Source organism: Chenopodium album, chromosome 20 (assembly GCF_948465745.1).
Source record: "Chenopodium album chromosome 20, dcCheAlbu1.1, whole genome shotgun sequence".
NCBI lineage: Eukaryota > Viridiplantae > Streptophyta > Magnoliopsida > Caryophyllales > Amaranthaceae > Chenopodium > Chenopodium album.
Genome location: NC_137853.1, coordinates 3739251 through 3883429, shown reverse-complemented (window position 1 = coordinate 3883429; position 144179 = coordinate 3739251). Strand labels below are relative to the sequence as shown.

The 144179-nt window shown below is 35.0% G+C and overlaps 12 protein-coding genes, 1 long non-coding RNA gene and 1 pseudogene across 15 annotated transcripts; 9 read left to right on the top strand and 5 right to left on the bottom strand.

The window, feature by feature from the left end:
• Nucleotides 1-6027: 6027 nt before the first annotated feature.
• LOC145599207 (protein STRICTOSIDINE SYNTHASE-LIKE 10 pseudogene) lies at nt 6028-7488 on the top strand (annotated as a pseudogene).
• A 723-nt stretch (nt 7489-8211) lies between these two features.
• LOC145599205 (AP2/ERF and B3 domain-containing transcription factor At1g50680-like) lies at nt 8212-8544 on the bottom strand. Its single transcript, XM_081655613.1, has one exon. The coding sequence runs from the start codon at nt 8542-8544 to the stop codon at nt 8212-8214; it is 333 nt and encodes a 110-aa protein (XP_081511739.1).
• A 55941-nt stretch (nt 8545-64485) lies between these two features.
• Nucleotides 64486-66185, top strand: LOC145599266 (phospholipase A1-Ibeta2, chloroplastic-like). The gene has a single exon (XM_081655666.1). It carries the CDS (start codon nt 64537-64539, stop codon nt 66163-66165), a length of 1629 nt encoding a protein of 542 aa, XP_081511792.1. The 5' UTR covers nt 64486-64536; the 3' UTR covers nt 66166-66185.
• Nucleotides 66186-74663: 8478 nt separating this feature from the next.
• On the top strand, nt 74664-85558 carry LOC145599200 (protein ANTI-SILENCING 1-like). The gene is made up of 9 exons (XM_081655607.1): nt 74664-75370; nt 77941-78109; nt 78202-79517; nt 83087-83179; nt 83766-83844; nt 83937-84027; nt 85060-85165; nt 85300-85416; nt 85508-85558. The coding sequence occupies exons 1-9, from the start codon at nt 75020-75022 to the stop codon at nt 85556-85558; spliced, it is 2373 nt and encodes a 790-aa protein (XP_081511733.1). The 5' UTR covers nt 74664-75019.
• Nucleotides 85559-88612: 3054 nt separating this feature from the next.
• Nucleotides 88613-93188, top strand: LOC145597450 (RGG repeats nuclear RNA binding protein A-like). Its single transcript, XM_081653623.1, has 7 exons — nt 88613-89008; nt 90257-90563; nt 90659-90727; nt 90811-90937; nt 91704-91862; nt 92050-92106; nt 92750-93188. The coding sequence occupies exons 1-7, from the start codon at nt 88834-88836 to the stop codon at nt 92927-92929; spliced, it is 1074 nt and encodes a 357-aa protein (XP_081509749.1). The 5' UTR covers nt 88613-88833; the 3' UTR covers nt 92930-93188.
• A 1218-nt stretch (nt 93189-94406) lies between these two features.
• LOC145596517 (ras-related protein RABD2c-like) lies at nt 94407-98279 on the bottom strand. Its single transcript, XM_081652695.1, has 8 exons — nt 98144-98279; nt 96937-97009; nt 95985-96032; nt 95823-95870; nt 95364-95435; nt 95117-95272; nt 94907-95010; nt 94407-94706 (listed from the first exon to the last, which is right to left on the bottom strand). Exons 1-8 carry the CDS (start codon nt 98155-98157, stop codon nt 94613-94615), a joined length of 609 nt encoding a protein of 202 aa, XP_081508821.1. The 5' UTR covers nt 98158-98279; the 3' UTR covers nt 94407-94612.
• Nucleotides 98280-99573: 1294 nt separating this feature from the next.
• LOC145597333 (uncharacterized) lies at nt 99574-101494 on the top strand. Its single transcript, XM_081653468.1, has 2 exons — nt 99574-100005; nt 101031-101494. Exons 1-2 carry the CDS (start codon nt 99750-99752, stop codon nt 101195-101197), a joined length of 423 nt encoding a protein of 140 aa, XP_081509594.1. The 5' UTR covers nt 99574-99749; the 3' UTR covers nt 101198-101494.
• LOC145597332 (monooxygenase 3-like) lies at nt 101434-103994 on the bottom strand. The gene is made up of 6 exons (XM_081653467.1): nt 103620-103994; nt 103191-103337; nt 102812-102877; nt 102544-102709; nt 102215-102443; nt 101434-102088 (listed from the first exon to the last, which is right to left on the bottom strand). Exons 1-6 carry the CDS (start codon nt 103856-103858, stop codon nt 101583-101585), a joined length of 1353 nt encoding a protein of 450 aa, XP_081509593.1. The 5' UTR covers nt 103859-103994; the 3' UTR covers nt 101434-101582.
• A 2885-nt stretch (nt 103995-106879) lies between these two features.
• Nucleotides 106880-109137, top strand: LOC145599260 (uncharacterized). Its single transcript, XM_081655658.1, has 2 exons — nt 106880-107425; nt 108250-109137. Exons 1-2 carry the CDS (start codon nt 106940-106942, stop codon nt 108913-108915), a joined length of 1152 nt encoding a protein of 383 aa, XP_081511784.1. The 5' UTR covers nt 106880-106939; the 3' UTR covers nt 108916-109137.
• Nucleotides 109138-110953: 1816 nt separating this feature from the next.
• Nucleotides 110954-112144, top strand: LOC145599061 (uncharacterized). The gene is made up of 2 exons (XR_014103691.1): nt 110954-111133; nt 111639-112144. It is a non-coding gene; the product is annotated as an uncharacterized LOC145599061 (long non-coding RNA).
• A 345-nt stretch (nt 112145-112489) lies between these two features.
• LOC145596606 (uncharacterized) lies at nt 112490-117385 on the bottom strand. 2 transcript variants are annotated; one of them, XM_081652804.1, is made up of 7 exons: nt 117137-117385; nt 115670-115758; nt 115431-115506; nt 114248-114297; nt 113840-114172; nt 113133-113180; nt 112490-112891 (listed from the first exon to the last, which is right to left on the bottom strand). In XM_081652804.1, the coding sequence occupies exons 1-7, from the start codon at nt 117333-117335 to the stop codon at nt 112715-112717; spliced, it is 972 nt and encodes a 323-aa protein (XP_081508930.1). In that variant the 5' UTR covers nt 117336-117385; the 3' UTR covers nt 112490-112714. The 2 variants fall into 2 exon arrangements, with proteins under 2 accessions (XP_081508930.1, XP_081508931.1); XM_081652805.1 differs by having other exon boundaries at nt 112494-112891; nt 113133-113171; nt 117137-117381.
• Nucleotides 117386-120033: 2648 nt separating this feature from the next.
• On the bottom strand, nt 120034-126264 carry LOC145596605 (putative glycerol-3-phosphate transporter 4). The gene is made up of 4 exons (XM_081652803.1): nt 125986-126264; nt 123343-124393; nt 121964-122503; nt 120034-120612 (listed from the first exon to the last, which is right to left on the bottom strand). The coding sequence occupies exons 2-4, from the start codon at nt 124373-124375 to the stop codon at nt 120575-120577; spliced, it is 1611 nt and encodes a 536-aa protein (XP_081508929.1). The 5' UTR covers nt 124376-124393; nt 125986-126264; the 3' UTR covers nt 120034-120574.
• A 3659-nt stretch (nt 126265-129923) lies between these two features.
• LOC145598887 (large ribosomal subunit protein bL19c-like) lies at nt 129924-132717 on the top strand. The gene is made up of 5 exons (XM_081655288.1): nt 129924-130050; nt 130137-130481; nt 131020-131106; nt 131200-131333; nt 132355-132717. Exons 1-5 carry the CDS (start codon nt 130027-130029, stop codon nt 132461-132463), a joined length of 699 nt encoding a protein of 232 aa, XP_081511414.1. The 5' UTR covers nt 129924-130026; the 3' UTR covers nt 132464-132717.
• A 2552-nt stretch (nt 132718-135269) lies between these two features.
• On the top strand, nt 135270-140945 carry LOC145597816 (vesicle-associated protein 2-1-like). 2 transcript variants are annotated; one of them, XM_081654062.1, is made up of 9 exons: nt 135270-135553; nt 135658-135770; nt 137297-137367; nt 137744-137825; nt 138463-138578; nt 138670-138792; nt 138993-139019; nt 139372-139446; nt 140445-140945. In XM_081654062.1, exons 2-9 carry the CDS (start codon nt 135698-135700, stop codon nt 140580-140582), a joined length of 705 nt encoding a protein of 234 aa, XP_081510188.1. In that variant the 5' UTR covers nt 135270-135553; nt 135658-135697; the 3' UTR covers nt 140583-140945. The 2 variants fall into 2 exon arrangements, with proteins under 2 accessions (XP_081510188.1, XP_081510189.1); XM_081654063.1 differs by having other exon boundaries at nt 135270-135770; nt 139378-139446.
• The last annotated feature ends 3234 nt before the right edge of the window (nt 140946-144179 follow it).

Below are 144179 nucleotides of genomic sequence, written 5' to 3'. Positions count from 1 at the left end.
CAACTCATATTTAAAGAAACTAAAGCATTGTCTCGATAACACAACATCAACTGATTATGTACTTTGTGTTAGTAAAAGGTCAATCAATCACATTTTGGTCACGTGTTTGTAAGAAACAACCTATCTGGAATCAAAAGAATGAATAATGATTTTCATTCTCTGGGCTAGATATCTTTACCCACAAGGGTCAAAACTTAGCTCTAAGGGTAATGAATTGCAATAATCTAAGCATGTGAGGCCTAGATATTGCTAGAATGGGTACCTTCACAATTCCCTTAAATCCTTAATCTGTTAACCACTGAAGCAAATTAACAGGTTGAAAATATTGGCTCCAATGAGCGAGATTGTGTTACGAATCGTAAATCTCACAAGTCACAAGCAAATATAATCACACAAGCATACCAATTGAATCCTTGAAAACCTGCTAAACAACACAAATTTGTAGAAAATTTCTACAAACTATAAGCATGTCCATAGATGATACAAAACTAACCATATGTCCATATATAATACTATTACATTAGCCTAAAGCCCTATATAACTTTACATATAACATCCTACCAATGTATCAAGATCCTACACTTAGCTTATAGTCTTATACACATAATTAATTTGGGGAATGCAATTCAAAGCTTATAAGCATAAGTCGAATACTGTATACCAATCACCATATTTTTCTGCCAGCATATATCAGTCTGAAACGTACATCCCATATCTTGCTGTAATTTTCAAGCAACTTTGAACTTATACCAAGGAACAGCAGGTTGCCCAGGACACCTCTTTAGCTTAAAGTCGAAAATAAAATTCTTGTAAGGTCCTATCTTCTTTTCATAACTCACAACCTTATACAATCCATCATAGATGTAAGCAATCGGATCGTATCTCCCATCCTTAAACTTAGCTCCAACTCTAAGCCCCCTCACGACACGAACATCGTTCTTGGCGATCATGCTATTCTTCATAGCAAGATTACCACTAACAAGCTTCTGATCTTTAGGTAGGAAAAACTCCCTCCTTGTTCCTAGCAATGCCGCCTTCCCCAGTATAAGTGATCACCTGAGAATCATCCATTTTATCAAAGTACCCTTCTTTAGCCACTACACAAGTAACAAGAGATTTCCCTTTATACTCCATGTAATCAATCCCATGTTGAATTCTGCCGTGTAGTCCTACAATAGTCAGTTCAACCCGGTACTCGAATCGATCCCCAACTTCAACACCTGGTACAGGACCTATGACTTTGCTTGAAGAAATTTGGATTTCCCCCTGTTTCATTAACTCTTCCTTAGCTTTGAAATCAATCCTCCTTATATCCTTTACAAAAACCGAAACTCGGGTTCTTGAGATTTCCTTGCATTTCGCTCTGAACATTGATAGAGTTCTCAAAACTCTCACCCTTTCTCCTCCATCTTCCTTCCTGTTTAACGGGGTTTTCTTCAAATTCTCATCAGAAAACATAAATGCCTTGCGTTTAAAGCTACCAGCAGCTTTTTTATGAATAATATTATTATCATCTCTGTATTTCATTGCTGAAGATTGAATGGTTTTCTTAACACTTTCTGTAGAAATTGGTTTGGTTTTGATAGCAGAGACTTTGCGCCACCATTTATATGATTCAGGAATTTCAAACGATGGCGATTTGACAAAGGGTCGGCTCTTTGAGGAACCACAACTGAGGTCAAAGTTAGATTTCATAGATGAAAATTTCAGAGAAAAACAGAGGAGAAGACCAAAATTAATTTTAGGTGACTTACTGTGGGGTGGAGTGGGAGTGATAATGACTGAAAATTAAAGAGGGAAAAATGTACTTAACTGATGAGTTTGCTGCTGGTGTGAGGTTGAGAAATGGAGCCATGAAAAATAACTATGTAAATTTTAAGAAAGTAAATAAAAGAAAATAAGTGTTCTACCATGTTCATGATACAACCGATTGTACCATGTACATTCGACACAAGGAAGGTGGTGTTATCACTATGGCTGTTACTCGTCCAAATGTACACTACAAATTTTGCTATGTTATCTCCACTACAGAATGCATATGTTTGAAGCTATGTACTCTCTCACCACCCAATTACCAATGCGTACAAACATGAAACATACAACGGTTTAGTGGTAGTTCTAGTATGCTGTAAACAGAGTTCTATATAAAGGTATAATGCATGATTACTGAAAAGTTTAGCAACATCTGTCTCGTACTTGTTAAGAATCAGTAGTCTCTTTGTCGATGAATTTGTATGCATACTCTAACAGACAACTGAAAGTTCATAACAGTGCACCCCCAAAACATTTATCAGTCGATACTTCTATGTAGGCAAGAATGTGTGGAAGTGATATCAGGGATTTGTAGCAAAGAATTAAGAGGCACACTAATGCACAGTCAATGACAGAGGAATGATCCAGCAAATAACAGCGCAAACTACTCACAGAACAATTAGCATTGAAAGTAAGAAACTAATTCAACAAATGAAGAAATATGCAGTGTGCATTACTAGGATTATAGAGATACCATGAAGGTAATTTCAAACTTTATTCTGTGGAATAGAACAGATAAGAATATAAGATAATTGGCTTATTGTTCACAAACAAGAGGATGGATGTACTGTAGGTTATTGGAAAATTAGCAGATACCATAAACACTCACAGTTACTGCATCAACTTTTTACAGGACAACCACTTGGCTACTTTAGTTGACAGTGTCAATATTGGCACTCTTTAGCACTGTAAATCATGGGCTCAATCACAAGTCTCGGTAAGGCTTTCACGCGAGTCATGTGGTGAAGAATAAAGGGTTAGGCTATGTTTAGTTCATTGCCTTCAGAATTACAGGTCTTAAGTAAACAACCTCTCTACTAGCACACAATGAAAGCCGCACCTACACACAACAGTTTTTATGGTCATGAGTTCATGACTACTCATGAGTATGTGGTGGAGCACTGAAGTATCAATCACATTATTTTCCATGCTTTTCAGCACAACATTCAATGGATCATCCATTCAAACAGAATTGCAAAATGTACACATTATATGATTATAATCTCACATTCTCAAATCTCAACAATCTTGTAAACCAAAGAAGCCGAACCCTAACCATAACTGTCTATGATACATAATAACAATACCAATTAATCCTCTCTTTAAAATTAGTAAGTTCAGCCCCAATTAGGCAATGAGTAATCAAGCTGCAAATCACAGAACCATTCATAGTCATAGATTCAGTATAGAACATGCACAACAAACCAAACTTGTCCAAAAAACTACTCATAAAATGAAAATTGTGCAAGATAACATTCAAGAACAAGATTTATTACAATGAGCCTAAAATCCTCCTTACAATTCAAAGTACTACTCAAAATCCTCTATAACATGTAATATCAGCAAAATGCCTACACATTTACACATTGCATATTTGCATTCATACTCATCAATTCTATATAGCTATTCAACTAGGAGTTAGAAAATTATATACCAATCATACTTGGCTGGTTAAAATCATCTCAAACCTCCACAAATTTCAAGCATTCTTGAACTTAAACCAAGGAACAACAGCCTGTCCAGGGCACCTCTTCAGCTTGAACTCGAAAACCATATTCTTACTCGGTCCGACCTTCTTCTCATAGCTCACAACTCTATACAACCCATCATAGACATAAGTAAATGATTCATTCCTCCAATTCCCAAACTTAGCTGCAATCTTAAGTCCCCTAATGACACGAACCTCGGTTTTCGCAATCATACTGTTCTTCAATGCAAGATTGCCCCTAGTAAGCTTCTGATCAGTAAAGAAAACACCCTCCTTATTCTTAACAATGCCACCTTCACCCATGTAAGTAATCACCTCATAATCACTCATTTTATCTGCATACCCTTCTTTAGCCACTATACAAGTAGCAAGTGACCTATTCAAATACTCCATGTAATCAATTCCATGTTGAACTCTACCATGAAGTCCAATAATATTGAGTTCAACTCGGTACTCGAATCGATCTCCTATCTTAACACCAGGTACAGAACCCAGAATTTTGCTAGAACAAATTCTGAGTTTCCCTTCTTTTCTTAACTCTTCTTTAGCCCTAAAATCAATCCTATTTCTCTTCTTCGAAATTGCATCTTTTGATTTTGAAATTTCCTTGCATTTTTCTCTAAACATCTTAAGAGTTGCTAAAACCCTCGTTCTCTCTCCTTCATCTTCCTTCTCTAACAATGGTGATTTCTTCGATTTGTCATCACATTTGGGTTGAACATCAGAATCTTCAACATTTTCCTTCACCTTCGAATTCCCAGTTTTAGTTTCCATTTTTGGAAAGTGGGTATTCTTCGATTTCTCATCAGAAAACAGATTACATCTGGGTTTCTTTCCATCATACACATTTCCTTCAACCTTCAAATCTTCACCACTAATTTCCCTTATTAAAACTGGGGTTTTCTTAACTTTTTCAGAGGAGTTTGGCTTGCTCTTCGTTGCAGAAGCTTTGCGCCACCATTTGAAAGATTCAGGAGAAGGAAACGACGACGTTTCAAAGAAGGGTTTCTTCACTGAGGAGGTTGCAGAGTCACAACCATCTGGAAAATCTTGATGAAATTGCATTGTTAAAAAATAAAACAGAGAGATGAAAACAGAGGAGGGAGAAAAACCCAGAAAAAGTGGAAGAAATTGTGTTGCGTAAAGAAAAGAGAAAGTTAATAATGGTGAAAAGATGAAGTTTGAAGAGAGAGAAAGCTTGAAGAATCAAATGAGAAAATACTCAGCAATTGACTGGTGTGAGGAAGTTGTTGAAGAGAGAGAAAGTGAAAATGGATGTGAATGAAAGCAAAAAATTGGCATTAGTAGAAGGCGGTTCTTTTATATTTTCTTTGTTGCGTTTTCATTTGTTTTTAGAAAAACCTTTGTAAATTATGCTGTTAAAAAAAATAATAAATAAATAAATATAATTGGTTCTTGTATTTATTTACTAAGCAAGAAATATTAAATTTGTTATGAAGGTTAATTTGGCCGGTACTATAAACAATATACTCCGTGTAACATCTAAGGGCCTGTTCATATTTACTGAACTGAACTGAACTGAACTGAATTGAGCTGAAATGAATATTTTATGTGAGAGGGAAATTAAGAGTTGAACTGAACTGAAATGAACTGATTGGAACTGAACTGAACTGAACTGAACTGAACTGAACTGAACTGATTGGAGCTGAACTAAACTGAACTGAAATTAAGTAAATGTGAACAGGCCCTAAATTTGGGGAAATTGTAAACATATGACAATATATAAAATTATAAAGTACCCATATGTTACTAGCTTTTTATTAGTACAAAAATTTAAACAGATTCTACATAAGATTAAACAATAAGACAGCTTTAGAAAATCCATTTAAAAAAATTGTTGTCAATCTTTAAGAATTCATTAAAAAAAAAAAAAAAAAAACTAGTAGTCCTAGAGGCAGTAGGAAAAAGCTATTCGTATAAAAAAAAATACACATGATAGATAGGAGTGCATCTAGGCGCATAGCACCTATATATTTAGCATGCATATAGGAGGGTAGTATGGGGTTTTTATTATATTTTTTCATTTGATATTTTTCTATAGTGGTACATTTTTGTGTATTATAATGTACCATTAAGGTATAAATTGTATTAATAGTACTTTTTCTGTACTATTATACATGTGGTGTTACTTTTTGATATCTTATGTCGTTGATTATTTTCTCCTAATAAACCTACCACCTATCACTTATTAGGCTGTAGTGGTACATTTTGTCATCCTATATATTTTTAAAACATATAGGTGCTATGCGCCAATACTTATAGATATTACAAAAAGATAATATTTGTCATAGATTTAGATATATTTTGTATACATCTTATACGTATGATTCTAGGTGTTTTAATATGATTAGGAATAGGATTATAAGATTTGTAGCACTATATATATGGAATTATGGATCAATATTTAACGAGTTTTTCAGAAAATAATTTCAATTTAGCTTTAGTTGTTTTTAAGAATTCTTCCCTAAGTCAAAAATCACTCAACCATGCAAAAACTCACAATCTTTTGTTTTTTGTTTTTGTTCTTTAATAATTTCATATTACAAACTCAATCCCAATTTCCATATTTTCGAAGAGCACATACACCTCCTAGAATTGAACGTGATCCGCAGGGAAGACAATATCATCGTCTTGAACTCGGACATGGTGCTACTGGAGCCGAATCTATTGCATTTGATTGTGAAGGCAATGGTCCGTATGTTGGAGTTTCGGATGGTAGAATACTCAAGTGGCAAGGTCATTCCGTTGGATGGACTGTTTTTGCAATAACTAATCCTGAGAGGTATTCATATTTTTCAATGTCCTAATTCTATTCTATGATTAACCAATATAATCGTTTTGAGTTTTATAATTTGACATTACATGAACTTCACTTTATTGTCCACGTAGTATCAGGTTAAGCAAAATAAATAAATTAAAGAAAGATAATGGGGTTAATAATTTAAAAGGGGAGAGATATATATAATATTTAAATGTATCTTTTTACCAAATAAAGAAGTGTAACACTTATTAACACATGGTCAGATTTGGTAAGTGTAACACTTATTAAAACACGGAGGGAGTAGTAAAATAATTTTTATCATAATCAATTTATATCTTAAATTTTAATAAAGGAATGAATTTTGTATTTTCTAGGTCGGATGCATGTGATGGATTGAACGACTCCCCTGCAGAACAATATTGTGGTAGGCCGTTGGGATTGAAGTTTAACACAGCAACGTGTGAACTGTATGTGACTGATTCAAGTGTTGGATTAGTCAAGGTTGATCGAAAGGGTGGTGTTGCTACTTCTATCGCAACCAGTGTTGAAGAAATTCCATTTCGTTTTTTAAACTCTTTGGATATTGATTCTGAGACCGGTCGGGTGTATTTTACAGATTCAAGTTCCCGTTATCATCGATGGTATATAATTGATTCAATTTATTTCGATTCACGCATAATAGAGTAATATTTTCTAGTTGTGTAAGGGCTAACTCTTTTTGTATGTATAGGGAATTTCGGGCGATTAATAGAAGTGATCGAAGTGGAAGGCTATTAAGATATGATCCCAAGTCAAGGCGTGTAACTGTTCTAATGCGAGGTCTTTCTTTTGCAAATGGGGTTGCATTGAGCAAGAATAAAGACTATATTCTTGTTACAGAAACTATATTCTTGTTACAGAAACAACAACCTATCAAGTGCAAAAGTATTGGCTTACCGGTCCTAAAGCTGGAACCGCCGAGCTATTTATCCAGCTTTCAGGACGACCGGATAACATCAACCGGAATACAAATGGTGATTTTTGGATTTCTCAAAATCCAACTAAACCAATCAAAGTTAATGATTCCGGAACGATCTTAGAAAGCTTGGATACAGACATTATAGTTGATGCTAGCGACGTAACTGAGTTTCACAACAACTTGTGGATAGGTTCAGTTATTCAAAATTATATTATATACACTAGCTAAATTGTGATTTTTTTTTTATAATGTTATTTTTGCGAACGTATATGATTGTGTATTAATTTATTTAGTTTTTATTAAGATGTTTGCTTTAATCAATTTTTATCCTATAAAACAGCAAAATACAAATTCAAAGTACTATAGAAAGATATACTTCTACTTATATGATTCTCAATAATCCCAGAGATGTATAATTAAGACAATAATCCACAAAATCCAGAATCCGTCGATGACAGTGCACAAATAATAGGCAGGCATTGAAATTTTCTCCGATTGTAATGGAGGATATAAGAATGTCTAAAAAGTACTCTACCTGCATTTACTGGATAATTATTTTCAATTCTATTTGTCGAACTACTCTCCCCGCATCTGAAGCGATGTAGAGAGAAGTTCAACAGCCAATAGGCTAATTATTGATGTGAATAACAGATCAAAAACAAATAAAGCATGATATATAAATTTAAGTCTTAAAACATTCATAGGATAAACTTTAAATGACAATCTTCTACATAAAGCACCAAAAGATTGATCTAATTGTGAGAAAATAACCAGAAACAAAGATTTATCAAAGGATTTAAACAGGACTAGGGTTTAAGGTCTTTAGACAATTTGCACGCCAAACTGCATAACTGGTTCTTGCAACTTGGGGATACAAACACTTTCAGTTTATCAAATAACCAGAAACAAAGATTCATCAAAGGATCTAAACAGGACTAGGGTTTAAGGTCTTTAGCCAATTCGCACGCCAAACACCATAACTGGTTCATGCAGCTTGGCCAAAAACTGAGCATAATTCTCAGGATAAGTTCCATCTTTTATCATGGATACTATGGTTTCGAAAGAGTAGTTGCTTTGAAACTCACACTCATTAGTATCAAATGAAAAATTGAGTAACTTATGTCTACAAAGCTTCAGACACGCTCTGTCATACGCAACAGCTGCATCGATTTCTCTTTCATAAGTTCCGAGCCAATATCTCTTCCTTCCCACACTGGTTAGAGCACCCCATTTTCCGGTGTACGTTGGAACAACTCCTCTCAATCTCTTCAATTCCCCTTCCATGACTGCTGCTGATGAAAATAAAATCAAATGTGATTAAGGGAGATTTACAAGGCTAAGAGTAAGAGATAGAAAAAGACTTAAGAATTTCTGCAGTTAAAATTATAGGCTCTCACTATTAAGACATAAGACTGGAGTGAGTTTTGGGACTTTACAGCTTACAGCTACATATTTGCTGTTTTCTTAGGTTACATACAAAGATCCGCTCTACACGTAGTCAAGTACCACACAATTAGAAATCTTTAATTAAGGTAACAAATCATAGTGATTATACGGTCTATCCAATATTTTTACATGATCAAAGGTGCGCCGAAGAGCTGATAACATTGCAGAGATACACTACTGAAAAATGAAAAATGCATTATAGGCTGTAGAAGCAGAACATTGGATTTGTATAATTTATTCTTGTTACAAATGATCTAACAACTAATGCCTAATTGGTCAGGGAAACCCAATGGATAGTCAAATTAAATTTGAAATGAAGTATATTAACTAAAAGAATAATAAATTCATATGGAAAAGGTGCTCGATTTGGATAGGTACGAGTATGGGGCTTGAGTCAGGCCTTCCATCTTAGGAGTGAGCCCCTATCATAGAAGCCTAGGCACCTTGAGGGTTGGGGGAAGGAAATCACACCCCTAACATTTCCCTGGTAAAACTTGCCCTTTTGAATGTTGACCACAATATAATAAAGCTAAACACTTACCAAGTAGAACTTGGTTAGAGTACAAGGTGAATGCATGCAAGGTGTATCTTCTTATGGACATGCCTCAGGTAAGCAACACATGCATTAAGGGTAAATAAAAAAATTAATCAATACAAGTAATAATGCTTATAATACATAAAATCACCATTACTTTCAGGCTCAGTCTTAACTCGTATACAAATCCTATTATATTCTTGCAATCCTACTTCAATTTGTCTGATCAGTTAAAGAAAAACTAGCAAAAAGAGGTCATCAGTCAAGTAAATAAGCTGACTAACACTGTTACCAAATCCATTATTGCCAAATCTGAAAGTAAAGAAACAATTGCAGCAAAGAAGATTATCAAACAGCAACAAACAAGAAGGTTTAGTAATGGAGTAGCAGTTGAGAAATTGCAAAAGAGATATTCCATTTCATAATAGCTAAATTCTTACCGCACTTTTCAGATCACACATCTCTAATCTTTGAGGTTTGAACCATCTTCTCAAACCAGCTTTGAGCTCTTTGAATGTGATAGCATTACAATTATCAGTAACTATTGACATAAATATTTCTGTTAAGCCAGCAATATCATCCACTGACAAGCTTCCTGCCAAAATCATACAAGAAACCAAAAAAAAAATCATTTCCCCTTTCTGTCTAAAACAAACATTCATATTATGTGATTAATAGCAGAACATGAACATGAACACAAAGAAGAATAAGTACAAATCTATCAGGCCTTGAGAATTTCAACTGTATGCACCCTTAACAACTCTTGATCAGAAGCCACATTCAGCCAGTATTCAGAAATAGGCTCCAGAAATTATCTTTTACATACTCATGGCACATCACATGCATTAAATCACAAGCTAAGTCAACTCAAGTCCATCAACTGGTTTCCATAATCCACATTGTTATATTTCGATTCTACTACACAAACTAAATTTATTAAGCGTTTTTCAAGCATTTAAAAAGCATTTTACATAACTATCCCACATCATTAAATCTCAGCTAAAGACGGGTCACAGGTGTAAAGATAGACTATGGTGTACAATGAAGCTCATGCATAGCATTTCACACAACTTGATATATAACAGAGGATGTGACAGACATAAACATGGATATTTGTCAACAGAAAAACTGTTTTGCTTTATGTTTTGTTTGTTTCTAATATTTTTAATTACTTCTTCATCATCACAGTTTAATGCAACTACTCGAGTTAATGCAGGAAGAGTTGTTCTCATCATGGCGACATGACTTACGGTGTGTTTGGATAAAGAAATTGGAAAGAAAGGGGAGGGAGGTGAAGGGGAGGGAAGAGAAAGGAAGGGGAGGGAAGAGAAAGGAGTTTTCCTTCCAAATCTCTCCATTGTTGGAGGACTTAATTTCTTTCAATTTAATCCCTCCATTTCCCTTCCCTCCAATTCCCTTCCTTCCTTATTTGTTATCCAAATGAAAGATACCCCATCCCCCTATTTCCTTTCTCTTCCTTTCCCTCCATTTCCTTCTATCCAAACGCACCATTACTTGCATATCTGACGTTTAATAAATAAGATATCTTATTATATTCTCGTAAAATCCAAGGACTACCATCTGCAAAATCCTCAATTTATAAATAAACCTTGAGAACCTTCTTGACAAATAGAGATCTGACCCACTGAAAACATGATCTACACATCTTCATGATGATCTAACCATCTAGGTACATACTAGAAATAAGAGCATTCTAATACTGCATAGGATGTTTTTGCAAAGAAATTGTCCAAAAAGAAAGTATGCATGACTAACCAGTTAAGATATAATCAAGCCTTCTATCATGTTTATAAAGTAGAAACACTCATCCTCTTAAACAGAGTTTGTAAGTGCAGATGAGAACAATTAGGCTAAGTTTCTGAGAAAAAGCAAAAGTTTGTATGGCAAAAAAATCGCATGTTTCTCTTATATTAGCTTTATTAGTTCCACGTGCCTATTCAAGTGCAGATGCAACGAAATGTCCACCAATGCTAAGTTTTAACATAAACTATGATGAGACATATTCTACAGAGTAAGACATTTGAAATTGCCACAGCCCACAGTAGATGTTTTACATCACCACCCTATTCGAAACCTCACTCATTATCTCTCAAAAAAAAAAAAAAAAAAAAAAAAAAAAAAAAAAAAAAAAAAAAAAAACAAGAGTAATTTTACCTTCCATCTAGATCAGCATAAAAGATCACGGACTGCATAATTCCTGCAAATGCATAGCTCGCGTTTGGCCCAATGCTTCCAAGACCTTCATTACCTGTGAATTTAGACAAGCAGCAGCTATCTTGCAGAACCATTTCTGCCTCCCCTTCCTAAGCCTTACCCTCCCAGACAATAATCGGGAGAAATACAATAAAAATGAAGTACAGAAATAGATTCAAAGGCTTTGATCTTAAAAACAGAAGACCTTGAGAATGAAGACTACAATAATAAAATGAAGCACTGTGTCTTTTATCATTAGATAAACCATGAAGGGTCACATTTTCAGTATCTGCATAATCTAATAGCTTTAACACAGACCTGTATAGACTCCTACAAACAACTATATTAGCTTTAACAAGTGTGACAATATATCAAAATAATTACATGATTCTTAATAACAAACATTCTAGGCTAATAATTAGAGTAACTAACACCTTTCAAGATGAAGCAATACTAGTCCGAAATTCACGAGCAGTGCACACCCTCGATCTGCACAGTCAAAAAGGCACAACCCAAAAGCTCAAAAGAGAGACCTCCTACACTCTTGCCATGGAACTGCTGGCTGTCCATCACAACGTGCCAGCTGAAACTCGAAGATCATATTCCCTTGTGGTCCTTTCTTTTTCTCCCCTTTCCCCACTTCGTACAAACCATCATACACATACAACTTCTGACTATTACTCTTCTCAGATACAAGCCCTCTAATCACTCTAACAGGCCTTTTCTCCTTCCAGCTAGTCCACAAGGCGCGATTCCCACCCTTAAGTTCCTGATCAGGAGGAACCCCAACTTCATGGCGCTTAAGAACCCCTCCTTCCCCAATATAAGTCAAGGCATTAGGATCATTCATCTTGTCTAAATGCCTCTCATTCGCAACAATACTCGTCGCTATTCTACCCCCACGCCACTCCATACTATCAATCCCACCTTGAGTCTGCTTATGTAATCCAACAATCAACAACTCAATCCTATAATGAAACTTATCCCCAACGTCTACACCGGGCACATTCCCAATCATCACAGCCGACCTATTCACAATCTTCCCTTCATATTTCAACTCATTATATGCTGTTGTATCAACCCTCTTAACCCCCCTCCCACTCATTGAAATATCTTTACACCTCTTTCTAAACAAACTCAACATTCCAACCACTTTCTCCCTCTCAGTCCCCCCAGAATTGTTCATAACTATCCCCTTCCCCTTAACCTTCTCAGCTTTCTTCAAGTCAACCCCTTTTTCTCTCTCCTTTGACCTCCCCTCACTAAAACTACTCAACACAGGTTTTTTCCCCTTTCCCATCAAATTCTGGACATTTCTAGAAACTTCTTTGTCACCCATTACTTGTTTACTTCTCACAGCCCCAACAACACGCCTCCAATTACTCGAATCTCCACCAAATTGAGTGATTTTAGGCGCATTTGGACCACACCCAGGTGGGAAATCTCTTGTATAATGATGAACTGATTTCTTATCAGATAAAATCATAAAGGGTAAATTTGCATTTTCACACCCACACCCAGGTGGGAAATCAAGAGATAATGTAACCCTAGCATTATGATTATTACTATGTTTACTTCCATAATTCATTTCCATTGTTAGGTTTTCGCACATCAAAAACAGGGGAAGAATGAAATTGACAAAATGGGTATGATTCAAAGTAAAATGTAGGAAAATATTGACAATTTTAGAGGTATTGGAGAGAGAAATTGGCTATAATTGAAGAATTCCGGCAAAACAACGACGAACAACTTGAAAATTAAACTTACCAGTAAAATGGAAATGTGAGGGTTGCACTGAGAGAATAAATTCTGAAGATTTCTGGAATTTTGGGAGTTCTAATTTTGTGGGGTGTAGAGCTTGAAAAGTTTAGGTTGTTGCAGAAGTATTTGATGGGGCTATGGAGTAACCGAGAAAGTGACCTCCATTGACGAGAATTTTGAAAGCATGAAGGCAAATATGGAGAGAAGAAGTACATGAGACGTAGGGCCTTTTTGGTTGAAGGGATTTGGGTGGAAAAGAAAAGAAAGGAAAGGGTATTAATGATGTTCCCATGTTTGTTTGAATAAATGAAATGAGAATTCAAAGGAAAGGAAGGGAAGTGGAAGGAAAATTCTTTTACAAATTGTTAGCTTTTCTTTCCTCCCAAAATTGGAGGAATTCGACTGGAAAGAGAAAAATAAAAGTTATACATTAAATATTTTCTTTCTCTTCCCTTCCTTTTCTTTCATTAACCAAATATTAGAAAATAAAATCACCTAATTAATATTTCCTTTCCCTTCTTTTCTTTTCTTTTCCCTTCTCTTCCCTTCCTTTATTAATATTGAACCAAACAAAGCCGTAGTATAAAATTTCCAATTTTGTCTTGTTTGGACTTCGGAGTATAGTTGTACACTTGTATTAGCCCCTTACATTTTATTTTCCACAATTCAGTAATATTGGAACAAGTTTATTTCGGTGATAAACAAAAATCATTTATCTAGTACGAAGTAACATTTTCGTAAATAATTTAACAAAACATCTCATTCAGCATGTCATTTTCGTAAATAAGTGAAATGTCATGCTGACGGAATGTTTTGTTAATTTATCTATAAAAATGTCACTATATAAACGATTTTTTTTTATCACGAACATCAACTGGGGCTCCCTCTTTTATTTTTCAAGTGTGATTGGCATAACCTAGCTACCATAGTAAGACTTAGGGGCAGTCATTGATTTTATCGATGGTAAGCCCAAATTCTTCTTAAATTTAATGTTTTTAACCAATAAAGATCACCAACAATATGGTGATTATAGTCAGCCCCTCCATGTAAGGTTTAATCAGTCCTTCCATGTAGGGTTTAATATTGTTTGTTTTTAGTGTGTGTAGTGATACAAATCTGGAAGATTCGTCTTATAAATTTGTGGAATTGCAGGTATGTTGATATAGGGGTACAGATATAGAAGATTCATTTTGCGAATTTGCAAATCGCGATGACCGATCAAGTTTAATCAAGTTTGCGATTATACATCAATTGAGCTCTGTCACGAACGATGTAAAGACATCTAAAATTATCAAGAAGCGGTTTATAAATGATGTCATCGGTTAAGGATGTTTAATTCTTATATTGAGAATTCAGATCTTTTAATGGATGAATGCAAGTGCCAAATGGCTATTATTATTCAATGAAATCACCCCTCCCTATTCCATTCAAATAAAAAGTGTGATTTTTTAATTAAAAAAAATATCTAGGAGTATATATTTTGATAATAAAGTTCATTTTTTCAACAAGTATATATCTATAGATTTATTTATTTATTTATATAAATTCTCTAAGAAGATAGATATTTTTTTTTTTTTCAAAAAAATGTTATACTGCATATTTGCCACATGATGTAACCCTTTTACATATAATTAATACAAAGTATAAGACAATTAATTGGGTGATAAGAGGTTACAATGATGAACAAATGGGAAATAACAAGATCGCGCAAGATAGATAAGGGCTACTCTGATTGAAAAACACGGCTACCCTTGTAAACAATTGAAGTTATTCTTTTAGTTACTTTGTAAACAGGTAAAACAAAAGAATATATATTACTTGAATGAACAAATAAATAAACAGGTAAAACAAAAGAATATATATTACTTGAATGAACAAATAAATGAACTCATTATGTTATCTGTATAATGAATTGGGGTTATTCCTATAAATAAAAAAATATTACCATTACGAATATACAAGTTAGGGTCTAGTATGTTCACCTTATCTTCACTTATTTCAGATCTAATAAATTTAGCTAAGTTAGGATAAGTTCTATTCAAGAAAAATAAGTTTTGATACAAAAATTTTAACATGTAGCTTGCCTAGAGTTGATCGGCTGGTCAGGCCGAGGTAAAAAAAAAAAAAAAAAAAAAGCCCATTCCTCGGGCCGGGCCAAGTTTTGGGCCGGTATATGCGTGTCCAAACCCGCCCAAACTAGCCGGGCCGTATGGGCCAATTTCGGGCCGAGCTAAAAAACAACTTGCATAAATATGCTTTCCCTAAGCCTACCCAAACTTTTTAAAAAAGTGCACCAAGTCGGAAAATTCTGCCCAAAAACCGCCTAAAATCGAGTCGGGTCAGCGGGTCAAGCTCATTGTGATCTGGTCAAAACTTGCCACAATCGTGTGGTCGAGGTTACTTATTCAGGGTTTACTTGGTCATGAGTTACTTATTTGGGGTTTACTCAGTCATGGGTTACACACATCCTTACTTATATGAATGATGAATAAATCAATAAATATTAATATTATAAACAAACAAGCATTGGCCACACAATTCAACTTGCTTAATTTTTATATTAGAGAAAATATATTGAAAATCTATTTTCTTATTAATTAGGTTTCCTACGAGAAAATATATTGAAAGTCTATTTTCTTATTAATTAGGTTTCCTACGTGAGCAGCTTCAATGGTAAGTTGAATATTAAATTAGCTTGTCATGCCACATATGATTTCAAACTAACCCTCTTATAGCTATTTTGTGTCTCAATAGTTAGCTACTAGCTTACTAGTAAAATAAATTGGACCTTCTCAATTAGCTTTATAGATTTAATTACTTAAATAATTAATCTCCAAATATTTTGTAATTTTTTTTTCTTTACCAAGCAAATTCAAACTACTTTGCTTGTCCAAGCTAGTTGTACTTTTTAGCTCTTATGGTCAAACTAGTAGATTAGAAAGTTTTGAAAATTGCAAACAAGTCCCTAGCTACAACCATTGAAGTTACTCTAAGTATCACAAGATAATATTTTTTTATAATTAATTTAAAGTATCATTCGTTAGTTGTGTTTTTTTGGGCATGTAAGACGGAGACCCTCTTGTGCACCGATTCGAATAGTGGGACCATGGAAGGCTTCAACGAGGGAGAGGGAGACTGAAAAGGACTTAGTTGGAAGGAGTTAAGTAAGAAAAATATGAAGTATATGGATTTGCATGAGGATGAAGCATTGGATTGTAAGAGATAGAGGATGAAGATTTATGTTGATGACTACACGGAATAATTAATTTTGGTTCATGTTAGCCGACCCCACTTATGGGATTAAGGCTTTGATTAATTGATTGATTGATTCGTTAGTTTTGTTTTGTGATTGGATTAATTTAATTTTAGATCAAATTATAATGCTCTTTTTTCATTGGCTTGAATGTATTAGCATCCAATGTGATGATGCTCTAAAATCTCTAAAATATCTTTAATTTTGGAAAGCAAATCATAAATAATAGGTAGTAATAATATGATATCTTTATTTCATAAAGGCATGTGATATCTTGATCATATAAAATAGCAGAGCAAAAATCACTGGTAATAAACATGATATCTTAATCTTAGGAAAGCATATCAGAAATAATAAATTTTAATAAATATGATATCTTTATTATAGAAGAAATAATATATACCAATAAATAAGATATCTTTATAATCTTAGAAATAATAATACTCCCTCTATTTTAAAATAAATGCCCCAATTTAATTAAGGGTCTGTTCTCTTCGGCTTAATTTCAGTTGAGCTACAATCAATTCAGTTCAGTTCAACAATTTTTAATTTCTTTTTTCTCAAAACAATTCATTTCAGCTCTATTCAGTTCAGTTCAGTCTAATTCAGCTCCAATTTGTTCAGTTCAGTAAATCTAAACAGGCCCTGAGCATGTATGTCAAAGTAAAACTTTAAAAAAAATACCCCTTCTATTTTTAAATACTTGCTTCATTTCTCCATGCAAGTACCATCTGACTATATTTTTTAAAATTTGGCATGTTACTTTTATCACATTTGTCAATGCAATTTTAACAATTAATATCTCCAATTATTATCAGTGTAAAATTACAAAAAGTCAATAGCTAAAAAATTACCGGACCTTAACATAATACATCGTGCTCAAACTTATAAAAATAACAGACTTGTCAGGCAAAAGCAGACTTTTTAGTTTTGTTTCGGGCCAGGTCCAGACTTTAAGCTTGTCCAAATACATCTTTTTGTTCAGGCTAGACTAGCACTCTAGCAGGCGGAGCATATATTAATCACCTCTAGAACGCCGCAAATTTTAAGATGCACCATGCCTATAATTTGAACATTTAGTAAAAAAATCTGAACAATTGCAAATTTTGAACATCTAATACAAACATCTGAACATTGCAAATTTTGAACATTTAGTAAAAATATTTGAACAGTCGCAATGTATCACGCCTATGCTTTTGAACATTTAGTAAAAAAATCTGAACAATCGCGAATTTTGAACATTTAGTAAAATAATTTGAACATCGTAAATTTTGAACATTAAATAAAAATCTGAACAATCGCAATACCACACCTATACTTTTGAACAATTAGAAGAAAAAAAATATGAACAGTAACAAATTTTGAACATTTAGTTAAAAAATATGAACAAACGCAAATTTCGAATTATTACGTGTTAGACAAATTTTGAAAGAGGTTTGTCTGTCTCGTAATAATTCAATAGTTTTGTAAAATAAACTGAACATTACCGTATACAAAATGAACATTTCTTTTTAAAATAAGAACATAAAAATTGCATGTTTATGTTCAGTTTTTGTGACGTGTTCATATTTTTTTACTTAATGTTCGTTTTTTGTAAAATGTTCAATTTTTTTTACTAAATGTTCAAAAGTATAGACGTGGTGCACACCATACACATAATACTAATTGCTAGAACTCAGGCAAAAATTGAACAAAGAAGCAAACAAAATAGCATAGGTCAGTCGTACCATACAATTAATTGCAACATGTAATGACCTTTGCTTTAAAAATATTCCTAAAAATGATCATTGGTCAATGCAGGTATTCCTTGAATGGATGATAGTGATAAATGATACTTTGTCCTGCGGTTTTGCCTCAAAAATTTTATTCCAATGATGATAGTGAATTACTGGATAAAGTTCAGAGTTCTACGATGTCACAAGACATGGTAAATAATACCCCACTTTATTTGAACAAGACATGATCGAAAATGACCAAAGCCCACTCAATTGCATGTATTTGCATCTTCATTCTTCAATAATTATAACCAATACTTGTATCGCAGTGTACTTCTTATTGCATAATTGCAAGTATTTGCATCTCCGTTCTTTAACACTCGTACATAGTGAATACCAATACTTGTATTGTTGTACTACTTGTATGTAAAAAGTTGTTAATGAGCTTATATACAAATTTATCTCAAATATAAACTTGAATTTGCCCAAAATTATCTTTGTTGTTCCCTAGCTATCTACTTCATTTATGATTTATGATAAAAATAAATTCTCCATATTACGAAGTACTTTGTATAATGATAAAAATCAAAGTTATGTATCGGATTAGATAGGTCTGATCACATATATTTATATAAAAGCGAATTTAAGATATAACCGGAAGAATAAAGAAAGAGGAGGACATAAAAAAAGTAGACATAGAAAAAGTAGACTCATATGGGAAAGTAAAAAAAAAGCAGAGAGAGAAAGTAAAAATTTATGAGAAAGCTAAATTCACATTGGAAAGCTAAGTTATGCAAAGTAAAGGGTAATTTAAGAAGACCACCTAATAAAGACATGAAATATAAGGATAAAAGGGTAATTTCATTTTACTCAATAATATCTCCTAAGTTAGAGAGAACATAGCCATCATTATGTCTATTAACATAACCTTCATTATGTCTATTCTACGATTCATTAACAATATAAATATCACATTTAACTATTTTTTTTTAATGTCTATTCTACGATTCATTAACAATATAAATATCACATTTAAGTATTTTTTTTTTAACATCTAAAGATAAAATGAAAGAACCTACTAAATTGACACGACGACACCTCCCACAAGTTAAGTCAATTCAACGCAGGTCAATATTTGAAAGTAGAAGGGGAGGTAAAAAAATTTTAACTTATAAGTGGAAGCAAGGTAAGAATTGAGAAAATTCCCATAGAAATTTTAACTTATAAGGGGAAGCAAGGTAAGAAAATTTCCATGTCTTGAGGGAAACCAAAATTCTCATAAATCGTCATATCCCCATTTTCAATTTTTGTGTCAAGTTGTCAACCACCTAAAAAGTTGAAAATGAAATTAATGGGAATTTTGAATACCCAAAAAAGTTTAGTCAATCAAACAATACCTAAAAACCCATAAATGATTCTAGAGATCAATGGATCTTTTACTATGGTGTTGTTTGGTTGACATAGATATTAAAGTAGCATATACATTTGTAATTCATTGGTTTGGAATAAAATTTCCATGTCAAAGTTTCTAGGAAATAGCTAAACTTATTTGGTAGTAATGAAGGCAGTTGCAAATCATGTGTACTTAAGTTGTAACGAAATGGAGGCTTGATAATTTATTCTTGTACGTGATATTTTGTACTCCAGAAATTCCACATTTTCAAATTTTTACTCCCTCCGTCCCCTTTTGATAGTCCCTTGTAGATAAATTGTAGTCCCAAAATATTCACCCCATTTGTTTTTTCCAACAACTTTTAATACCTACATATTAAATTTTTACCAAAATTTCCTCCAATTTGCAATAATACTTGTGCAAATTTAAATTTCCCATGTATATTTTGTTTTCCCATGTACATTTATTACTTCCTCCCTCTACTTTTTTGCATACCCAATATTAATTTATTTTTTCAATGTTCTTTTATTATTCTTTTAATTCCCGTGAAAAATGCCAATAAGAGACTATCAAATGGGGACGGAGGGAGTATGATTTACCAAACAAACCCCCTATTTCCAAATTCACATGGAGAATGTACGTACTACGGATCTACGGTAATACTACCAATGCTTGATCCCAATTTAGATTATATACAAGCTTTCATACTCATTACAGTCTTAATTAATACTAATATGATCCTAAAGACCATTACACCAAGTTCAATTATTATACTACGTATATACATTATACACCATCATCAAACATAATCATCTAGCTTAATCAAGCTCAAACCTCATTTTCCTAATTTCCTCTTGCAACTTCCATGAGAAACAACAGGTTGTCCAGGACACCTTATCAACTTAAACTCAAAAATCCAATTCCTTTGTAATCCTTGCTTCTTCTCACAGCTTTGCACCTCATACAACCCATCATACACATACTCGGTCCGTTGAACCACACGACCGCGACAATTCCGGCTAACCTTAAACCCCTTCACCACCCTAACAGGACTATTAGCCTTCTTGCTCTCCCATAGAGCAAGATTCCCACACTTCAACTCTTGATCACTAGGCCGTTTTTCGAGCTCTTTCGCCTTCGAATTCCCACCCTCTCCAATATAAGTCAATACATTAGGATCATTCATATTGTCCAAATGCCCTTCATTAGCAACAACACAAGTAGCAATTTTTGTACCACCCCAATCCATAGTATCAATCCCACGCTCCAAATGCCTGTGCAACCCAACAAGCACTAATTCAACACGATATTGAAACCTATCACCAACAACCACCCCAGGTACATGACCGATTATAGAAGAACACACTTTAATAATTTTACCTTCATTAGTCAATTCATTCAATGCCATTAAATCAATTCTCCCCTTTCTATCACCCACATTATTTCTATTTTCGGAAATTTCCTCAAACTTTTTCCTAAACAATTTCAACATATTCTCAACCTCAACCCTTACTCTCTCATCTCCATTGTTAACATTCACATTATTCATTGATGATTTCTTCACTTTGATTCTATCACATTCACCTCTTTTTCCCGGCTTACTCTTCACGGCTCCGACCTTTCGCCACCAGTGATAACGACACCTCTCATCCAACCATTTGGTACGCGGTTCCTCACCTTGGTTGGAACCCACTAGATTTGAGTCAAACCCAGGAGGAAAACCCGTCACATACTGAATAAATTTGTTGTTATGGGTTGATGTTCCTGACCCAGATGCAACATTGTTGTTAAATTTCGACTCACGGCTCTCCATGGTTAAGAATTTTGTAGTCACTAGATTAGTATAAGATGATGAATTTGTGATTTTGAGTGAGTGGATTATTGGAGTAGTTGAGATTAAAGAGGTATAAATAATAAGGTGAAACTAACGTGAACAATGCAAAGGAAGTGATGAGTAGTTTAGTAGAATTGGGGTTTCTAATTAAGTTGGGAAGGAAATGGGGTTTGTATTTAAAGGAGAATTGAAGAAAATTCGCAGAAATTTCATCTAAGGTAGCTTTAATGGTGGAGGAGAGAATATCAGAGGCTATTTATTTTTTTTAATTTTTTTTTTCTTCTGTTTCTGTAAATCAGGTGTTGCCGTGAATCGTGTTTTTTTTTTGGGTGTTTAGAGAGCCATAAGGGCGGGGTAAGAATCGATCCCAAGATCTCCTGGAATCGGGAGGAAAGCTCTAACCACTTGAGCTATCCCTCACTTTCGTGAATCGTGATGAATATGTACAGCCAAACATAGAAATATTTTGAATATCAAACGATGGAAAATTCCACTTGTATTTCTTCTTCTTTGACTGACTTTGACTTCCCAATGATAAATGAATTTTGCTAACGAAAGACTCACTGGGGCATTAGGTAAGCACTGAAAATATTTCCTAAAGTAATACTCGTATTAATTTGGGAATACATAGTAAAATCATGCGTCAATCGGTGTAATTATTGTTCAATATCCTCGGAATGTTCGTTGGGTTTGGCCATAAAGAATACTTGATATATCTTTTTTAGACCTCTGTCCAAAATTTTTTTACATCTTCAATAGTACTATCATTACTTTTTTTGATACGTTAATTAAGGAGTTGATTAGAGTAGGTAAATGTGCTACTTTATCAAAACAATTTCAATACCAAGATTAGAGATGAGTTAGGTATTACGTGTATCAATTATTTTGATTAATTTGTATGTTTTACTTGATCAATAAAATGAGTACTCCGTGCTAACATAGGAAGTGCAAATATTTTGCTAACGATATTATTTTGTTTTATTTTAATTGTCTTTCTTTCTTTTTTTTTTTATTTTTTTACAAAAAATAAAAAACCTCAAATTGAAGACTTGTTTGACATCATTTTTTATTTTCAATTTTCTATTTTTTTTTACAAACAATAAACCAAAAATAGGAAACAAAAAAAATATTTGCACAAATTTTTAAAATTATTATAATTTTTAAAAGTTTGACTAATTTTTTTACTTATTTATTATATAACATATATCATATATTCATATGATTTTGAAAAACATAAAACCAAAATATCACATCGATACCAAACAAATCCTCATATATTTAATACTTGTATCAGTTATGTCTTTTGCTTCAAGTTATTTGAGGCACAAAATTCCTCTTTTTCAGTAGACAATGTTTCAGGAAGATTTGAGATTCTTCCAAAATGTAAGATTATAGGCTTCAAATTCCTTCTTACAAGCATAAGGGCATGTTCTCATTGACTGAACTGAGTTGAGCTGAACTGAATTGAACTGAATATTTTATGAGAGGAAAAATATAATCATGCGGCATTTTGTTAGATTCGTCTCGATTCAATATTTATTTTTGTAAAATATTTACGTATTAGTAATTAATAAAAAGATATTAATGATTGAAATAACGAATTGAAAAACACGTAACGAGAAGTGTTACATTACATTTAAAAGAAAACAAAATGAAGTCTTTGTATTAGAGCTGTCAAAAACCGACCCGAACTGGTGAATCTGAACCGTTTCGAACTGTTCCGAAAAGGAACCGAACCGCTATGAACCTGTTATTTTAAAACCGTAAACCGACCCGACCCGACCCGATTTTTTAAAACCAGAAACTGAACCGATCCGAATGTTTGAAAACCGTTAATGAACCGTATCCGTTATCAAGATGAACTAATACAACCCGAACCGAGTACTTCCGAACCCGATAGCAACCCGACCCATTGTAAACCGAAACCGATTAAACCCAACAAAAACCTGATAAACCCAAATCGTTTACAACCTGTAACTTAAAGACGAACACTATATTATATTAAAAAAATCTGAATCAAAAGCTAACTCTAGATTTGTTATTATTATTTGATCCTGAAAATATTTATACAGAAAAGGGACTTAATTTAACCTAAACAACTAATTAATACTCCGTATGATCTATTGGAATAACTAATTATAGAATGTTGAGGATATACTAGGATATATACGTTAACGTAACCCGTTTAAAACTGGCAAAACCAGTTGTCAAACTGACTATGTTCAACTCGAGCCAATTATGACCTGAACCGATTACAACCCGACCCGATATGTTTTGACCCAAAACGCGCTTTAAACTGACAAGCACCGTTTTTAAACCGACCGACTTTAACCCGAACCGATTATGACTCGAACCAATTATAACCCGACCCGATTAGAATCCGACCCGAAAAGAAACTGTAATAAAAACAAACCTAACCGAACCGACCCGAAATTATTTAAAACCGATCCGAACTGACCCGATAATAATTCCAACCCGTTAAAAACCGATCCGTTGTAAACCGAAAACCGAACCAAAAACCGAACCAAAAACCGAACCGCAAAACCGATTGACACCCCTACTTTGTATAAATAGTAGGCCTGTTCACGGATCGGATATCCGATCCAAAATGTGATTTCGGATCGGATATCCGAAGAAGACTCGGATATCAAAAATTGATATTCAAATCCGATTTGAAAAATTCGGATATCCGATATTCGGATATCCAAAATTTTCGGATCGGATGCTTCGGATATCCATTATCCAATATTAAGTAAAATTGTTATGATTACTTTCTAAATTTCACTAATTTTACCGTTTTTTTATCACTAAGTTGTACAAAATATTTTAACGAAAATAGTAGTCCTTTTGCAATTAATATTATCATCAAATATATTAAGAATATTACAATAAGTTAATAATACAGGGTTAGTTTTATATGAACAATTTAAAAATTATGTATATATTTCATTATTTTAGGCTTTATATTTCGGATATCTTTCGGATATCGGATATCCGAAATTCTGAAAATTAATATCCAAATCCGCATCCGATATCCGCTTATTCGGATCGGATATCCGATCCAAAATGAAAACTCGGATCGGATATCCAAAAATTCGGATCGGTTGCGGATCGGATTTTCGGATTCTCGGATAGTTTTGTACAGGCCTAATAAATAGTGTTACTCTTTTGGAAATTATTACAACCAAATAACATTTAATGCATTGATCAGACAGATGTAGTAATAAAAAAAAATTAGGTACCATCTACATAAATATGACGGTAATATATTACCTTCGGTTCATATTATTGCAACGATTTAATATATATAAAGTATACGTAGAAAATATCTAAACATTGCAAATAACATGAAACGAATGTAAATTTATTTATTAATACACCATAAACTTCTTTTAATAAGTATTGACATGTATTTTAATTTTTGGATATGAAACCTAAGCCTTAGCCAAAAAAAATTGACCTACCTATATAAATCACACATTACACTGATACATATTTACATTCTCTTAAACCTATTCCAGCCGCCGCTTACAAAATAGTCTTCTGTAAGTCATCTCAAAATTCTTAAAACTTACCAGTAAGTCATCGCCACTTGCCAAATTGCGTTTCTCTCTGTGAGCCTTCTCGGGATTCCCAACTGATTGCCATCGAAAGGTAAAATTCGATCCGATCCCATTTTTTGCGCTTTCACCTTGCTAATGATCGAAACATAAATGAGGGTTATGGTTACCAATTCTATTAAAGATTTATGTGAGAAGCAATTTTTTTCAGTAATTATTTTTCCGTGATATATTATTCTTAAATAATCTTTCGCCGTTGAATTATATTTTTGATCTCAAAATTGATTCTTGACTAGATCTAAACATTTGGCAATAAATTAAAAAAAATAAAATCGTTTGACTTGATTGACCTTGTTTACAAATAGATGATCCAATTTTATGGTTTGTCACAAAGTGAATTTAATGCCAAATGTTATTTCTCACAGATTTTTGTATACTCCAAGTGAATTCATGTATAGAGTGTCCTTGTCCTCAAAAAATAAAAAAAATAATAAAAAAAAATTGAGTAGAGTGTCCTATATATATATATTTTAATTTGGTTAATGAGATAAACATCACGCTTTTGTAAATTATTGTGGATATAAAATAAAATATTCCTTGTATAAAAAGTCGATCAAATAAGACTATAATTATTCTTTTATTTTTATTTAAAATTTCAGTCGACGTGAAAAATTGTTTTTCACGCAAAAAAATTATACATGCAAAAATATACGTCGGTTCTAGGAGAAAATAAAAATTGTTTATAAAATCTTTATAAATTATACTTTGTAATTTTTTGATGAATAGTAGTCCTTTTAGTTATTGCGCTTTAATTGCAAATAAATTGATTCAAAATTGATCCAACATTATAATTTACATTACCAAATTGACATATAAAAAGTTTCTGGAAAAAATGTCTTTCTTTTTACTAACGAAAATATTAATTCATCTAATAAAAATACACGAAGTATAATTTATAAAATATTATTATTCATTTATTTAAGGCAAAATTGTCAAAAAATATTTTCCTTTTGATTTAAAACTTCTTTTTTTATTTATTTATTAAAAGGGGTATTGTAGATCATTATAAAAAGTTTTTTTTTTTTTTTTTTTTAAAAAAAAAGCAAATCATTTTTAATTAATACATAAAGCTATACAATTATTCAGCTGACGATACAACGATAATTGACATATGAGCTTTTCTCCAAATGGATATACAATGTTCGATTTATAGTGTACATCGAACAATTTTTGGGTAATGAACTTTTGGCCAATTTGGGATAATTTTTAACCTTTATTGGGTCAACTTCAAACCTACCTCATACGAAGTATGAATTTTCATGTTATTAACAATTGGATAAGTTTATAAGCTAAGGGTACTTTCACTCATTGGAATTTGATTAAAGAATAACTTATCAATAATGCATAGTTACCGGTATGTAATTTAAATTACTTTAATTTACACTGAAGTAACTTATATTTATTTTGGGGTAACTTTGTATCAAGGGTACAATATTTTTATCGTAACAACTAATTTTTTTGAAATTTTTTGCTAAACAAACATTTCATATATATATGTATAAAACATAAATTATCTTCACCAAAAAAAAAACATAAATTATAATTTTTAATAAATTTCTTAAATCTATTATTAAGGCATCGTAAAACTAGACATTATATAAATCAATTTGTTAAGTTTGGGACATTCTTTACATGACCTTAATTTTCAAATTTATGATCAGATTAACCATTAGGATATTAAATTAATCTTAAATTTAAATTTTAAAAAAAATAAAAAAATCAGCTTATGTAATTTCAACTTGGTCAAGTGTACATTGACTTTGAGACTAAACGATGAGCATAATACCCTTTCTTACTGCTTTAGAAAGATTTATTTTTTTAAAAAAAAAGTCTTAAAGTTCCTTAAACACCAAACACCACAAGTCCAAACTACAAATTGTAGTGTCTACTATGGTTATTATATGATCTTAGCTTAGGCTGCAAATCGGATGTTAGAAAAAGTAGCTGCTAGCCTAAATTAACTAAACTTTATAGAAAAATAAAAAATGTTAGAAGAAATAAATCAAAATAGCTTAAATCCAAAATGAAATGGTTGATATTTGCTAAATGATCAACATGAACACCTTTACATTATGTAATTATTCTGTTCTAAACATTGAAATTATATTTATTTATTTGTTTTGTTTTATTAATTTTGCAATGCAGCCTAGAATTATCAAATGGCACCACAAAGGAGAACTAGAAGAGTGAACAATAGAGATTCTACTGATGAATATACGAGTAATACTACTCCTAGTGTACCTACTAGGCAGACTTTGCCTAGGAAGTGTAAGATGGTTAAACCATTTTACGCGGTTGACATCTATGATGATGAAGAGGTTTATCAAATTGTTCCTCCACCGAAGAAGAAGAGATCAATCCGAGTGGCATATCAACCGGCTAGTACACCAGTTGAAAACCCGGCCAGTACAACAGTTGACAAACATCCTGTTGTGGAACTGGCTAGCACAACAGTTGAAAACCCGGCTAGTACAGCAGTTGACAAACTTCCTAGTGTGGAACTGGCTAGCACAACAGTTGAAAACCCGGCTAGTACAACAGTTGACTTACATCCTGTTGTGGAACTGGCTAGCACAACAGTTGAAAACCCAACTAGTACAACAGTTGACTTACATCCTGTTGTGGAACTGGCTAGCACAACATTTGAAAACCCGGCTAGTCCAACAGAACAAGATTCTATTATAGAACCGGCTAGTACAACAGTTGATAAGCATCCTATTATAACAGAACAAGATCCTGTTACAGAGCCGGCTAGTGCAACAGTTGATAAAGAACAAGAAAAGCCGATACTAGAGGAAATATTCCTCATCTATAGTATCCTAGCATGGATTATAGAAATGAAAGTGGTGGATGAGAATACAATGGTAAGATATGTGCACGGGACAAATAAGGAGGTCATTGGTGGTGGGATGATCACTCCAAAAGGGATTTTTTGTCTATGTTGTCATGACGTGTTTTCTGTCTCTCAATTCCGTAAACATAGAGTGGATAACTCGGCTACAAGAACTTATGAGAACATATTTATTGAAAAAACGAATGTTTCGTTGTTGACTTGCCAGCTTGAGGCATGGAACAGACACTCAGTGCCTGCTCAAAGTGTCCATGATAACTCTGATGATACTTGTGTGATTTGTGCTAATGGAGGTGTTCTTATATGCTGTGAGAATTGCCCTTCTACATACCATCCTGCATGTTTGGGCTTAAATGTAAGTACTTACTACTTAGCTTGTCCATTCTACTTTATTGATTTTTCGTTATAATTGATAAAACTTGACACATGGTAATTAACTTGGTTAAATCTGCAAGCTAAGAATGAAAAATAGTTTATTTTGAAATACCTTTTAGCTAATTATATTATTGGACTGATGCATATACTCATGTACTGTGTGATATTCCCCCTTCAACTGCAGGATGTTCCTCAAGAGAAGTGGCTGTGTCCTTATTGTCATTGCAAATACTGTGATGAGCAAAACCCGAAGGATATTCTTGTAACTTGTCTTCAGTGCTTGAAAAAATGTAAGTGAAGCTCTTCCCACTTTTGTTATGTTTCTAAATGTTATGCTAGGCAGAACATCAGCTGATCTGATTGTTTTCTGCTGCTATAATGCTATATATAGGTCATTCGTCGTGCTCAGAATATTTTGGCAGCAAACAAACCCTTCCTTTTTGTGGAATCACTTGTTGGAAGGTAGGTTTCTCTAATAACCTAGCCTTTTGTGTTCACATCAATAAATGGTTGATAAAGTTGTTGCATAAAAAATGATTTTTGTTCTGTTTCCTGCATGATTTTTTCTTTTACGTTCTAGGTGTTCCATACAATGGAGGCGATTTTAGGAGAAATCATGCCAACTGAAAAGATTGTTGATGAAAAAGAAATTACATGGACATTGGTCAGAAAGATGGATATAGACTTGGCAGGACAAAATCAAGAAGACCTGTATATGAAAGTAAACTGCAATTCAAAGCTTGTTTTAGCAAGTAAGCTGATGGAAGACAGTTTTAAGCATTTGGACAGGCAAGCTGATATGAACATGCTCTACAATTCCCTTTATAGTTGTCGGTAAGTCCTCCTCCGTGTCTTATAAGCTTGTTCTAAGCTCAAAATCATCCAAACAAAAGGGACTAATAGGTGAACTTTTCTTGCCTGTGTAGGTCCAACCATACAAGGACCAACTTCACCAGATTTTATACTGCAATTTTGGAGTGTGAAGGGGAGGTTATATCCGCGGCAACACTAAGGTATTAATCTCCTTTAAACAAAGTTTGTAGAATTACACTTCTGTTTAATATGGTTGCTCATTTTGTTGCGTATGTGTTCATTAGATTGCCATCTCCGGAAATAGCAGAAATACCCTTCATTGCTACTAGTGAGCAATGGAGAGGAAAAGGTCTATGTAAAATCTTGCTGGAAGTTGTCGATGCAGTAAGTTTAAGTTGCAGCTCTTTTTATATGATTCAAAGTCTAATACTATTAATGTTGTTTAAGTGCATTAGACCAACTACAATTTTTATTTCTCTCAGGCCTTAAACCATATGGGGGTGGAACATATGGTTATACCATCTTCATTTGACATGGTGGAACATTGGCGGTCTCTTGGGTTTGCACCTCTAGAAGACGCTATAACCGAAAAATTAACAACCTTGAACAGCCTGATGTTCCCTGCAACTGTAAGGCTTGGGAAAGTTGTTAATAAGTCCATGAAAATGGCCATGAAGCCGGTGATCAAACTTGACGGCTTTATTAACCTGAACGTAGACGATTCAGCTGCAAATTAGTTACTGTCATCTTTTTTTAAGCTTGTTCATAAACTTTAATTTCTGATGTTATTTCAAATTTCTGTTTGTTTCATTAGAGTTGGAGGAACTACAGGATAGAGGATAGTTTTTAGTTGATCAGTCATTCAGTCTAATGTTTTGGACAATAGAGTAATGTTTATATACCTGTATTGGCCTCCGCGACTTTACTTTAATCTTTCTTCAGATTAGACTTGCAACAATGGTATTTATGTACTAAAGCTATGTGTTATTGTTGAGTGTCCTGGCCTTACTTTGTGTTGGACTATTGAGTATTCGATACGAGTACTTGTTTGAGGTGAAAGACAGGTTCCTTGTTAATTATATTGATTGACAAACATATTGTGTAACAAAAAACAATGTGATCATGGCATTTGTAACATTATCTAGTATGTCCTGCAAAGATGGCAAAATTGGACAAAAATATACTTCAAATGACATGGCTGCTTGACTATATTAACAGTCATGCAGCTTAAAACAATCAAAAGACTTTTTTTTTTTGTGCAAACAATCATAAGACATCAAATACGCTAACAACCTGGTGTGAAAATGGATTTTGTGAGTTGTTCCACATTGAAGAACTTGCTATACTATTATAAGCTTAAGGAGATATCTTTCACATTATCAATTGATTTTAGAATGAAACATGTTCTTAACATGAATAACATTGTCAATTGAGTTTATAATGACTATGCTCTTAACATGAATAGCACTAACGCCCCCAAGAAATGGGTTTGGGCAACACAAACAAGAACAGCAATGGTCCATTTACTAGTCCAAAAGAGGTTCCATACTAAAATTAATTGGTGTTAGTACGAGCAACTCTTCTACCGTATATTCTATCTTGTATTTTCAATGTGAGACAAATACAACTTACGTACAAATGGACTACAATGGGGTAGTATCACATATAAATGTCCTACACATTTCTTCTTCTTCTTCTTCTTTTTTTTTTTTAGGAAATGACCTACACATTTCGATTAAAATTAAAAAATTAAAATTAGATTTTTAATAAGTCCATATATCATTAATTCCATATTTATTTTGTAAAATTTTTAATTACTATACACAAGTATGACATATTAAAATGTTGACTAGTCATCAACGTCATTACCCTATCCTCTTTGTCCATCTCACAAGTAAAATGAAGATATCTTAGAACATTATTTTTTTTTTCCAGGGAAGATATATTGGATATCAAATCATGATACATTTCCAATTTAGAAAATATTTATTGGATATCAATATCAAATCGTGATACATTTCCAATTTAGGATATATATATTGGATATCAAATCATGATACATTTCCAATTTAGGATATATATATTGGATATCAATATCAAATCGTGATACATTTCCAATTTAGGATATATATATTGGATATCAAATCATGATACATTTCCAATTTAGGATATATATATTGGATATCAAATCATGAAATATAAAATTATGACTAATCTTTATTTTTTTTTTTAGAAAAGATCATGAGTAATTCATTATTTCCTTATAGTGTAAATTCTCAATATCATCCTCTGGTAAGCCCAATAAGCCCATTAACTTTCTAGTCAGCCCAATTCATTTCAACTTCTCAAACCTATCCACTCCAATAAAGTAGGTTACCTAGTAAAATTGTTGGTTATTTGGATTGGTTCAATCTAGCTTTTCCCTTTCTTATTACAACGGAGTTTTATTTTCGACATACTCTATTGTAGGAAGTTGTTGAATGACCCAAGATGGCAAGTTCGAGTGGCTCACGTGTATCGAGAAGGCAATCGAGCGGCGGATTGGTTGGCCAACCGCGAAATTGTTCAAGACTCTCAATTAGATTTTATTAATAATGGTCCGATAGAGTTTAGCCGTATCTTAGAGGAGGATGCTAGGGGTGTGGCAATGCCACGTTTTATTCCTCCCTAAGTAGTTTATTTTCTTACTGGTTGTTTGGTTTTTTTTCTTTGTTTTTGGTCTTTGTACCTCCCTCGAATCTCAAAAAAAAAAAAAAAAAAAAAAACCTGGAACCTAACCATCCAAAACTAATCCCTGAATCCGGATTAGCCCAAAGGGTGAACCTGATGGAGCACCAAATAAAAAAATAAAAAAAGTAAAAAAAAATAAAAAAACCTCCTACCTACCCATTAACTAATATTATTAACGTTTGACAAAAACTACCTACCTACACAGTGCAGAGTACAATTTACTATTATCTACGAGTCCATCTGACCATGAAACATACCTGGAGTTTAATTAAATTTTAACAAGAAGAAGTCCATAATAATCGACCATTTGAAGATTGAATAAAAATCAATGAAACAAAAAAATAAAGTTACATGCTAGCTCCTAAATTACACGTACTACTAGTAGTAACTACGAGTAGTCATTAACATTTATAACGATGTCACAAACTATTTGCATGCATGACGTTGCTTTACAAAAAAAAAAAATGATAATAAAGTACAGAGGGTTAGTAGAAAAGTATTAATTATTTAATAAAATGTAATCCAAGGCATTGATGTAATCCCCCGTATTTTTAAATATATTATTAATGAAATTATATTTTATTCATAATATTTATTTGTATTTTTTTTCGGATTTAATTTCAAAAGTTTCAAATTATTTTTGGGTTTGATGAACGATTTTATTACAAAGAACTTTTTATGAACCTTTCTTCACTAATTTATATCCAGCAAACAAACCAAACCCACTTTCTTTTCTTAATTGGCCCATTAATTTTATGAGGCCCAATCTTAAAACTAACCCTACACCACTCTCTCTCCTATAAATACCCCATACATCCCCAAAATTTCCCACACAAAAAGGTTAGTCTTATTTTCATCCTCCTTTGTTTCATTATTTTGCTTAATGTTATTTTAATTGTTTTGGGTTTTGATTTTAGTATAAAGATTATATTTTTAGTATTAAATTATATTTTAATGGTATAAAGATTATAAATTTCAGATTATATTTATGTTATAAATTTCATATTTTATGAATTATAAACCTAGGGTTTCAATTTATTGAAAATCATGATTTTAGGGTTTTTATGAACAATTGATTTAGGGCTTTTATAGTAATGATGTTTTGAAATTTTGGTGATTATATTACTAATTAGTTTCCAGATTATTTTGAACACGTAAATTCGTATTTTAATGTTTAGATTTCGGTTCGTTAATATTAATCCCGTTTTAATCCCGATCAGGTTCTGAACTCATCCGATTTTGACAAAAAAGTAGTGTTTTCCATGTGGAAACGATGTTTTAAGAAAGACTCACTACCTTTGGTAGTGAGCACCACCCTCTCGTGGCCAAATTCTGCCTCTAAATATGATTTTCGGGCAGTTTTTCATTTTTAACGAAGTTTTTTATTTTTAAAATTTTATCCTTGAGTTTGATTAATAAAATTAATTATTTTTAAATTTAATTAAGCATATAAATATATGTTTTATTTATTTTAATAAGTTTTTCATCATATTATATTGTTGGAAATTACTTGGGATAGTAATATTAATTGTTGGTTGTTTTCTAGGAAGTGATTATTCCTTAGGAGAATTTTAAGTGATTAAAAGTGGCTCAAAAGGATTGTTTGTATGAGGTACGTACATGTCTACTTCGTTATAAGTAGTATCATGTTTAGGTACCAAAAGGAAAAAACTTAGTTTTATGATTAGTGAACACTTGGATGGAAATTGTTTGGTTACACCTTGATTTAATTCATGCGCTTATGTTTATGAGATATGTTTTGGTGAATTGATTATGTTTGTATGGAATTATGGATGAAAACATGTTGAGTTAGATTGGATTAATTGTTTGTATGGAATTTTGATACAAACATATTCTATTGGATTGGTTTGTTAACCACATTTGGATGATTAAAGGATTGGAATCGAATGGTTTAAGTGGAATGAAGTTATTAATTATTCCACAAGGTTATTATTATTTATTTATTACTCAATCATAACTTGTTAGTATGTTGAGTAAAGGTGGATTAAGCCGAAATGGCTAGGTGAGTTGACTATGTTCAACAATTTTGGATAATTTGGAAGTTTAATGGAATTAAAGGTTAATTTGTGATGTGATCACCATTGTCCTAAATAAGATTAAAAACGAATTGATGTATGATTGTTATGTATGGTCTTCTTGATTGAGTTGGCTATTAATTAAAATTGTAATCACGTAAAGTGAAACATGGATGAGCAATAAAACTCTGGAAAGCGTGCACTTCTAGAGTATTGACAATTATGGGTTGGGGTACACGGTGGTAGCCCGTGGCTTTTCGAGGCTTGTTTGATCAACATGTCCTCTTCTCTTTTGGTATTTACATTTTATTTTATAATGAAAGTTAGATGGGATCCTAGACTAACTTTGTGAGAATGGAGTCGCGCCCATTCTTGCATCGCGCTAAACTTTTATTTCAAATGGTCATTTGGGACCTGGATTGGACAACCTGGTCTATTGCTTACTCCAAACTAAATTAAATTTATTAAATTGAATATGATGAGTCAAGTGTTTGGAATTGGTTAGTAGTATGTTGAGTCAATTGAATTGTTTAAGTGTGGAGTCTTGATTATTGAATTCACATTGTATGTTTATTTACTTTAATTAATTGAGCATGCTAGGTTTGGTACGTTGTAGCTTGTATGTACTCAGCTTTGCTGATTGCGTGCTTTTGTGTGTGTTTTCTTTTGGTCATGGCCTTCGCCTTTCAATGACCCTGTGATGATCCAATTATTACACTTGTATTATTGGGGAGCAGTATGCACAGGTTAGCTTGATGATGTGAAGTTAAGGGATTTGACAAACGCATTGTCAAGGGATTGGTGTGATTGAGAGTATTCGATTCTTGTGTTGAACTTATTTATGCTTTGCTATTTCGTTTATGTTTTGGATTTTTAATATTGGTTTGGTTTTAAATAAGGGCCTTATATGGTTCCAATTTGTAAGCTTTGACTTATTCGTTTTCTAAATTGTGTTATTTTAAATACTTAAGTTTGATTTTTCCGCTGCGATACTTTGATAAAGCCTTAACGTTTTAACACGTGGCGGTAACATGTCAATGGTTCTCCACTATTTTATTTAAAGTAAGTGGTTTGAAAAAGGGAGAATTATTGGGGTGTTACAATTGATTTGTTTCAAAAAAATGTTCCCCGGAGACTATACCATGCAGGGCCTTCTGCGGCAGAAAAAATGTCTAGCCGACGTAGGCTGAGGCCATTTCGATAAGCGTTTGCTCGTAACGAGCACGCTGTATGTTAGTGACAAAAGTCTGGATCAATGAGCTATAGTCGGTAAGCTGACGAAACAATCCAAGGCATGCAGAAGCAACATAGACTTTCATATATTTCCATCACCGTGTTGAAATTTCATTACGTTCCACGCTTGTACTTTTAACGACTTTAATTTAATACTAAATAATTCAGGTCTTTTATCTTTTATATTGTTTCTGTTTTATAAGGCGGTCTAATTAAATCTAGGAGCACATAGTCAATAAAAGCATTTGTGCATCAACAATCAACCTATTGTACCAACATAATTAAACATGCCCAATCAATAGAAAAAACTCCAAAAAATGCATGTCTATCTAAGGACAAGCCGGGTATGCTAATCTGATAAATAAACTCTCCCGTTTTAGAATAGTTTGAACACCTTTTATTTTCATATGTTAAAATAGTCTCTCTTTATTTTATTTTCCATTTTACAATAATTTGTTCTTATTGTTTTGTATTTGTAATGCGTGGTTTAATTTGTTCTTATATATATACGTAATTATTTGCTTCATTCATGCATATTTTTGAACTCTTAAACTTTAAAATTAGTTAGAAAGTGTATCAAGATTGTTATATTGTCATATAGACTAGTTCACACAACAAACAATGACAAACAACATCTTCAATTCTCAATCACTGATCGGAGTTTCACCAACTATTCCAAAGGATGGCTAATAAAAGTCCTCATTTCATCCTTGTGTTAGTTGTACATACTATGCCTTAAAATATTGGAGAAGAGTCATTCCAAATTAAAACAACATGACTTACCTCATAGATATTATTTTAAATTTGAGTAGAAAATGGTGCTAAACTATTAATAAGTTACTTTATGATATCTATTTTTTTTTTTGAGAAAACTTTATGATATCTATTAAATCATCTCAACTACTTCTTTAGACTATTTTTTTCATAAAGTACTATTACCATGGCAGTACACCAAAACGATGTTTTTTGAATTCCTTTTACGTGCATGCATGCATGCATTATTTCAATTCATTTTAAAACAATAAGTTATTTCCTAACTACCTCCATAGCTTCGTCCCGATGTTACATATTCACTATAATTTGTCTAAAAATAATTAGTTATTTTTTAAACTTGAATTAGTACGTAGCTAATATATCTAGTCATATAAATATAAAATTATAATAAACACTTGATATTTTAAAATGTATATTACACTTAAACAAAACTAATAATATATATTTTACTTCGTAGTAGGAAAATATCATCAAAGTAAATGTGTACAATAATGTGTAAACGACAATGGGAGTACATATCAAGTTATTGACTGATCACCCATGTATCATTTAGTCACAACATTGGGGTCAATCTCTTTTTTGGCGTGCATGAATTTGTAGATGACAAAATAAGCAAGTCAATCTCAGTTTTTTTTTTAAAATTTATTATTACTATTTTAAAAAAAAAAACATTTAGTGTTGAGATATTGACTAATGAGCAAGTGGATGACACGTCAGCAACATTTAGTTACAACTAACCATGCCAGATCATTATTAGTGTAATAAATATAATTCTTATTTTTTGTTATTTTAGAGCTGATATAAATTCTCTGATGTAAACATTATTACACTTAATGATATCATAATTTTCCTTTCTTCCTACAACACTTTCTCTCTCTATAACAGAATTCCGCCATTGATGATTCTTCAAGCTTCGGTTTGCTGAAGTTAACATGGTATCAGAGCAACGATTTAGCTGTGGATTTCAATTGTTCGTTTGATCGTTCTTTGGATCCTTATTCTGCATTTTTGTTCTGTTGTCGAATCTCTGGTTAGTTCTTCGATTCGTTCCTCGATTTGTTCTTTTGATCTTCGATTTGCTCTTCGATTTGTTCTGTGCTTAGCTCGAATTGTTTCTACTTCAATTTTTGTTCGAATTCTGTGGTTGCATGTTGTGATTCTTCTGGATTGTGCTGAATCTTCTTGCAATTGTTGCGATTGTTGCGATCGTTGTTTTTCGCTGTGATTCTTGAGGTTTTCATCTTGTTTCTTGTGATTTTTCTGGAAAATATTCATAAAATGGGTAGTGAAACACCTTCAGTAGATCCTTCACAAAATCCTACTTCACCTTACTATTTGCATCCGTCTGATAATCCTGGCATTAAAATTGTTTCTGAGAAATTTGATGGCACTGGATATGGAGACTGGAAGAGGTCTATGCTCATTAGCTTGTCAGCCAAGAATAAATTAGGCTTTGTGGATGGTTCAATTTCTAAACCTGATGCTGATGCTGTTGAGTTCAAAGCCTGGGAAAGGTGCAACAGTATGATCATATCTTGGATCTTAGGTGTCTTAGATCATAATCTGGCTAGAAGTGTGCTGTATTTTAGCACTTCTAGAGAGATCTGGCTCAATCTCGAAGAGAGGTATGGTGCTTCATCTGGCACTGTATTATATTCCTTAGAACAATCTATTAATCAAGCAGAACAAGGAGCTGATGATGTTTCCACTTTCTATACTAAGCTCAAAAGGCTTTGGGATCAATTAGATGATGTTGATCCATTGCCATTGTGTCATTGTACTACTTGTACATGTGCTTTGACTCAGAAGCTGCTCAAATCTCAGCAGTACAAACATCTTGTTCAGTTTTTGATGAAGTTGAATGATGGATTTGAGGTGGTCAGAGGAGGAATTTTATTGATGCAACCACTACCTTCTATTTCTCATGCTTATAGACTTTTGATGCAAGATGAGAAACACATGTCTTTGAATAAGGATCATAAGGATTTAGGTTTGTCTGTCTCAGATGAGGCTATGGCACTTGCTGTTGGCAAAGGAAGATTTCAGGATAAGTGGAACAACAGGTCTTCTCAGTCTCACACTCAGTCTCATGTTAACAATAATTTTCAGAGCAGGCAGCCTTTCAATAATTCTTCCAGAATGAATTCTGGTTCTTCTCCTTTTTCCTCTGGTCCTCCTCCCTTTTCTTCTGATAATTCATTCCAGAGAAAGAATATGAACATCAACTATTATTGTGACTTCTGCAAGATTCCTGGTCATAGTATTCAAAGATGTTTCAAGCTAAATGGTTTTCCTCCTAACTTCAAGTTTGATAGACCTAAGAGATCAGCTGTTGTTCAATCCAGTGAGACTGATTACAGTTTTGATGATCAAGGAAGAATGATTCTATCTTCTGATAGTACACAACAATTATTGCAAGTTATGGCTAAGCAAAGGCATCCAACTAAGGAATCTGATGGTGATAGCTCAGCTAGATCTGCTAATGTAACAGGTAAACTCTGTCTACTATCCTCTTTTTCTGATAATTGGATAATAGACAGTGGGGCAACAGATCATATCTGTCATGATAAATCTGTTTATACTTCCTTGACTAAGATTCATGGTTCTAATAATTTCATCACCATACCTGATGGTACTAAAGTTCTTGTGTCTTACAAAGGGGATATTCACTTGAATTCTGCCTTAATTCTTAAAGATGTTCTCTATGTTGCTGAATTTAAGTTCAAATTGATCTCAATTCCTAAGATCTGCATGGACTTTCATTGTTCTGCTGTGTTCACTGATAACACATGTGTTCTTCAGAGTATTTCAATGAAGCCACTAGTGCTTGGTAGTTTGAAGGATGGTCTTTACTACTTGGATGATTCTCTGGTTCAGTTTGCTAAGCAAAGGTTGGCAGCTGCTGTAGCCAAGCCTGATGATGTGAATAATACCAAGTTATGGCATCTAAGATTGGGGCATATCCCTACTGCTAAACAACATAGGTCTTCTTTTCCTTCTAGTTCTATCAAAACTAGTTTCCCTTTTGAGATGTTGCATTTGGATATTTGGGGCCCTTATAGAGAAATCACACACACTGGTTGTAAGATCTTCTTGACTATTGTAGATGATTTCACAAGAATGACTTGGGTCTTCTTTATGAAAAACAAATCTGATGTGTTTACTGTTTTTCAGAACTTTATAAAATTTGCTGAGAATCAGTTTCATGCTTCTGTTAAAAGAGTTAGAACTGATAATGCCTTGGAGTTATGTGAAGGTGATATGAAAGGTTTTTATCTGAATAAAGGAATAGAACACCATAGAAGTTGTGTGGATACCCCTCAACAAAATGGGGTTGTTGAGAGAAAGCACAAACATTTACTTGAGGTTTCTAGGGCCTTGTTTTTCCAATCCAAATTACCTGTCAAGTATTGGAATGAATGCATTCTCTGTGCTGTTCATCTTATTAATAGGATGCCCCTAAGTGTCTTGCATAATTGTAGCCCTTATGAGAGGTTGTTTGGTCATCCTCCTAACTTGGACTATCTTAGAGTTTTTGGCTGCTTATGCTTTACATCTACCCTTAAGCAAGGTAGGAGTAAACTGGATCCCAGGGCTACCCCTTGTGTGTTTATTGGTTACTCTCCTGGTCAGAAAGGGTACAAGGTTCTTGAGCTGGATACTTTTACAATACATGTCTCCAGAGATGTTTCTTTCAAAGAACATCATTTTCCTTTTCATTTTTCTTCTTCTCAAACACATTCCCAAACACATTCTCAAACACAATCTCAAACACATTCTAGCCCAACCCCTTTCTTTCTTCCAACCCTGACAGATTTCACTCATATCCATGATGATCATCTGCCTGAGGTTTTCCATTTTCATAACACTGTCTTTGATGACCCCTCTCTTACTATTCCTGTTTCTCCAAATTTGACTCAGGAAGCTCCCATATCTGATTCTTCTTCTCCTTCTTCTTCTCTTTCTATATCTTCTCCACTTTCTGTATCTTCTCCACTTTCTGTTTCTTCCCCAATTTCTTCTTCTTCTACATCTCCAAATTCTATTTCTTCTCAGCTTCCTCAGGATTTGCAGAGGTCTGATCGACCTAGGAAGCCACCTGCTTGGTTAGACAAGTATTATTGTCATACTAGTCAGGCATTAGATCAACATCACTGGTGCAACTTTGTTTCTTATTCTGCTTTCTCTGCCACTACCAAGCAGTTTATTGAGAAGACTGAGTCATTATCTGAGCCTGTTAGTTACAGTGAGGCTGCTGCAGACCCTAGATGGGTTGCTGCTATGCAAAAGGAGCTTAAGGCTCTTGAAGACAACAGAACTTGGGTGATTGTTGATTTGCCAGCAAAGAAAAAGTGCATCAGTTGCAAATGGGTGTTCAAAATTAAGTTGAATGTTGATGGGTCTGTGGAAAGATTCAAGGCACGTTTAGTTGCCAAAGGTTTTACTCAGAAGTTTGGTATTAACTTTACTGAAACCTTCAGTCCTGTTGTGAAGATGACTACTATTAGATGTCTCATTGCTTTTGCTGTCAGTAAAGGGTGGTCTCTTTTTCAGCTTAATGTGAACAATGCGTTTCTTCATGGTGATTTACATGAAGAAATTTATATGAAAGCACCTGAGGGCTACTCCATTCCTTCTGGTAAAGTTTGTAGACTCATGAAGTCTCTTTATGGCTTAAAACAAGCATCAAGGCAATGGTTTGCCAAGTTGGTTAGTGAGCTTAGGGTCCTGGGTTTCTCATAATCCAAGAATGATTATTCTGTCTTCATCAGAACAAATTCTTCTCTTCTCACCATAGCCGCTGTGTATGTGGATGATGTGCTATTGACTGGTGATGATGTTGCTGGAATTCAGTTGTTAAGGGCTCACTTGGACAAGGTTTTTAGCATTAAAGACCTTGGTAAACTGAGTTATTTTCTGGGTCTAGAGGTTGGCTATCTTCCTTCTGGTGTTACTTTGTCCCAGAGAAAGTTTACAAAAGAATTGCTTGCAGATTGTGGTGTCTCTTGCTTCAAGACTGTAGTCACTCCTCTACCCTTACATTTAAAATTGACTGCTTCAGATGGGGAGTTGTTTCATGATCCCAGTTTATATAGATGTCTTGTTGGTAAGCTTAACTTTCTTACCCACACAAGACCTGACTTGAGTTACACTGTTCAATTCCTCAGTCAATATACGCAGTCTCCCAGAGTACCTCATTTCAATGCTTTGATTCATGTGATGCATTATTTGGCTTCTACTCTTGGTCAAGGGATCTTGTTGAATGGTTTTGATTCTCTGGTACTTCAAGCATTCACAGACTCTGACTGGGGTGCTTGTTTGGACTCTAGAAGATCCATTTCTGGTTACATTTTGCTTCTGGGAGGTTCACCTGTCAGCTGGAAGTCCAAGAAACAGGGTATTGTTTCTAAGAGTTCTGCTGAAGCAGAATATAGAGCCATGTCCTCTGCTGCTGGTGAGGTTGAATGGCTTGTCAGGTTATTGGAGGAGTTTGGGGTTACTGGTTTAAGGCCAGTTACTCTCTATTGTGATAATCAAAGCACAATTCATATTGCTAAGAATCCTGTTCAGCATGAACGGACTAAGCACATTGAGATTGATGTGCACTTCACTCGAGATAAGATTATTGAGGGTCTTCTTGAGGTTGTTTATCTCCCTACTTCTGCTCAGTTGGCAGACATATTTACTAAGATTCTTCCTTCAGCTCAGTTCAGGGATTTACTGTCCAAATCGGGCATGATTTCTACCATTCCCAATTTGCGGGGGGATGTTGAGATATTGACTAATGAGCAAGTGGATGACACGTCAGCAACAGTTAGTTACAACTAACCATGCCAAATCATTATTAGTGTAATAAATATAATTCTTATTTTTTGTTATTTTAGAGCTGATATAAATTCTCTGATGTAAACATTATTACACTTAATGATATCATAATTTTCCTTTCTTCCCACAACACTTTCTCTCTCTTCTTTCTCTCTTTATAATAGAATTCCGCCATTGATGATTCTTCAAGCTTCGGTTTGCTGAAGTTAACATATAGTACAAGTATTACTTTTTTTAAAGTGGTGCCAACTAATGCTAAAGTTCCTTATCTCATAATCAAAATGGTAATTATCTAGTTATTTTCTACTCATAGAACCAAACTTACTTGCAACTTCCTATTTTCCTAAAGCAAGAAAGCTCATTCGATCGAGTGACTATTGATTTATTGAAGATTGATCTGAACATAAATAAACAGTCCATGTTCAAAAGCAATATATGGTCATGACTCATGACTTGGGACTTCTATAATTCTGTGAGCAGTAAAATAATATAAAAAAAATAACCCAATAGTTAGGTCTTGTACCAAAAGGTAATGTAACACATAAAAATGGGAATAATTCTTGAAGCAAAACTTAACTTGGGAGTTTTTATTTAATAAAAATCAATTAAACACTAGCACTTAATGCATGTAAACATTTTTTCAGCTTACTATAATATATCACTATATAAGATAATCAAGCAAACGGCTATCACAACATTCAAATTAATCAAAATCAAAATTTTAAAACTTCGACTACTTATATATCACCTTTTCCCTTTTACTTACAGCCCTTAAAAATGGTTTAAAGACACTAATGTTAATTAATTGTCGAATACATTTAGTAGCTTGCTTAGGGAGGTTATAATACCATCTCTTTGATGTAGCATACAAATAATCGTGGTGAATGAATAATTAAAATTTATTTCAATCACTATGCATGATATTTTTTATTTGAACAATCAAAATTCTATGAATATATATAATCATAATTCAGAATGAAGAAAAACAATGGTTTTGAATAAAATTCAGAATGAAGAAGAAAAAAAAATGGTTTTGATCATAAAGAATCACATAATTTTAATAGATAATTATTTGTATTTTCCTTAATTATTAAAATAATTGTAAATAAGGGCAGTTTAGGCATGTCAAGTAGATAATTCTTGTGAATACATTAAAGATTAAAGAGACAATACATGTACATAGATACAAAACATTTTCCCTTCCCTGTAATAAAACAATTATAATAGAAATACTCCATATAATATAAGTATATGATTAATGTTATTAAAAAAACACAAAAAGGATTAAAGAAAATTAGCAAGCAATATAAGAAAACAGAATTTCCGTGATTCATTTAATGATGACTTATCTATAAGCATCTATGTCAATATTCGTTCGAATAGAGCTAACTATTTCAAGGCATATTCTAGTTTCTAACACATAAAATAAGTATATCCTATGTATGTTCATATTTAATCACGTTGTTGAATTGCTGGCCAAAGAAACAATCATGTAAGTACTCTTATAGTCTTATGTAGTTATGGACGGAGACAGACTATAGTTGTTAAGTGTAAATATAAGGTTGTTTTTTATAGTCAAGTAAAGAACAAATCGCTAATCATGCAAGCTAAAGCCACGACATTATTTTATCCAAATTAGAAATTTAATTACACATTTTCACATTTTATGAATGCATGTGGGTCATGCATTATATTCTTTTTATTTTAATTCTTGTCTCTATGGAAGGCCCACGCGAATCTTTTACTTTTGGTTTTTTTACTTTTGAAATATGGTTGACAATCTTTGAAGAGTAATTAAAAATAAATAAAATCTTTGAAGAGTAATAATAGAGTTTAGACAGATGAATTTGAGATATTCATGAAGAAATTTAATTCTATTTCAAAAAATCTCTGTAATAATAATTAGTATCGGAATATTGAAAACACTCTGTAATATTGAATAATCTCTTGTCAATTATTAGAAATATGTTCAATCATTGGTACTTTATTAACTTATCAAAATTTTTGTTAGATTGTAGATATAAGCTAAGAGGAATTAGATTTCCCCCCTTTTTTTATTGGATAATTTGTAGTGGTTATAACACATCAAATAAAAATAAATTCAACAAAATTATATATGTGCTAACTAATAAGTGCGTGCATGGTTTGAGTCACAATTACTAGATCAATATGCTATAGGAATTAGATTTTCTTACCAACATAATCTTTGACAAATTATTAAGTACACGGGTTCTTTCTTTTGTTTTTTTCCTTTTTTTTTTTTGAGGAAAGTACGTTCAATTTCAGCACAAGATTAAAGGTTTGAATTTTGGTGCTTTAAAGACATGCTAACTTTGTATTTTAAAGCTTTGTTACTATGTATTTGAATAGTTTGACTATTTCATTCCAATTGGTTGTTCACCTTTACAGTATATATTGGCATTTTCATGTAGTTAAAAACATCTTAAAAGTGAATATGTACTATTTCCGATTTTTTTTAGTTGCAACAAAGGAATTTGTTATATGCCTTACAAATAATACCCCTTTGTTGCAATTTTTTTTTTTTTTTTTTTTAAAAAAAAAGGTAATATTTGATTTTAAAATACAAAATGAACATGTTGAGAAATCATTCTAAGATCCTTCTTATTGACCTTTATTAAAAATCTTTTGTCAATTAATTGAAATATTTTCAATCATTCGTACTCCAACCTACTATCAATATTTTTGTTAGATTGTAGATATAAGCTAAGCGCAATTAGATTTCCCCCTTTTTCTATTGGATAATCTGTAGTGGTTAGACTGGTTACCGGTTAGTGCATACCCTATAGCACATTAAAAAAAATATTTATTTTAAAAAAAGGTTCTAACTAATAAGTTTGCGATTTGAGTCTCAATTACTAGATTGATGTAATACAATTATACAAAGTATACCAATATAACATTCGCCAAATAATTAAGTATGTTCAATTTAAGTACATCATTAAAGATTCAAATATTGCCACTTTAAATTATACTGTATTTCACATTTCTAAGCTTTGTGACTATACGTCTATACTTGTAAGTTGGGCAATTCCCGATCTAATTGGTTCCTCACTAAAAATTCTATATATGGTAGTCATGACTACCGTACGGAGTACTAATTATTTGTTCGATGATTTTGATTTATTTTTCATGTCAAAATTAATTAAAAATGTTTTTTTTTCGTATTTTAAATTTTTTTTTTTATTTTTAAGTAGTTAATTTATGAATTATTTTAATTTCAGTAAAAATAAAAACTAAATATGTAAATTAATTATATTAATTGTCAAATTAATTCAATAATTATTTCAAAATTAATAAATGGATTTTAAAAACTAGATAGATGATCTATCTTTAATTTTGACATTAAAATATAAATTAAATCAGCCAATAAATAGTTAATATAATGGTAGTAATGACTAACATAGAATCATCCGTTGTTCACCTATCATACTAGAGTTGGGCATTTTCACGTTGTTAAAAATATTGAATTTGTACTTGATTTTAAATGAATACGTTGATCAGCTACTCATCATTACTAGACCGCTAAAAACTACTCCGTATTTGCTACCGCTACTTTTGTCAAACAAAACCCTAATCATTCTAAGATCGATCATATATTTCTTATTAACCTTTTCCGCGTTGTTTTGTCTCAAAATGATATTGATTCTATCAAATAAACCCCTTAACTTGTAACTAACTAATACAAATAACTAATTATGATTAACGGTTAACTCAAGCAATCAACATAAACATCCATACGATAATAAGTCCAATTAAACTGTATCGTTGTCCCCTCTTAGCCAAACAATATTGCTCATATTAGCATTATATAATTTAAATGGAGTGCAATAGAAATATTTCACCCCACAAATAATATTCTTCTTGACCATACTTCACATGTAGTGTTATTTTTCTTTTTCCGACCAATAATTTCGGCAAGATCGTCTACATTACCGTGTTTCAGTTCATATATAGCCGTGTCTCACATGCCCAAACTTTATAAAATATTATTATCACTTTTATCATTTTATCAAGCACTAATGCACTATAATACTTTATGTGTATATTTTACTTCTCATCACATGTCATATCTTCTTGATGATTCTTCAAATAAATAATGATACTTCTCACACGCTATGCGTTGTATTATAGTAATTAATTAATATTAATTAACTAGTATATAAATTTATTATTTGACTAATTACTTCATTTTCATTGAAATTAACTAATGTTGATGTGAAGTCAACCATGTCCCACCATTCTTAATAATATTTCATGCACTACACATCGCCACACATGAAGATTCACTAATTTAGGAATCTAATTTAAGCATTAATCATCATTTCTCTTTAATTAGCTTTAAATTAATCCATGGAGGCCGCATAGGTCTAACATGAAATTCATTTGACCTGACAGTTTGACACAAGTCCATCATAAGCTTGACACGATACGAAAGGCATGTCAAGGCCGGGCTAGGTCCATGAGTCATGCATTCTAGCTCTCTCACTACTATCACTAATAAAATAAAGAAATAATAATGGCTCATTGCATAACATGACATTAAGACATGGATGTGTATAATGAGCCATATATATATGATCGACACGAGCCAGACATGCATAATTTTTCCTTGGCTCATTTCAAGCACAACCTACTTCAGGCCAAGGTACATGAACCTACAAGGCTCGCCTTGGGCCTCACTTTAGTTGTAATGGAGTACTATTGACTCTCTATGCTTTTTACTTGCACTATTCTTCCACCCCTAAATGCTCAATTCGGATATTTCAGTATATACTTCGTATATAGTATATAATATAACTCAAACTTATTAGACCTGATTTATAACTGGATGTAAAACCCTATTTGACAGGTCTATGACAAATTCAATAACACATTTGTCTAAGAGGACTCATACCAAAATCACAAAGAAAATAATGATTTTAACCATCTCCTTTCACAATTGTTGTCATAATTACTTTATTATAATGGATTAATGGGCTCCCCTCTCCTTTATCTTCCTTTTTAATTGATCTGACTATTTGGCCGGTAGTAGCTTAAATTAGTTTCTCCTGGAGTGCTATCATTATATTTTTCTTAGTTTAAATTAAATGTACTAGTGTTTAGGGTAAAAATACCCCAGGTACGTGGCCCAATCTCATAGTGACACGTGGCCCAATAAGAAGGCGACATGTGGCCCTATGAGAGTGTGACACGTGTCCACCTGACAAGGTGACACATGTCAGCCATCTTTAAATACACAATATAACATCAGAAAGAGAAAAAGGCCCTGATTACATCAGGCCCAAATCCCGAGAAACCCTTGAAAGCCGTAAAACGGCGCCCCTATGACACGTGGCGACCCCTGCTTGCGCAGCCAATCACGTCACGATATTCTAGGGTACAAACCCTAGAGGGGCACATGTTCCCACCCCTATAAATACCCCAATCATTTATGATGGGAGGGGGAATTACGACATAACATAAATATAGAGCATTAAAAAGCTCCAACTTCTCTCTACTTTCTCTCTCTAGCTTTTCCGATTTCCGATCACTAACTTGATCGTCGGAGGCGAATATTCCGATCACCGGAATATTCGTTGTTTTGCAGGTGTCCGAGTCTCATTGTCAGTAGAGCGTGACCAGTATCCGAGGAGATCACAAAAAACCCTGAAACATTTGGCGCCGTCTGTGGGGATACTCGTCCGTTATGGCAATAGATGGTCAGACACCTAATTCTGGTCCTCGTCCAGGCGAGGACGGATATGTAGAAGACATACATACCACCATACATTCAAGCAATCCTTTGACTGCCTCATTTGAAGAGGCCGAACAACCTCCTGTTACCCCAGCTACCCTAATGGCCGAGCTGACTAAGCTCCGCAAAGAGTTGGCCGCTAACCAGCAAAAGGAAGGAAGAGGTACTTCCAAGAAAACGCACAACAAGACCAATGCAACTGATGCTGGTAATACCCCATTCCGTCGTCCGCATGGAAGGTCTCCCCGAGTCCCAATGACCAACCTCTCTAGCCTATTGGCGAAAACACAATCGGCTGGGGGGAGGGGCAGACAGCCGAAAAGAGTTGAGACTGAGCCGCCACAGCGTTTCAAAGACGCAAGGGATTACATTCGGCACAGGCAAAGGGAGAGGGCCGCATAATCTGATACGGCCTCTACCCCAACCATGCCGGATGAAGCCTCCAACCAATCTTTCTCTCAATACACCAACACGGCCGTCTCCAGCAGAAGTCAAGCCGCTCATACCATTACTCCCAGACCAATTCATCCATCACAATATCAGCCCCCTCAAGTACTCAATGGGTTGATACAGCCAACTCCCCAAGTCTTTGGGCAATATGGGCCGTATGGCCAGGTGTTCAGCCAGGCTCCCTACCTGGCTGGAACGTCCGCACAGCCTCAGCCCATTGATTGGCAGATGCGTTTGTTGAATTTGGGAGATAAGCCGCCTCTATTTTCGCAAGACATACTAACGTCCCCTCAGCCAGCAAAAGTGAAGAGTGTATTAGTTGGTGCCTATGATGGTACGGGCAACCCAGAGGAACATATTACCTCGTACAGGAATTTGATGTACTTGCAAAGTGTAGATGATGCTACATGGTGCAGATGCTTCCCGACCACTCTTAAGGGGGTGGCCCAGGATTGGTTTAACAGCCTTCCGGCCGGATGCATAAATTGCTTTACTACCCTCAGTTTGTTGTTTGTGGGAAATTTCTCATACAACATCCCACCAAGAAAGACAAGTCTCAACTTGGCAACAATTGTTCAAGGAAAGAATGAAGGACTACGCTCGTATGTCCAAAGATTTAACCAAGAAAAAGCCCAAATTCATAATCTTCCGGACGAAATGGCATACTCAGAATTTCTCCAGGGATTAAGGCATAATGGTTTTAAATTTGATTTGGTAAGGAAAAAGATTCGGTCATACGCAGGTGTATTGCGGGAAGCCGAAGCCTATATTGAGGCCGCGGACTTTTGTTCGCTCAACAAATCAGAACAGCCGGCCAAGGGGGCTGAGAAGAAGCAATCTTCTCAGCAAGACTCGGCCGGCCGAAAGAGAGAAGGAAACAAAAGAAAAGAAATCTGGGTGGCTGATGACAAGCAACCCAAGTCAAAGAAAAGCAAGACGTACGAATCTCAGTATGAGTTCAACAAGGATGGCTACTCCATTTTGATGGAGATAAAAGACAAGTTTGAGTTTGAGAAGCCTCAGCCTTTAAGAGGCTCGGCCCAGTACAGAAACAAGAACAAGTATTGTCATTACCACAAGGATGTAGGTCATGACACGAACGATTGTATCAATCTGAAGAGGCTGTTGGATAAGTTGGCCGACCAGGGTCTGCTGAAACCCTATGTGACCAAGTCCAAATTCACCTTCAAACGGACATACAACACGTCCGAGAAAAACCAACAAAGCGATAAAAAAAATGACAAGGAAGATGATGGGAATAGCACTGATTCAGGTTTTGTGACCGTGATATCAGGAGGCTTTGCTTCAGGCGGCCCTACCATGAAAGGAATCAAGCGGGATGCTCGAAATTTGTCAAATGTGATGCAAACGGACGCCGTTAAGGCCGAGCCATTTCCTGAAGTGATCATAAGTGAGGCTGATCGTGGAGAGGTCAGGGCTTTGCACAATGATCCCATGGTTTTTGTCATGAAGATAGCAAATTTGAAGGTGGGACGAATATTGATTGATACGGGCAGTTCGGCCGATATCATCAGCCTGTCTGCCCTAAGGAATTTAAGCTTCCCAGAAGATGCTCTCCAGGATATCACTCACCCCTTGGTAGGATTTGGGGGGAATGTTATTCATCCGGTCGGACGGATTGATCTTCCAATCCGTTTCGGGCAGAAGGGAGAGGGGAGAGACATGGTCGTCCGCTTCCTTGTTGTTAAAGAGTTGACCGGCTACAACGTCATCCTTGGCCGCCCCACTCTGAATGCAGCCAAGGCGGTTATAGTGCCTCACTTAATGTTGTTGAAGTTTGAAAGGTCGGATGGAAAAATTGGAACAATCCAAGGAAGTCAGAGAATGGCTAAGGAATGTAATCAGCTGGCCGTGAAGCCAACAGCGCGCGGCCCAAAACTGTCCGAGCCAAAGGAAGAAGGAACCTCACAATGTGCGTGGACTACACGGACTTGAACAAGGCGTGTCCTAAGGACAGCTTCCCTTTGCCTAAGATTGACCGTTTGGTCGACTCTACGGCCGGACACGCCCTAATGAGTTTTATGGACGCATACTCCGGATTCCACAAAATTCCTTTGTGGGAAGAAGATCAAGAAAAGACAGCGTTTGTGACCGAGCAGGGGTTGTACTGTTACAAAGTTATGCCATTCGGCCTCAAGAATGCCCCTGCTACCTTTCAGAGGCTTGTTAACACAGTCTTTAGAGACCAGATCGGCCGGAACATGGAGGCGTACATTGATGACATGATTGTCAAGTCAAAAGAGCCGGCCGACCATCTCAAGGATCTACGAGAAACGTTCACCGAACTCAGGCGGCATAAGATGATGTTGAATCCAAAGAAGTGTGTATTTGGTGTTGAGTCCGGCAAGTTTCTCGGATTTTTGATTGATCAACGTGGAATTGAGGCCAACCCTGAAAAAATTCAAGCCGTCCTTGACATGAAGTCCCCAAGAACAATTAAGGAGGTGCAAAGACTGACCGGCTGTTTAGCAGCCCTTGGGAGATTTTTGTCAAGGTCAGGGGATAAGTGCCGTTACTTTTTTCAAACCATTAAGAAGAAAGCCATGTTCGAGTGGACAGAGGATGCCGAGGAAGCATTCGTACAGTTGAAAAGTCACTTGCATACGTTGCCTCGCCTCGTCAGCCCGCTCAAGAATGAGAAGCTATATATCTATCTGGCCATCTCTGAACATTCTCTAAGTGCCGTCCTTCTTGCTGAGAGGGACGGCCATCAGGTCCCGGTGTATTTTATCAGCCATGTACTTCACAATGCTGAGCTTAAGTACCCCCCAATTGAAAAATTTGGCCTGGCCTTGTACATGGCATCAAAGAAGCTGCGGCCGTACTTTTTGGCACATTCAATTGTGGTCTATACAAACCAACCCTTGAAGAAGCCGTTCTCAACGTTAGAAGCAAGTGGCCGCATGCTCAAGTGGGCCTTGGAACTCAGGGGCTTTGACCTTGTGTTTCAGCCAAGGAAGGCAATCAAGGGGCAAGCTTTTGCGGACTTTTTGGCTGAAATGACACGGCCTGATCTTCAGCCGGCCGGAGACCAAGTCTGGAAGGTGTTTGTGGATGGTAGTGCAACAGCGACCGGGTGTGGTGCTGGTGTTATATGTGAATCTCCTGAAGGAGACAAGTATGAGTACGCATTGAGATTTCAGTTCCAAGCGTCAAACAATGAAGCTGAGTACGAAGCATTGTTGGCCGGCCTAAGGATGTGTAAAGCGGTCGGGGCAACCAAAGTTAAAGTATGCTCGGACTCCCGGCTAATAGTTCACCAAGTCAATGGTGGCTTCGAAGCTAGGGAGCCGGCCATGATGAAGTACATGCAACTAGTAAAGGATGAGGTCGAGTGCCTAGAACATCTCTCTCTCAGACAAGTTCCCCGATCAGAAAATCATCAAGCGGACGCGCTCTCCAAATTGGCTTCCTCGGCATCATGTGATACTCCAAGATCAGTGTTTTGGGAAGTAAAGGAGAAAAGGAGTATTGATGCCGAGCCCGTTCAGATGATAGATAAAAGTTCAACTTGGATGGACGGAATTATTTCCTACCTAAGGGATGGGATACTTCCGGACGACCCAAAAGAGAGTTGGCTAATGAAGAGGAGAGCGGCCTGGTTCGAGATGAGGGATGGGGAGCTATTCAAAAGAGCTTTTGTGAAGCCTTATCTTAAATGTATAACTCCTGTAAGAGGGCATGATGTGTTGGACGACCTCCATCAGGGGCATTGTGGCTTACATATAGGAGGACGAGCCTTAGCTGAAAAAGCGACACATTTGGGTTATTACTGGCCGAGCTTGAATGCGGACGCCATGCAAATGGTAAAAAAATGTGACAAGTGCCAGAGGTTTTCAACCCTTATTCATCGTCCAGCAAATAGTCTATCAGCCATCAGTAGTCCGCTTCCTTTTGCTAAATGGGGCATGGACATTTTGGGGTCGTATACTCCTACATCTGGCCAGAGACGATATGTAATAGTGGCAGTAGACTACTTTACTAAATGGGTTGAAGCTGAGGCCGTCCGGGGCATCAAATGGACGGATGTGTCAGCCTTCATTTGGAAGAGCATAATCACTCGGTATGGGGTACCTCAGTCAATGGTGTTCGACAATGGACCTCAGTTTGAGACGCGCCAACTCAAGGAATGGTTGGGGGACCAGGGCATAACTCATTGTTTTGCCTCAGTCGGCCGACCACAAGCCAATGGCCAAGTTGAGGCCTATAACAAGCTGATTTCAAATGGGATCAAGCGCAAGCTTGAAAAGGCGGGCGGCCTATGGGCAGATGAGTTGGTTAATGTGCTATGGTCCATACGGACAATAGCAAAGAGTTCTACAGGTGAGACTCCATTCTTTTTGGTCTATGGAGCTAAGGCTGTACTCCCAATTGAAATGTACGAGCCCACTTTGCGGGTAATGCTCTATGATGAATCGGCCAATTGGGAGGCCATGAAGACCGCTCTAGACTTTCTTCCAGAAGCTAGGGGCAATGCGGCGCTTAGTAATGAAATTTATCGCTTAAGGATGACAAGGGCATATAACCGCCGAGTGTCTAAGCGGCCGCTCAAAATGGGGGATCTAGTGTTGAGAAAAATGGAAGCTGTTGGTCGTGCCAATGAGGACGGCAAGTTGACCCCTAACTGGGAGGGGCCGTACCGAATCAGGGAAGAAGTCCGAGACGACACATATCGCCTTGAGGCAATTGATGGCCGTCAGATCCCACGGACATGGAACACTGACAATCTGAAGAAATATCATGTTTAAGTTTTTATTTCTCTAAGTACTTAGCCAAAAAGCTGTGTATACAGCTAGGTCTACTGACCGAGCCTTGCAATTAAAGCCATACGGCCACAACAATGTACTTTTGACAAAATTAATGAAAAGTCAGACATTGTTGAACTATTTGCTATTTTACTTATATTTATTCGCATATTATGATTTGTGATTAAAGGCCGAATGAAATGATTTACTAAGTTGCTTCCGATATAGCAACACGGCTTATCGGTCTTACTGAGTGGCCGAAGTAAAAAGGGAGCAAGATTGCTCCCAATATAGCAATTCGGCCACACACACACAAAAAAAAAAAAAAAAAAAAAAAAAAAAAAAAAAAAAACTGATTCAATTCAGAGAACAATGCGTCCGCACAAATTCAAGGCGGACAGTTGAGGCAAGGTATACTGAACTTGTTTAAAAAGCAAGTGTCCTTTACAAATAGGGCAAGGGTATACCTAGGCGTTTAGCCCGGCCGAGTCAGGAATCTCTAAGTTGAGATAATACTTGGGATATCTAGGGTACGTCCGAGCGATAGATTCAACGGACTACTCGTACAAAGATAGCTGAACGGCCAATTAAATTGATTCGGTGCTTCACCTAGTCCAAGGGCAATCATTACTATGATTTGATTAACTTGCTAGTCATCATACCCTTTAAGGCATAAAAACTACCAAGTTAATCAAACATCTTAGAGTATGGACTAGGCGAACACCGAATAAAGGGGCATACCCCTAGGAGCGTACGTACGAAGAACATTCAAAAGGCACAACATTGCAAAAAATTGCTAAGTATGAAACAGAATTAAAAGAACCGCTCAACGGGCGGATAAAATTTCCATTAAACTGACCGCGCAAAAGGCGACCGAAATGTTTACAAAACCGCTCATATAGGCGACCTCAAAATAAAAAGGGAGTACAGAATAAGCTAAGTAAAGCTGAAAAAGAAGAAAAAGTTGGGTAGCTGAGCAGACGGTTGCTGGAGGACCTGAGCTCTACTTGGCCGTATCATCCTTGGCAGGCTCCTCCACAACTTTGGCGTCTTCGGCCGGAGCGGCATCACCGTCCGCCCCCTCCTCCTCATCATCTCCCTCCCCCTCGTCCTCTCCGGACTCGGGAGAAGTAACTACCAGCTCTGGAGGAGGCTGGCCGGCCTTCTTCGCCTCTTCCCTGAGGCAGACATAGTTCAGCCGCTTCTTAAAGCGTTCTTCATAGTATGCGGCCTCACCATCATCCACCATCAGCTCGAAGGCATCGAAGAAGTATGCCCTAAGCCTGTCTTCGGCATTCTGCTCAATGCGGACGATTTCCTCCGCGTTGGGCGGCCGAAGAGCTTTTAGCTGCTTAGCATAGTCCGAAACGGACTTCTTCAAGGCCTCAACCTCGGCCCTCAGCGCGTCCGCTTCGTCCAGAGCAGTCTTAAGGTTGGCTTGGGCCAACTTCAGCTCACTCTTCAAGGCCTCAGATGCCTCGAAGCCCAGCCTCCATTTCTCTTTCTCCAGGACGGCCTCGTCCCTCTCAACCCGCATGGCCTCCCTGGCCAAGGACTCCTCTTCGAGTGCCTTGCCCAGTTTGACCAGGTCTTCAGTTTGCCGCGCCGCCTTGTCGGCCAGCGCGGTTATTTGGGTCTCAAAATGCACCCTTTGGACGGCGGCCATCCCCGTCACAGCGTCCTCGACCTTCCTGATCTCGAGCCAAGCCTGCTTCAGCCGCTCGTTCTCTTTATCCTTCCATTCAAGGAAGGCGTTCAGGCGGAGGAAGAGCTGCGGACAGAAGAAGGAAACTTAGTCAAATATAGAAAAATTTGCTAAGTGTTAGAAAGAAAAAGTATAAAGAAAAAGAGACGTACCTCAGCAGAACAGTTGAGCATAGGGCCGAGGAAGCCCTCATTGATTCCCCGCAACTTATCACGCTGCGCTTGGGGAACCGCGCGAACCATGGCCTCGCGCATGGCCTTCCTGTCCGCGCTAGTCAGTGACTGGCCGGGCAGCCTCATTTGCAACTCCTCTGAGATGTCTGCGGACGACCGAATAAGAAGAGTTAGCTAAAATTTACAAATCAAATGGTACAAGAACAAGGAAGAAAGGCTAACCAGTGGAGAAGCTTGGAGGAGAGAGATTGATGGGAGGGGGCGGCAAAGAGGTGTCCCCCTCGTTGTCTAAATGGCCAGCAGTGTCACTGGCCGACTGATTGGCGTTTAGCCAATCAGATTTTTTAACTAACTCGACAGGCGGAGTCGAGAAGGAGCCGGTCATTTTTTCCGGGGATGACTTACCCCCATCGTCCAGTAGGACGGACGAATCGTGGACCTGATCAGCAATAGGTTCCACAGGCTTGGAGACCCCGCTTTGTGTCAGCCGGGGCTGTTCTCCTTGAGACTACGTTGTAGCAGTCTGCGACTTTGCCTTGGCCGCGGTTGTAGACGTCCTGGTTGCAACCGTCTTCCTCCTTTTAGATGCGTTCGCATCAGGAGTGGACGAAGCCGGCTGCTTCCTCCTTGCCCTCGGAGTAGAAGAAGACTGTAAAAACACAAGCAAAGTTAGAAAAATTACACAAGGCAGAAAGCATGTCAGTGTCCGTGTGAATTGGGGAAGGAGCTCCTTTCCAACAGGTATGAACGGACGAAATGCGTCCGTGCAAACTCGAGAAGCAGGCTCCTCCCAGTATAGAAGAACGGACAATGAGGAAAGAAAAACTCCAAAAAAAAAAATAAAAAATAAATAAACTAAGTGTTTACCTCCTTGAGTTGCTCGTACATCTTGAAACGAGCCTAGTATCGAGCAAGGTCCACCTCGGACATCTCCACCTCTCCCTTCTGAGCCGGGTCAAGCATAGCGTACGCCTCCGCTGCAAAAAAAAAAAAAAAAAAAAAAAAAAAAGTGTTAGAGTATTTTTCTAAAAAACTCTACGTGCGTACAAAAAAGTTTATATATCTAAGTGTCCACCTTGGGGCATGTTCTGGTACAGGCCGTACGCAGACATGAAGGTAGTGTCCCTAAACCAATTGGCAAGAGGAACCCAATGGCGAGGGACACGTTCGATTTTGTTACCCCGCTTGACTCGGTTGACCATGAAATATTCAAGTTGGTGCTCGTGGCTTGGATGGATGGGCGGCTTGTCAGGTTTATGGTCCCCGCGTCCGAGCTGAATGGGATCCGGACGGCACTTGTTCATGCGGAGGTTGAACTCCGCATCTTGAGTTTTGATGCGGTAGAATCGGTGCTTCCAGTCCCTCCATTTGCTGACACGGTCGACCACAACCATGTAATCCCTGGTCGCGCTCAAGACGAGCCAACCATCCGTATCCTTCTCCAGCCGAGTAAGTGAGTGCATCTCACAGAAGACCGCAGAGTCTGGCGTGAAACCCTTGCAGATGCACGTCACCAAGTACCCAAAAATATTTAACCAACTGTTTGGCGTCAGTTGGAAAAGGCCAATGTCGTATTCGTCCAGAACTGTCCGGACGAATGGATGAAGAGGGAAGCGAAGGCCTACATCCAAAGCGGCCCTGTAAACGCAAAACGCCCGTTTGCGCGGCTTCTCCTCATCCCAGGTAGCCACAGCAATGGCTTTCTTGGGGACTTGTATTTCGAATCCCTCCCCCAAATGGAGGGACTCCTTGTACTCCTCAAAGCCCTTCTTCAAGAACTTCAGGGCCGTCTCTCCAACCGTACAAGCGTACGGGTCCCTGAAGTTGTCAATGTTGGCGACGTTTTCTTCGGCCGCCGCCTCACCTTTGGCCGTCTCGCCCACGGCCTCTTTCTCAACCTCTTCTTCTTCCACTTGGTGAGAAGGGGCACTCCCAAACTCTGAAGACAGCACCCTGTCCAAGTCTGCTGCCTCGGCCGAGCTTCAGCCTCTTGAGCTATGTGCGCCCATGGAAGAAGGAACGCCCTCCTCAACTAATGGACGCTTGCCTTTGTCTTTGGCAGCGTCCGCCTGATTTCCCGAAGGAGGGGCGTTGCGAATAGGCAGGTCGGACGGTTCCCTAATTGAGATTCCCATCATGGGTCTGTCCGCCCCGCCCAGTTGAAGTAGAGGTTGAGAGGAAGAGGGGACGGACGAACCAGCAGCGTCAGCCCCAAGATCGGTAGGATGGTCTTTGCAGGCTACCAGTTCGGCCCCATCCATGACTGAACTGGCAAATTGAGGGAACCTAAGTTCCGGAGCAGGAGTGGACGAGGCGCCTTCAGCTTGTAGGCGTTCCTCGAAGGAAGAAGTGACCTCCACGGCGAAGTGATGAGAGCCAGTGGAGGCGGTCGTTGTTTGGGTGGTGGAGGTAGTCTACACCTCCATGGTACTTGGGTTGTTAGGGTCATAAGGGACCCTAGGGTGAACCAGACTGCCGTCTGGATTCCTGGCCGCATGAAGATCGCGCGTACGCATTGTTCTTGCCATTGCCTGAGAGGACAGAGAAGAATAAGTGGGGGTGAGTATGTACGCACCAGACATAGACTCACTCCAAGGAGGAGACAACTCTTCTCCGTCCACTCTAGACTCCTCAGTCCCAGGCGAACGACCGGCCTCATGAGGAGAGTCGGACGAAGCCGAGTATGGATCCAGAATTGAAATAAAAGAAAAAATACAAGAAAAGAAAGAAGTGTAGACGGCCTACCTCTGTACGTTCTGAAAACTTCGTAAGTGTTCTTGGTGTTGTTGAAGATTGACCGGAAAACTCAAAAAATGCCTGGACAACTCAAACTCACGGCGGCGCTCTTGAAGATTAAAGGAAAAATCACTTTCTCTCACTAGAATGCTCTGACTTCTCTCTAGAATTCACAATTGGGTAAAGTGTGAAAATGAGGATTCACTTCCCATATTTATAGAATGAACTCATGGGGCCAAAATGGTAAAACCACCTTTCCCGCCTAAACATTCAAACGGTAATTTTTTGAAGAAATTACTCGAAGAAAGAGACAGAATGACGTTAGGGTTCTGTTAACTTGTGAAAAAATCAGACAGACAATTGACGGCGCGTCAAAGTGAGTTGAAGTGAGTTAAGTCACAAATTCAAGAGATGTACACCTTCAACACTTAGTCTCCAGGACTTAAAAATATCTAAGAGGAAAATGCCTAAGAGTATGGACGCTCTGGGTAGTTAGGAGATAAGCTCCTCCCAGAGTATCAGAACGTCCAGACCAAAATAGGAGGACGTCTAGTCCCACTGCTGAGGCCGCTCTGGGTGGCTAGGAGATAAGCTCCTCCCAGAATACGAGAGCGTCCAGACTAAAAAGCAAGGATGTTCATTTTAAATGCTGTAGACGCCCTGGGTAGTTAGGAGATAATCTCCTCCCAGAGTATGAGGACGTCCAGTCCAAAAAATGCGGACGTCCCGATGAGCTAGGAGATAAGCTCCTCCCAGAGTATGAGGACGTCCAGTCCAAAGTATGTGGACGTCCAAATGAACCAGGGGTTAAGCCTCTCTCAGAGTACGAGAACGTCCAGTACAAAGTATGGACGACCAAATAAGCAAGAAGACAAGCTCACTCCAGACTACGAGGACGTCCAGAACAAAATATACGGACGTCCAGGTAGCAAAGAGAGCTTTGAGTCCAAAGTATATGGACGTCCAGGGCAGATGGGAGGTAAACCCAACCCAGAGTACCAGGACGTCCAGAATGTAAGATCAGAGGAGGCGGCCAGTAAGTGTACGAGCCACCCCCTCTGAGGGGCAAATGTTTAGGGTAAAAATACCCCAGGTACGTGGCCCAATCTCATAGTGACACGTGGCCCAATAAGAAGGCGACAGGTGGCCCTATGAGAGTGTGACACGTGTCCACCTGACAGGGTGACACATGTCAGCCATCTTTAAATACACAATATAACATCAGAAAGAGAAAAAGGCCCTGATTACATCAGGCCCAAATCCCGAGAAACCCTTGAAAGCCGTAAAACGACGCCCCCATGACACGTGGTGACCCCTGCTTGCGCAGCCAATCACGTCACGATATTCTAGGGTACAAACCCTAGAGGGGCACATGTTCCCACCCCTATAAATACCCCAATCATTTATGATGGGAGGGGGAATTACGACATAACATAAATATAGAGCATTAAAAAGCTCCAACTTCTCTCTACTTTCTCTCTCTAGCTTTTCCGATTTCCGATCACTAACTTGATCGTCGGAGGCGAATATTCCGATCACCGGAATATTCGTTGTTTTGCAGGTGTCCGAGTCTCATTGTCAGTAGAGCGTGACCAGTATCCGAGGAGATCACAAAAAACCCTGAAACAACTAGTATGCAATGTTCTTATACATACTTGTACCAAATTAATGTAGTTTGTGTACTACTACCATCCATATTATTTAATTAGATTGTTCTCCCCAATCACTTTTGTATACACTCGGTTTTCAGTAAATTACTGTACATCGAGTTCACTTTTGTCAAATTTAGTGTGTCATTTTTGTCAAATTTAGTATCACTTTTGTCAAATTTATCAATGAAGCACAAATAACTCTTATATATGTCAGAGTAACTTTTGTGCGTTTTAGTGTAACCTTTGCGCTTTTTATTGTCACTTTATAACGGATGTTTAGTAATTTACTGAACATCCGTTTTATTTAAAAGTTAAACGACTTTCCTTAAATAAGTTAAACGAGTAATTGAGAAAAGGATATGCTCCACAAGATCGAATGTGAGTATGTGACATATTATCTTGAAATTAATTATGAATATAAGTAGGTTCCGTATAATTTATCAACTTTCCCTTGCTCTACAATTGGAATTTGAGTTTTCTTTCAACTCTTAATTATTATTTACAAAAATGGGACCATTTACAAACAATGAAGAGAAGAAGAAAAAAAATTTGTCACATACTACCTTCATTTCTTTATAATCACGAAAGTACCTCAATTATTCAATGATTTCAATATCAAATGACATTACTCAATATTATTATTATTTTTTTTTAAAAAAGAAATTAATCTAATATCTGATGAACGAACTACATAGTATGCTAGAATTATGATTGACAATTTGACATATACGAAATTACGAAGTTTATGTTATTATGTAGAGGCGTTGAGCTTAAGCATGTATGTGCTGTTTTTTTTTTTTTTTTTTTTTTTTAAAAAAAAAAAAAAACTTCTGACACTATTCAAAACATTTCTTTATGTAGTATATTGCTGTATTTTGTTTAATTTTCATGTTAACAATCATTTTTCTACCTTAACAGTAGACAAAACCTTTAATTTCATACTTGTACAGTTGTACTATTATTGTACACCTATATACGGCTATATATGGATCATATAAAGTAATAATTTACGAAATCTATGCACTATATATTGTTTGTTGAGGATATATTGGTTCGTTCATATAGCACTACTATAATTACATTATTTTAGGATGATTAGAATGAAGCTTAATAATGCTCGGGATTCGCGGTACATGTCTCTTAATTGACATTACAAAAGTAAACTATATTGTTTAGTGCTCCCTAATTGGCTAATAGTGGAGACACACTTCTATGCATGTAAGTAACATTACTAACATATTTTTAAAAATTTAAATAGTATATAGTATAATTATTAATTTTATATGCCAAGAAAAGTCATAAATAGAGGAAAATTTTATAATTGAAAAACTATTAGCACTTGTAATTATTAGTAGCAAAGACTGGTTTTTTCTAAAAGAAGCGGACTTGTAAAAAAGCAGCAAAAAACGAGTGCACACTTGCACATGTTACATGCCTAACTGCTTGTGTGTGGAAAACCCAAAAAAAAAACAAAAAACAAAAAATAACATTAAAAAGCATTAAAATTAAACAAATGTGTAGCTAAATTCAGCGTGACTTTAATTTTGTGGTAGCTTTGTCCTTATTAGTGCTAATTAGTTAATTAATTAGAATGAAGATCAGATGTATGTACCTTTCAATAGTGTGTTACGTACATGAGTAGTTGTCCTTTTTTTGATACCTTGCTAGCCTATGATTTTCACTTAAAGTATCATTATTCTTTCTGGCCGGTAGTCATAAGTAGAAGGGGACATGGAGAAAATGAAGTTGGAGAGAATGGTATCAAAAATTTTCACATCTACATGTCTTTCGCGTTGGAGGAAGGTGCATTAGGGTGACGCGTTGTTTGGAGTATCCAATTTATAATTGAATTTAAACTTGACTTATGTGTGGTCAATTTCAGTAAAATTGATATTTATGACTTCTTGAATGTACTTGAACTTGAAAATATAATACTTCATAGTGTTTTGTTTTTGTTTTTGTTTTTTTTTTTTTTTTATAACTTTTAAAAGTGAAAATATGTTAGTCATGACACAAGAATTCTTGTTTCTAATAAATGATAATTTGGACTTTTGTTCTAAAGGTCCTTAGCAATTTAGCATAGATATATAGTACTTCCTCCTAATCGTAAATTTATTTGAATTTCACTTAGTTTAGCAAATTAAATTTCTAGAAGGAAGTAAATGCGATAATATATAATTTATGTTTTAATATATAATATGTACCGAGTAATTGATAGCATACATGAAATTGCTTGTTCTTGATCTTCACCTAAATTTTACTGGTGTTGTTTGATTTCTATGGGAATTTACTTCCCTATAAGAATTTGTATTTTATGGGACTTCATTTTCAAATTCCCATGATTTATACTTCCCTCATTTTTCTTGTGCAACCAAACATCACCTTATCATATAATTTTTAATTTTGTATTCACTACAACTAATTTCTACTCCGTATTGATTTTTAAGGTATTACCATTATTGAAATTCATTAAATTGCCAAGTAATATTTTTTTTAAAAAGTGAAGATAGGGCCTTAAAATTCTAGGTTATTGTATATGAAGTCATCAATTAATTTAAGTTTAATTACACTAATACTCCTATTTATTAAAAGTGAAGAGAAAGGACCTTAAAATTCTAAGGTATATCCGTATATATATATGCTGTTAAATATAAACGCTAGATCAAAAGAAACATGAGTAGCATAAATGCATAATATTATAGTAATAGGTAATTAAGTGCCGGGCAACGACAATAATGTTGTGATCTTCATTGAGAGCATATACAAGTATATATTTGGTGCAAAAAGGGTATAACCGTATAAATTAATTATAAAATGCTGTGAACGTTATTTTGTTTGAAGCTCCTTTTATGATAGGGTTATAGACAAACCGTACCAACAAATTTTTAGTTAGGAAAAATACATTAAAAAACTTTCTGATAGCATAAAAAATATTCGCAGTACGTGTATGTTGTATAATATGGTTATTATACAATACGTCCAAATTTATCTAGCTAGCTACTGTAGTTATATGTTTATTATTATCATGTCTAAAAAAAAAAAATTATTATTATCACGAATTGCGGTCTTTGTCAATTTCAAGTCATACTATTTTACGTGTTTTTTGTATATACATATATATTTAAATAATCAACACTCGTTAAGTTAAATTGACACTTTTTGTAAGTCTTTTTTAGTTTGGGAAAAAAAGAAATATCCGTCCCCGAAGTATCCTTTTGTGGGGTTAGATTGCATAACCTTAAAGGCACGAGGTAAAAGCTTAAATACTTTGATTTAATTTGTGATCGATGGTTCCTAAAATGATTATTTTTGTACCATATAACTTATTTTTTATCAAAAATGTAAGGATATTATTATTACAGGAATAATTTTTTTTATAAAAAAACTTGCTCGCTCCATTCTACCATTATAAAGTTACATCTAGAATTATATTTCAAAAATTATCTCGATCCATGCTTCATATGAGATTCTATGGAAGTTTATTTTTCATTGTAATTATTTTAGTTTGGTAAGTGAGGGTCCTGAGGGATAGCTCAAGTGGTTAGAGCTTTCCTCCCGATTCCAAGAGATCTTGAGATCGATTCTCACCACCCGCCCTTATGGCTCTCTAAATACTAAAAAAAAATGCTCGTAATTGACATTAATACCAGAATAAATATCTTTGTTAATTATTATGTGTAACTTTAGAAATATTATTTATACTTCAAAACAATATATTATTATTTGTGAAATATAAAATATTACAAAGTTGCTCATAATATTTATCGAATGTAATAGTTGATAATAATTTGAATAGTGCCCCTTCATGCACATCAAATATTGACTTCTTCAGTGATTCGGTCACAATTTTACTTCAAAAAAGTAAAAAACTCTTGTACTTTCAAAGATACGATTTTACATTTTCCTTTAAATTAAGGAAATCCAATGAACTTTACTGCGCAAGGCCTTTGGTGCTTACTTTTTAAGGTAGGTGGAAAATTATTCCTCAAATAGCAGCTCTTCAAAAATAGGAGAAAAATAAATTTGGACAAATATTTTGTTTGACCAAATTTTGTTGATTTAATATAATTTTTTAATACAAGTATTATTTGATCATTGGTTCAAGGTAACTAAATTTTGTAGGGCTTTTTGTTGAACGAAATTTCTTACTCCCTTTTTTACTGGCAAATTTTATAAGATTATAAGTAAAGAATAATTCAAACAGAAAACAAAGCTAAAAATGCAATTTTGTGTGATATTGTCTCATTGATTGACATGATCAATGACGATATATGTAATCAAAGTTATCAATATATGTTTCTTTTGGATCATATTTCAATAAACTTGTTCTTTGGCAACAAATTTATGTGTAACAAATGTCAGACATGCAGCTAGCTTAAAACTCTAACAACTTATCGAATGTATTGACTTGAATTGATACTTAGTTGTAGACATGAACTCATTCAAAATTCAAAGTTTTTACTAATTATTTCAACAAACTAGTTCTCAAGATATTAGAGTAAGACTTTTATGAGTTTTACCCCTGAATTAAACAAATGAAAAAGAAATTCTCCTTAGAATTTTAAGTAGAGTATATGTATGCTTATGGGTTAATTACTAAAAAGTTAAAATTAAAGTGACCGAAATACATTTATTGTTATAGAGTCGTTAGAGATCGACAACGCTAGATTAGACGTATGCATTGTTTTAACACAAATTTCACAACCAATTATTTCTTAATCAAATGTCGCATCTTTTACCCTAATTTCTTGAATATCAACTCCATATACTCATTTCAAATTTATCAGAACGGTTGAAACGGTGTTTATAGTACAGTTATGTTTAATTATTATGTTAAAAGAGATAATAAGGTATAAAGCATTAATACAAAATATAAAAAATCAAGTCATTTCACAAAATAAATGATGAACAACGTGAAACACTCCAAGTAGGACTAGGACATACTTCGTAATTAATAATAGCATTTCTAACAAATATATGAACATCAAACAAAAAACAGAAATTATTCAAACCAACAATTTTCTTCTCTCATCTTATATCCCATACAGTGGGAATGGATCAGAAACTATTTTGACAAAAACAAAATACTTATACTAATAATAATTAAGAATAATAATATTACTTATTTACTGTTGATCCATAATAAATAACCATCCCTTAAAAACAGTAGTCAATACAAAGTCATAGACTCAACAGGGGTAAAGCCGTCAATTTAATAAAATCAAACAGATAATTCTGGTCAATTTATGAACCGGATTATATTTAAACCAGCAGACTTTCAACTTTCAATGCTCTTTCTTTCGTCTCCGGTTCACTCTACGCGATTACACGTCTATAGTATTCAAATTAGCAATGTGAAATAGTCTAAATTATTCATTTATCATTTTCCTATTTTACCCTTGATTAATATTTTATTGTTTTCGCACTAGGAAAGTCTAACCCATGGCATTTTCTGTAATTTTAAACAACATCTAAGGGTATTTTGTGGAATAGTAGCAGTGGTTGGCGCTCTATATATACCCCCTCTGATTTATTCAAATGACGCTTCAGAGTTCAACAACCAAACTAACAACCAATTTCATAATATTCTCTCTTTCTTAAATTTTTCCATCTTTAAACAAAAAACAAAAATGGCGCAAATTGCTCAATTTGGATCCATGCTTCCATCTCACAACCTTAAACGTGCCGGATTACGGTGTGCACAACAATCTTCGATGTCGAGGCCGAGCCGATTATGGGCTTCGGCTCGGGCTGCTCATGTTCAAGAAAGGGGTAGTAATCAAAAGACAAAAGATCATTTATCTAACCTTGATAAGCTGCTACAAAAGGAAGCAGCTCCATTACCGCCGCGGCCAATGAAGTCCATTGACCGCGAGCAGCAATCAGAGAGCAACCGTAATAGGGGGCTATTGCAAGGGCTCAATCTGGCCCGGATTTGGCCCGAGGGGATTCCGGGCCGGGCTGTCGAGGCGGCAGCTGAAATGTCACCTCGTCGTCTGACTCGGATCCAGCAGATGCTATTGAATCAACAGCCCGAGTACTCCCCCCGGAACCATTTGGGAGCGCGGTGGAGGGAGTACCACGGGAGTGGGGATTGGGTGGGGTTACTTGACCCTCTCGACGAGAATCTTCGTCGAGAGATGGTCAGGTATGGGGAGTTTATCCAAGCTGCCTACCAATCCTTCCACTCTGACCCCGCCACTACAGAGGCGGGGATCAAGTCGTGGAGGGAGGTGGGGTTACCTGATAAGTCGTATCACGTAACCAAAAGTCTGTACGCCACATCATCCATTGGACTACCTAAATGGGTGGACGATGTGGCACCCGATCTTAGTTGGATGACGCAGCGATCTAGCTGCGTCGGGTATGTTGCTGTTTGCCAAGATGAACGTGAGATTGCTAGAATGGGAAGGAGGGACATTGTCATCTCCCTTCGAGGAACCGCCACGTGCCTCGAATGGGCCGAGAATTTCCGGGCCTTACTCGTCCCAATGGAAGAATCCAATGATCAAAGCAACGAAGATCAACCCAAGGTCGAATGCGGGTTCCTTAGCTTATTCCGAACTCAAGGGGAACACACACCAAGTCTAGCCGAGTCAGTGGTACAAGAAATTAAACGACTATTAGAAACATACAAAGGCGAAACATTAAGCATTACAATAACCGGACATAGTCTTGGTGCAGCCCTAGCCGTACTAGTGGCCGACGAGATTAGCACATGCGCCCCGGAGGTACCTCCGGTGGCGGTTTTCTCATTCGGAGGACCACGTGTAGGAAACCGTGCCTTCGCCGAACGTATAAAATCCAACAACGTAAAAGTGCTAAGGATCGTAAACAACCAAGACGTTATCACAAGGGTACCTGGTGTATTTTTGAGCGAAGAGCTAGAACAAAAGCTAATGAACAATGCACAAGTAGCTGGTGTTCTTGAATTTCTAAGCAATAAAATGCCATTGGCATACTCCCATGTTGGTACCGAACTTAGAGTTGATACTAGAATGTCACCTTATTTGAGACCGGATGCTGACGTGGCATGTTGCCATGATCTGGAAGCTTACTTGCACTTGGTAGATGGTTTCATGGCATCAAATTGCCCGTTTAGACCGAATGCGAAACGAAGCTTGTTTAAATTGCTTAGTGAGCAAGGGTCTAATGTGAAGAAATTGTATACAAGTAAGGCAAAGTCCTTGACTTTAAAAATCGAGAACGATGGAGTAGTGTCTATGTCTAAATGTTTACCTAGTCCATCCTCATCATGAAAATTAATAAAAAGATTATTTTCTCCCCGAAAAATAGTGTGGGAGAGAATTTTTGTACATTTATCTCTTTGATTCATCTCTACTAATCAACTAACAATTCTTATATGATTGGCGCTACATAATTACAAAAAAAGCAACCAATTAACTTTTTCATCCAATCTTAGGACCATCTATATGTTATCTACACCAAATTTATTTGAGTGGACGAAATTAACATACCGCTCAAAGTATGGCCTGGCTAATTGTGTGAGAGTCATTGGAATGAAGATTTGGTTTAGAACTAAGCTAAATATGGCTGCATTTGCACTTAGTTTAGATATATATAATTAGAATAATAATCAATATTTAATTTACTCCGTCATTTTTCTTTTTTTTTTGAGAAATAATTTACACCGTAATTAAGTATTATAATGCAAGAGAGTATTCTAAAATTCTCTAATATAATAGTTTGATTTTTAGTAGGTAAAATAAAACTTCATGAATGACATACGAAGTATATGAGATTAGGATTATTTTTTTTTTTTTTTTAAAGTAAAAAAATATGATTGACTTTTAGAAATGTAGTGAAAAAGAGCATGCTACAGATTTTGTGGCAGACCAATGAAACAATTTCAAATTGATCATGATGGAATTGGCGAGTAAACTCATGTAGCCAATTAACAATTACGAGTATTTGACAAAGTGGTGCAACAATGTAACATGAAACATGATGAATCGCGTAGAAAGGTAACGAAGAACAGTATAATATCGCTTTTGCATAAATAAATAATCAATCGCAATGTCATAATGGACTAATTCTTGTTAGCTCGTTACATTTGTTTAACCCTCAATTTTGGAAGGTACTCTATATGTGTTGGGATCCTCTAGAATTGAAGATTTGTAGAGTTATGAGAGTTAGAGTATTTTAATATTTTTTATTTTACTTTAACTTTAACTTTTTAAATTTATGCGTGATAGATATTAGGCATTGATCTATAGGCTGAAATCTATAGAGTTCAACTCTAGAGGATCCTTGCACAATTTGTATTTACCCCACACTTAGTTGTAATTTTTTTTTTGTTTTTTTAACTTCTACCCTCTGATCTTTATTACTTGTTACATTGAAATCTTTATTTTTTGTAAGAAAAAAAATGCATTGTCAAAATGTAACAAATTTAAAAAAAAAAAAAAAAAATCTTTCAATTAAAAAAAAAGGAACAGAGAGAGCTAGTACCAGCTAGAAGTGTAATTTACGTACTATCTCTACAAATTTGACTATATTTGTCAAGATTAAGGGCTTGTTCTCTTACATTGAACTGAGTTCAGTTCAGTTCAGATCAGTTCAATTCAGTTCAGCTCCTAATTTCCTTCTCTTATAAAATATTCATTTCAGTTTACTTCAGTTCAGCTGAATTCAGTCAATGAAAACAGGTCCTAAAATAGTTGGTTTTTTTTTTTTTTTTTTTTTTTTTTTTTTTTGTTGACAAGATTGTCCATTGTTATAGAAGTATCCATAATAAATTATTTACTACAGTATTGAATTATTGATAATTTATCACAGCTATATACTAACTGTAATCTATTTACTTTTTTTTTCTTCCAAAATACTACCTCAATTTGTAATGGCTATGCCAACTAGTGAAGTCTTAAATTTATTGTTTACAATTGACAACTCCCACTATTCACAATCAATAGTCTATCTCATTTTTAAGACATAATTTTTTATCAAAGACTTCCTTAAGATTTTGTTCATACTTTCAACATATAACAATAATAATAAATTAAAGCATGCATGGAATATAGAAAATATGACCACTCTTTTCAGACTATTATGTCCAAGTGGAACTTAAGAATGACCTGAAATCCTTAGTTACATTGAAATACTTGTATACTCATCATTTACATAACATTGAAGTGCTATATAGGATGTTAGAATCTAATCGATCTCTTTTCCAATCCAAATGTATTTTCAACATAAGTTTGTGTTCGTTCTTGTCAAGAAGGGTTCGAAATCCCATCGTAGATCAATTAATACGATCTTACAAATCAATACCTATTTTATATTATATGTTGATTGATGACACTCGATGAGATTCCTTGGCCCTTGGAAGCAAAACAAACCAAAATAACTCAATGCGTGCAAATTAAATACAATCGGAAGACAGATTCTAACATGTTAAAAATATTTTGTTCTCTGACCTTGAGCAATAATACTAAACAGACAACTGTTTTTGATACAAACTGATAGATGCTGATTTTTTAGTATAGGATAATATAATTTTATACGGAATACTATGAAAAAGTCACGTATTTTTTTTATAGTAAAACGCTTTTTTGTCAAATTTTTCAGAAAATAATATAAAAATACGGATAAAAACGCTAGTTTGACTAAACTTGCATGCAAAATTGTTTTACTTTTTTTTTTTTAGCATAAAACGACGTCTAATTATAGCCGCGTCTGCAGTCACGTTCCCATTAGGCCATTACTCGCACCTAAAACTAGGATGAGTCCATTTCGGATGGTGGAATATTTTTTCAACTAGCATACGTTTGCCAATGAAAATTAGTTTTATTCCATAATATATGGAGGTTTGGGTTTCCTAATCTCCATGATATTTGGAGGTCTGGGTTTCCAAACCAACACTTTAACAGTTTAACCCCATAATTTCATGGTTGATTGCAGATTTGTATGATTATGGATGTGGAGAGGTGGGACCATGATGAGTTACGCTGTGTTTGAAATATAATTGAAAATAATTTCAATTCAATAAAATTAATATCAGCTTAGTGAAAATAATGATTATTGTAAAGAAGAAATACACTAGTAATAGAAAATCACTAAGAATAATTTTAGTTCAGCATCAATAAGGTAAAGTGAACCGAACATTTAGGGCATGTTCTCATACGATAATTTTCAGTACAGTTCAGTTCAACTCTAATAAGTTTAGTTCAGTTCAATTCAGTTCAGCTCCTAATTTCCTTCTCTTATAAAATATTCAGTTCAGTTCAATTCAGCTCATTTCAGTCAATGAGAACAGACCCATAGTTAGGTTTCATTCGACCCAACCTATAAAAGCCTTGTCAGTTACATTCATGCAATTGTTATTGAAAACAGACGAGGAAAAATGATTTGGTCGGTAAAATAAAAGTAAAAATGTAATTGATCAATAGTGGTTTTTATGTAGATGTGATGTGAAATACGGAGTAGGTCCTAGTGTTCGATCTTATGCTATTCGTTTTCTAGATCGATTAGTTATTAGCAAAACTAAAATATCTTTTAAATACTTCCTTAGTTCTCTTTTACTTTCAAAATGTTGACATTTGTACCATTCATTGTATTTAATTAATCATATTTGGTAATTTGTGTGTAATGCAAGACTAATTATAGCTAAGTAGCTAGGTTTTATTATTATTGGATACGTCTTAACTCTTAATGTGTATTTTTTTTTTAAAAAAAAATTAATATATACCTAGTTGGAAAACGATTAGAGGGGAAAAAAGAGGTGAATATATGTTGGAATTATACAAATTTCCACACCCCTCAAAAACTATAGTTGGTTAGTTTCAAAATGTAACCTAAACTAGATTATTAACTCAAGTTAACAAGGCTAAACTATGATTGAATAATTTGAATCTACCAACTACATTACACCAATATCTTTGATTAGTATGTATAATTGTATATATATTTGCGTACTAGTCTACTATATGTATGTCACAAACTTATACTCGGTAACTCATATAAGAGGATATTTACATAACTACATCATGTGAATAGTATATATTAGTGTGTCACTAGTAGTCTTTATATATATAATTTTAACTCATCATAAACGCAATAATAATCAGAATGAGCGCGAAACTTACATTTATTTATGTTGAATTTGTACAACTTCAAGTCCACGGACCCTGGGCCATGATAACGACATTTGGCGCAATTTCAAAATTTTAACTACTCCACAAGTTAATATGTCAACATATGAAGTTACTCTCCATAATTCCATATTATGGCTATAACTTTCAACTCGCAAGTATGAATGAAAATTCTGGACCATCTCATAATTTTAGATTAGTAAATTGTTGACAATGTCTAATGTTGTAAATTAGGCTTTCAATATGAGTGCGGAACGAAGACAATTCACCAATAGGCAAGTTTTTGTGCTTAGATGAGTATATGCAACTTTAAATAAAAGATTTGTAAATAAAAGCTTTGCGGTAGATTTATAAAATAAGGTGTTAATTTAGCTGGAAAAAAAAGGTTTGGAATATTGATAAATTGTATATGTATAACCTTATATTTTAATCCATGTCATATTGTCATTAAAACTTTTTGGAAGGTCGTCAATTCGTCATATAATATTAGTTAGACTAATAGTTTTTGCTACAATAGTAAATTAAAAAGGCAAACATACAAAGTAATACGTAGTATTTAATTATTTAAACACTTAGACAAAGACTTATGTTGGCATCCAAGGACACATAGAAAAGCAATTGTGGACAAGTTAGCTGAAATGTGAAAAAACAGTAAATGAAATTGACCAATAGTTTGACATTTAGAACCATATTACGGGTAAATTAATTAATAGATCTAATTAGTTGTTTAGGTAGCTAAAATTGTGAGATGAGAAAAGGGATGAAAAAGTTGCTAGTCAATATTATTCTTAGAGCTAGCATAAAATATTTATAAAATATGAGACTTAAAACATGTCTCACCAGAAAATAAGAGTAATGAAATAATTTTACAAGTAGTAAAAAAGACCTAACCCATCCAAGTATTTAAAAACAAAATAGGGTGTTGTTGCTTATAATAATAATTTTAGGAAAAAACCTTAAAATAATACTAGTACTATGTACGTACACAAATAAGGCTGTATTTCCTGATGGTAAAGTGGTTCTAATTAATAAGAAAGTACTCGTATATCTCTAGTGTTTCTATACGTTTAACTTTTTATGTGTTAGACATGAGCCAACTTTGTCCAAGAAAAGTGTAAGCATTGAATTTTCCATTAGTACTTACGATATTTATAATTTGTGTCTTTATTAAGATTAGAGTTATAGAGTACAATACATATTCAAGGTTTGTTTTCTCTAAACTAAGGGTCCTTTCACACTTCAATAACTTCAAAAGCACCTTCCTACCCATTAATTCGGATCAATTCAATTATCTAACATTTTCAAAACTACTTTCACAATTAATTAATTAGTTCATAATATACTTTAGGTAGCTTGTCTTAATCTTTACGTAATAATACTCAACTCTTTTTCCTTCTTACCGAGTAGAGTAAGTGAGTATACATACTATAAATAATACTTGCGAAGTATAGTTTACAATGTTACACGAATACACGCCGTCCATGATATAATATTATTGAGGTTGACTTTACTTAAATGAGTAGGAAATTAACTGATCACTAAGCTAGATGACATAGGAAATTAGCAACTAATATGCAATGAACCTTCAACTCGTCTTCTAGTAATTAGGCATATACGTACATGCGTATACAGTCAATTTTTATTATTTATGGAGTACTTAAGACGTCATTTAGAGCAAATTCAACCTTAAGAAGTACTATAATATAATATATACAATTAGCTAGGGAATTATTCTAAGATGATAAAAAGACTAATAAGCTGGAATTGTATAAATTTATATCAGATGCAAGTCAACTATGTTAACATTGATGTGTTGAGGTGTTTAAGAGATACCGAGTCATCCCTAATCCTCATAGTAAATGATAAATGATCCGGGATCGATTCTCACCCTTTCCTTGTGGCTCTCTGAGCACCAAAAAAAATAAAAAAATAAAAGTAAATGATGACATTTAACTAGTTTAAGATTCCATGTCATGCTAATTGACACTAATTTAACTACATTAACGGTTTATTGTAATAAAGTGAATCTCAGTTTAAATTAAATACCAACTAATTCGTACTATCTACAGTCTACATACATCAAATTCTTGATTTCTTAAATTCATGCAAGTTGTTATTTTAATCACTAAAATCATCTCAGTGTTTAATTTTACTTTTTTTCAGTTGATGAACCAGCAATAAAGCCGTATTCCCTACATATATCAAACTCAACGCCTCAACGGTCTCTTGAAGTGGCTAAACGCACTATTCAAAGTTGTGGATTGTGGCCTTGTGGGGGTCGATGGGTACGGCCGTGTGGGAGGTATAATGGCTTTATGGCTCCCTATATAAGTCGTTGTCTTTCCACTAACTAGTTAAATGGGTCATATACATCATCAACTAATGTACGTAATCATGAGTCATGACCAATATGTGATCTGAAATTGGAGTAATAGCAACTTGTAAAATAAAGGTGTAGACTTTTTGCGTTACATGCGTCAAACTTAACCTCATAAAATTCTTGGTAAAGTTGTGGAGTAGCACCATATTGAAACATTATTCCTTGACGTATGACAAAGTCAAACTATTTTACAAGTTCAAGTATGCATGTTGTTGGTACTTGGCATGCAAGTTTATTTAGGTATAAGTTGAAGTCATAACTTCTGCCTAAGATATTAAGAACGACTTAAGTAATTGATTTGTACAAGTATAATAATATTTGGGTTCACATTATTCTTTGATCTAGTAATAAAGGAATAAAGGTAGTATTAATCAACATCAAAGTAATATCTATCGTTAATAGGTTATGAATGTAGCCTATTGGAGCTTTATAATTTATTATTGTCATATGTTGATGATTTAACTTAATCAGTAGAGTGTAGGAATCGGTCAATAGATGTGGAATAATATAACGATTCTAAAATTCTATGCATTTGATTAGACCTAGTATAATGAATTTAATCTTATTCAACATGTAGTCTCAAAAAATTATCTGAAATTAGATGATCGGTAACTCAAAGTGACATAAACCTTGAATCGACTCAAAGAAAACTCAAAAGTAAAGGCTAATTAAGGTGTGTGTCTGTTTTTTTTTTTTTTTTTTTTTTTTGTTCATCTCTTTATTAATTATATTTGTTTAAATAATAGGTCTATGGTGGTGAAAAACTAACAATGCAGACTAAAGTTGTCGAAAAAGGGACTAAGGTAGCAATAATAATCATGAAGTCATTTATGAGCTTGTAGTTAACAATTGTATTTTATTTTATTTATTTATTTATTTTATTTTTTTTGAAAAGGTAATAGTATGAGATGTGAAAATATGTACAAAAGGGAGTGGCATTCTATAATAAAGATACAAGATTGATGTATTTGAAAATGTAAACACATGTAGCACATGAGGGTAGCTTATAAAAGAACAAAGTAGCCCCTATTAGTCAATACACTGATTAAGTAGCCCCAGAAATACTGACCGAGTAACCTTTATAACACTAACCGAGTAATCCTTTAACACCGACAAAGTAATCCCTTAAACACTAACGAAGTAATGACTGGTCACACCGTGTGACCAACCACATATAAGAATTTGTGATACGACTCATACGAGTAGGTGTGATATTGTGATGAATGGACCTGAGTCAATTTTAAGCCCAACTCAAATCCAAGGTTATGTAATCCATGATTGATCCCAAAAAAACCAGTCCAAAACTGCTAAACGACAAAAATTAAATTAAAATGAGTTCTAAAGAGGGAACGTTAAGGATGTTTTACGCGCGATACTCTATAAACTATTCACTTCACGTCTTCACTTAACTCCAGTCTCTCATTTCTGTAGTACACAAAGTTGTAACGTCGGTCATCAACTCATCACTTCCCTCGTTTACCGTCCTTGACGAAACTTCTAGAACTTGAATAGTTTTCTCTCGAAGGTACAGTCCTTTCTCTCTCCTCCCAATTCTTGATTTTTGAGTTTTTACAATTGCATGCAAACAATTTAGGGTTTAATTTTCGAAATTCTGCTTTGTAATGTGGTATAATTTCTTAATTTAGCGAAAGATTTACTTATTAGGGTTTTGATCATCTTTCTTATGCAGTTTTTGCCCTAATTATATTCTGTTAACTTTCTTTGACAATTAGAGTTTGGTTCTTGATTTTATTATGTGATTGTTTCCAATTATGGGTTGTAGTTGTTCTTTTGGAACAAAATAATCATCTTTTCGTTGTTGCCTGCGAAGTAGATGATTGTTTACGGAGTTTAATTATCATTGTTTGATTGCAGAGTGTAATTAGAGTTTGTAATTACAGAGTGTAATTAGCATTTGTGATTGCTGAGTATAATTAGTGCTGGTAATTACAGAGTTTAATTAGCGTTTTTAATAATGTAATTAGTGTTTTGTAATTGTTAAGTGGAATCGCATTATGCGGCGAAAATGTCGTACTTGTCGGGTTCACGGTTGATAGATTATTAGTTTGCGTTTAATTGGACTTTAGGCTGTAAGCCTGTAAGTGTAACCATCGCAATGTTTCGTTTTTTTGGGAAAAAGTGATTCTAATACTACTACATTGTAAAGATACAAGTACCTGATAATTTATCCTAGTAATGTCTAAGTGTATGTTTCTGTTTTGTATCTCCCTTTGAAATTTGAATGGTCTCCCATCATATAGGCCTATCGAGTTATGCTGTAGAGGTTTTGGGGATCAATTGTTTAAGTTTATAGGTTTGCGTGCGTTCTAGTTACGTGGCGAAATATTTAAACACGGGTTACTGATGTTCTTTTTTTTAAAAAAAATGTGAATTGTTTTACTTCCTAAAATGTGTTTGATCATACATAAATTTTACTAATGTTATTCTATTTGCTTTTTAAATACCTTCCTAAGTGATGGAATTTCATTTCTTTGATGACAATTACTAAGTTTTTTTTATGTGGAGATACTAGCATATTTTTTTTTTTGCTGTAGTGTGTTTTGTCTAAGACAGTGCTTGCCTTTTGATGCAGATTTGTGCATCATCACTCATCTTATACAAATGTCTGTAAGCGATGAAGGTAAACTTGATGAAGTTGACTTCTCATGGGGTTTAAAGAAGGGATTAGGTGGTAAGCATGGGGATTTACAGATTTATCATTCATTTACATATGATGGTGTGGAGTACTTTCTCTATGACTCAGTATATCTGTTCAAGGATGGAGTACCTGAACCATTCATTGGTAAGCTCATCCAAATTTATGAGCGTCCTAATAAAGAAAGGAAGGTCAGAGTGCTATGGTTTTTCCGTCCTTCGGAAATATCTAATTTTTTGGGAGGTGTAAATGTGCTTGAGAATGAGCTATTTTTAGCAACTGGTAGTGGCAGAGGTTTGGCAAATATTAATCCCCTGGTAACGTTTTTGAGATTTTATTCTTACATTTACAAGTTAAAATTTCTTTCATTGCTCCTGTTCTCTACTTTTTTGTTGTTTTTAAATGTGGAGTATGTCATGTGTACTTTGCTTTCCATCATTGGTCGTGCCTTTTGAGCTTACTGTAGTTATATATTACTAATGTTCATATTGCACTTCTCTCTTTTGTTTTTCTTTTTCTTTTTTGTTTTTGTTTTTGTTTTTGTTTTTGTGCGTGTGTGTGTTTGTGTGTCACTTTACCTTTTGTAGTTTAGTAGTTTACTAGTTTAGTTATTATTTCTTTCACTTTTGCTGAAGTCGTGTCTCTTTGTGAATTCACCTGATTCTTTAATTTTTGGCATGCAAGTCAATTAGGGATAAAACTGTCTATGCCTTTTTACCTCTTGAAATGTACTAGTAGGTGCTTAAGGATTCTACTGATGATGGTGTTTTGGGTTTTATTTGTAACCATATGGATTTTATGGTTGTTGAGACGCTGCAGCAAGCCACTAATGCTATCCTATTTATTTGTCTTTAAGGCCATGCGTTGGTTTGTCTTTGTGTGACCAATCAAGGGGGAAGTTTATTAATTGTTGTTGTGCTGATACTGTAAGGCTATTAAAGTAGCAGGGGAGTCAATATATCAAGATCATTATAGTATTACTGTCTCATAGAGAAGGTAGAAGTTGCTGAATGGAAGGCATACTGGCATAGGTAAGTGTGGGTACTTGAAGATAATTCTGATAAGATGGATGACTTTTGGTGCATGTTCCATAGCATTGGTTTGTTGAAATAGGAAATTATGCTGAGGTGGATGGGCAATGGGTTTAGAAATTTTGATATTGTTTGTTATGCTTGATTGAAGATTAATAGTATTAGAGGCATCAAAAAGAGATGGCTTAAATATCGGTTTGTCTAGTACTTTAGTGTAGGGTGGTCAATTAATTCAGTTGTTGCTTCTACTTGGAGGGAGGATGAAAAGTAGTAATGTTTTTGAAATTTCAATGGATTTGCTAATGTCCGGTATGTGCTTGGGTGATTCGATGAGTAGTATAACAACACAGTATATTTCCTCAATTTTCCGGTTATGACACCACAATGCTTTAGACATCTTCCAACACGGCACCAACATTATCAACTGATCCCCTGTATGTTTTCCCTTAATAAGCATCCTTCCATCCTCATCTCACCATGAAATTCTGTGCACACAGCCTTACTGCCCATTGTCCGTCGTAATATGTGCTACACAATTTTCCATCTTTGCTTTTTACTAACAACATTTAGTTTAATATTTAAATCTTAGAAAAAAATCCCTAGTGCCAGTCTAATGTTCAATATGACACAACTGTGGGAGTGGAAGCTGATGATGCAGAATGAATCCCAAAATCTTAATAGGTACTTTTGAGCAATTAACAAGGGCTGGCTTTTGGAAGCTAAGTACAGTCATTTATGTTCTCAATTCTATGCTATGTTACTCGGACTCGGGTACCCATGTCCGACACGGGTACGTGTCCAAGTGTCCGACTCGGCTATTTTGTGAAAAAATTCTATGATTTTCAACTAAAATGAAGTGTCCATGTGTCATACCCATGTCCGAGGGTCGAGGGTCCGACACGGGTACTTGAGGTAAAATGAAGAGTCCGAGTAACATAGATTCTATGTGTTCAAATTTGTTTTTACTAGGTTTAACTAAAGTAAGTAGTCCAATTTTCATATTGAGGTGAGTGAAACCATGAAGGATTGTCCTTTAGTTTCCCCACCCCACTTCACCTCACCGCACTACAATGCAAAAAATAAGAATTGTCCCTTGGCTTAAACAAGTTTTTACACACAATCACTTTCTCACTTTCAAGAGACCACAAAAGGAAGTGGTGTAATTTTTTTTTATTTTTTTATTTTTAATTTTTTTTTTAATGTGTGCTTGCATTTCATTTGCGCTTCTCAAGCATATACGAAGTATGAACTTTAACGGTCATGAGAAGTTGCTCTTGCGGAAGCTAATTCATTGTTTTCCTTAATGATCCTTTTTTATTTCATTCTTGTTTCAACTTTATAAAAAAAGAAATTGAGCCGGAGGAGCTTTACTGCTGCACCTTTAAGATTATCAAGCCAACGAATATGGTTTGTTAGGTTTTTTCTCGGGTGATTGAAGTGAAAAAACCATATTGGCTTTGAAACAATTCCTAATATCTTACCAAAGGTGAGGGATAGTATTGGGGTACCTAATCTTGGTCACAGAAGACGCGACCACACAGTAAAGGTGCGTTTTGTTCACTGTAAAAAACAGTTTTAAAGTTTAAATAAGATATAAGGTGAAATCAGATCTAAAAAATGAGGTGAAGAAAACACACCCTAAAGGTAAAGGTTGTGATGGAGGCTGTGAGCCCGTGACTGAGGTTTTGATTCTCTAAATTCAACCACATCCCAATGACGAAGAGGACATTTTTGGAGTCAAGCTAAATTCCGTTCAATTTTTGCGCCTTTAGGCGTTTTAAGTTGCAAGGACGTTCTCAATGTTGATTTCGGTATGCATTAAGATGCTGCCTCTGATTCTGCTCGTGCTAATTCAGGAAGCAATTGCCGGGAAGTGTAATGTTGTTTGTATTTCCAAGGATCAAAGAAACCGGCAACCATCAACTGAAGAAGTTAAGACAGCACACTTTGTGTTTTATCGTACATTTGATGTTCAACATTCTACAATTTCTGATGTGCTGGGTGAAACAATTGCCACGGTTAAGGGTGTGTTTTGAACCCACAAATCTATCTTTTTAACCTTCTGTTAGAAAAAGTTTTTCTTTTGACACTATTCTTTTGTTGCTATTTTGTTTCAGTTAGCCACTTATTGAACAAAAAAGATTTTCCACTATCAAGTCACGCTAAGTTAGATAGTGGAAATACAGTAGTGAGGATAGAAAATTTACCTATATCTGTTGAAAATACCCTCGTGGCCGAAAATGCTTTAGAGAATGACGCCATTGTAGGCCCTCTAACATTGAATGAAGATGATGGAGCAGAAGATATTTTGGACAAGTCAAAATCCCATCGTCCAAAAAATCGTGAAGATGTTCAATGTGATGATACGGGTCTAAAAAAGGGCCTAATGAAAAACTTGCTATCCAACAAGGATAATGTTGGTGCAGATGAAAAGGTTTTGTTTAATGCTGGTGTGTGTTCTTTCTTGGTGAAGGATGATAGAGTGTCAAACAAAAAGGGTGATGTTCCTATATCTGATAATAGAGGTTTAGTGGATTTATGTGAGACCAAAGCGGTCTTGGGCTCTGGTCAAAAAACCAGATTGAGATCACCTGATTCCAAAAAAACTGAAGTGGACAAAGTTACTGGATTTGCTACAAAGACAGGACCATCTTCAAGTGGTACCTTGCTAAAATCCAAGCTTGTAAAATCTGTCCATCCATTGGATGAGAGAGCAAAGAATCATGGGCAGAAGTCAGTTGCTGATTTTGGTGCTATGTTGGAGAGGCCTTCAAAGAAACTTACTGATAATGTTGCTCCACTACCAAGCAGTGATGATAAGTCACAATCTTCGGGTGTTGCTGCTGAAACAATTGATAAAAGGAAGATGATAAAATCTGTTAATCCATCGGGTGGGAAGCCAATTAATCTTAGGTTGAAGTCAGGTGATGATTGTGGAAAAGGTGATGGCTCTGCTTCAGTTCCATCCTCTTCTGTCTCTGAGAAGGGAAAGAAAGAAGTGAAAATGGGTATTCAAATAAGAACTGGTTTGGTGCGGAAATTGAAGTCTGTTAATGATTCTGGTGCTTTGGAGGAGAGGCCATCAAAGAAACTTAAGCATAATGTTACTAATCCATTACCATTGGATGATGGTGGTGGGTTCAATGCACATCACTCTGCTTCTGTTTCTGCTGCAAATAAAAATGCTTCAGAGCCTTCTGGTGTTGCTGCTAAAACAACTGATAAAAGCAAGATGGGTAAACAATTGGTTGGTAGAGGCAGTGGCATTCCTAAGATGCTAAAGTCTAATATCATAACTGAGAGTAAACCTGTGGGAAAGTTGCTTAAAATGTCTACTAGACAACCTGTTGGCAATGCTGCTGAAATTAGTGATAGCAGACAATTGGACAGGGGTATAAGTCATGGCCTGCCTAAGAAGCCAGAGTACAATAACGTAATAAAGGAGAAATCTAGTGACAAAGTTAGCAAAACGGGTGCAATGCTATCAAAAGATATGCGAAAATCATCCCTGGCCTCTCGTACAAGTGACAAGGCTCCACAATGCAATAAACTGGAGAGTGGCTGTGGTGTGGGGTTGGATGGTACAAAGGATGGCCTCACACATCTCAGATCTAAGGGCAAAGTAGAGGACAAATCTAATCTTAAGTTGAATAGAGCGTCTATCAAACAAGCTAAAGTTATGGGCGCTTATGCTTACGGGCATCTTATCGAAGTCACTCAAAGACCCCCTGTAAGTTTGTTGCTATTCAACCTTCAATTGGATGCTCCTTACCTTTTATCTATAGTATTTCACTATCTTGTACCCGTTCGTTTGTTAATGGCTTAAAAAGGTTCAAATTTTCTCTCGTCTCTGAGTTTTTCGCTTTTAGACGTGCTTTAATAAAACTACTTGCTAATTCAAACCCTTGTACATGTGAAGATTTAAATGCTACTTCATATTATGCTTTCTTCTTTATGAAACATTTATATATTGTTTGAATGTGTGAGTGAATGTGTAAGAGACTAGTGGAGAAAATCTATGTTAGAATTTCTTGTTCTGGTGTAGGTACTCCCATTTGCCCCAGATTAGTTTTAACACTTATCAAAATGCATATTCTAGGTTATAAGTTGCTTGGTGCCTATTGTTATTTTTATTGAAAAAGCATATATGAAAAGCTATAGGGGGATATTATTTTATTGCAGTGTTAGATGTGTAAGAGATCTTCGGGTGTACTTTTGTTGGATGTGAGTGTGAAGGACTATATATTTGGTGGTGGAAAAAAGAGGTTTTAAATAATAGCGGGGGTTTCTTCTAAAATAGTGTAAATTTCATAGTCTACATGAAAAGAGAGAAGGTTAAAAGTAACTTGGATAAAGAGAGAAGGAACGACTTACTTTGACTTTATAAAGGTAAATTGAATGTTCACACTATTTAAATGGCAAGAAAAGAATATTGAAAAAGAATGTTCATTCATTAAGTAGTATCATATATTATCAATTAGATGCTAACATGTAAAATAATACTCCTTCCTTCCCTATAAGAATGTACCAAGTCTCTATTTCACTTTTTAAAGAAGCAAGTGCAAGTTTATGCACTTAAATGGTTACAATTATTGATGTTGAGAGGAACATACGCAGCAAGAGGGTTTTCAAGTGGGAAATTTTCCAATTAAGGTACGGAACAATTTTTAAAGGATATCGTTGTTTTAAATATGATTATGGAGTAATCTTTTGAGGATGGAGGGAGCAAAACCTCTCGTTGTAGTGGTGGTTGTAGTTTTTTGCTTTTTGGGCTGTAAAATGTAGTGCCTTTTGTGTATAGACAAGGAGGCGTTATGAGACTTACCTAAGTTGACTAAGACATACCAAGAGGAACATGTGTCTTTTGTGTTTAGACAAGACTATGTTAGGAGATTTACCTAGGTTCACTATGACGCCTCGAAAGGAACATGTGCCTTTTGTGTTTAGACAAGGCATGCCTAGGCTCACTAAGACATACCCAAGAGGCATACAACTATTGTCACTTGAAAAATCTCTTTTGCCTCCCTTTATATACAATACAATTGATGTTTTGCTGATGGATTGAATGTTAGAGTGATCACCCCATTCACCTCTAATTTTGGTTCATCTTTTCTGCTTTTTATAGCCATGTAAAAATGTCTTCTTTTACTAATGTGTCATCTCTTTCATTTGTTGACTTCTATCTCTCTTTATTGGTCTTATTCTCTTCCGTTTTGTAGCTTATAATTTCATTTTTTTATAATATTTTATCTACGAAAAATTGTTGTTTATGATATGATTTTCCTGTGTAGTAATCTTCTTGCATTCATTCTCATATTGTACACAGGACGAGAGCAAATGGGTGCGAGCTTGCAATGTTGTGAGTATTTTTCTTTACGCGTATCTTTTTCTGTGATTAGCTATATTTGATTCTTCGCTGTGGTTGGAAGGGGTATGTGCCAAAATTTGTAAGTATGGTCTTGAGATGTGATTGCCTAAGCTGGTAATGGATGGTGCTTAATTCTAATGAATGTTATACTTGAATATTTGGATTTTAGTATGGGTCATTCAAGGAACGTGAAAACTAGGGAGAGAGGAGGTTGATGTGGAATTTAGTGGACATTGTTTGATACTGCTGGCTGTTCTGCTTCTCCAGTTATCTTTTTTCCCTTGTGGCTGAAATTATCCGACTCTCCAAATCTATATGTGCTTGTGGTCTAATTCTTGAAATGTAATTGGAAAATATGGAAAACCACTTTGTTCCTGCTATGACTCATCTTTGCCTGTTAGAATATTCTTACTAGAGTTTGGGTAGGAGGTTGCTTGATTGTCATTGAGGTTTGCTGCTGATTTTTGTTTAGTGAAAAATGAAGGCAATTGGCCTTTGGCTATTTCTTTCAAATTGATGAAAAAAATCGATAGAATAACTTTTCTTGGTTGACTAGGATAAAGAGTATTAGTAACTATCCATTCTTTCTAATTGTGCTTATTGTATTGGCTTTTGTTAAAACATAAAGAATTTGATGTTTTCATAATTGAATTAAGTGTTGGAGTTTGAATTTCTATGGTTATAGAAATAATTACAGAGTAAAATTTAGATATATACCAAAATATATCTTCATAATATTACTGCTGTTTTTCTTGTTGCTAATTTTTGTACTCTTTATATTTAACATTAGTGGTGTTGATATAATTGTTATCTTATTCATGTGTAATACGAAGTATAGTCTTATATTAATGAAGAGCAGCTCTAAATAATTATCACATATTGACTGCTTACTAACCGCTATATCTAATGATTAATGTTAATGGACAGTAATGATGCTTAAAGGTTGACTTTTTTTTAAATAGATAGCTGATGTAGTTGATCTATTTGATGCATTTATTTGAAGATTTGATATGTGAGTTATGTAATGCTAATCTTATTTTTATTTTTTGGTAAGCAAGTAAGAAAATATTACTAATGAACAAACCAAAAATAGGATAAGGGCAAAGCCCTTAAGTACTCCAACACAGCCTAACCTTAACAAAGAGAATACAACAAAAAATAAATTCACTTGATATTTTTTTCCTTGTATATTAGCGTACATATAAGGTCCAATTTTAGTTAAATTAGACAATTAGATTAGATCAGAAAAAATAAGTTCAGATCAGATAAGCAAAAATAAGGTGAATCAAACATAGCCTAAGATAGCCAATGTATACATGAATGGGATCCTTTCTTGATCGATGTGTTAAGCGTTTCTTTTGTATAAATTCAAAACATACCTGTATAAATTTGTGGAGATACAACTGAACTTGTAGAAATTTTAACAGACTGAAGCTGATGATATTAGAGAGCATATAGGACTTAACATGCCTTTTTTTTTTTTTTTTTTTTTTTTGTTACAATGTTAGACTTTTAGTGGAAACAAGCTCTTTAGTTTTACAACAAGAAAGCTCACTTGAACTCTTTTTTAATATTTAGAATGATGTTATTTATTTTAAATGCCTTCCAACAAGTTTACGAAATATGTGTTCCAGCCTTGGGAAGAAAGAATGAAGGAAGCCCATGATCAGGGATCTCTTGTTCTGCTCTTGAATTTGGATCCCACGTACACTTCACACGAAGTCGAGGTAATGACCTTTTGGATTTTATTATTTATTACATACAGAGTAATGTGTTTGTTTATGTATTTGCCTTTTGTAACAAGTTTATGTCTGTCTTCTTGTCAATGAGCTAGGTTAAACTCTAAGTCTGTTGTATTAACCAATATTTTTTTTAATATCGCTAAAGGTCTGTGCTTTTTTGTTATGGTAGATTTTATAGACAATGTGGTCTCGTCATTTTATTTTGCTTTTTATGTTGCTTATCCATTTTTGAATTTTTTTATATATGTGATTGGAAATTGAAACTTATCAGGAATAATGAAAGACCTTACTAAAAGAATTAAAATCACGTGCATGCTTTCTAGTCATGAGATTCAAGAAGTGATCTACCAACAGTTATGGAACCTCTTTTCTTTTTCTCCCTGCACATACAAAAGTTGATTCTTCTTGTTGAGCTATATATGTTGTGTTGACTCATTGCTCCTGCATGCCCACAACACACACCAGCACAAATAAAGAAGAAAGAAAATTGGCTGCAGTATAAAATTGTGCTTGAATTTGTCTGTTTCTTGAGCGTACCTTTAATATTGGGAATGCCTGCATTTTATGTCAGAACATAGTATGGCATGGTCTTGGATATGGTTGCACAGCGAAAGTGGTGCCTCATACTGCCTTATCTAGCCCACATTCTGGCAAGTCACCCTATACTACTAATAATTTTTTACATAACCTTAACTCTTTAGTTTGTTATCATGTTGAGTTATGTTGAATATCCTGCTTGTAGGACAAGCTTTTGCTATTTTTAAAACTCCAGAAGCTGCAAAGAAGATTGTTAGGAAGCTTGATGAGGAGTGCTTAATTCTCCCTAATGGAAGGTTTGTGCAACTATATGTGTGTGTGTGTGGGGGGGGGGGGGGGGTGTTCTTGCTTGCTATGGTAGGTTGGGGTGGAGAGGAGAGGGGTAGAGTTCAGAAGGGAAAAATGTGTTTATTAATCATTTATAACTGTGCATGTGATTGTAAGATACATTGTGCAAGATCTTTGATTATTATGTGCATGAATGTGTAACTTCTAAGATACATCGTGCAAGATCACCTATCATTGAACTTCATCTTCCAATTCTATAGTTGATCTGTAAAGAAGCTTCTGAGCCTCTGTTTACTGCTCTTGTAAATAGGGAATGGGTATAGTGAGTTAGGCCAGACACCAATGAGCCTTTTGCTAGCAGTTAGGCAGTGAAGCTGAATCTGTGGACCTTTTTTTCGCCTGGAAGTGAGATAAATACTCATAAGACATGCTCAACTGTCCAATCTTTGGGGTCAATTGTTAAATGTGCTGCTTAACTTATAGTTATTCAAGAATTAGTATGTTCCTTTTTTGCTTTGTGTATTGTTTTTGTAGCCAGATTGGATCTTCTTGTGCATTAAATCTTGGTTGTTTAGTTTGCAAATAAATGGTGGAAATTCTTTTCAGGACATCATTGCCTGGTAGTGAGGTCGATATTTTGTTCATAGATCTTAGAGAAGAAGCTTTTTCATCTGCTTCATGGTCCTTGGCTTTTGTTTAGTCTCATGTATTGTGCTTCCACCAGCAGTAGTCCATACTCCATAATGTTGTGAAATACTTTGGTTAAGGATTTTGTCAAAGCCTAGAATCCTCTCCTTGTAGATGGGTTATTGCCTTGTAGGGGGATTACCTTTTCTGTGATGATTTTTTTGATGAATGTAGTATTTCTTGTGCTATGATATCGGTGGATGTCCAAGAGATTTTAAGGGGAATTTTTTTGTTTCCAAGAGAAGCCCTTTTCTGTTATTATGTAGCTTGCTAATATTTTCATGAATCCCTTTCCATGCTATATGAATTATAAATTTTTACTAGTTCAGAGCATAACTTACATATGCTTTCAGGGTTCTTGTAGGGGTCTTTAAAGGTCTAAGCTTCTCTGGAAATAAGTCTTCATTTCCTGGGCATCTGGTCATTGATAAGCTTAGACATCAAATGTCACGAGAATCGGTAATGTTAATTTGCTGTTTTATGTTTTTGGCTACGTCTTCTAGTACTGCTTAAAAGCATCTTGCTTTTGTTTCCTACTTTGAAGTTGCCTAGTCTTCTCTATATTGTAACATGTTTCTGACTTTTTCTTTCAGAGAGATGCAGTTTCTACTTCTCATACTTCTCAGCCAAACAACCTTGAGTATGAGATGGCAATGGATTGGCAAATGCTACAGGAGAGGTCAAACAAGTGGTGGAAAACACTGTATAAGGTTTACATGCATCTGTGGAGTTTTTTTTTTTTTTTTTCAAGAAGAATATTTGTGATCATTTTCTCAAATATGTCTGTTTCCCCATTTGTAGAAACAAATAGAAGAAATTCAAAGTTTGAAGACGAGGCTGAAGTCAAACTGATCAAATCACTGTATTGGTAATAACTTGATATTTCTAATGTTTTAGGATCAAACAAGTGAATTCTAAAATTTTAAGCATTAAGTAGTTCGTTGTTGGTCAATATCTCCCTCATTTAAAATTGTTCATTTCTCTTCCTTATTTTTTCTCCTTCATTTCCTTCTTTTAAATAAGGGTTGTCTTACAATTTCCATGTTTCCATAATCAGTGTGTGCTACAGAAATTTTTTGATTAGGAGTCCATGCTAGAGGTCCCAGTGTGCTGCTTCAGCAAGGGATCTGAAAGTTAATCGAATGCTAATCATGGAGGATCAATTTTGCTCTTCAGTGGATTTGCTGATGTAATGATTTTGGGGAATTTTCGGCAAAGCAACTTCCATAAACTTTGCTGTTGGGAGTTCTTCCCTTTTTTTATTTTGTATGACTGACATTTTTGATGGAAAGGATTTGACCATGAGTGAATGTTTTAAGTACCTAGGGTCGATCATCCAGAAGAATGGTGACATTGATCAAGACGTGACCCACAGGATTAAGTCAGGGTGGCTTAAATGGAGAGCGGCCACGGGAGTGTTATGCGACCGCAGCATTCCCTTAAAGTTGAAGGGAAAATTCTACAGGACTGCCATAAGACCAGTGTTGCTCTATGGTACAGAATGTTGGGCTTCTAAGAAAGAGCATATTAAAAAGATGGAGGTTACGGAAATGCGCATGTTAAGGTGGATGTGTGGAAACACTTTAAGAGATAGAATCAGAAATGAGGTTATTCGCAAGAAAGTAGGTGTGGCGGGCATTGTAGATAAATTAAGGGAAAATCGTCTGCGTTGGTTTGGACATGTAAGACGGAGACCCGAGGGTGCACCGGTGCGAAGAGTGGAAGAGTGGGACCATGGAGGGATTAAACGAGGAAGAGGGAGACCAAAGATGACTTGGTTGGAAGGAGTGAGGAAGGATATGAAGTGCATGGATTTACGTGAGGATGAAGTTTTGGATCGTAAGGGATGGAGGAGAAAGATTTATGTTGATGACTACACGGAATAATCAAATTTGGTTCATGTTAGCCGACCCCACTTTTGGGATTAAGGCTTTGATTGATTGATTGATTGATTGACATTTTTTGCAGGTTGCTACTGCTGTGATGCCTCATGTATATGTACATATATCTGATATACTTTGTATATAAAGAAACTTAGTCTTTGCAATGTTAATAACGTGATTTTCTTTATCCTTTTGTGGCTGACATTGTTTTGTTGCATATTGCTTCAAGTTGCTTTCTTTACTTCCTCCCTCCCCCCTAATTGATCAGTAGCTGTATTGTGATAAAGCATCGGTTGGTGGCAGTTCAGCTTGATGTTAAGAACACAAATGATGAAATCTTGTCGGTTTTTCACTAGAGCTGAAATAGAATTAACAGGTTTTATAGTTTTAAATGAAGCAGTGCTAACAGGTGCTGAGAGCCTGAGATCGGTGCGTTGAGGCTGAAAAGTGCTGATTGGCCATTGTTGCATTAGTATTTGAAAAAAAAACATTTTTATCAAAGAGGAGCAGATGTATGCCATTGTAAATGATCAGTGTTAACGTTCTCTGCTTACCCGTCTAGTTTTTTATATTCCTTTTTATCTTACATCAATCTGTATTTCTGTTCATTAATAATTTAAGAACATTATGAAATGGGCGAAAGTCTAAAATGGAATATGTTAGGAACATTAAATACATTATGCTACATATGTGGCTCTAGCTAATCAAGTGTTGTTTGGTTCTTGTGTTGATGGTAAGTTTTGTATTAGAGTTTTTTTTTTTTAGAAGTTTTGTATTTACTCGTACGTATAATTTTTTTTTTTTTGGTGCAATAATCGTACGTATTATATTTGGTCCAAATTCCACTTGTAGTCCGTAGCACTTGAGGGGCAAGGATTTCTACACCTTCCCTACCAGTCCCAAAATCTAAAGGTTGGGTTGAATGATTCCATGTGGCAGCTAGCTCGGTCTTCATGCACAATATAAGTTGGAGCATTAATTTTGAAAGGAAGATTGTACATTTGTACCACATAATTGGACCATTAATTTTGAAGTCCAAATAGTTTAAATAAAACAAAGATAATTGAAATTTTAAAAGGATTAACCGAGTTAGAAATGCAACTAAATTAAATTCAGTCAATGAGAACAATTTTCTCAGTGCCTGTTCTCTTACGTTAAAATTCAGTTTAGTTCAGTTCAGCTGAGTTCAGTTCAGTTCAGCTCAGCTCAATTTTCTCAGTTCAGTTCAGCTCTTAATTTCCTTCACTTATAAAATATTCATTTCAGTTCAGTTCAGCTGAGTTCAGTTCAGTTCAGCTGAGTTCAGTTCAGCTGAGTTCAGTTCAGTTCAGTTCAGTTCAATTCAGTCAATGTGAACAGGCCCTAACAAGCTCAGGTTAGTTCTGTAAAATAATAAGTTCAAAAAAGATGAATAGAATATATATTAAGGATTTGTTTGTTGATCTTATTTTTACTTTTTTCGGGAAAATATATTTAGTAAAAGAATAAAATAAGTTTTGGGTGAATAGAACTCATCTTAAGTAAATCAAATCTATTGTATTAAATAAATCTGTATAATAACTGATATACTGTTTACAAATTCTTATATGTGGCTGGCCGTGTGGTCAACTATCATGGCTGGGGTAATTTCATTAGTGTTGTAGCAGTTACTCGAACATCAATTGTGGTTTTTGACTACTACACAAAATACAAGGTGCTGGGTGAATTTAAGCCATAGTTAAAAGTGCTGAGACCAATTTTGCCTCATAATTGTATATTGCACAAGACAAAATTTTAATTATCCGCACAATATTATAATTTTAACCAAAAAATTTTTAATTATAAAAAAAATCAAACAACCCATCTAAAGGGTTAAAAATACTTCGTAAAATTACCAAAAATAGCTTCTTTTTTTTTTTAATTTAAATTAAAAAAAATATTTGGACAAGTAGTGTGATAATCAAGCTTACAGTGAGCCCAATCACAGCATAACATCCCATTCCAAAGTTAGGGTTTTAAAGATCAGGTTCATTCTTCCAGCCCCCATTTTTCCTGCCGCTATACTTAGGGTTTTTATCTCTCTACTTTCACTTTCTCTCTCTATCACTCACTCTCTATTACTCACTCAATTCATCTTTCTTCCCCCAAATTTCTGCTCATTTCCATGGATTCTTTATCCTTAAACTAGGGTTTCTCTTCAATTTTTCTGGGTTTAATTTAATTCTGAGAGGTTAGGGATTTTCCGAGGGTTTTTAAGGTGAGAAAATGGCAACAACAAACCCCTTCGATTTGTTGGATGATGATGCCGAGGATCCCGCCCTCCTCATTGCTGCTCAGGAGCAGAAGGCTGTTGCCGTCGATAAGAAGGCTCCGGCTGCTGCCGCACCCGCTGCTAAGCCCGCCAAACTTCCTTCCAAGCCTCTTCCTCCTACTCAAGCTGGTCATTTTCTCTCTCCATTTTTTTTTATTAAACCTTTTAATCTACCTTTTATTCATGTATATATGAATGATTAATGACTGTAAAGTTTGATTTTTTTTTTTAAAATTTTTTTTTTAATTTCTTGTTGTTTATTCTAATTTCATGTATTGATTGAACTGCTTTTGATGGTAAATGAATGCTATAATATTAGTATTTTTTGGGTTTTTTTTTTCCTAAAATAAATTGGTGTCATTTTGGGTTGGTTGAAAGTCACTATAGAATAATGAAAATGGCTTTTTTGTTAATTTGCAAATCAATATGTGTTGATTCAATGGGAGTTTAGTTGACTTTAGTATTCGTAGTTTCGTACCTCTGGTTTCCTGCTACCGTTTCGTCGTTAGGTGAAACATCTCAAATAAAGCTATAACTAATGTAAGTTGTATATGGAGTTGTATAAAATTAGTAATTTCGTTGTTACCTTTTTCACTTTTTGGCCTATTATTTTGAGCTGATTTATCTAGAAATGAGTTAGATTATTGATTCGAACATAGTACGTGTGAATGGGTAGTATATTTCATTGTTTTACCGATTTATTTTGGTAGCTCTATAATGCATATAAGGTCTTGTTTTTACCTATGTTCCAATCAGCCTGAAAAATTAGAAATCAATCAATAGTCAGTGGACCTGTATGTATTATTAGTTTATATTGTCAGTATCTGTCATTTGAATCTTTCCCTCATACTTTGGGTTTTGTTCCATGCGTTGGAATTATCGTAGTGAATTTTCCAAAACTCATTGCTAGCTAGTGGCTTTATGCTAAAGAACGGAAATGTTAGATTACCTTCCAATCAGAAGATGACTTGTCTGATCATCTAGAAGTTTTATTTAAGTTAATAATTATGTTATGTGACGTGTAAAGATGCTTTTTTCCCCCAAGTTTTCCCAAGGTTTCTTTTTTCTGATGATTCATTCCATTAATTCACAATTTACAGGTTGAACTTCCTGTGAAAATATTAAGTGATTGGTTATGTTACGTCATGTTAATATTGATAGCATCAGTTGTGTCTCAATCTCTCAATTTATTGAATGGTAGTTTAGACATGATTTAGTGGACGAGTAGGAGGTGTTCTTAGAAACCGTTACTACTAATGGATTACTAATTTGCAAGTCTCACAAGCTCCATACCTTTCCTTTTGATGCATCATTTAGGTTAGCAGCATTCTAGTCTTACTGCTAAATTGCTGATGTGTATATGTTGAATGTTTGCAGTGAGAGAAGCAAGGAATGAAGGTGGCCGTGGTGGAGGTGGCCGTGGTGGTCGTGGCGGCGGTGGGCGTGGACGTGGTCCAGGTGGAGCTAACAAGGATTTTGCTAATAATGATGAAGCATTTGCTAATGAAAATGGAGCTTCAATGGCATACAAGGAAGAAAGAGGGCAAACTGAAAGGCGTGGAGGGTATGTTGGTCCTCGTGGTGTTTACCGTGGAGGGCGCCGTGGAGGATTTAGCAATGGAGAAATTTCTGAAGGAGAACGACCCAGGAGGACATTTGAGCGTCGTAGTGGCACTGGTCGTGGGTGAGTTAATCTATTGTTATAATAGCAATTATTGTTTGTGTGTTATGTCAATTTAAGAGTGATTGAATATCACATCAATTGATTCTCTTGAGCAGGGGCAGTGACATTAAACGTGAGGGTGCTGGTCGCGGAAACTGGGGAACTCCTACTGATGAAATTGCTCCGTGAGTGTGAAAATACTCTTTTGTGTTTATCAATAAATTAATACTTACAGGCAAACGTGCTAATTTTAAACTCTCTACTTTAGGGAGACTGAGGAACCTGCTGCGGAAAATGAGGCAGCTGCAGCTGAGAAGCCAGCAGGAGAAGAAGTTGTTGATGCTGAGAAGGAGAATCCAGAAAAGGAGGTTGAAGAAGTTGAGCCTGAAGAAAAGGTGGGTTTTATTATATTTTTCTATTTCCTCTTTATCACTACAGATTTCTGCCGGTATATGAATTTCAGAACTATTACTTTAGTCACCTTGAGATTTTTATGCAACTGCCAAAATAAAGCAATGTCCTTGAATTTATGCTTGTCCTGATGAGGTCTAGAATTGCAAGGAATTGAGTGCAACATGTACTAGATTTGGAAGGCTATGCAAATCTTGAACTTGTTAATACTTTAAAATCTATTTTCATATACACACGTCTCAAAATTATGTTAAAACTTTAATGGTTCAATTGAATATAATGTAGGATGGTTTTTGTTTATTCTGCCTTGTTTGCTAATCTAACAAGTCAAAGTTGAAGTTCTGAAAGTTAAGTGTTCTGTTAATACGTAGGATTTATTCAATACTTGCAACATCTCTTGGGTTATTGTTAATTGACTGAAAATACTATTTTACCAAGAAATTATCGGCTGTTGATGTATATCATGTATAGATCAATATAAGCATGCTCACCTTCAACGTAAATTGAGAATTGCTGGCAGGAAAGTAGGAAAAGTAATTTGGAAGTTTTCCTGTATGTTAAAAGTTGCAGTAAAGTTGATGTTTGACTATTTATTTTATTTATTTTGTTGGTGGTTTGTATCACTGACTGTCCTTTGACAAGTAGTTTTGGCTTGATGTATTAGCTTTTGACTTTATTGTGTTGAGTAGTCCAAGTAATTCATACATGGGCCAATATTTTGTACTTATGTGTGTGTTTTATCATTGTCAGCAAATGACACTTGAGGAGTATGAGAAGGTCTTGGAGGAGAAGAGGAAGGCTTTGCTATCATTGAAGGCTGAGGAAAGGAAGGTTGATGTGGACAAGGCATTTGAATCTATGCAGTTGGTTTCAAAGAAGAAAATTGATGACGAGGTCTTTATAAAATTGGTAAGGTCCCTCTTATTTTGGGTACTAATTTTTAAGTGGAGGAATTTAGGAATATAGCGTTCCTACCAGACTTCCACCAATTTCAACTTGACTCCTCGTTTAAGCAGTTTTCATGTGAAGGTCATTATTTTGAAGTGTGTCCTTTATGCTATACCATAACTAATGTAATTTGTTTTCTTGTCATCAGGGCTCTGACAAGGACAAGAGAAAAGATGCTGCCGAGAAAGAAGAAAGGGCTAAGAAGGTATATTTGTCCTAACCGCTTATCTTTTTTATAGTATATGTTACAAGTGAATCTTACAAGTATCACACCAGAACATGTTACATTTGCAGCCTAGTTTTACCCAGGATAATTTGTTAATTTTTGCTCTTAAGAAGAGGAAAAAATAACCCTTGGCTAAACCTTTTGACCTCAATGGAAGTTGTATTTTCTGTTCTCTTGTTTATCAATGTTGCCTACTTGTCATTTTAGTTTTCCATTTTCTATGTTTCTGTTGGCAATCCTCCTTTAGTTCATTGCCCTGGTGTTTGTTCTCTATTTGCGGCTCCCAGTTTATTGATCCGTAGATTTTAGAGTTGCAGTGGGTAGCTCTAACCTGCTGTAAAGCCATAATTGGTGGGATTTGATCTACAAATTTTGTTAGAGGTTTGGGATAAATGTTTTTGTGGGTTATTTTTGTCCAATTTAAATTCAGTGGTAGTCTGCAAGTTAATATTATTAAAAGGAAAATTTATCAAGTTAACTAAGAATTATAGCAGTTGAGTTGTTGAAATGAAATATAACTGAAGGTTGAATACATCAAGTTTATTTTATTACTTTAGTACAGTGTCAAGTCACATTGATATTTCTGTATTGAATGTGTTTCTTTTTGTTTGTTTTTTTTCAGTCTGTGAGCATAAATGAATTTTTGAAGCCTGCCGAAGGTGGTGACTCATACTACAGGCGTGGTGGAAGAGGAAGAGGCCGTGGTGGTAGGGGTGGCAATGGAGGAGGATATGGCATGAACCATGCTTCTGCACCTAAAATTGAAGATCCCAACCAGTTCCCGTCCTTGGGTGGAAACTGAGATTTTGTCCACCGTTGTCTTAGTTATTTTTGCCTCTTAAATTTGAGACTTATTTATGATGTTCAGAAGCTCAACAGTTGCAAAAAGATTTGACAGGAATAATTGTGTTTTTTCCTGTACTAAGAGTGTAAATCCCTTAGATTTGTCACCTTGCAAATTTTTCTTTGTTGTCTGTTGTGTCTTCGTCTTTTTCCATATCAGTAGGTTGGATAGCAAGAGTGTAACTTTGGTCTTAGTTTTGAACTTCAATTTTGGAATCTATGAATGGCTGGTAGTTAGTACTGCTGGAAAGTCACCTGTTTTTTGGGTAAATTTGTTCAGATGCTGAGGTAGATTTAGTTTGTTAAGCCAAAATGATACAAGTGTTGATTGTTCCATTTTTTTTCTAGGTTGTTTAGTACCTGAACTAAACTTTTGGTGGCTTGAACACTTGAAGTGTTTGAAAACATGTGTGGCTGACAAATAATCAATATCAGCACTAAAGCTGCAGTAGTAGTACTCAAATTTGCATGGTGAACTATTGCTTAAAGTTGATTAATTTGTCTAATAATAGTTTGAATGTGTTGCCTCTAATGGCTTTTTAGATCTGATTACGTATACTTGAATTGAACAAAATGACTTGTTGTCTTATGGATTATAACTCAATCCTCACCTAGTAACCCTGACCCTTGATCCCATATGTAATGTGAGTTGACGTGGCTTGATTTAGTGTAGTGTAATCTACACTGTTCAGTATACCAATATTCTCTCACTTGGGCGACATTGTCGAACAAGCAGTACCAATTTTTTTACAGGTTTGGAATTGGGTTAGATTATTAGGTTGGGTCAGGAATTGACAAGTCTAGATTCTAGATTGTATGATACTCGTATCTTTAAATTTCTGGCATAAGTATTTTAGGTACTAGGATGAAGGTTTGAGTACTTTTCCCATTGTAAGAGTCACTACGATGATCCATTGTAAAAGTCACTACGATGATCTTCATACATGAGTCATGACTACTTGTACGCTTAATAAAAGAGGAACACTCTAATCTAGTCGACCTCAAAAGTTGTATCTAATTTGTACGCTTAATAACAGAGGAACACTCTAATCTAGTCGACCTCAAAAGTTGTATCTAATTAAGCTGTTGGAGACCATGGAGGGTACTATGGTGATTGTTATAGACTTGTGATTGGTACTGGGAGAGGTTTGTCATAGTCCCTGAAGAAAGAAACAAATTGTAGGTTGGGGCTTCGGTTTAAGTGTTTTTTGCGGATGGAAAAAGATGCTATTGCCCAGTGATGCTCTCTATATCTACACCGCCTATGGGCTTAGCATACCCCCATGATCAATATTACGCCCTATGTCAGGGCTTACATTGTGTGTGCTGAGGGTGGGGAGAGAGGGGTTAGGTCTCAGACCCAAGTTGGGCTGAAATTTAGAATCCAGGCAGAGCTACAACTGAGATAGCATTGCAACCCCGCTAAAACTTCTTCATGAGACAAAAAGGATTATAATTTCAAATACTGTACATATGTTTGCTAAACAAGAACAATTACGGAGTAATAGAAAAATAAAATATTAGTGAACCAGCTGAAGCAAAATTTGTATTTTCTCAGCAAGATTGCGTTCACAGAAAACTACGTTTACAACAATAGAACTACTTAATAACCATTTAAAAAGGAGACCATAATGATGCCGCTTCATGATGAGCAGCAGCCAGCCTTCTGATTCAATGGCTGTCCTTTAAGTTGAACAGTCGGCGCCTTAGCATTCATAGCAGGTTGGCTAGCCATCCTGCAGTTGCAAACCAAAATTCTAGATAAAGAGTTGTAAACCTAAAAAAATTGTACTGTAAATAAAATCACAGTTGACTACGTATGGAATTAAGCTAGTCTCATCTGCAGCTACAATTCACAATTCTAAATTTCACAAGTAAAAGTGCAAGATTACACTATAAGTTCAATGTCCAAAGACGAAAATATGATTTGATTTACCTATTCTTGATTGAACCAGTCATAGCCATAAAAGCTTGTTCCACATTGGTGGCACTCTTTGCACTGGTTTCCATAAAGGGGATCCCAATTTCATCTGCAAATGCCTGTATAAACTCAAGCATAAGTTTAGAAGTAGAGGTGGAAAATCAAGAACCAAAAAGAAAAGAAGCATAAAATAATGTGGATGAAAATCCTAGTTTAATTACTCACCTTACCCGTCTCATAGGAGACAACTTTATTCGCTGTTAAGTCGCACTTGTTTCCAACTAGAAGTTTATTTACATTATCACTTGCATAACGATCAATCTCATTGAGCCATTGCTTCACATTGTCAAAGCTCTCTTGGTCAGTCACATCATAAACCACCTGCAGATAAGCATGCAGCTGTTATTCTCCAACGAACACTATACAAAATGAAGATATATTCAATACAACAAACAGTATTTATTCTACTCACAATGATCCCATGAGCCCCACGGTAGTAGCTGCTTGTGATTGTTCTGAAACGTTCTTGCCCTGCAGTATCCCACTGAACAATAACAAACCAAGTAAATGGCAAGTACTTCCAATAGATTTGCACCGCATTGGCACATAGTGTTAATTCAGACATGAAGTGTCCCACTGAGAGCATAGATGAATATACTTTCAGTGGTTCTCCCAATCACAAAAGTTTATATGATATCCACAAAGTAATCCCTTCTCTGAATCAGATAAATGTCTTTCCTGCTTAACTTGTATATAAGTTGGAGAGGAATAACCATTCATCCTCTTTTACTTACACTCTCATTTTAAATTGATAAGGATCGATTTGAAATCTTGACTGGCCTTTCTGGCACTGTTTCTGTTTCAGCCTATTTTCTATGTGGCTTTGGAATCAGCTTTAAGAATCTAAACTGTGAGGTCATCATATACTTACAATCTGGAGCTTGACACTCTTCCCATCTTGTTCAACAGTGCGGATTTTCTGTAGATAAATCATGGGCATTAAATCAGATACTACATCATGTGACAAGAGATTAAACCATCTCCATTTGTTGGAGGGGAGGGATTGAAAAGTAAGTTAGAGCCATAAACTTACGAAGTCAACTCCAATGGTGCTGATGTAGCTCTCAAGATAGGCATCATCCTGTCATCGTAAAGCCATCTAATGTCAGGCAAATGTAACAAGATAATGTTCAAGGAGCCAACACACCACAGGTACCACACACAATGAGCAAAAAAAAACTAGTAATGGAAGTGTTGAGAGGAGCAAAATACATTCCAAAATTCTGCTCATGAATTGCTTTTTTAACTTGACCCAAATCATGAAAGATTATTGAGAAAATCTTAGAATTCAGAATCAAATCAAACAAAAGGGAGAAGCAGACTTAAATCAAAAGGTACACATACATAAGCGTCTACACGAAAAATTCTGGGAAAACGTCAACGACTGCTTGGCTATAAAGAAAAGCAAAATGCTAATAGGTTACAAAGAAAGCTAATAAACTCACTTGCAACTGTTTTCTAAAGAATCAGCTATTCAACCCCAGGCCATCTAGCATAGATTATGTCCAGTTCACTACATAACAGACTACTCTACCTTGCAATTATGCTATATACATTTGACGTTTAGGTAGGCAATCACCAACAAAAACAACTATAGAGTTATCGAGGGCATCTAATCTTAGGCCTTCGAATACTCAAATATACTTGGGAATGTGCCCCATTTTTTTTTTTATTCCAACTCCCTCGAAAAAGCAATTATATACTATGTACATCACAAAACTTAATGCGAAAGCTCCAGCCAATCTAAATTCAGAAGTCATCCATACTAAGAAACCAGAATGCAGAAAAAAAAAAGAATGAGTCTAAGAGAAAAATTTACACCGAATAAATTACCCTGCAATGGCTATCCATTAAAGAGGAATTCTGTAAATAATCCATTGAAGCTAAGTAATGGTATCATCATACAAAGTCAGGTGAAGGAGCCACCGAGCCATACAAATGATTTAAGAACAAAGAGATAAGAATTTTAAGGTTCAGAAACTCACAGCAAACCTCAACAGAAGACACGACTTGCCAACACCAGAATCTCCAATGAGCAAAAGTTTGAACAAGTAATCACTGCATAAAATTATGAAGTAAATTCATCAACTGACTTTTTAATTTCAGATAAAGGACTCTTCAAGTCTTAGTCTACCAAAACATCATTCATAACAATAGTTAAATCGTTTTTAATGAAATATTCCAGAATGACGGGAAATGTAGGTTCACGCAGAACAGCACAAATCATGAAAAGAAAAATTCTTTGTCATGCAATTTAATACAGCTTTAAGTTGTTCTAACCTTAATAACAAACCTACGATATGTACAGATATGTGTTCCCAAAACCCACTATTTCTACAACAATTTTCCTTAATGCAGCCAAAAGCTTTGGCAAGCTATTAAGCTATCAAAAGGATCACTCATGTTCGCTTTCCCCCATAGGACACTCCTATTTTTGATATAATTCGTTTAAATTGCTGGTTTCATAAAAGTATATAATTAAGGCAGCCAAGTTGATGCCTACTAGCACATCCTGAATCAACATTGACAGTATAAAAACGAAGCTTATCCCCACATATTACGAGTATATTATAACATCTCAACATACCCCCTCATTTTCTGACAGTAATAAGTCTAATAAGGGGAATGATTTTAACAATTGACAAAATAAATCAACATTCAAGATCATTAAAACAAAAATTGAAATCATCCAGAGTAGAATGCGACCGCCACACACAGGCCGCAAAATTAATAAAATTGCTTCTCATATTATTGCATTACATTGAAATGATTCAACCATTAATCCTCTTAAATTATTATATTTGTCTCACATTTGAATTAGCATACTATCATAGCATGATAACATATCTATAATTTTGCTACTAAAACATGAAAATATAGAATTCTAATTCAGAAACCCAAACCTAAATAAATGAAGCATTCATCACTTAGATATAATTATCACATTTTGCCAATCAAAATTCATCAAAGATCAATACTTTGATAAATCCATAAATTTTAAAAACTACTAATAATATATAATCAGATCAAATAGAACAAATGCATGTGAAAAAATTGCACTCAATTTCAAACTAGATCTATATATTAGATGATCAAACAAATTATTATGTAACAACATCAAATCATGAATTGATTGAAACATAATTCGAAAATCAAATAAAATGTAAGCTAAAATTGATAAATTAAACTTACTATTCAGAATTCATGACTGAAATTAATGGAGAACAACACCTGTTTTTTGATCAATTAATTAAAAAATAAACAAAGAAAAATGGAGAGAGAAAATAAAAGTGGTTCAAAGTTTTAAATTGAACCGAAAGTGTCGGCCTTTTATATATGGGGAAAGATGGAGGGGCGTGAATTTATGACGTCGGAACTGGTGCGAGGAGCTGCCACGTGTCATGGATCGTGGTTAAAAATTGTTTGATAATGTGTGATTTTATTTATTGGGTCAAATTTTTTTGGAGGGAAATTGGGATCTCCACCCAATCATGAATTTCTTATATAAGCAATTCTTCTTCCTTTTGTTGTTTTTGGTTATTTTTGTATTGGAAATAAAAAGTGGAGATTAATTTTCTTGATTAAAATATGCAAGAAAATTTCATAAATGTTAAAAATTAATTTGTGGGCTAATAGGTTAAATTATCTATTCAAATGTGAATTAGTAATAAGAAGTTGCTTTTTGTAATGACTATTATGATATCAAATTCCCATTCAAATATCACTAACAATATATTATAGGTTAAATGTGCACATTGTGCACTTATATACATCATGAAGTGTAAAATGAATGATGCATGATACTTGCAGCTACATTGATCCCCTTTACTATTTAACTTGTAAACCATATAATGAAGTATTGGGTGAATTTGTTTCACCGTGAATCCACCTATCCAATATACATTCGTATAAAATTTCAAAAAAAAAAATGTCCAAATCATAAAGTATAATAATAACAATAAAATCAAGTTAATTGGTATATTAAATTATTTAAAGGGTTAAGATTATTAGAGAACTAAAGGTTTCTTGTCATCCCATCCCCAAAATCTCCAACTTAATTACTTCATTCCCTTGCCACCCTCTTCCCCTTTTCTCTTTATGCTTCTTCTATATGATTTCCCTAATATCTAAAATTCCAAATCATAAAGTATGTTAATTTTTGATATATTAAACTCACTAGCTATCAATCATATCATTTAATCAAATTAATTTTACCATATCATTAAATCAATAATCTCATTCTTGAGACTAGCTACAGATATCATGGTTAATAAAAACTTTTATAACTCTAGGAATCCTAGGATCGATACACCCAACACATCCACCTCATTTTCTAACTTCAGCAAATTACTCCAAAAAGTAAATATAAAAGGTGTAAAAAAATATATTGAAAAAACAATTAATGTGAGATGAAAGAAATAATAAATAAAAAAAATGTATTCGCCATTTGGATGGAGATCATAAAAGAAGAGGTATAAATGTATAATATTAAACTATACTTTATACAAGTAATTTTTTTTCGAATGGACACTTAACAAACACGATCGTATCTGGTAAATGTAACACGGAGTATAAAAAACACAAAGGGCCAAGATTCGAGAATGTAAGGTTTCCTTCCAATCCCCATTTCCCTCCCCAAAATCCCCATCTCTCTTCTTTCCCCCGCCACCCCTCTCACCCTTTTTCTCTCTCCTTTCATCCTCTCTACCCAAAAACCTTCATCAAATTCCATAAATCTCTCAACAATAACCCAAATTAAATTCACAAAAATCACAGACAAATTCAATCAACCCAAAAAATGCATAGATCATCGAGCAATACAAGAGTAGCAGATGAATATTACAGGAATTCATCTTCCTTCTTTTCATCTTCTCCATTACCAATCGATGGTGATGCAAATGGGAATACCAATGCAAATCTTCCAGTCTATAATCCTGGATCTCATCCCGCTAAGAAGGAGAAATCTCGCCTTAGATCCGCTGAAAATGCCATTCATCTTATTCCTCTTGTTCTTCTTCTTTGTGCTGTAATTCTTTGGTTTTTCTCCAACCCAGGTTTGAATTTTGTTGTTTCTTATATCATGAATATAAATTTATTTCCTTTCTTATGTCTTATAAAAATTGCCCTGTTAATTTCATCATCTGGGTTTTGTTGGTATTCTTATGTTAATCATGAATTTTTATTGTTGTGTTATTGGATTGAAGTAATTTAATTGGAATTAGGAAGGAATTTGAAGATAAGATATACTTAGTGTTAAATCCCATTAGTTTATGATTGTATTATATGATTATAGTTTATGAGCTAATGGAGATATGGCAAGGGATGTTGGCTATTTTTTAGTCGGTTTAGTCTAGACATGAGGTCGAATCGAATCTCGTCCATATCATTGTTGGCTTGCACTAAAATCAGAAACCATGTTATAATGACAAGAATAATTGGTGTTTATGAGTATATGTTTGTATGCTACGGAGCATGAATTATTAGTTCGATGATTTGTGTCCTTGTTAGGAACTAATACCAATATACCCTTGTTGTTTTCGGATTTGTTGTTTATTTGGAGTTAAAGATGATCTCTCTTTTTTTTCTTTTTCTTTTTTTTTTTTTTTTTTTTTTTGTGTGTGTGTGTGTGTTTGTGTGTATAGAGCTGCAATGGGCAATGATGTAGACATGATTTGATCCGACTTTGGACAAAGGTTTCTTATTTTCATTTTTATCTTTTGAAAAGAATGTTGCAATAGTTATAAAATGAATCTATGTACCCTTTAAAATTGTAATTGTATATTCAATCTTCTCAATGTTGGGTGTCATACTCATACACACTACAGCCGACTAGATGTTGTTACCATGTTACTCCTATTGTTTTTGGTAGATGCGTTCTTGTAAGCTACTTGATCTTAAAGGACTGAGGAATACTGGTTTAGTGGTTTATGATTCATTTGATTACTACCTGTTCCATTCATGTTGCCATGATTCTTTTGGGAACAGTAATACCCTCCAATTTGAGTGTAATTGCGATGATTTTCCCCTCTAATCCTTTCCCTTGTGCCAAATGATCACTGGTTCTCCTCTAAAATTTCAGTTGACGTTATAAGTAACAAGCCTGGTTCGGTTGCTGCAAGAATTGAAGGTTTGCAGGCTGCAGGGGCTGTTGGCATTGATGGCACTCAGAACACTGTGCACTTGGAGCTTGAAGAACATGATTTGTTGCACCAGCATCGGACAATTGATAAAAATCACTCAACGTGAGTTCAGATGGATAAAGCTGTTGCGCTCTTTTCACTCATGGTAGAACCAACTGAAGCTGTTTGGTTTAGGCAAGCATCCATCCTTTTGAATTCTTTGGTCAGAAGGATAGTTTAGAGAGATGCAGAGTAGAATCAAATATTTTTAGATGAGAGTTTCTGTGATCAGCTACTCTTTCTAATATTGCAGCTGAGACTATAGGTTATATACATATGTAGGTGGAAGATTAAATGTATAAATTTATGGTAAAGACAGCTTATTAATTTATTATAGCTCGTATAATATTTATATTATTGTCGACTTCTGAGTCTTGCACATTGAGTTATGACTATATTTCTATCTCTTACCCCCCTAAAAACCACTCCGATGCTGTTTAATATTGTCACAATTACAGAGGTTCACTAGCAAAATTTGTATGCTCCAGCAGAGGTCCTATCTGGACTAACTTGGGTATAACAATGCCATTTCTCACTGCACAAACTGCAGGATTCTCCCACTGGAGGAGGTTGCCAACAAGGTTTGCTCGGATGGTTAAAGGAAAGACACGAGCCCACCTCTCATCTCCATATGATTTCATTGCATCTTCAACAGATCCTTGTCCATGGTTTATTGCTCTAGAGAGCTTCTTTGCCAAGACAATTGCATCCTCTAGGGCACAGCATCCACCTTGACCAAGATTGGGAGTCATTGGATGCCAGGCATCTCCGGCTAGCACAACTCCTCCTTTTGACACGGGGGGAGTTAGAGTGGGCCATAGCCACCGGTCCTCAAGGGCTGCTCGACTGATTGTCTCTTCAGACGTAAGATCTATGGTGGTCAGCAGCTCAGAAGGCCAGTTTCTGACTAAATCGAGTGCTTGTCTCTTCACCTCTAGTGGATTGGAAATTTTTGGACCTGATAATTTTTAAAAACTTCGTGTTATAGGTAGTTTAATGAAACTGAATGAATGAAGATATCCCTATGAGAACTCAAACGTAAAAATGTTAGATATATAGCTCTATAGAATGTTATTTGCTGGACCTGGAGAGCTTCTGTTGTAGCAGATGAACCAATAAACTTTTGTTGGCGAAACAGGAACAAATCCAGCTCTGACTCCTCTTCCATAGATGTAACTCACCCGCGGCTGATGAGGCTGCCCTTCACTGTAAACTCCCAGCCCTCGAATAGCACAATGACCAGAATACTTGGGCTCTGGAAAACCCATCCACTGTGCTATCTGAGACCGGATTCCATCACATCCTATTAAAACCTAATGAACATGATATCAGAAGTAGTTAGTGTTATGTGCTGTTAGCCTTGATCCTTGACATATTATGAAGTAATTTACACATCAGTAGATAGCTAACAACCTTGGCTGATAATTTAGCACCATTAGTTAACTCTAGCTGAGTTTCCCCTGTTCCCTGATTTGTTTTAACCTTAGCCAGCTTCGACGAGAACTGCACAGAATTTGGGGGTAGTGCATCAGCAAGAGTCTGCAGAAGAACTCTCCTCTCTACTGCGCGTACCTCTTGACTACATTGTGTTACGGAGTATTTCAACTTAATTAGTACTCCGTATCAAACCCATGAATTCAAAGGATAATTCAAATATAGCTCAAAATGTGAATTACTTCACCTTGGATCCACGTCTTTGAACTCAAATGACTTGAGTTCTTTCCCTTCGTCTGTTTTTATAGTCATCCTGTGCAGCTGATATCATGTACAAATTTAGTGGCAAAAACACATGAATCATAAAATTATACCAAGTGTTATTCAATCAATTGTCATGTCTTATTCAGAAGGTAACATACTAACATTCATGGATTATGTCGCGATTTTCAATATTGCAAAACGATCTTAGGCCTAAGTACAAGGATTGATCAAAACTAGTACTGTATGTATTATGCTTCAGATAATGCAATAACAAATAAGCTTTTACAATATTATTCGAGTAAACTGAAATAAAATGATTAAATATGATTATTGCATAATTGTATAGAATATGAAAGCATTACCCTTGAATTTGAAGAAATTGGGTCCTAAGCTCATTTCCAACACCAAGAATATCCAATACTTTCCACCCATTCTTAAAGAGGGTGAGTGATGTCCCTCCTTTTCTTAAGAAATCTGATTGCTCCAAAACTAATGATGGAATTCCAAGCCTTTCATAAAACATAATCAAAATTTAATTACCATATTAACCATTACAAAAGAACAAAAAGTTTTAACCCCAAAATTTTAGCTCTTATTATATGTAGTCTGCTTGGAATTAGATGTTACGTTGATGGTTTAATTTGAATTAGTAACACGATAACTAAAGTCAAATAGAGGTAATATATTAAATTCGGAATTAAACAGTAGAGTATGTTAATAATATAATTTGAACTAGTAACGTGATAACTAAATTCAAACAGAGTAAATAAACACGGGGTGTCTAATAATACCTGTGAAGGGCGAGAGCGGTGGCGAGACCAGCAATTCCAGCACCAACAATGACTACATCTTCATTCCGGGTATCAGAATTTGACTTTGATAAACAGAAGAATTTGTTTCCATTTTTTGGTTTATATTGAATAAATTTGTTAGGTGAGTATGTTGATTTTTGGTGATTGAGCGAGGTTGAAGAGTAAGGTGGGAGAAATTTGTTAGCAAGAAGAAGAGATGATAAAGTTTTTGATGACATTTTTTTTAGTGTTGCAGGGGAAGTAAAACACAATTAATTGCACAAAGAAGAAAGAAAAATTGGGTTGTGAGAAGATGGCTACAAGAATGATGGCAACATTGGCAAGTAGTGGCTGAGAAATAACGGTGAAAGAATAATCTAAGGTCTTGTTCTTTCCACGTTAAATAAACAATGTTGAAGAAAAATTGTTTATTTAGCTTATTTAAATTTTGATAAGCAAATAAATCAGTTCAATAAATTTATGATTTTATATAATTAAGTAAAATATTCTCTCAAGAATCAAATAAAGATAGTAATCAAACGAGGATATGAAAATGAAAGATGAACGGTGTCAGTAAAATTGCGATTGAAATAAGAAAGAGAGGGAGGAAAGGTGGTAAGATGATAAAAATGATTTACCACATGTGAAATCCCTGGCTTATTAAAAGTTTAACCAAATACTTATGAATAGTTAGGGTGTTAGTGGGCAAGGTCAAATAGAAAATTAGCTTGGACGGGGATGTAGGGAGGCTTGGTAGGTGGTGGGGCGGTCGGGCAAGGATGCATTAACATGGGTATAAAAGGTCGGGTATGAAGAATTTTAGACTAGACGCGCTCCATCCCATCCCAACCCGGTGAGCCGCACTTCTCATCCACCCAAAAATAAATAATGTAAAACTAAGTTTATGTTAATCATCAGAATTAAGGGTATTATAGTCGTATTGCATGAATGAATGACATGTTAAAGGGCCAACTCCTTTAACATGAAGTGACACATATCTATATTATTATTTTAAAGTGGTGTCAATGAGAGGAGAGCAAAACCTGTAACACTTAACTCTCGACGTGTAACGTCAGCATTAATTAATTTTTTCTTTTATCTATATAATTAAATCTTTTAACACTTCTCGTGCATTCACACGGGCACGAATTAGTGTCCAATTATTTTTGTTATATATTACTAGCTAATCAACAAAACTTAATTAGTTTTAACCCATTAAAATCAACTCTTAGATCTTTCAAGTGATGTTCTTAAAAGAACACACTACATACATACAATTTAAAGTGAAAGAGTATACAATTACATAATATTTGTACTCCCTCTATATTTAAATAAATAAAATCTTTACCTTGTGCAGTTATGTCAATGCAATACTTTGAGTGATAATATATGTAATTAATAAATAAGTAAAGATTATAACAATTGAATATTAATAAATTATTCATTAGGACAATTTTAACTAGTATCCACAAGACTATATATATTCTTATTATGTATATATCACAAACATTTATTTTACTTCGTATTTATTTAAACACGAAGGGAGTAGCATATATACTAGCATGTGTTGTTTCTGAATCAAGTCAATTAACACTGAATAAATCTACTTGTACCTTGCTTTAAAAAAAAAAATCTACTTGTATCTCTAAGGTCAGGCATTCAGCAGTTTTGGTTGCTCGTTGGGTAGCTTAATCTTTAATGGAATAACATGGTGTGTTTAATGAAAATACTGTTCATTAAGTTAAGGTCAGGCTGTTTTTATTGTTTTCCAACTGCCAAAAAAAAAGTTTAGGTCAGGCATATAATTTAGGTTGTTAAGTGGCTACTGGCTAGTTACGCCGTGTGACAGACTGATTCTTTTAAACACTGAACGGATAACCCATGTCCACCCAAGTAATCCCTAATATAACCAAATAATGCGGCCATATATGAAAAATTAGTGTTTTTTTTTATAAGATCATCACTCTTGTTGCCAAAGGGTAATAAAATAAATAACTCTTCTAATCATACAAAAATTAAACTTTTAGGATCGGATAATACTTTAGATAGATGAATCATTATATTTTGAGATATCGATATTGTACTTTATAAGTTTATGGCTTTAAACTCATAAAGTCAAGGTCATTGATTCAAATCTCGTATAAAATACCTAAATACCTTTAATTAATTTTATCATTTGTATGTGGACAGTATAGAGTAATGTAGCCAAATTAAATGAATAGTGCCACATGATCCATAGACTTATTTAGGAACTTTTGTTATCCCTATCTTATTAGAATTTTAATCAAATACTTGTGAATAGTTATGCTAATTGTATCTTTAAAATGTCTATATACATATTTACCCTCATTTATGCATGCGAATTATATGTATAATATTTTTTCTTTTGTTTTATTTTCCCTCATTAATGTTATCAATAACTAATGTTGTTACATAAAACCAAACCGAAAAAGATTTCTCAATATAGCTAACTACGTACGTGAATCGCGCGCGTTAGCCACCCTTATTAAAAAAAATTGTACAAGTAGTAAATTAGCATAGGTATATATAATGACAATATAATGCATGGTCATATTTAACGGTGGAGTTATTGGAAGTAGCGTATATTGTTTGAAAGCCTTAATGCTATTTAAGTATCTAGTTGATGGTTATAATCTTTGATTGGTTCTGATGATGACCTTATCAATCATTTTGGTGTTTGCTTGGTTGCACTTTTTGACGTATATGCAATGGAAATTCTTTGAAAAACTTAAATTCCTTGCTGTTTAATTTAATTTAGTACATAAAATTTGCAAAATAGAGGAATTGTAACATCTTAAGAATTTTGAGTTCGTTGCCGCATATTAATATATCATGGCCCAGGAAGTTAATTAATTACCTAAGTCTCCGAAAATTCACAATTCACATGAAATTGAAGTACACTTATTAACCAAACAATTTCAGCAATTAAATTCCTGGAAAAAATGTTGGTGAATAAGCATTATTCACAAAAGTAATCACCTTGCTTCTTCAAATTTTAACCTTTTGTGTTTCATGACTCCATTGTCTCCAAGCTCTAACTAGCTAGTAAGTGCATACTACTATAGAGTGAAAGCGCGTTGTGTTTAAGTCCTAAGGGAACGTATTGGTGAATATAATGATGCAACATCCAAGTCACACCAAATATCGTTTTCAAGGCAGTGGATCTTACCACGCTAGAATATCTATATATATACTTGTATTCCTTAGAGCCTTAAACTACATATTTCCTACATATAAAAAGGACCAACACGATATATAATACAAAAATTTATAAAAACATTACTATATATATTAAGTGCATGAAGATGGCAATAACATCCATTGACATCGAATGTGCTTACTCAACATCACCAATGATGGCAACCGAGCCACGATTATCACACAAGATATCGGTCTCAAGCAACGAATCATTGGACAACAATCATCATGATCATGGAGTAGTGTTGCAAAAATGGATGCATACCATTCTTTGCTACAAGAAGCAAAGTGATGATAGTGAAGATTATGGGTTGCATGCTAAGGGATGGATCAAGGAGTCCCTAGGAAAGGCCTTGTTAGAGCACCCTATTTTGGCAGGAAGACTTAGAAAATCTGAAGATAATGGAGATTTAAATATTGTGTCTAATGATAGTGGAATTAGATGTATTGATGTACAAATTTCACTAAGTTTGGTACATTTTCTTGAATTGTCGAAGGAGAAGAAAAATGAAGTTGAAGGCAAATTGCTTTATTGGAAAAATGTTGATGAATCTAATCCTATATTTTCTCCACTCTTCTACATTCAGGTAATTTATGTTACGTGCACACTATAATCTACATGTTTCATCTTTACATAGATGTTGCTCGAGCCAATAATGTTTTAATTAAGATCTGATATATCAAGTGATTAGATCTCAAAATTCTATTAATACGAATATATACTATTTATAAATTAATAATAACTCCCTTCAATTCTAATATTCCTGATTTGACAGTATACATTTGTCAATAAATGCACAAAATTAAGTCATATTGATCATTAACTATGTCTCTAATTGCTTATTAGTCTAAATCATAAAAATTCTCGTTAAAAAAAGTCTAATTCATAAAAATTAATAGTTTAAGCAATCATTGAAATGAATCAGATTAGTACCTACATGACTATATTTAATTTTATTATTTAAGTTGTTTTTGAAATAAGTTAAAAGATTCTCTTAAAATGTGAATAGCTATTGGAAGTACAATATAATTGTTATTAACTTATTGTGATCGAGGTTATTATCGATCATTATATTTCCTTTGTTAGAAGATGGTAATAATGTTCAATACATGGATGATTATAATTAAATCAATTGTAACTAATAAGATAGCTTCAATTATAATAATAATGGACCAATGATCGATTGTCTCTATTAATACGGAGTATAAATTTGAACTACAATAGTAAATGAATAATCTCTACTTATCATTATTACTTACATTGTTGGTTTTTATAATGATAAGTAGAGATTATTCATTTACTAGTGTAGTTCAAAAAGTACGACAAGCCTTTTATATTATTTACATTTTTTTTGGATTAGTACTGAAATAATTATTTAGGTTCTTTTACTAATCTATTTTCTTGGTATAGATGACCAAATTTAAATGTGGTGGATACTCAATTGGGGTGAGTTGTAGCCTTCTCTTGACGGACCCTTTGTACATGGCAAAGTTCCTCAACACATGGGCAAAAATTCATATGAACATGGTCTATAAAAGTGAAATGTCGAAAACACTTGCATGTATGTACTCCTCTTATTTCAAATTTGGGTGCTCTGAAGATGAATATGGTACGATCCATGAGTCAAGCAATACTAGAAGAAAAACTTCCAAAACCATGATATTCAACATTTCAATTGAAGAAACAAAACATATAAGAGATGAAATTTGCAAGTATTTTGTGCTACATTGCTTAGAGAAGGCAGATAACATATTTGGTAGCAAATTGGGTTCACCATTCACTCTAATTACCAAAGAACCAAATGGGAATTCCAAAGTTGAGATTTTTACAAGACAAGCCAATTTTACATCACCCAAAAACTTGAAATATGAGCTTAATTCTTCTAATTTGGAAGATTTGAGAATTAATGATGTTGCTTTTCAAAGAGGAAATGGGCCAATTGATGCTTCACATTGGATTTCTTGTGATGCCCTTCAAGGAGTGGTCTTGGTTGTAATTTCTGACGCAATCGAGGGCAAATCTGGCATACATGTATACGTCACCGTTCCTAGTGATCAAGACATTGAATGTTATTAGATCTTGTGTGTTGATAATCCCAACCAACTCAAGAAGAGAGTCCATGTATTATTGTTTTGAATTTTTGATTGATCTCCCTCATTATATGTCTTACCTTATTATGGTACATTGTATCTTACGAATATTTTGTTAACAAATTATATACATGTCATGTATGTGCGTATGCTTAATGTATACTTGTAATTGACCACATTGTGTTAATGTAATTCATATATTTTATTATTTTTTGCAATCAATTAGTCAGTTTGGTAGAATTATAAATTATTGTATGTATATTTAATATTTATATGATTGATTAAAAGAAAAGTAATCTATATTACTAGACTTCAGTTAATTAATAATTTATAGAGTAGCACACAATTTAACTGAAAGCTCTATCATAAAACCATATGATAAATTGATAATAACTAATAAGCAGAACTAGCCTACAAACTGACAAACCTTATAACCTTCCCATATTGTGCTTGTAAGTCACACCAAGCAATAATCAACATGTTTCATTTTATGCTCGCAAGCAGACAACTGGAATATTCAACTCCTCTAAGGCTCTATTTGCGTGTATGTGCGACATCAACTAAGGGTTAGGGTTTTCATATGTCCGATCAATCGAATTTTTGTTTGTATCTTTTGTCGCGGAGTCTTTGACTGATTCTATACTAGAAATAATCGCGGAAAATCCACTGTATTTCTTGTCACCCGAATTTTCCAACAAAATCACTTTATTTAAACTAGACCTATGGACAAATATGCAAGCGTATGTTTCATGTTGTTTGTGTGAATAAATGCTTTTTTTTTTTCCATTTTTTGTCATTTACCTGCGTCTGTTTCGTTTATGAAATCCAATCGGGTTGGAATGTGTAATATCATAATAATGACAGAAATGGAACTAATACACTCATCCTCAAGAACACTATAGTCCATACATTACCATTTAAAGTCTTGATCCCACATCATCAAGCTACATTATTCAACCCCTGTGTGTTCAAGCAACAAATTTAACCACCATGAGGCTTGTGAATTGTGATTGCAAAATAATTTTTTTTTTTTTTTTTAAATTTAATGTGACCCTGGGTCATACTTATAATCAAAAGAGAGAATTCACTTCGCAAGTCCAAACAAGTTCCATCTCAAAGCCATATGACAATAGGAGGAGTGATCCCTTACCCTTATACTTGTTTTATGATGTATTTGACTCTGTCTTCCTTCTATCTTTAATATTAATGGAACACTTACATGCGTTGTTTGGAAATGTTATGCTTCCAACACATTTCCAGCTTATTAGCTCTAGCTCTTCGATTGTTGGTTGTCTAATATTCATGCATGTCTTCCTTCACATGTATGATCACACAGAATTTTTTACTTCTTAATTGGCTCTCACCGATTTATTTGGCCCCCTCGCTTGCTACATCTTGGCATTCACCGATCACATGCTACCCTCAACGATATAGGGTTAGAAATTAAGCACTAAAACTTCAGAATGCTTAATGATAGTTGACAAGGCTACTAAAAAGCATTTGGTACATTTCCTTAAATTTATACGAAGTATTAATTTATAAATTATGAATGACAAAATCATATGTCGATCAAATGTAATTAATGTTTTAATTCATTTATTACTATCACTTTTAACTCCTTAGAGCAACTTTAGTCATTTGTATCATTTACATAAGGCAAAAGCAATTGAACGCTCCAAAAACGTTGGATAAAATAATTAAAAATATAAATATTAAATTAAAATTAACATTAATTACACCGAGCAACACATGATTTTGTCTAACTCCTCAAGAGCGTTCGTTTGGCCAATTTTCAAAGATTTTTTATTCTGACATAATATAATCCATATTTATTCAATTATTTATTATGTGATAGATAATTAACCACTTTTTGCTATTGGACAAATTAGAGGACCCCAATAACGACTTTACATTTTAAAATTTCCACCGCGCACTACAAAATTGTTATCAACAATAGCTCATTCACATTATAATTTATATTTATTATCACATGCCACTAACTAATAACTATAGGCTATAAATAGAGATCATGACATGCTAAAAATTGAAGTACAAAATTAGTCACTGAGCTATCAATAATCAAAGATCGTAATACCGACTTGATAGCTAATTATAACCACCAAAATTATTATTAATGGAGAGAGTTCTGTTCAATTGCATCAAGCTAATCATCCTACTTATTCTTGTGCTAATTGCTACAACAGGTTAATTCTCATTTCTTTAATTGTGCTTCATAGTTCATATATGCAATTCACTCTTCTACATTTAACTTTTTCTTTGATTGGTTTTTCTTGTCCGTAACCATAATTAACACTACTTTCCGTCCAAATAACATTGATTAGAGGTCGATTAATTACCTACCGGTTACTGCTAATTAACTTGAGATGTATACTATGAAGTATAAACTACAACCACAACCAAAAGGTAAGTTTTAACAGCTTAAACTTGAGGGTTAGCTAATTTTATTCTATAAAGCATATTTTGTATCATCATAAATGATGCAAGTTAGTAAATACTGTTCCTTTTTTACTACATCTTACAAATGAAGAAGGCTAGGGGACTCAAACATGTAATTTATCGTACATAGACCCTTAGTCTTTATCACTAGAAATAGTCCTCATTGCTTGTCAAATTTCAATTAATCTATAGACTATAAGTCTATAACAACTGATTAATCAATAATAATCGAGGTTTGCTATGCTAATATAGGTCCGGTATATGCAAGGACATCAGAAACAACTAGTGGGCAGGGAGTTCATAGCATGAAGGTGATAGAGACGGCCAAAGGAAGAGATAGGGTTAACCAAGTGGTTCTAAACACAAAAGAAGCTGGCATACTACAAGATCAACTTGTAGACACCGAGAAGAAGGAGAAAGAGGCGTGTATACGAAAAGGCTATCCTTGTGAACCCTACGCCAAGTGCTGTAATTCTTGCGTCGTTGATCCCATCTACGGCTTTTATAAATGCTCCTAATAAATTGATGGTTATTATTTCCAAGTCTCATAATCTCATTAAGAGACCTTTGGCCTACCTATGATTTCCATGTTCACACGTCTTACTTTTTTGTACAATAACATGACACACGAAAGGGGGTCACATTCGGGTGTACAATAAAGTGTTTGAATTTATTCTGTATTAAACAATAATGTAAACCCAATAAATATTGTACTCCGTATTAGATTAGAGCGAACTTTCCAAGTTTCATATACGTCATATCACGGCCCCAAACTCCCAATCAATCTTATTAATTTACAAGTCATTAACATTTAATGAATAGATGCAATTTGTGTAAAATCGAGCTTTATGCTATGCTACAAGCCTACAAGTCTTGGGTGTAAAACCCAACACGAGTGACTAAATCCCATCACACATTTTATTCATGGTGTATTGATATATGAAGTAATGCCATATGCCAACATAATAAGATAAGAATATAAGATGGAATCACAATTCACAAGAATTAGAGTGAATATATGCTATTGTTAGACTATACAATCACTACATAACATAAAATAAATTGCAAAATACCAAATGTTTAAGGCTTTAAAAATTTAAGGCTTTCTCATTTGGTGTACTGTGATGTTAATTTGTTTCTCTATGATCTCCAATTATACTCCGTAGTGTGTATATTGTATTATATGCTGATACACATACCAAGATCAACAATTTTGGGAACATGAACACACACACACACACACAAAAAAAGGGTAAGGAACCTGATACAAATGAATTAAGAACTCAAAAGATTAATCGCTATTATGCATGAAGATCACCATGAAAATTCTATCTCCTCCGTTGTTTTCTTCTACATTTGAAACAATCAGAACAGGGAGACTCGTTTCTAACAGAATGTCTAACTTGTAACTTACTAGATGGAACTTTCAAGTCTTCAACCAATACTTGACGAAGCCTTTCATTCTCTTCCATAAGCTCCTCAATGACTTGCTGATGTTTGACAACCTGATCAAAAGAGGAAAAATTAACTTCGGGATTTAGTTTCTTGTATCAAGCTGATATACTCTTAAGAAGCAACAATCTTTTACAAAGTACTGTAATTTTTTGTTCTCGTTTTTGTTGATTTGCAACTGGTTTGCTAAGTGATTCTATTCATTTGCTTATGTTCAGTTCGTTCACCATATAATATGTATATACAATTTTGAACATGATTATAGATTGCACAAAGATTAATAACAGAACTGACCATTCGAAGCATCCTGTTTTCTGATTCCAACTGTTCATCCTGCAGGAGCTATCCAGTATGATTAAATGAAATTCAAAAACATTGAATGACATAAATAAATAACAGTTGTAATTCAAACACAGAAGCTTTAACCAGACCATAATTTAAGTTTTTCAACTGACTCATCTAAGCATGTTCATTCTAGTAGAACTCCGCAGTTCCCTTAAACCAATTAACTATAGAGAGGAACCTAAGACATTGCTACCTTTGCAGCACTTTATGTCATTCACAATTGTAACATCTAGCGACCAAACTACTAAACACATATCAACTCAGCAGACTGGGGAAAAAACAAGGTTATAGCTTGATGACTTACTATTGGAAATCTTGGGTGCCATAATAGAATATAATATACAAATCGTAGATGGAATACACAATCAAGAGTAACCAGTCAATGGAATTCAGCAGTGTAATGCAAAGCCAATGGAGAAATATATACACTATCGCTACTTAACATATTTAACCAAACTATCAACGAGTAGAAAGGCATATTTGATCCCATTAGGAAACACACAAACTTTATTACCTTGAAATTGAAAATACTCTATTACCTTGAAATTGAAAATGGAACATATTTTTAGGGACATCATAACATAGTGATAGAGAACTCTGTATTGGGAAGTAGGTAATTATGTACTTAAGCATATAATCTTCCTATTTATACATACCCTGTCATGTAGCTCAGAATTTTCTCCTCTCAAAACTGGATCTTGCAGAAAGCCATTGATAAGCTTCTCAGTTCGATTGCCCAAGGGTAATTTTGAAGGCACGTCTTCTGATCCAAACCTTTCAATCCCTATATTCAATTTTCCATCTCCTGCAGGATCTTGGTTATTCACGTCTGGTATCTTCTTTCCAATTTTTACAATACTTCCCATAGGATCTCGAGCTGAACCTTGAATGGCAGTCATACTACTTTGCACAGATGCAGGGAGAAGACCTTGCCCAATTGATAAATCAGGGGCTACTCCAAATTTCATCATCATTTTGCTCACTAATTCCTAGTAATTTCAAATATTAAACCTTTACACAAAATCAAAGAGAGCTTAAGAGATTATAGCAAAATCGATACATACTATCATGGACAACTGGATACGTTGGACCACTCCCGGCTTCAGAGCAAGACCTGCACAGGTGCATGTTGATACATTAACAGGTAACACTGAAGCACCAAAAGGCAAAGCTCAAACTTTATTAGCCGTTACTCTTCATTACAAACTGCTTTAACCAGTCCACTGAAACCATTAACATATCCCAAATCCCCTTTCCCAAAGTTCAGATTTCAGAAACAAGAGGCATATAGATATCAGCAAAAAAATGCATGTTTTCTGGGTCTTTGAAGCATAGCAGAAAGTAGATAATAACATTAAAAATCTAACAAAATTACAGTTTAAATGATAGGAGTCTTACTATACTGACCAAATAAACTCTCATTTGAATAAGTTAGATCGGCCTTTTACCTACAATCACTATTGACTGACCTTGCAGCCCTGATTCTAGCTTACCATAGTTCTACTGACACATTGTTCCTTTCAGAAAACGGCTAAAAGGTCCTAAACAGGGAAATTTGCTACCTTAATGCCTTGGAAACCAACAACCTTATCCCCAATTACAAATGTTAGAATGAAAACGGAATGGAAAATCACTTTACATGTGCATGAGACATAGAAAGTGTATCATTTTCTACTTTCAAGGTCTTGTGGCTACTCCAATCGAGCCAAATTATGTCCTCAATAGACACTGCACCCAAATTGAGAAAATGCATTGGGAAGGGATCAAATCAATTTTCTAGCTACTTTCTTCAACTAGGTCAGCTGGGGAGTGGGGTAGCATCATCACAAGATTCACAACAGAAACAAAACAACTTTTACATGTTCTATGCTGTGAAAAAAAAGCCAAGTCTTTTCGCCTATATTCCATCTTGCCATTGTCACAGAGACACTGAGTTGAACATTTCTCCATCCCTTTTTAGCATCTAATTACTCCTTTATGATATGAGTTCATGTTGCCTGTTGCCATTCTACTGAGGAACAAAATACATAAATATGGTTTCAACAATGTCACCAACAGCGGTCTCAGATCTTGAAAAAAAAAAAGCAAGTATTTTGCACCCAGATTCTTTCGCCATGAAGTTCAATTATACGCCCTACATCACATCTTATATATAGTTTCAACAGCGAGTATCTCAGATATTGCCAAACCAAATCAGCAGCAAGCTTGTAATTTTTTTTCCCTATACTTCCATAGCAAGTCACTTACCAGCACCAAAACCATGACCAAAACCAACTCCACATCCTATGCCTGCCTCAATGTTCTTTGCACCTATCTTCTTCAACTGAAAAAAAAAGGAAATATGTCACCAAATTGAAAATGACTTACAAGTCACTATAACATATAAGAATGATAATTAGGGGGGGGGGGGGGGGGGGGGGGGGGGGGGGGAGGAACTCATCAATGAAAAGATTGCAATCTAAAAAGGAGGACAAAAAATTACATACGGAATGGTTCACATGTCTTCCCATACCAGAGAAAGCCTGCGTAGCACCACTAGCAGCACTCATAACTTGGTTCAGCATAGGGATAGCACCTAACAAGATTGGTCAATTGATTAACAGTCTTCATAGCAACTAATTCCACAGATTAATAAAATGATCTGAAAACTGCAGAATGATATGAACACTTTTTACTGCTTCAAAACAGCTAAATTGTGGCTTAAGTTAATGAAAATGTAAATACACTGTAGTGGAAAAAGAAAGAAAAAAAGAGAGAAGCCAAACTTCCAAGAATACATATTTCGTACATCACTACATGTAACTACGGTAAAAAATTAAGCAGTCAAACAGATAATTGTCCAAAGCCCAAGAGCAACCTATACAACAAAGAAAAAATCTAGCCTAACCTCAATGGCTTAATTATCATATAGCCCAAACCAATTAAAGTATGATAGTGGTAGGATCAAGACCCAAGCTTTGCCTGAATGGAATAGCTTGCATGAATGGCTGGATCCTACCTAGCAACTGAACTAGCTATTGGGTATTGGAAAATCCCCTAGATTTGTGCACACTTAACATGTGATTGCTTCATGGGTAACTTTTGACTGCACTCAGACTTGTTTCTTCTTCCTTTAGAGGTAACAACTTCAGCTCTAGACCACAAAATCAACCCAATTTGAATCTCGCTAATTACAAGGTCATTACAAAACCTTAATGCCATTAACCCCGGCAACTATAGACAACAATCGAGGCAAAAATTGAAAGAATTATATCATGACCTGAAGATCGAAAATGTCCAACAATGTATGCATATCTCGCAAGCAAATTACAGCCATCCTTCGAAAATTGACCAACAGAAAGCATAATACACGAAGGGACAAATGGACCCTCCGCAAAAATTTAGTTCAACCAATAAGTATTAAGTAGCAATGAGCATGTCTACAAACCCCAATATCTAAAAGTCATCCTGAAGCTCCATCAACAATATCAACAAATGTCTACATCTCTACATTAACAAAACAAACAATATACATACAGAACAAGTAAAACAAATAGCTCCAAATTCAAACTTAAGTGCCATTTCATGAACATTGAGGTGCATTAAATCTCCTGCTACCCTTTTTCCTGGACAATCATACATAAACACCCCTTTGATTCTTGAAATTTGGGAATTCATACACAACTACAACTCTATAAATAACCAAAAAAAAATTCAAACAAATAACAATTTATGGGGCTAATTCATAAACAATTAAAACTAGTACAGAAAACAAAATCAATCAAGCAAATAACATAAACTAACATAGAAACTAGTACATTAACTTGCAATTAAACATAATAAACACAAAATTAGAAGTTTACAGGATTTTTGAGGGGGTAATTGATGTGGGTTATCCCCATTTTTGCGTTTGAACAAAGTTCCGAAATCCATAAGTAGAATGTGAAATCAAGAATTGAGGAAAGAGAAAGTACCTAAATTGATGGGGCGACCAACGCCGATACCAATACCACAACCAACGCCAAAGCCAGTAAAGACCTGACCCACCTTAAGCGTAAAGGGAAACTCGATTCTCATACTCTGACTTTGCCGTACTATTATGGTACTACCTTCATCACTCATGCTGCTGCTGCTACTGCTACTTGTGCTTGCTGTTGAAGCTCTGCTCTCCATTTTTTCAATCCCACAAAAGAGAGTTACATGAGAATAGGGTGTGCAAATGTTTAAGGTTTTAAGATTTATAAAGGTACCCGCTATTCTTGGATTAATAAGTTCATGTAAGGAATACATGATACTCTCATAGAATATAAATCGAACAATTCTAAACGTTTAAATTAACCAATTGTGGTTGAAAATAACAAGACCTTAATAAAAGGTTATCGAGTTTAAGTTAGGTTTGAAAATAATTTGAATAGTTTTATTTAGTTTAGCATCAATTACTCTGTAATTGAATAGAGCACAATTGATTGGCATTTGTAAACAATTTTGAGTCTTATTGAGTTAAGTCGGTCTAATTTCCTCAAAACATAAGGTCAACAACATTGAGATTGACATACATTACGCTTTTGCCAAAAGGGTCGAGTCAATATTCTAGGTTGTGGCCCATATTGGGCTAATTGAATATCTAATTGCAATGCCTAATTTGACTATCTTTTTTTTTTTTTTTGAAAGAATCTAATTATTTAGTTGTTTGTATAAAAGACTAAGCATATATGGTGATAAGTAAATTAGTTGAAACCTGCTTGATTGTATAAAATGAAAATAATAATATAAAGGTACATAATTTGAAGGTGCGTGATTATTGATCGACTTTATGATCAATCATTTTGGCTAAGATCTTTAAAAACGAATGAAAATCTAGAAAGGGTTGCAATGTTACCACACATATTTGTACTGGATAAATTGTACTGAATAAATTGTACTGAATAAATTGTTGTCTTCCATAAGAAAAATAAAGTTAAAACAAGAAAAGATCAAAACATTTGTGTAAATATATGTAGTTTAATTTAAATAACACAACAATTGAAAAAATTGGAGCTTTAATATATAGTAATCAATAAATAGCTGAAGAAAAGATATGATGACCAAAAGTCAACCCATAACATACGTACCATGAGAGTACGTAGCATGTGTTAAAAAGATGATCACCGGCAACAAATATAGAAGAACATGTATGATTCTCGAATAATTGTCCCTCTACAAACACACAAATTTTTTTTTCTTTTTTGAAGGGCACAATATAATTTTATAAATAAATGACAATAAAAGAGTTAAATAGAAAAAACTCATGCTTGTAATTTGATGAATTAGGCAAAGACAGCAACTGCTCCAAGGGCAGCAATGAGAGCCAAGCTGCTTCCATGAAGAAAAGCACCATCATGGTCATGACCATCGTGATCACCATCCGGTCCCGGGGCCGGGGCCGGGGCCATGGAGGGACCGTCCACGGTTACGTCAGTTGGAGGCATAGCAGCCACGGTTGGGGTATCGGCAACAGGGGACACTGCTGGGACATCAGCTGCTACTGGGGGTGTGGCGGTCACGGCCACTGGGGCTGGGACAGGTGCAGCCACAACTACTGCTGGGGCTGGGACGGGTGCCACGGGTGTGGACGATGTGGTGGGGGCTTGGCTTGGGGCCATAACGGGTCCTTGTGCAAAGGCAGACCCCACAAGGACCACGATAAGAGTAAGGGCAAGAGTGGCGCGTGAAAGACCCATGGATGTTAGTTAATTTTTTTGGGGTATTATTGGTTTTACCACACACACCAACCTACAAAAAAACAAAGAGGATGTGTTAAGGAAATAGGGAGGAGGGTGTATTTTTAGTTTTTTTGATTTTTTGAAAATGAATGTGGAATTGAGCTAAATTTATAGCAAAACAAATGAAAAGGATGATCACTTATCATATTATTAAATAAATACTTCAAATATAATTATAGTCTATAATAATGGGATTAGTGGGATAATTGTCATGCACGTTAGGGGAAGAAAGGAATTGATTGGAGAACATATCTTAAGAAAATAAAAACTTAGTGGGAGAGCAGTTTCTTTCCTTTTTTTTATTAAGCTATATAATAATATACTTCGAATATGAGAAAAGTTCAATAAGTAAAGCTAATGCTAAATACAAAATTCAGTTATAAATGAGAAATCCATAAGAATAAAATTGAAGAGGGAACAACCTAAAATTGAAGAGGGAACAACCTGAGATTTAAGACTAACGAAGTAATGATGTGTAGCCGTGTAGGTAGTTTATATGTACTGCAAGTAGTCATAGTTATAATATTTTCATGTAAAAGCCATTAAATTGGTATGTTTAGTATGTAGGTGCTATAGAGCCATAATATTTCACTTGAGTAGTTGAGTTATTATAAATGGCTATGCAAAGAAAAATTTAAAAGGAAATTATCAATATATTGATTAATCAATGTCATATCCTGTCAGGAAATAAAATAATAATAAAAAAAAAATATATGTAAGTTGAGACTAATTGTTCCATTTGAAAGATTAACGGAATAATGACTTATATACATATTATATAACACTAGTGGGCTACACCTATCAACAAATTTTCTTTGAGACTAATTTTCTTTTGAAGTAAACATGTAGACGGACCAATATAGATTTTATCATAGCCCACATAGGAGTTGCAAGTCTTGGGGAGATTTGGAGGGAAATGGAGCTCCTTCTACTCCCTCCCTCTCCTTCCCCTCCCGTTCCTCCTTTTCCCTTTCAATTTTATCCAAACTAGTAGTATCAATCACTGAAATAGAACATACGATGTACCTTGATGGGTTTCGCAGTAAAGAATCGTTAAAACCATGAATGATATTTAAACATGCGAATACTGCAAGGATTCAAGACAAGAGTTGCTTCAATAACTTCTTTTATTCTTATCAAAGATAATAATTACCAGCTGAAAGTGACAGGAATACAATCTTCAGTTTAACAAGGACCAATTCTATCAACTTATGACTTTATTATGGTACAATCTGTCTGCGACATGTTGCAGAAAGCCAGAAACTGAGGCGGCAAAACCCTCTGAGCTCAAGCACAAAAAAATTAGTCATTTAGTGCCCCTACTTTCGAATAATAATCCTTTATGGTACCACCAAAGGCAAACTCAGTGCCCTACAAAACAAATCAAAATCTAAGCTCTTGGCTTTGATACAATTACATACATTGGCATACGACAAAAACTTGAATAAATTGAAACAAAAGACCCTAAATTCTGCCTATCAGCTAAAACGAACCACATTGTTGAGTATCAGCTGCAAGTTCCAAAAGGTCAATGACCGATTCATGAAATAAAATTATTGGACCACTGTTGCAGTACACCATTGACATATGGACTCAACTTGTTCTTGGATAAGGCTTCTGTGGTTTAGAGTGCCATATCACACCCATTCTTCACCTTTGGTCACTCAGAAGAGGTTGAGATTCAGAACCTGTCATAACCGATACAAAATCCATTAAATTACACCTTCATAAGGAGTCTATAACAACCAGCATTGTATAAAACTCGATTTTTTAGTATTAATAAAACATATTCATCCAGTTAGATGAGTTATCAGGCACTAAAAATCAGTGATACATTTTCAAGCGCAGTCTCAAACACTTTACACTAAACTGGTCAATTACTTAATTTTGCATTTAGTCCTACTTATAGCTTAATGTTGACAGCCAACTCAGCAAGACTATAAACAGAAATCGAATTTTCTCATCACCAGCAAACTATAGACTCATAAGTCATATCTCATCACCTTTAACAGCATATAAGCCACGATCTCTGCCCAAATGAATAAACAACAGGCAACCTCATTTTAGTACTCAACATAATTTTCTTGTCTACCTTACCCATGTAACCCCTGATCTCATGATTCTCACCCCCCACCTCTATTTATTAGATTAATCCTTAGACATGGATACCTATTCATTTTGACAACTACCACTGCAGCATCTTCCAGCTGTCGTCTCACTTGCCCAAACTAATGTAGGCATGTAGCCAATTCCCCTTTACCTTATCCTCAACATTGGGAACTCCAACATTCCTCCATTAATCTACATTTTTATTCTATCCCTCAAGGTATTCCCACACATTAATCTCAACATATGCATCTCTGATACACTCATCTTCTTAATGCCCAGCATTCTGACCTGTATATAACTATGCCAGTCTAATCATCGTCCTCCAAGGAATGAAAAAGGAAGAATTGCAAAAAATTGCTAAGGATCACAACATGCAGGATGCAGCTCTGATTTTACCCCCATGGAAGAAACCAAAGCAAATCTACTCTACCAAAGAATTAACACAGCAGGGCATCATTGCGTGCCTGAGTTCAGGCCCACATGACGATCCCAATTACAAAACTTGGAGAGTTGCGAAAAACCAAGGTCATGAAATTAGCTCATCTGGAATTAAATAGCTATATTGCCTATCTTTCTAAGCACAGCTTGATTCACTTGTCCTACACCAAGCTTAACATCCCAAAAGAACTAACAGAACAAGGTCATGAGAACAGGTCAATGAGCACAAAATGTATTGACAGAACAAATGAAAGAAGAAACAGTAGAAGTACACGAAATAACCAACCATTTTGTATGAAGCTAAAAGTCAATAGCAAATGGACACTAAAAATCCTCATCAATAGACATCTAGCGAACAATCAATAAAATTTACCAGTAATCTTATTCTCAAGATCCACAATATATTATTTTGGTTTGGTCCTAAAAAGATCAGACAAAAAGGTGGAACTTCACTCAGAACATTACACCAATTTAAAACAGCAGAAAAGTTACCTGTGGTGCTTTGTGCATTATTTGATTGATTCCTTTTGAGAAAATCACTGATTTCTGTTATTACCAGCCTTGACAGCAGAAGGCCAGCAATCAGGGCTCCAATCATCAGCATCAGGAAGACCTCATCCCATCCCTTTCTTGAAAGGAACCCAGTCAGAAGAGGACCCAATGCTGCACCTGCTGAACCTGTACCATCAATAATAGCAGTAACAGTTGCCAGTGCGCGAGAATCCCCTTTCAGCGAACTGTGAGTGCCCAAATCCGCAGAAACTGCAGTAGTTATGAGTGCATATGGTCCATTGACAAACAATCCAACAACCATCATGAGGATAATGTTCATAGTCATGGATTCACCGCCGTAAAAACGATATAGGAGCATCGACGGGATTGCAAGGTACATAAAAGTGGCTGCAGTAATAGCTCTAGCATTAAGTTTATCAGAGAGGTGGCCAGCAACTATGCCACCTACGATGCCCCCTACATCAAATAGAGTGGAAAGATTTCCTGCAGACTTTACAGAAACATAAACTCCACCAATTGCTGCATAGATAAAATTATAAATAAAACGTCAGACTCCCGTACCCACTTTTCAATTTCCAACAAAACTAAGAAAAGTTCGTGTTCAACTCATCACATGCAGACTAGATACAATTAAAGGCAACCAAGGGTCAAAACATTCATAGAATGTTGGAACCTATATTAATGTCATATAACATCACATTACACATGACTGATACAGAATCTTAGCTATAGTTGCAAAGCCAAATATCGTAGTCAATGAAATCATATCCTAAGCCATCAAGTGATCCCTTACCTATCCCCCAATTCTTGTTCAAAACGATGAGTTACAAAAATACTTCTTCACACACTATGAAGCTAAGTTTATCAACAGCTTACGCAGATGTTGAAGGTACCTAAGTGAAACTAATTCCCTAATTTCTTCAAAAAAAAAACTAATTTCCTAATTCCCTAAGTTCATCGTACTTCGAAAAAATTACACACCCTTCTGTCTATGCACAATTCCACCACCCATTCCCCCCAACAAAAAGGAGATCCGTTTCATGCAAGTCCTAGGGGCAACTTGTCTGTTTATCAGTCTTATATCCTTTTTTTCCCAACTTGGGGGTGGGGGGGGGGGGGGGGGGGAAGAAAAATTCAATCAACCAACATCCGGATAATATCTAAAAAGTTTATTTCCTGACCTCATAAAAGAATTGTGTATAAACAGAAGCACAGATTGAAAGATAAGAGAAGAATATCCAAATGAGAAGCTACAAAGAGATTAACAGCATTAGACTTCACATAAATTCCCAAGTAAGAAAAACTTTGATTTAAACAAAGAGCTACGTCTAAGATGAATTCAAAATGGCATGACCAACCTGTTTGACTAAGATAAAATGGTAGCCAATATAAAAAAGTGTATGCTACAAGCTTCGAGAAGAAGAGACACAAGGCAAAAGGTATCACCCCTGGTATCAAACATGCTTCAAAGAGCCCGACACTTCTCCTGGAAGTTGAAGACGATTGAGGGGCAACATGTGGTTGACCATCATTTGATTCAAGTTTATCACTTTGTGCTTCTAGCTTACTCGGCCCTGTCTCTTCATTCTTCGAAGCATAAGGACAAGGGAAACCCACATCCTCAGGATAGGCAGCCAAGAACAAGTAAACCAAAATGCCTCCGAAAAAAATTAAAGCACCTGGAAGAATGAAAGACCAACCCCATCCATACTCCAAAACACTAGCTGCAAGTAGGGACCCGGTAATATTCCCAACAGATGTATGAGCATTCCAGATACCCATAATCAAACCCCTCTTTCTTTTGCCAAACCAATTACCAATAACAGCAACCACAGAGGGCCAACCTGTAGCTTGAAATAATCCAGCAATCATTTGCATCAGTAGAAAGAACCAAAAAGCATGAATATTCCAGAAGAAACCCATTCCAAAAAGCGCAACAAATATGCCACTACCAATCATGCCAGTAGTCAAGAACAGCCGCAGATCAAGACTATCCCCCAGGTGACCGGCAACATACATACCCATGGAATAGCATGCGAGGAATGCAACATCAATTTCACCCAATTTTGACGTCCCATCTTCTCCATCGAAAGGTTCCCAGCCCTTCTTTGTTAATCTGTTTACATCACTATCAAATAGTTCTTCCCTGACAAAAACATTTCCGATAGGCCAGATATTTGACAGAGTAGATTTATCTCGTTCAGGATCCAGAACACTCTTTACTATGCTACTAGGTTTTCTGGAAGCATGATAACAAGTGTAAGCAATAAAGGTAATCAACAGAACAGCATATCTGTATGACTTAAAACTCCAATCTTTGCCTCTCAATTTTCTTATAAGAGAAATCCCTGGAGGAGGAGTTCCCCTGAACACATTAGAGCTACGAGCCATCTTAATGGTCAAAAAAACCTACACGTCACATATAACAAAATTTTCAGCATCAACGTCAACTTAGAATACTGACATTCATGTATCACAAAAAAATTTTAAGATCTTCAATCTTCTATTAATACAAGTTGACATTAATCATAGAAGACTAGCTAATAATGCTTTTGGCCAAACCACCAGAGATATTCTAAAAAGATGGTGAGCTACATCACGAATCAAGTATCGTAACTCTAAGCCTAAACCAATCAATTAAAGTTCAACAACCAGTTATAACAAACCTGATGCTTTACAGTTTACATCGTAAATAGATTGTTTTAAGCTTAAGCCTGGTTGTTCGGCTTCCTAACTCTTGGCAGTCTTTCCTAGAAAGTTTGAATTGATCTAGAGTTAATCAATAAAATTTCTTTATGTGTGGTAACACAATTTTTATGCTTACTTACCAAATGAATAAATAAATTATGAAGAATTCCTGAAAATTGTTGGAAAATAATAACATAAAGAAAGAAAACAAATAGCAATTTAATTGAGCAACCAAATATGTCAACTGATATCTACTTTCCATACATTGCATATAGGATAGAATTCGTCAGTGAATTGATCATATTGGAAATTTAAGTACTTCACATAATAATAAGACTAAGAATCCGATCAATTGCAAAGTACATGGAATTAATCAGTGAATTAGCATCCTTCTCCAGTACAGTTGAATATAATATAGGCTAATCATGTGTTAAAATGACAATAATTAAGTCAATGCTGCATCAAACACAACTACTCCCTCCGTCCCAAAAAGAACGACCCATTTGGGTTGATTACGCGGGTATTAAGGAAGTTAAGTAAAAAGAAGTAAAAGTATATTGGAAAGATAAATTCACATGGGGTTTGTAAAAAAATAGAGAGAAAAAATAATAAAATAACATGGAAAATAAAATTTTTATATGGGGAATCTAATTTTGCACAAATATTGTAGCAAATTGGTGGGTGTTTTAATGCAAATGGGTCATTCTTTTTGGGACAAAGTTTAGGCCAAATGGGTCGTTCTTTTTGGGACAGAGGGAGTATTATTCAAGTATTATACTTCAATTTAATCCTAATTAAAAATCTTTCAGGTATTTGAGCATTAAATTTTCTGCATCCAATTTATTTTATCACTTGCTTTAAATATTCCACCTACACCCAACTTACCAAAATTTTAATTCTTCAGTTTGTTAAAGTTACTCTTCCTAGTCCCCTACCTACCCGTGGATGTCAAGTAGCTGAGTTGTAAAGTACGAGGACGGGTAATATCCAATAACTCGGATCAAATTTCGTCTACATCACTATTCTATCCTATGTTTCATTTCTACCTCTCTATTCTTATATACACCTTACCATAAATTTTTACTGTATGTTTTGTATCCTTTGTAGCCAATTCCCATAATTTAAATTTTAAATCTTAGAGATGGCAACAATAACAAATCAATAATCCACACCGATTACAATCACTAGAACATATACAAAAACAAAATTAAATAAAAATTAACAGTTGAATTATTTAAATAATAAATGACTAATTAAACAATTCCACCTCGTACGAAAAACTTCAATTAAACAGCAAAATTAAAAAAACTCACCGATTATTGAAAAAAAACAGATGAATGAATTAACAAGAATTTGAAGACGAACACATTGTAGCTATAATTTCTGACATCATAATCAAAATTCCAAAAAAAAAAAAAAAAAAAAAAAAACGAAAATCGGAAACCGATTTGTTGAAGGAAATTCAACTGAGAATCAAAGTAGGAGGAGAGAGAAAGACGGTTTAAAGAGAGGCCAAAACTTAGAGAGAGAAAAAAAGAAAAGAGGAGAGAGAAAGTTAGAGAGAGAGAGTATAGGATGAACGGCGTTGGCGGGAGGGAGTGAAAGGAAGAGAAATAAGAGACGGGTGGAGGTTTCGAGATGGACACGTGGATTATTTGTGAGGCTTGTGTTATTTTTACTCCGGTGCCACGCTGGCAAAGTAACTTACGAGTACTCGTTGTTTTGTAAATGGAAACAATTCATTCCTTCACTATTCACGTCATGTGATGTCTGCTGCTTTGTGTTAAGGGGTGTTGTTTTGTTTTCTTTTTTTCAATTAACTAAACTTGAAGAATATTCCACTATTTAGATTCTATATCCGAATATTTATTATGCTTTACGATTTACATTAATAATATACTTCGTATGCAATAATGTAATCATTTTGATGGCCAGGGTATGAATGTATGGGTTCAATAATTTAGAGCTTATACAACTAGTTTAAACTTGAGTCGAGTTGAGTTTTAATAAGGAAAAATACACTTTAATAATCCCAACTATGAGCGATTTACCTACAATAATCCCAACTATCGTTTATTCTACAATAATTCCAACTATTAGGTCAATTTTCCTCCAGCAGTCTCAAAAACCGGTTACCTGCTGAAAGGGTAAACTTTTTTTATTTTTGTTTGTTAAATGACACACGTCAGTACATGAGTGGCCTAATATTACAATAAAAATTAAAAAAAAAAGAAGGAAAAAAAAAACAAAAACCATCCCAGCCACCCCTAGCTCACCGGAAACCGCCCAAACCACCCAGCCACCGCGAAACCCTAACCCCACACCACCTAATCTCGACGGATGCTGGCTACCCACCCCCACTAACCACCAAAACTAGCCGGCTGGCCCTCTACGACCCCACTAACCACCGCAGCAACACCCACGAAACTCCCTTATCTCTCCTTCTCGTGCCTCTTTCTCTCTCCTCCTCCGCGTTGACGAACTACCACCAGCGCCACCAACCTAAATCGCCACCGCTCCCTGCCGCTACTGCTCCCCCTCCTTCTGAACTTCTTCCTCCTCTAACCCCAAAAACCGGCAGTCACCCCTAAACCACCAATCGACCATTCACCTAACCTCCAGAACAACCAGCCACCGACACAACTATTGCTCCATTCGCAACTCGCACCGCAGCGACGAGACCCTCCCAAAACCACCACCCACGATAAGCAAGCAATTCCTCCTCCAATAATCACCCCTCCTTTCCCTCCTTCGTCGGAAAATCGAAAAAACCTTATTAGTTGGGGAGTTTCGCTAGCGGATCTAGGCGAAAAAGAGGATAAGGGGGAGGTTAGGGTGGTTTCGTGAGCGAGGTGGTTGTTTTCGGTGGAGTGGAAGGGGGTAATGGAGGTTCCGGCGAGGTGGGGTAGTGGAATCTGGTTGGGCTAGGGGGATGGTGGTGGCTGGAATGGAGGAGAGGGTTTTTTTTTCAGTTTTTTTAATTTTAATTTTTAATTTTTAATTTTTTTTTTTGAACCGCTTATGTGATGCCACGTGTCAAAGCAACCTGTTATATTAGGTTGATGACCGGCTGGGTCTGCTATAGGAAAACTGGGTGCATAGTTGGGATTATTGTAGAATAAACAATAGTTGGGATTATTGTAGGTAAATCGCCCATAATTGGGATTATTAAAGTGTATTTTTCCTTTTAATAATAGAATTTCTTTTCAAAATATATACTCATTATAACTCGTAATATATAATGTCACTTTATTTCATATTAGTAATCCAAACTTATAGATAATTTACGACGAATACACTCTAGCTTCATTGGTACTTCGTATAAGATATTTTTTTGTTAAATATGTCAAATTCCTGTTACAATTATATGGTTGTTTGTATTCCCTTGGTTTTTCTTTTCTTCTATTTACTTTGTTTTGTTTAATTTTAGGAAAAATTTTCTTTTCACACAAACACATATCAGTAAAAAATACAAGGTACACAAAAAAATAATACTCCCTCCGTCCCTAAATGATAGTCCCTTATGGGCAAAAATCACGGGAATTAAGAAACTTAAATAAAAGTAGTAAAATTACATTGGAAATATAAATTTACATTGGGTATGTAAAATAGTAGAGAGAGATAGTAATAAAAGTACATTGAAAAACAAAATTTACATTGAAAAGTTAAATTTGCACAAATATTGTTGCAATTGGAGAGAATTTTGATAAAAAAATTGGTATTAATGGTACTTGAAAACAGCAAATGAGACTATCAATTTGGGACTAAAAATATGCCATAAGGGACTATCATTTGGGGATGGAGGGAGTACAAGGTACACATATCTACTTTTTTTTTTTTCCTTTCTCCAAGATATGCTCTAATTTATTCATTTTCGATCATTACCATTAGTGATAGTATTGTTTGATTTGGATATTTCTTTTGATTGGGAGTAGTTTTTTCTCCTCTTTTCTTTTTCTTTATTGGCTTGCACTAAGAGGTGGTCCTTTGTTTGTACTTCTAGTTATTTTATGGATTATTATTATTTTTATTCATTATTACTACTATTGTACTTTTTTTTTTTTTTGACAGAATACTATTGTACTTAATTTATTGTTGTTTATTATTTTGCCCCTTTATAGGTTCCATATTATGTTGTACTATAAGAAATTTAGAATCATTTGTTACGTACGTCTATTGGCTTCGGCTAAGAGGTGGTGATTTGTTTCCATCTTATTTTTAATATGACAAAAATCTCTAGAACTCATTATCTCGTGATTTACTTTGCACGTTTTTGGACATTCATTTGCTAATACAAGATTGCAATGGAACGTAGATCAAATCTAATTAGGGGCAATGTGGCATACCACGCTTCATTTTTGCATAAATTAAAAATCCATAAGATGGATTTTTGTTGTAGTACATTGAACTTTGTCAAAATCAAAATTCATGTGTTTATAAAAAATGGAAAGCTTTAAGTTAACTAATTTTGTTAACGTTAATATCTCAAATACGTAGTACTCGTATTATACTTCGTATTACTTATAGATATAAATAAATCTTACACTAATTAAATTATCTTAGCAACAAGTACTTTTATTTTATGTACCCCTTAAGGTTCAAACTATAATCATGTTATTTGGAATAATATAGGCCATAAGTAGGTGCTCTTGATTTTTGCCTATAATGATGTTATTCATACTACCTCCGTTTTGCTAGTTGTTAGGGCCTTTTCTGATTGACTGAACTGAGCAAAACTGAAGTGAACTGAACTGAATATTTTATGAGAGAAGGAAATTAAGAAGTGAATTGAACTGAAAATAAACTTAAGAGAACAGACCCTTACTCACTTAAATTTTACATGGTATTCAGTGTACTACCTTGACCATTATTTTCTTAATTGTACATTAATAAAAATTATACCTATTACTCATAAACTAAAAAAAAAAAAAAAAAATTCCCTAATATATTGTGCCATATTACAAGTTGTTCTTCTGATTTGAGTTTTGGATCCCCTCTTGGGCCTCTTCGTTTAGAAGGCCATAGTATATTGGACCTTTGATATCAAGTTTCGTCCATAATACTCATAACTTTATACGCTACCTATACAAGCAACAAAAAACTAAAAAAAAAAAATGTTCATAAGAGTTAAGGGCTCATCTTAAATTCTTAATGGTTTAATGGGCCAATTTGTACATGAGTACTCCTTACCACGAAGCCCACCCTTCCTTGTACAGTACAAAATTAGAAAAAGGAGAAAAAAAAAAAAAAAAAAAAAACACAATTGAAACGGATAGGGAGTAAAGGCGCAGAAATTTGGAATGAGAAACTAGATAAGGAGTTCCATCTTCTGAGAGCTCTCTTCTTCATCATCAATGGCGTCCAAGGTTCTTCCACAGGTTTATATCTATTTCTCTCTCTTCCTATTTTTGTTCTGGAAAGTTCTTTGAAATTGCTAAATTATCTTCCAATTATTAATTTTCAGGCACTTTTTGTAATTCCTTCGAATCACTCACTTCAATGTCCGCCATTGAAGAAACAGCTAGGGTTTCCAATTGAGTCTAATCGTCGATTTTCTCTCTCCTACTCCAGAGGAGCTAATCTTACGGTTTCTAGGGCTTCGTCTAACCTCTTTAGCTCCAATTTCAGCTCCATTTTCAGTTCTCCGGCGAGAAAATCGTTCGTTGTGAGGGCGGAAGCTGAGGAAAGTTCCGACGCTTCAGTTGAGAGTGAAGCTGCCGTTGCCGAGGAGGAATTGCCGGGAGCCGAAACCGAAGCCGAAGCGAGGCCGCCATGGAAGCCAAGGGTCAAAATGGGAGATATTATGGGGGTATGATTTACTCTATTGCTATATTAAAGTTCTAATTTTGCTAAATTGTTAATTTGATTGAATTGTATGCTTGTTTTCTGAGACCGTGATTTGCTGTATTGGAATTTGCTTGTTTATTAATGCTCTTTTATTGTTGAAATTAAGCTTTAGGGTTCCGGAATTGTTGATGCAATGTTGTTTAGTTTGTTTCTGCTAAATTTCGGGTGAAATGCTTCCATGTATTGATGGAATTCTTAGGTTATTTGATTGTGATCAAATGTTAGTTACTGTACAAGAGTTGAATAAAACTATGGAAATATGGAGTTAGTGCTAGGTTGGTGCTAGCAGTTAGCTTTCGGTGTTGTGTTACGATGAAGTTTGGATATATGAAGAGCAATGTTAATCTGGAAAATTTAAGGCCTTAATGGACTTGATTGTTTGTTAGCAATGATAATGAGATGACAAATGGACATAATTGTGGATTAGTTAAAAATTTGAAAGTGTGTTTCTTGAGCTTGGAATTTGGATTTTACAGTAAGATTCTGTTTTGTTAATTTAGATATTGAACAAGAGAGCGGTTGAGGCTTCAGATGAGCTGCGTCCTGTGCCAGATATTAGGACTGGAGACATTGTGCAAATCAAATTGGTTAGTAGTGGCTGTGGTTCAGCTTTTTCGTACTGAGTTTTTCTAGTGCTTACTCATGTTCTGTTGAATTCTTTGCTGGGTTCGTCATTATAGGAAGTTCCAGAAAACAAGCGTAGGCTATCAGTGTACAAAGGTATTGTGATATCTAGGCAGAATGCTGGTATTCATACCACCATCCGAACTCGAAGGATTGTTGCTGGTATTGGTGTCGAGATTGTGTTTCCACTGTAAGTATTAGTATTGTTATTGTGCTTGTTTCGTGAATTCCCTACGCTATAAATTGTGTTTCTGCTATCTGTATTAGAAGAGAAAAAGTGAAGGGGGGGGGGGGGGGGGGAGTCCTGGTATTTTATTGAGTAACTGTAGCTACCAAATCAGCAAAAATTGTTGTCCATCTATGCAATATGTAAATTAGGTTGCATGCGTTACTGACAGAAGGTTTGGGTGCGTCATTAATTAGTATTGTCTGACACCATTAAGAACTGTATCATTTTCTAAAACCAAATCTTGATGTTGGCAGTTGGCATGCTGCTCCATTTGCTGGATATTGTTAAGAACATCATAATAGCTACTAAGCTGCTTCTTGACTCTTACTACCTGACTAAGGTCATACAACACCTTCTCCCATAAACTTTTACAAGTAACAAGGCATGCAGCAGTGTAAGAATGTATATAGCCTTTTATTCTGAAATGCATATAGCCTTAATCTGAGGGAAGTGCATATAGCCTTACCCATGCAAATAATGATTGCTTGCAAAGAGGATCTTTAGCATTTCTCTCATAATTTACAAGGAAGATTTTCAGCTATGCCTTGATCTGCAAGGTACTAAGCTAATAACTTACCACAAATTATCATTATAATTAAGAAGCAAAGCACGGCTTAGTGCGGTGAAAGACTGTTTTTGTAAGGGAAGGATGGTAATGGATGCTTTGTATTAGGAATTTTTAACGTATGAAATTGATGCACCTTGGCTGGTTGTTCAAGATAATTAGCCTTAAAGATCCTTTCTCATCTTGTTATTGTAGCTAGGTTGTGTTAATTATTGCTGCAAAATTCAAGTTTAGAAGTAACCAAGGGTATTGGACTATTGGTAAAGTATGCTACTTTACATATGTTGTAGTGATTGCTGAAGATTGAAGTATATTTGGATGTGCTTTGCATCCTGGAATTTATTTGATACTCTGTAAATAATAGATAGCTTATGGTTTTCATCTCTATAAACATGCTTCTATGTGATACTTGTACAGGTACTCACCAAACATCAAGGAGATAAAAGTTGTTGCTCACCGGAAAGTCAGGAAGGCAAGGCTGTACTATCTACGAGACAAACTTCCCAGGCTCTCCACTTTCAAGTGAAAACATAAAATTTGCTGAAGCTATTTCGTCTTGGGAGCCCTTCATGTTTTTGTCATCGTTGATGGTTTACATATTGTAAGATTTTTTTTTGAAGATCTTATATGAGTATCGTTTAGTGAAACTGTGTACTTGTAATATTGGTGCTGACCTGATTGCGTTTGTAGTAGAGAGTAGATCGAAATATGCAATGTATAATATCTTCGAGAATACTTATCAGAGTAATGCCAATTGTTTGTTAATGTTTGTTGATACAATCTATACTATGCATAAGATGAAAATTCTTTCAGCTGGGTCTACAAGAAGCTTGTTCGAGTAGATTAGATACACGCAGGCATCATAGAATATGGCTCATCACCCTTGTTAATGTTAACTAGCCCTTGAGCAAAGGCCATCGAGTCTTTCAACAGAAGGAAAACAAGTACAGGTGAAAACATCTAAAGAACACACATTATTAATGAACCACTATTGTGAACCTGCCATATCAATGAACTATTTATTAGAATATGCAAAATTAAGGTTTATAAAAAGGACAACCATAAAATAGAACTTTAAAAAGAGCCTTTTTTGAGATTTGTTTTTAATGATGAGATATGCTTTTATTACATGAATACTAATCATAGTTACAACACATATAGAAACCTCCAAAACCAAAAGTATAGACATTACAGTTAATTGAGCTATAGAAACCTTCTTGGAAAGCCTTCCTTTTTTTGTGGATTTGTTTTTAATAATAACAGTATGCTTTTTTTACTTTTAATAGCTTTATTGCATGACTCACCTACCCACTTAACCCTACAAAATCAAATACTATACTATTATACAGAATACTCCTAATTTTGTTACAAATTAATTTGTTGATAAGAGTTGTTATTTATTAACTGGACCTCAATTAAGACACCTTACAAAAATAATGTCTAGGGGGTAAGGGGAGGGGATTTGTTCACAAATTAAATCACGATGAGGCTTGAACCTTGAGGATGCGAGGCGACCCCTAGGCCATTGCACCAGGAGGTCTTCCTAATATGTTATGATTTGATCGATATGTATTAAAGTATTGGTGATTATGATTTTTCCATATAATTTTATTTTGTTGCCCCTATGTAGGTAATAGGTATGATGTATCATCTTCACTTTCTACCATTTAATAATCAAAATTATTTGATATTTACTCTATAATTCTTGCTAAGCCTTACTTGACATTGACGTGTTGTCTTGTTTTAATTAAATTACTAAAAATTGCTGAAGTAGCACTAGCAACGCCTTGATCATGATGATTAGATTAGTAAGCAATCATTATTGAACGTTAATGATGGAACTCTAGGCTGTTACTCACCTACCATCATTATAAATAATCAAGCTAAAGTTCCTTTATTACGATGTTATGCTTTTTCAGCAACATTAAAAATAGAATACCAATATACACAACTTTTAGGATTACATAAAAGTGCTTAGTAAGCCTAATTACACTAGTTACCATGTAATTTTCACGACCATATTATATCCGAATCTATTCACGATGAAGTCGATGATTAACACTTACACTTGCATAGACGCATAGTTACATACTTACATGCAATGTGGTTGGTAGACCATAGCAAGATGGAAGACTACAATCAATGAAATTGGACTAAACTTATTAATTAAGGGTAAATAAAGGAACACAATTGTTACCAAAGATAAGTGAAGGACAAGGCATGAGAACAAAGGAAAAAATCGAAAAAAACAGTAAGGGTTGTTCTGTTTGACTTACTAATAATAGATCAAATGAAATACCTAGTAAATATCTTCAAAAAAAAAAAAAAAAGAAAAAAAAACTTAGTAAATTTCTTCCTAACCTATTGTTTACACAAGTAATTTAATTCCAAAAATTTATATTGCATAGTAACGTTTCTTTTTATATAAAAAAATTTGTTTTGAAATGCCTTGATTGAAATAAAGGTAACCCATCCCCATTAAAACCAAAATAATCACAGGGTCATTTTATTTATATGCTTATCTAAGCTTATATTGATTTACTTAAAATTATTTAAACATACTTTATGTAAATATTAAACTTCGAAACAATATGAAATGGGCATGGGCAACCCGAACAAGGAGGAGGAGAGTTAGGTCCACAAACAAGGCTTTGGAGCTTCCATACTAAAACCAATTGGCAATAGTAGGAGTTACTCCTCTACCTTATAAAGTGGAACCACCTCTCCTCTTTCTCCAATGTGGGACACTCACAAGTGATACACATTGGGTTCCAACAGTAAAATAACAACTCTTGACTTTTTATATAAATGGAAATAACGTGAACAAAACATGAGCTAGTGCCGGCAAAAACCGACAAATCACGACATGAACCGAACATTTTAAAGTCGAGTTAGTGTTAAGGGTAGTGTTGTGAATTCCAACACGAAACTAACATAAATCACTTTTTTTGTACTTACTTATAACATGATAATACAAAAAAAAAAGTGGGTTAATGTCGAGAAATTCTCATACGATTGATGAAACAAATCAATAGGACATATACTTTATAAAATGCATTGGGATAATATTGAGCTTCTTCAACCCATTTAACTTCGAATATAAACATGAGAATGACACGACGCGACACATTTGCCGAACCATGACCAAAATCGATTTTGTAGAAATCGTACGGAGTGGTAGTAGAAAAAACTGAAGGAAAAAAAAAAAGAGGCGGGTAACCACCAAGTAAGATGGGTCCCAAATCCAGCCAGCAAACTCCAACCCACAAACCGTAACCCAATAACATCTCTCTCTTTCTCTCTCCTCTGACATCATATAAATGCCACGCGTCACTTCTTCTTCATTCTCTCTCTCCTCCAAATTTCTGCAAAAAATACCTGAATTCTCTCTCCTCCTCTTCCTCTCTCTCAACCGTACTACTAAACATTTTTTTTTTTCGGTTGAAATTCATTTCAAAAATTCAAAAAAAAAAAAAAAAAAAAAATTTAGGTTGAAAATTTTAGAGAGGAAAGCTATAATTAGTTTAGTTTTCGCTCTCTTTCTCATTGACGCGAGTTCGATCCGCCATTTTCGCACCTTCTTCTTCTTCTTCTTCTCCTCCACTCGCATCTTAATGTTAGTTTTTTTTTCTTTCATTTCTACATCTTTTCGCGCTTTTCTCTCTAATTTGTTCAGGAATTTTGTCGAATTTTTTGAATTTTTTTGATGAATTTGAACAGGTTTTCTTTGGAGTGTTGTTGATAGGGTTTGAAGGAATTAATGGTGGTTACAACCATGAATGTTACTAGTAAACAATTGATCTTTGTTCATCCTGACGAGCTTAAATTTCAATGTAATTTCTCTCCTCTTTTTTTGGTTGATTTTGATTTTATTTTTGTGTTTGTTGTTGAACGCGTAATTTTCTGTTAAATTGCTGTTTATTTTTTGGTTATTTTATACGGAGTATGATTTTGTTGCTTGATTTGTCTCGTTTATGCTATTGTATTGATTAGTTGAGTAATTAATCAAGTTAACAATGTAATTAAGTCATCATCATAATAGGCAATATGCTGCTGTGATTAATTTTTATAATCTAGAATTCTAGAGTGTTAAATGATGAGGATGTTGTTTTTGAGGTGCTGAGTACTTGAATGGCCTTGATTGTGGATAGGAGTCGTAATAATCTTTGAGGTCGGTTTCGTTTAGAGTATTTGGATAGTGCCATACATAGGATTGATATGAAACTGTGGATGCAATATTCCTATGCTAAGAAGTGGTTACTTATTGTAGGCATCCGAATTTGATAGATTTGCATCTTTTGTTTAAAAGGAAAACCAATTTTACAACGTTGTATGAATTCGAGTACAATAAGGTATAGGAAAATGTAGTTATCAAGTGTTGAGATGGCGACAAATTGAGGGAGTTATTTGGTACAAGTATTATATTTTGTTTGTGTCTATCAGGTCTCTGACTATCTGCTATTCATATTATGTGATTATGTAGACAGTTGACATTTGATATACATTTGAGAAGCTAATTCAGACCTGATATTTGATTAGGAATTGTTTAAGAATCAAATCAGTTTATGCTCGAGTGCTTAGTCAAAAGATCCATATGTAGGGTAGTAGTTCAGAAACTTGAACTGCACTACTTTGTTTATTTATATATGTTTCTTATTTGGACTTCTCTTTTGAAGGAGGCTCTTGAACTTTTAGATTCAAGAAATGCAGTGATTTAGTAAGTTTGATAGAAATCAAACATAGAAAAGTAAAAAATAAATTTAAATGCTGAATGTATAACATAGTATTTCTCAGTTTCAGTAAAGGATTAGAGCCTCTTGTTTAAGTAGAGTGCATCTACTAATTGAGTATAATCAAATACATAGTACATGTATATAATTTATTGGATGACTTTGTAATCATTTATGTTGAGATGTAGTGCTGTAAAAAAATAATAATAAAGAACCATATTATGGACTATGAAGTATACTTAGCATTAACTTCTCATATGTGGTTATGTTATGTCCCATGACCCCCACCCATAGAAGTTGGCTAATCATTTAATTCTTTTGGAGTGTCATGATGATGATAATATAGAACACAACTTGAGCCATGTCTTTGAGATCATGGTTTTCAACCCTTTTGCACATGCTGCAATTTGTTGTAGTTGTTGCTGTTGTAATCTCACCCTCTCTATTTTTTTTGGGTGGGGGTTGGAATAGTGCTTGAGTTATAAGTAGCAAAATATATGCTGGTAAGCAGAGTGTTGTTGTAATGTTTTGCAAACATCTGAGTCATGCTTTTGTGAAATCAATTGAAATTTAGCAAATGAACCTTTTTTTTATTTTTTTTTATTATTTAACTTATTTTTATTTTACAGTTGAACTGGAAAGGCAAAGCTTTTGTGACCTGAAAGTTACGAACAACACAGATCAGAATGTTGCTTTTAAGGTAAAAATACAAATCCATCTGTCCAAAGCTATTTGCAACTAGTTCTTATTTAAATGCCATTTTTTTTTTCCTGTCAATGATTTATTCAAAAGCATGGGTATTAATAAACTCAAAACGAAAATCTGGTACTACTTTATTTCAAAATTTAAATTTTTTTTCTTTATCTACACCATTGTAATCTTGAAAATTTATTATTGTATTAAATTATACTCTGTATATTTCCTTAAATCTTTGGAATTAAATATTAATTGTCAAAACTTACCGATAAGGTTACAAAAGTCGATCATCTCTAAACAAAACAGGACAAAATAGCACCCCCCCCCCACCCTCGGGTTTTTTCTTATGCGGATTCTGAGTGTTGATGCACTTTTGCCAGGTGAAGACCACTTCTCCCAAAAGGTACTACGTACGGCCCAACACTGGTGTTTTACATCCTTGGGATTCATGTGTTATAAGAGGTAAATTTACCTTTTACTTGCAAGAATAGTATTAGAAAGTCAAAAATTCCAGGTCAAAAGCTATATTCCGGTTGTAAATATCAGTTTCTTGCATGCAATGGTCAGCAAAACTTCACTTAGCAATTTACAGTTTCACTACCAATAGTCTTTTTTTAATGTTGACTATGATGAGTAGTTGGTTGTTCAGTACTCAGACTATGGCATGGGGTCCTTGAAATATGTTTAATGATTTTTCTCCATTTGAAATTCTTTGCATAGCTTGTAACTTTATGAAGATGCTATGTGTTCTCATCCTCTCAATCCTTTCATGTTTTTCGCTGTACAGATTGTTCACATTTTAGGTTTAAATAGGAGAGCTTCAAACAAATTCTAAGAAGTGTCTGGGTGGGTTATGAGCTTGGGATAGGATTTTTTTTATTTTTTATTTATTTATTTATTTATTTTTTTTATAATTAATCTTGAACTCTTAGTTCCCCTTAGAAGGCACTTGCTGCAAGATAATTCGTTTCCAGAGGTTCATGAACATATTGATCTGTGGCTATGACTTGTTTAACATTATTGGTTTCTATTTTTTTAATATTGTTTTTACCTGTAATTTAGAATTTATATTGATTTTTGGAAATTAATGGAATTGCAGTCACTCTCCAGGCTCAGCAGGAATATCCTCCAGATATGCAATGCAAGGATAAGTTTCTACTTCAGAGCACAATAGTGTCTCCAAATAGTGATGTGGATGATCTTCCACAAGATACTGTAAGCACACTTAACTGGACATTACTAGCCATATTCCTAACATAAGAGGTTGAAACATATCATGGCTGATTCATCTAAAACATTGATATAGTTTAACAAGGATAGTGGAAGGACAATTGAGGAATGCAAACTCAGGGTTGTGTATGTCTCTCCAAATTCAACTCAGGGTAATGCAGAAGATGACTCAGCTAGTAAGCCTGGAAGAGGCTTAAATGTGAGTTCTTACTTCTTAGCCATTAGATTGCATTGTTATATCTGTGTTCTTTTATGATTTTGTTTCGAGTCGTGGAGTTGATGTTGCTCTACATTGTATCTCCAGCTCTCAACTGCATAGTAACATTTAAGCGTTTCTTCTTAAATTTTTATCCAGAAGCATTTCTTTAATGTAATATCTTTCTTCTTTCTACATCTCAGGCTCAGGGAAATCAAGGTGTCGAAGATGTGAGTTACCATCTTAAAGCTTCTTACTGTTCTGCTATATAGGGTTTCTATGATGAAGGATACATTGTTTGAACTTGCAAGTTTTCTCTATTATCAGTTTTTTTTACCACACTCCAAAAATAGACAGCTATTTTTTGCAATGGGGTTAAACGGGTAGGTTACTGCATATTTTTTGTGGGAGGGTGATTTCTTGGACACATCATCTCAGATAACTACCCTGATTTGACTTTCTTTATGTACCACCATAATGAATGAACTAGGGTATTAGTAACGCATTAGAAACTTAACTCCTTTTTAGCCTCACTTTGTTTGTCCCCCTTTTGCTTACCTTTTTATTTTTCCACTTGGGTAGAAACAGACTTTGCAGCGCATCAAAGAAGAAAGAGATGCAGCAGTTCGACAAACACAGCAACTCCAACAGGAACTGGTAAGCTTACGACTAGCTTTGATTTGCTGGATCTTTTAGATTTGTCACTTCTTTTTCTTGGTATATGCTATTACATCCATCTCAAGTGAAAAAATGGAAAGAAAAAAGGCATTGTTGAGGCTATGTTAAGATGTTGCTTCTGTTTCCATCTCCCCACTTCTGGGATAGAGGTGTGGAACTATTTATTTGAACCAGCTAAACCTAAATTTGCAAGAGAGAATGTGAAACAAAGTCTAGTTTGTCCAAGAGTAAGATACCCTGGTTTGTCGCTTAACTGCCAGGTTTGCAGTCATTCTGCATCAGACATCGCTTCCCCTCTCTTCTCTAATAGACTAGTTTGAAATAGTTCTGCATAGATTTTTGAACTCATGAGGTGAGGTGGGGTGGGGGGAATGCAGGGGTCTATCTTTGGTGATGATGGGGGCTTGTTGATGGTGGTTTTTTTTTTTATGATGAGCAATCCTCTTTGACCTGTCTTATCATCATGTTCTGTAAATCGTAATATGACATATGTTCTCAAAAATGATTGGGGCTATATGCAAAATCTACAAAGCCCTCATAAACTATTTTCCTTTTGAGACTCTATTAGCATAAAGAATCGGTAAAATCAGAAGCAGGCCAAAAGGATTAAGTGCAAAAGAAGTTGCCTCTATAGTGCATGGTTTAGGGTTGACAAAGCTCTTTTTTGGAACGGCCATGACCCTTTGTGTTCAGTAATTGATTACTTAATGTATTGCGATGCATGAACAAGATAAAAATCATTAAATTGTTGAATTTCTCACAGCATTGATAGTTGTTTTATGTATATACCAGAAAAATGATCTGTTTAACATAGAAAGTTAGGTTGCAAACCTTGATAGTTTATTCCTTTCCTTTAATTACGATCCTAATAGTTTATCTGTACATATGTTATTCTAATCTTCAATAAGTATTGGAACACCTTAGCTGGTTGAAATTAAAGCAAGCACTTATATTGCTTTTTTTGGGGGCTGATTCAGGAAATGTGGAGAAGACGCAGCAGACAGCGCAAAAGTAACTCTGGCTTCTCGTGCAAGTTCTCTCTTTTTGTGGCAATTATAGGGATTATGCTCGGCATCCTGTTAAAACTCTCTTTGTCTCCACCTGCTACAGCATAGCTGTCTTCATCAGTGCAGGAAACAGATTTTTCTCTGTATCATTAGCTATGGTTTACCTAAGTTTTCCCATCTTCTCTCAGGGTGGTCCTTGCTTTCTGTATATTGATCATCAAAATTTGTTCATTGCGCTCGTTTCTGTCATTTTTTCATTGTATCCTTGCCCTTGATATGTCAAATAGGATTTACTTGTGGTTTAAGGATCTAATGATTGCAGTGAAAAACAAATTAGCTTAGTTATCTTGTCTGTTTTTGTCTAGCACTCTAGCATTTTGACAAAGCAGTCCTGGAGTTCAATTGAAATGAAATCCTGGGAGTGTTTTTCTGTGTCGAGTTGAAATATTATCAGGCAAGTAAATTTCTGTAGTTACAGTGTCTACTTTTTTTTTTTGAACGGTAGTTATAGTGTCTACTTATTGAAATTTGCAACATTCTGCTCTTTTTCAAGGTACAAAGGTTTAATTATTGACATAATGATGACCTTACAGAAGTTTTCTAATCAGTGCTTAATACAATTTCGATTTACCGACTTGAGAACTTCAGACCAGCTATAATATCATGGATTCATGGTTAAATCTAAAAAATGATAGGTCAAATTAATCTCAAATACAGAGATGTCAAAAACTGACCCGACTTGAGAACCCGACCTGAACCGGTAATGATCTGAACCCAACTTGTACCCGGACAATGGGGTGAAACTAGTGACCTGTAACCCGACCTGATTTAACCGACAACCGATCTGATCCAATTCTTTTTTGTCCTAAACCCGAACCTGCTCCCGGCCTCAGAGTAACTGTCAACCGATTTAATCCAACCCAACCACAATCTAAACCCGAACTAGTACCCGACCCAATTAGAACCTGTACCCGAGTCATGGAAGGTTTAATAAAATTTATATGCCTTTTGTTCAACTTATCTACTGGTACAAATCTGTAAACCCACAATCTGATTCAGCTTGTATATCTTTTGTTCTCTATTACTCATATATAGGTTTAATAAAATCCTTATAATGCTGATCAAATTTTGGAAGTCGTAATTATATAGGTTCAACTTGAGCACATCAATACTTATTGGAATTGCACTTGAACCAAAACCCAACTCAACACTAACTGGAACCCGAATGTACCATCTAATAACTCACACAATCCTGACTCACACACAACCCGAACCTGAATTTGAATCCGATCTAAAATTGGCTCGAATTGAACCCGAGGAGCCGACCTAAACCGACAATGATCTGAACCTAGCCTGTACTCGAACAATGGGGTGGATTATAGCCTTCAATTTAGTCACTTTTCGCCACCGGACCCCAAAACCTCAAAATTTCGTTAAAAAGCGTGGATTATAGCCTTCAATTTTGTATTTTTTTTTACCTTTTTCGCCCGAAAATAAAAATTGCCGAGATGTTTACCATGGTCCCTAATACCCTCTGGGAGTCCAATCGGATCGGTGGAACCATCCAATTTGCCCTTAAACAGTCATTTTCCCCATTGACAACTTATCGTGATTTCGTAAATTCAAGCCTACCACGGACGTTTATGACAACATATAATGATCGTATATGGTTTCAAACGCATTATAAGACTCCAAGATATATCCCCTAGGGTCTCAATTCTTTTCGCCACCGGGCCCCGAAACCTCAAATTTCCTCAAAAAGCGTGGATTACAACCTTAAATTTTGTGATTTTTTGAACTTTTTTCGCCCGGAAATAAAAACTCCCGAGATATTTACCATGGTCCCTAATATCCTCCGGGAGACAAATTAGGTAGGTGGAACCGTTCAATATGCCCTTAAACGGTAATTTTACCTGTTCCCAACTTGTAGTGATTTCGTAAACTCAAGCCTACCACGTACGTTTGTGAAAACATATAATGATCATATATGGTTTCAAACGGTATTATATGACCTCGAGATGTATTCATTAGGTTCTCAAGGCTATTCGCCACCGGGCTCCGAAACCTCAAAATTTCCTCAAAAAGCGTGGATTATGGCCTTCAATTTTGTAATTTTTTTACCTTATTTCGCCCGGGAATAAAAATTTCCGAGATTTTTACCATGGTCTCTAATACCCTCAGGGATACCAATTGGGTCGGTGGAACCACCCAATATGCTCTTAAATAGTTATTTTACCCGTTCAAAACTTATCGTGATTTCGTAAATTCATGTCTACCACGGACGTTTATGACAACATATAATGATCATATATGGTTTCAAACGGCATTATAAGACCCCAAGATGTATTCCCTAGGGTCTCAACTCTTTTCGCCACGGCCCCGAAACCTCAAAATTTCCTCAAAAAGCATGGATTACAAGCCTTCAATTTTGTAATTTTTTGACCTTTTTTCGCCCGGAAATAAAAACTCCCGAGATGTTTACCATGGTCCCTAATATCCTCCCGGAGACAAATTAGGTAGGTGGAACCATCCGATATGCCCTTAAACGGTAATTTTACCCGTTTACAACTTGCAGTAATTTTGTAAATTAAAGTCTACCACGGACGTTTATGACAACATATAATGATCATATATGGTTTCAAACGACATTATAAGACCCCAAGATGTATCCCCTAGGGTCTCAACTCTTTTCGCCACCAAACCCTGAAACCTCAAAAATTCCTAAAAAAACGTGGATTATAGCCTTCAATTTTGTAATTTTTTGACCTTTTTTCGCCCGGAAATAAAAATTGCCGAGATGTTTACCATGGTCCCTAATACCCTTCGAGAGTCCAATTAGGTCGGTGGAACCACCCAATATGCCCTTAAACAATCATTTTACCCGTTCACAATTTACAGTGATTTCGTTAATTCAAGCCTACCACGGACGTTTATGAAAACATATAATGATCATATATGCTTTCAAACGGCATTATAAGTTCTCGAGATACATCACCTAGGGTCTCAACTCTTTTCGCCACCGGGCCCCGAAACCTCAAAAATTCGTCAAAAAGCGTGGATTATAGCCTTCAATTTTGTAACTTTTTGACCTTTTTTCGCCCGGAAATAAAAATTGCCGAGATGTTTACCATTGTCCCTAATACCCTCCGGGAGTCAAATTGGGTCGGTGGAACCACCCAAGATGCCCTTAAACAGTCATTTTACTCGTTCACAACTTATCGTGGTTTCGTAAATTCAAGCCTACCACGGACGTTTATGACAACATATAATGATCGTATATGGTTTCAAACGACATTAAAAGTTCCCGAGATGTATCCCCTAGGGTCTCAACTCTTTTCGCCACCAGGCCTCAAAACCTCAAAATTTCCTCAAAAAGCGTGGATTATAGCCTTCAATTTTGAAATTTTTTTGACTTTTATCGTCCTGTAATAAAAATTGCCGAGATGTTTACCATGGTCCCTAATACCTTCCGGGAGTCCAATTGGGTCGGTGGAACCATCCAATATGCCCTTAAACGGTAATTTTACCCGTTCACAACTTGTAGTGATTTCGTAAACTCAAGCCTACCACATACGTTTGTAAAAACATATGATGATCATGTGTGGTTTGAAACGGCATTATATGATCCCGAAATGTATCCATTAGGTTCTCAAGGCTATTTGTCACCGGGGCTCCGAAACCTCAAAATTTCCTAAAAAAGTGTGG

What these genes read in the sequence shown, in the direction of transcription:
- LOC145599205 (XM_081655613.1), bottom strand. Translation starts at nt 8,544, where the DNA reads ATGGAAGGGGAATTGAAGAGATTGAGAGGAGTTGTTCCAACGTACACC.
- LOC145599266 (XM_081655666.1), top strand. Translation starts at nt 64,537, where the DNA reads ATGGCGCAAATTGCTCAATTTGGATCCATGCTTCCATCTCACAACCTT.
- LOC145599200 (XM_081655607.1), top strand. Translation starts at nt 75,020, where the DNA reads ATGTCTGTAAGCGATGAAGGTAAACTTGATGAAGTTGACTTCTCATGG. An exon ending in TTAATTCTCCCTAATGGAAG is followed by an intron (nt 84,028 to 85,059) that starts GTTTGTGCAACT and finishes ATATGCTTTCAG; the next exon opens with GGTTCTTGTAGGGGTCTTTA. An exon ending in ATCAAATGTCACGAGAATCG is followed by an intron (nt 85,166 to 85,299) that starts GTAATGTTAATT and finishes TTTTTCTTTCAG; the next exon opens with AGAGATGCAGTTTCTACTTC.
- LOC145597450 (XM_081653623.1), top strand. Translation starts at nt 88,834, where the DNA reads ATGGCAACAACAAACCCCTTCGATTTGTTGGATGATGATGCCGAGGAT. An exon ending in AAGTTGAGCCTGAAGAAAAG is followed by an intron (nt 90,938 to 91,703) that starts GTGGGTTTTATT and finishes TATCATTGTCAG; the next exon opens with CAAATGACACTTGAGGAGTA. An exon ending in AAGAAGAAAGGGCTAAGAAG is followed by an intron (nt 92,107 to 92,749) that starts GTATATTTGTCC and finishes GTTTTTTTTCAG; the next exon opens with TCTGTGAGCATAAATGAATT.
- LOC145596517 (XM_081652695.1), bottom strand. An exon ending in GTGGGGCTCATGGGATCATT is followed by an intron (nt 95,273 to 95,363) that starts GTGAGTAGAATA and finishes GCTTATCTGCAG; the next exon opens with GTGGTTTATGATGTGACTGA. An exon ending in ACTGGTTCAATCAAGAATAG is followed by an intron (nt 94,707 to 94,906) that starts GTAAATCAAATC and finishes TTGCAACTGCAG; the next exon opens with GATGGCTAGCCAACCTGCTA.
- LOC145597333 (XM_081653468.1), top strand. Translation starts at nt 99,750, where the DNA reads ATGCATAGATCATCGAGCAATACAAGAGTAGCAGATGAATATTACAGG. An exon ending in TTGGTTTTTCTCCAACCCAG is followed by an intron (nt 100,006 to 101,030) that starts GTTTGAATTTTG and finishes CTAAAATTTCAG; the next exon opens with TTGACGTTATAAGTAACAAG.
- LOC145597332 (XM_081653467.1), bottom strand. Translation starts at nt 103,858, where the DNA reads ATGTCATCAAAAACTTTATCATCTCTTCTTCTTGCTAACAAATTTCTC. An exon ending in ACCGCTCTCGCCCTTCACAG is followed by an intron (nt 103,338 to 103,619) that starts GTATTATTAGAC and finishes GTTTTATGAAAG; the next exon opens with GCTTGGAATTCCATCATTAG. An exon ending in TTCAAAGACGTGGATCCAAG is followed by an intron (nt 102,710 to 102,811) that starts GTGAAGTAATTC and finishes AACACAATGTAG; the next exon opens with TCAAGAGGTACGCGCAGTAG.
- LOC145599260 (XM_081655658.1), top strand. Translation starts at nt 106,940, where the DNA reads ATGAAGATGGCAATAACATCCATTGACATCGAATGTGCTTACTCAACA. An exon ending in CTCCACTCTTCTACATTCAG is followed by an intron (nt 107,426 to 108,249) that starts GTAATTTATGTT and finishes TTCTTGGTATAG; the next exon opens with ATGACCAAATTTAAATGTGG.
- LOC145596606 (XM_081652804.1), bottom strand. Translation starts at nt 117,335, where the DNA reads ATGGAGAGCAGAGCTTCAACAGCAAGCACAAGTAGCAGTAGCAGCAGC. An exon ending in TGGTCGCCCCATCAATTTAG is followed by an intron (nt 115,759 to 117,136) that starts GTACTTTCTCTT and finishes CAATCTTGTTAG; the next exon opens with GTGCTATCCCTATGCTGAAC. An exon ending in TGGTCATGGTTTTGGTGCTG is followed by an intron (nt 114,298 to 115,430) that starts GTAAGTGACTTG and finishes GCACCTGTGCAG; the next exon opens with GTCTTGCTCTGAAGCCGGGA.
- LOC145596605 (XM_081652803.1), bottom strand. Translation starts at nt 124,375, where the DNA reads ATGGCTCGTAGCTCTAATGTGTTCAGGGGAACTCCTCCTCCAGGGATT. An exon ending in ATTTTATCTTAGTCAAACAG is followed by an intron (nt 122,504 to 123,342) that starts GTTGGTCATGCC and finishes TTATCTATGCAG; the next exon opens with CAATTGGTGGAGTTTATGTT. An exon ending in TAATGCACAAAGCACCACAG is followed by an intron (nt 120,613 to 121,963) that starts GTAACTTTTCTG and finishes CGGTTATGACAG; the next exon opens with GTTCTGAATCTCAACCTCTT.
- LOC145598887 (XM_081655288.1), top strand. Translation starts at nt 130,027, where the DNA reads ATGGCGTCCAAGGTTCTTCCACAG. An exon ending in CGTCCAAGGTTCTTCCACAG is followed by an intron (nt 130,051 to 130,136) that starts GTTTATATCTAT and finishes ATTAATTTTCAG; the next exon opens with GCACTTTTTGTAATTCCTTC. An exon ending in GTCGAGATTGTGTTTCCACT is followed by an intron (nt 131,334 to 132,354) that starts GTAAGTATTAGT and finishes ATACTTGTACAG; the next exon opens with GTACTCACCAAACATCAAGG.
- LOC145597816 (XM_081654062.1), top strand. Translation starts at nt 135,698, where the DNA reads ATGGTGGTTACAACCATGAATGTTACTAGTAAACAATTGATCTTTGTT. An exon ending in GGATTCATGTGTTATAAGAG is followed by an intron (nt 137,826 to 138,462) that starts GTAAATTTACCT and finishes ATGGAATTGCAG; the next exon opens with TCACTCTCCAGGCTCAGCAG. An exon ending in AGCAACTCCAACAGGAACTG is followed by an intron (nt 139,447 to 140,444) that starts GTAAGCTTACGA and finishes GGGCTGATTCAG; the next exon opens with GAAATGTGGAGAAGACGCAG.